Source organism: Hemiscyllium ocellatum, chromosome 8 (assembly GCF_020745735.1).
Source record: "Hemiscyllium ocellatum isolate sHemOce1 chromosome 8, sHemOce1.pat.X.cur, whole genome shotgun sequence".
Classification (NCBI taxonomy): domain Eukaryota; kingdom Metazoa; phylum Chordata; class Chondrichthyes; order Orectolobiformes; family Hemiscylliidae; genus Hemiscyllium; species Hemiscyllium ocellatum.
This window is the reverse complement of record NC_083408.1, coordinates 100,409,892-100,535,447: the sequence shown is the minus strand read 5'-3', so window position 1 is coordinate 100,535,447 and position 125,556 is coordinate 100,409,892. Positions and strand designations below refer to the sequence as shown.

Below are 125,556 nucleotides of genomic sequence, written 5' to 3'. Positions count from 1 at the left end.
GCTCCTTTGTGATGGCCACCACACTCACCTCTGCTCCTGACTCTTGAGGTTATGAACGCTACTGGTGTCTTCCACTGTGAAGACTGATGCAGACTACCTCTCCATTTCCTCTGCCATTTCTTTATTCCCTATTACTACTTCTCTAGCTTTATTTTCCAAAAGTCCAATGTCCACTCTTGCAATCTTCTATACTATTAGCTAGCTTGTCCACTCATTTCATCTTCCCTCTTAAGTTGCCCTTTGCTGCGTTTTAAAGGCTTCCCAATCATCTAGGTTCCTATTAATCTTGCCCACGTTGTATGCTTTTTCTTTTGCCTTTGTGCTATCCCTGACTTCCCTTGTTAGCCATTATTGCCTTATTCTCCCCTTAGTACGTTTCTTCTTCCCGAGGGTAAATTTCTGCTACTTCCTGAATTAACCCAGAAACTCTTGCCATTGCTACTCCACTGTCTTCTCTGGTAGGCTCCCCTTCCAATCAACTCTGGCCAGCTCCTCACTCATACCTTTATAGTTACCTTTACTCAATTGTAACACCGTTACATCTGATTCTAGCTTCTCCCTCTCAAACTGCAGGTTAGATTGTATCATATTTTGGTCACTGCCCCGTAAACCTTCTTTCACCTTCAACCCCCTATCAAGTCTGCTTCATTACACCATCAAATGCAGAAATGACTGCTCCCATGTGTTCCATCATATGCATCTCTTTAAAAAAAAATGCATCTTTTAAACATTCCTCTGATTCCTTTACTTGGGATCTGCCACGAACTTGACATTCCTAGTTCACCTACATATTGAAATCTCTGATTATTATAATAGTGCATTTATTACATGTCTTTTCTATCTAGGAGGTCTGTACACAATTCCCACCAGTACCCTTTTGTGATTCCTCAACTCTACTCACATATGCCTTCTGGCTCTATTCCACCTCTTGCTATCAATTTAATTTCATTTATTATTAACATGGCAATCCATTCCCTCTGCTCACCTGCCTGTCCTTTCCATAGGATATGCATCCTTGGATATTTAGCTCCCTGTCTTGATTCCCTTGTAACCAGACATTGTGACACCCACAACATTGTACGTTGCCAATTTCAATCTGCACTGCAACCTAATTTACCTTGTTTCATATACCGTGTGTATTTAAGTCCACTACCCTCAGTCCTGCACTGACTGCTCCCCTTAAAGTTGTCCTCTGATCCGCTATGACTGAAGTTAGATTCCTGACCCTTTCCATAGTCTCTGTTCTGTTTGTTGTCTGGAAACTTTAATAATCTCTGCTGAGCCCTCCCCCTCACCCTTTAACATTTTCCATTATTTTCCATGTACTTCTTCCTACCCCAGTCCTATTAGTTTAATGCCCTATCCACAGTGTTAGCTATGTGATGCACTAGGATTCTGGTCCCAGTATGATTCAGGTAAAGCCTCTCCTGTCAGAGCCAATCCCCTTCCCAGTACAGGCACCATTATCCCAAAAATGTGTACATGTTTCTCCCCACACTAACCACCTGCCATGCATTTACCTCTTTAAAATCTTATTGACCCTGTGCCAATTTGCTCATGGCTCAGGTGCTAATGCAGAGTTTGTAACCTTCCTGGTTATGTTTTATAATCCCTTACTGCTCATATTCCCTTAGCAGAACCTCTTTCCTCTTTCTACATTTACCATTGGTACCTATGTGGCACACGAGAACTGGATCTTTCCTATCTCACTCCAGGTTCCTCTATAGCCTGGATGAGATATCCTGGATCCTGACATTCCACTGGAAACATAGCCTTCGGGACTCTCAATATTGGCCCCAGAGAACAGTTATCAATTCCCTTGACTATACTACCCCTGATTACAACTTCCTTTTCTCCCCCTTCTTAAACAAATCCTGTACCATAGTGCTATGATCAATTAGTTATTTCTCCCTAAGGCCCCCACTCTCATCCATACAAGAACCAAGAATCTCAAACCTGTTAGGCAAGCTCAAAGGGTGCAGCTCCTTCAGTACTACCTCCCAGCTTTCTCCACCTATCTTGCTCATAGTCACACCTTTCTGTCCTTGACCATAGAATTGTAGAATTTTTCAGTATAGAAGGAGGCCATTTGACACATCAGATCTGTGCCAGCTCCTGAAAGAGCTACCTAGCTAGTCCTATTCTCCAGCACAGTCAAACTTTTATCACTTTCAAATATACATCCAAATCTATTTTGAAACCTCCTATGGAATCCACTTCTGCAATTCTCCCAGGCAGTGCATTCCAAATCCTAAATAAGAAAGTTTCTCTTCGTCTCATTCCTAGATTTCTTGTTGACAATCTTGAAATTGTGATTCCAGTTACTGACATAGCAACTAGTTAAAAACAGAATATCCTGTCAAATTGTTCAGCATTTTCAACACCTGAATAAGGTTGCTTCTTAGTCTTCCCTGCTCCAAGGAGAATAAGCCCAATCTCTCTCATTATTATTTGTATTTAAATTCCTTCATTCCTGCTACCATTCTAGTAAGTCTCCTTGGAACTCTTTCCTGGGCTTTAACATTCTTCCTCAAATAAATATTGATGTGTTGCAAACAGTTCACTTTAGAAGAATGAGTGGAGATCTCATAGAAATAAGTAAAATCCTGATGGGACTGGATAGGTTACTTGTTCCTGCTGTTGGGGACGTCAAGACCTGGGGGGGTCACAGTGTAAGGGCTAAGCCATTCAGGACTGAGATGAGGACGAATTTCCTCACTTGGAGAATTGTGAATCTATGGAATTCTCTACCACAGAAAATGGTGGGGACCAGTTCATAAGATATTTTCAAGGGGAAGCTCGACATGCTCCTAGTAGCTAAAAGAATCAAGGGCTATGGAGAGAAGGTGGGAGTGGGTACTGAAACTGCATGATCAGTTATCATATTGAATGATGTTCAGGCTTCTGCACCTATCTTCCATGTTTCTATTATAGAAGTTTTAGAAAGGTAGCTTAATAAAGATGGATAAATCTCTGGGACCTGATCAAGTGTATCCCAGTTATTTGTGGGAAGTTAGGGAAGAAATTGCGAGGTGCATAGTAGAAATATTTGTATCATCTATAACCACATGTGTGGTGCCAGAGGACTGGAGGGTAGTTAATGAAAGGCTGTAAGGAGAAGAATGGGATCTACAGACCTGCAAGTCTGACATTGATGGGTAAGTTGTTGGAGGTGATTTTGAAAGCTAGGATTTACATGCATTTGGAGAGGCAGGGACTGATCAGGGACAGTCAGCATATGTGAGGGAAACTCACAAACTTGATTGAGTCTTTTCAGGAAGTAAGCAAAAGAATTGATGAGGGCAGAATGGTAAACATTTCTTACATGGACTTTTGTAATGCCTCTGATGAGGTTCCACATAGCAGACAGACTGCTTGATAAAGTTAAATCACATAGGACTCAGAGAGCTTGCCAATTTCAGTACAAAACTGGCTTTTTGGTAGAAGATAAATGTGGGTGGTGAATGGTTGTTTTTTGGACTGGAGGCCTGTGAGCAGTGGTGTTCCAGAGGGATTGGTGTTGAGTCTACTTTTGTTTGCCATTTATATAAACAATTTGGATGAGAATGGGACAACACATCACAGAGACACATGTGAGAATTCCTAGAAGCATAGCATTCCAACCAGAACTCTATCAACAAACACATTGACTTGGATCCCATTTACCACCCCCTGAGAGAAAGATCAGGAAATGGCATCACCATGGGAAATAATGTCACAAGAAATGACATCACCAACCCAAGGAAACCTAAAAACATAAATGAAAAGTGGGCCATACCACCAGTGCTTCACTGGAGGCTCACTGATGATGTTACCTAGTATGGTGTCAAAACGTCTGCAAATGAACCTTCCAGTTTGGCAAACAAACATACATCCAGAACACTGTAATGAATGCAGGCCCCAGCTCCTCAACCTCTTCTTTTAAGGCCATATCTTCATGTCTCGTATCATCCAAGTGAACCTTCTCTGGCCATGCTGACCAGATATGTAAAATTAATTGAGACCCCCATTTGCCAGCATTTGGCCCATATCCTTCTAAACCCTTCCGATTCATATACCCATCCAGATGCCTTTTAAATTTTATTATTGTACCAGCCTCCACCATTCCTCCATATTCATAAGTCTGATAACAGCAGAGAAGAAGCTGTTCTTGAATCTGTTGGTACGCGTTTTCAAAGTTTTGTTATCTTCTGTCCAATGGAAGAGGGTGAAAGAGAAAATAGTCGGAGTGGGAGGTGTGGTTGATAATATTGGCTGCTTTCCCAAGGCAGTGGGAAATGTACATGGAGTCAGTGGATGGAAGGCTGGTTTTTGTGATGGACTGGGCTGCATTCATGACTCTGTGATTTCTTGCCATCTTGGGCAGAGCGGTTGCCATACAAAGCTGTGATATATCCAGATAGGACACTTTCTATGGTGCATCTTTAAAAATTGTAAGAGTCATTTGGACATGTCAAATTTCTCTTACCTTCTGAGGAAATAGAGGTGTTTGATGTGCTTTCCTGACTGTCGCATTGACATGGATGGACCAGGACAGATTGTTGGTGATATTTACTCCCAGCTCTCAACCACCTCCACCATTGATACAGACAGGAGTGCTGTCTTTGATCAACTCCTTTCGTTTGCTGAGTTGAGGGAGAAATTGTTGTCTTTACACCGTGCCACTAAGCTCTCTAAATCTTTCCTGTACTCTGTCTCATCATTGTTTGAGATCCAACCCACTACTGTGGTGTCATCAGCAAACTTCTAAATGGAGTTATATCTGAATTTGGCCACTCGGTTGTGTGCATAAGGAGTATAATAAGAGGCTAAGTACACAGACTTGCAGAATGACTGGTGTTGAGGATTATCCTGAGGAGAGGGGGGAGGTTGCCTATCCTTACTGATAGCAATCTGTGGATCAGGAAGTCACGGATCCAGCTGCAAAGGGGAGACAGAGTTTGAAAATGATTTTTGTTGGAATTACAGTTAATAAGTTTGTGGATGGCACCAAAATTGGTGGTATAGTGGACAGTGAAGAAGGTTGTCAAAGAATACAAAGGGATCTGAGCTGCCAGAGGAAGTGGTGAAGGCTGGGACAATTGCAACATTTAAAAGGCATCTGGAGAGTATTTGAATAGGAAGGGTTTAGAGGGATATGGGCCGAGTGCTGGCAAATGGGACTAGATTAGGTTGGAATATCTGGTCGGCATGGACAAGTTGGACCGAAGGATCTGTTTCCATGCTACACATCTCTATGACTCTATGACTCTAATTGGGTCAATGGGCTGAGGAATGGCAAATGGAATTTAATTTGGAGAAATGCAAAGTATCGCATTTTGGTAAAATAATCAAGGGCAAAAAGACTTATACAATTAATGGTACAGGCCTGGATTATGTTGTAGAACAGAGAGACCTAGGGGTTCAGGTACATAATTCTTTGAAATTTGCATCACACATAGACAGGATGATTAAGAAGGCGCTTAGCATGCTTGTCTTCATTGCTCAGACCTTGGAGTGTAGGAGTTGGGATGTCATGTTGAGGTTGTACAGGATGTTGGTGAAGCTACTTCTGGAGTATTGTGTGCAATTCTGGTCGCCCTGCTATTGGATGAACGTTATTAAATTGGAGAGGGATCAAAAAAGATTTACCAGGGTGCTGCCAGGAGTGGACAGCTTGATTTATAAGGATGATATTAACTGAGAGAAAAATAAGTGTATGTTTACCTTATTCCATGTTATGGCCTCCATCAGTTTTCCCACAATTGACTGAGTTTGAGTTTGTTAATCTAAAGGATGCGACTGCCTCCTCCAATGCAGGATCCAGTTACTCTCTCCCTTCTTGATCTGTCACAATGTTGAAGGTCAGATTTCAGCTGATTAATTCCATGATGGAGATCCTCAAGCAATAAACACTTGCCATGAGTGTGATCACTATGAGGTCTACCAGCCCCCACAGCGTGAAGGTACAACATATCGCCTGACCCTGTATCTGTATTTTATTTATTTACCTATTTATTTAGTAAAAGTTTCCTACTGACCTGTTTGTAACCTGTAAATATTTCCCCTATTAACCTTCAATCTGAAAGTATCCTTTCATAGACATTCAAAAGAGTAGCTATCACCTATTTGTATTGGACGCCGACTCTGGGCTTCAATTTATCCTGTAAAAAGACTGCAAACGATGAGTCAAAAAGCAAGCAGAAAGCTCCTCTTCTCTGCACCAAATTCCCACACTGCTTCCAAATTCCCCAAACAATATACTCACTCAGGTTATGTCTCATTCTGGATGTGATCTCATGTTTGATTCCACCCTCGGGTAACTGTGTGGTGGCTTTTCTACATTCTCCCCATGTCCGCTGGAGTTTCCACCAGGTGCTCCGTTTTCTTCGCACAGTCCAAAGAAAGATGTGCTGGTTAAGTGGGTTGGCCATGCCAAATTGCCCATAGTGACCAGGGATGTGCAGGCTAGGTGGATTAGCCATGGGAAATGCAGGGTTACGAGGATAGAGTGAAGGTTGGGTCTGGGTGGGATATTCTACAGAGATACTCAGCAGAATCAATGGGTCAAATGGCCTCTTTCTGTATTGGGTTTCTATGACCTTGTAAATTTCAATAAGATTACCTCTCATTCTTCTAGACTCCAACAGCAATTGGCCCAGTCTGTTCAACCTTTCTTCAAAAGATAAGCCTATCATCCCAGTCATAAGATGAGAGAACATTCTCTGAGTTGCTTCTAATGCGATTGCATCTTTTTCAAATAAAGACCAAAACTGTACACCATATTGTCTTACCAATCCACTGAACAGGTGCAAAAATTCTATAGTGGTTTCATAGAGCATTGGACAATACAGTGCAGAACAGGCCCTTCGACCCTCAATGTTGCGCCAACCTGTGAACTAATCTAAGCCCATACCCCTACACTATCCATCGTCATCCATTTGCTTATCCGAGGACTGTTTAAATGCCACTAATGTGGCTGAGTTAACTACATTGGCAGGCAGGGCATTCGACGCCCTTACCACTTTGTGAGTAAAGAACCTGCCTCTGACATCTGTCTTAAATCTATCACCCCTCAATTTGCAGCTATGCCTCCTCATACAAGCTGACGTCATCATCCTAGGAAAAAGACTTTCACTGTCTACCCTATCCTCTGAATATCTTGTATGTCTCTATCAAATCCCCTCTTAGCCTTCTTCTCCCCAATGAGAACAGACCTAAGTCTCTCAGCCTTTCCTCATAAGACCTTCCCTCCAGACCAGGCAACATCCTGGTAAACCTCCCCTGCACTTTTTCCAATGCTTCCACATCCTTTCTGTAATGGGGCGACCAGAACTGTACACAATATTCCAAGTACGGCCGAACTAGCATTTTGCATAGTTGCAGCATGATATTGCAGCTCCGGAACTCAATCCCTCTACCAATAAAACCTAACATACCGTTTGCCTTCCAAATAGCACTATCAACCTGGGTGGCAACTTTCAAGGGTCTACGTACATGGACTCCAAGCTGCACATCCACACTACCAATAATCTTTCCATTGACCCAGTATTCTGCCTTCCTGTTATTCTTCCCAAAGTGCATCACCTCACATTTATCCTCATTGAATTCCATTTGCCACCCCTCTGCCCAGTTCTGCAGTTTATCCAAGTCCCCCTGCAATCTGCAACATTCTTCCACATTGTCCGCTACTCCACCAGCTTTAGTGTCATCTGCAAACTTATAACCCATCCACCCATGCCTGCGTCCAAGTTATTTATAAAAATGACAAACAGCGTTGGTCCTAAAACAGATCCTTGTGGCTCATCGCTAGTAACTCGACTCCAGGCTGAAAATTTTCCATCAACCACCTTCTTACAGAAAGCCAGTTTCTAATCCAAACTGCTAAATCACCCTCAATCCCATGCCTCTGCATTTTCTCCAAAAGCCTACCACGTGGAACCTTATTAAAGGCTTCACTGAAGTCCATGTATACCACGTCAACTGCCCTACCTTCATCTACATGCTTGGTCACCTTCTCAAAAAACTCAGTGAGGTTTGTGAGACACGACCTGCCCTTGACGAATCCATGTTGACTATCTCCAATCAAATTGTCGCTTGCAAAATGATTATAAATCCTATCTCTGAGATTCCTTCCCAAACTTTTCCTACAACAGATGTAAGGCTCACTGGTCGATAATTACCTGGGTCATCTCTACTGCCTTTCTTGAACAAGGGCACAACATTTGCAATAACTTGCACAAATATTTTCATATTAAACTTGTAGACAATGATGACGCCAAAGATCAAGGCCAAAGGGTCTGCCATCTCCTCCCTAGCCTCCCAGGGAATTCTTGGAAAACTCCGATCCAGCCCAGAGGACTTATCTACTTTCACACCTCCTAGAATCGATAACATGTCCTCCTTACTAACTTCAATGCTTTCTAGTCTAAGCCCATATCTCAGTCTTCTCCTCTGCAATATTCTCCTTATCCTGAGTGAAAACAGATGAGGCATAATCATTTAGCACCTCTTCGATTACGACAGGATCCAAACACAACGTGCTATTTCTGTCTTTGATTGGCCCTATTCCTACCCAAGTCATCCTTTTATTCTTCATATATCTATAGAAAGCTTTAGGATTCTCCTTTATTCTATGCTAAAGACTGCTCATGTATCCCTCTTGTCCTTCTTAACGCTTTCTTTAAATCCTTCCAAGCTAATCTGTAACTCTCCATCATCTCATTCGAACCATCTCATCTTAATGTCACATAAGTCTCCCTCTTCCACTTAACAAGAGATACAATTTCTTTGGCAAACCATGGTTCCCTTACCTTATCACTTCCTCCCTGCCTGATGGACATACCTAGCAAGGACATGCAATATCTGTTCCTTAAACCAGCTCCACATTTTGATTGTCCCCATCCCCTGCGTTTTACTACTCCATTCTATGCCTGAGTCTTGCCTAATTGCATTGTAACTGCCCTTCTCCCATCTATAACTTCTACCCTGTGACATGTCCCTTTTCATCGCAAAACGTAACTGAATTATGGTCACTCTCTCCAAAGTGCTCACCTACCATTAAATCACACACCTGACCTGGTTCATAACCAAGTACCAGATCCAGTATGGCCTCCCCACTTGTCAATCCTTCAATACACTGTGTCAGGAAACCCTCCTGCACACATTGGACAAAAACTGATCCATCCGACATACTAGAGTTATAGCATTTCCACTGAAAATGTGTTGCTGATTAAAGCACAGCAGGTTAGTCAGCATCCAAGGAACAGGAAATTCAAGGATTCCTGATGAAGGGTTTATGCCCGAAACGTCGAATTTCCTGTTCCTTGGATGCTGCCTAACCTGCTGTGCTTTAACCAGCAACACATTTTCAGCTGTGATCTCCAGCATCTGCAGACCTCACTTTTTACCCTTATAGCATTTCCAATCAATGTTGGGGAAGTTAAAGTCCCCCATGATGACCCCCCTGTTCCTTTCACTCCTACCCAGAATAATTTTGCCAACCCTCTCCTCCACAACCGTGGAACTTTGCAGAGGCCTATAAAAAGACTCCCAGCAGTGTGACTTCTCCTCTCCTGTTTCTAACCACAGCCCATACTACCTCAGTAGACAAGTCCTCATCAAAGGTTCTTTCAGCCATCGGAATACTGTCCTCGACTAACAAAAATCACTCCTCCCCTTCTTTTACCACCTTTGCTGATCTTAATGAAAGGTCTAAACCCTGGAACCTGCAACATCCATTCCTGACCCTGCTCTATCTATGTCTTCGAAGCGGCCACAACATCGAAGTCCCACGTACCTATCCATGCTGCAAGCTCATCTAAAACTATTCCAGATACTCTTATGTCTGCCAGCACATTCCTGTGACCATGAAATCCTGTCCATATCTTCCCTACTCTCATTCTCCTGTGTTCTGGAACTACACCATAGCTTCCCATTCCTATAATCTACACCTAATTCAGTTGCAATTCAACTTTCCTTGACTTTGTCGTATGTTTTAGTTCTCTGAGGGGTTGCATATACAAAGGTTTGTTTTCTAAGGTGTCAGTGCTGGATGGTTTGCATCCACTGTCAGTATTCCTTGCAACATCAACTGCCGTTCCCTTAATGCTTGTAGCTGGGTTAGGAATGCAAAGTTGATATTTTTAATCAATCTATCCAGATGTTTCATGATACACCTTCGCTAGTGTGGTTTTCCAGGTTTAAACTAGGTTTTCCAGTTTAGAAGTATGGACACTACTACTGCAGTATAACAACCTGACCAACTGCAAAACTCTAATAATGTACCTCAACGAAATTGATAATCGTTTACCTTTAATGTAGTAAAATGCTCCCTTGTATATTTCTGCAACTGTATCTACTTATATGTTGTGAAATCATATTTTGTTGAAACTGGTCCAACTTTAATCATGTTGAATCTTTGCAGTTTCATGTTCAACAGAAGTCACAGATCATAAAGCACTCCCTACCCAATCCACAAATTCACATATTAACTTAAAATCTGACTTTGAATAGTCTCTGCTGTAAAGGAATTGTCTGGAGAAACAGAAAACATTGAGAATTGAAATCCCACAACTTTATTTAACACTTTAGCATCAGCACAACTTTTAATAAATTGTGCTTATATCTTCCAGGAAGTTGTTTGTGATGATGTGAAACAGAAGTTAAGAAATGATTTGTATTCCGTGACCTAGGATTTTAGCGACAATGAAGCACCTTTCGTTAACATAATATCTTACAATCAGCCATATAATAATTACATAGAATCTGTTATTTTGTGACCTTGAGGCCAGCTCGAGCTGCTGTTTCATATTTCATATGAAAGGTGGCATCACCTTTTTATTTATTCATGGGGTATGGCATTGCAGGCTAGATCAACATTTGTTGCCCCTTCCTAATTGCCCTGGAGCTTGGGATATAAGGTCACCAACAGTGTTGTTAGCAAGGGAGTTCCAAGGCTTTGCTCCAACAACAGATAAGGAACAGTAATATGGATTCCAGTCAAGATGGTACATTGCGTGGAGGGAAACCATGCAGCTGGTGATGTTTCCATGCGACTGCTGCCCATGTCCTTTGAGATGGTAGAGGTGATGTTGAAGAAGCTGTGGTGAGTTGCTGCACTGTATTGTGTAGATGTACGAACTACAGCAACTGGTGATCAGTGAAGATGGTAAATGTTAAAGATGGTGAATGAGGTGCTTTGTCCTGAAATTTCCCAATTGCTATTAGAGTTGCACCCATCTAGGCAAATTCCATCACACGCCTGACTTGGGTGTTGTAGATGATGATCAGGTAACCGGATTTAACTACCTTTGCTCCTTAATCTTTGATACCATTAATTAAGAAGTATTTATTGGTCTCAGTCTTGGAGATTTCAATTGATCCAACAACCACAAGAAGAGAAAATTGAAGTTTCCATGGCCCTTTGTTAAGTAAACAGTTTCTGCTGATTTGTATGACTTGTAATTTAAGACTACAACTTCAAAGGCTTTCTTTTACTGATCTGTGCCACACTGACATTGCATCCAGGTCCAGCTCAGGCATATTTTACAGCTGTTCACTTTTCAATTGACCTTACTTGCAGCTTCGGTGAGTAATTTGTCATAATTCAGTGCCAGCACTGCCCCTTCAAACAGCAGAAATTATTTCCTGCTGCAATACACACTCTGAGAGTGTTCCTGCCTCTTAACCAGGCACTCAGGGTTGAGTCCCCCATTTCAGGCCTTGTTCATTACATGACCAAATGGCCTTCAAATCCTTCCAACATGCCTATGGCAAGTAATAGGAGTTGGGCATACTCTGAGCAATCAGGCATTCCTCAAGCTATTACCTCTGGATCCTGGCTAGCTACCTGGTATATGAAAAATCAGCGATAGTAAGCTGACATAATCATATGTATTATCTGTCTGTGTATCGCTAATGGGGCATCTAAGAATTTTTTCATAGAATCCCTACAGTGTGGAAACAGGCCATTTGGCCCAATAAATTCACACTGACCCACCAAAGAGTATGCAACGCTGACCTATTCTCCAACCCTATTACTCTACATGTCTCCTGACTAACGCATCCATGAGCACTACTGGCAATTTAGCACGGGCAATTCACCTAACCAGCATATCGTTGGACTGTGTGAGGAAACCAGAGCACCCAGAGGAAACCCATGCAGACATGGGGAGAATGTTCCAACTCCACACAGGCAGTCACCCGAGGCTGGAATCAAAGCCTGGTGATGTGAAGCTGCAGTGCTAACCACTTGCCCACCTCTGCCACACCAGGTTTATGTTCTGAATTGTCCCATCATTGGTAGCCATGTTTTCAGATGCCCAAGGTCTGGAATTCTGTCCTTAAATATGTTGCTTTACTTATGTAAAACATTCTAAAAATCTTCTGATCAAGTATTTTGTCATCTGCTTCTAATAATGTCCACATTGGAACCAACGACATAGGAAGGGAAAAGGTTGAGATTCTGAAGGGAAATTACAGAGAATTAGGCAGGAATTCAAAAAGGAGGTCCTTGAGAGTAGTAATATCTGGATTACTCCCAGAGCTACAAGCTAGTGAGGGCAGGAATAGGAGGATTAAGCAGATGAATGCATGGCTGAGGAGCTGGTGTATGGGAGAAGGTTTCACATTTTTGGATCATTAGAATCTCTTTTGGGGTAGAAGTGACCTGTACAAGAAGGACAGATTGCATCCAAATTGGAAGGGGACTGATATACTGGCAGGGAGATTTGCTAGAGCTGCTTGGGAGGATTTAAACTAGCAAGGTAGGGGTGGGGGACTGATGGTGGCGATGTGGGACCCAGGAAGAAGTGAGGAAAGAAATCAATCTGAGACTGGTACGGTTGAGAACAGAAACAAGTCAAATAGTCAGGGCAGGCAGGGACAAGGTAGGACTAATAAATTAAACTGTATTTATTTCAAAGCAAGGGGCCTAATAGGGAAGGCAGATGAACTCAGGGCATGGTTAGGAACATGGGACTGGGATATCATAGCAATTACAGAAACATGGCTCAGGGATGGGCAGGACTGGCAGCTTAATATTCCAGGATACAAATGTTACAGGAAGGATAGAAAGGGAGGCAAGAGAGGAGGGGGAGTGGTGTTTTTGATAATGGATTGCATTACAGCTGTACTGAAGGAGGATATTCCCAGAAATACTTCCAGGGAAGATAATGTGAGGCGCAGCAGTTTGGAAAGTTGAATTTGGACAGGACATATACACTTAGTGGTAAGATCTTGGAGAGCATTGATGAACAAAGAGATCTTGGAGTACAAGTACATCGTTTCTTGAAAATGGAGTTGCAGGTAGATAGGATAGTGAAGAATGTGTTTGATATGCTTTCCTTTATTGGTCAATGCATTTAGTAGAGGGCTTGGGAGGTCATGTTGAGGCTGTACAGGATATTGGTTAGGCCACTTTTGGAATACCTGTGTGCAATTCTGGTCTTCCTGCTATAGGAAGGATGTTGTGAAACTTGAAAGAGTTTAGGAAAGATTACAAGGATGGTGTGAGGGCTGGAGGGTTTGATCTATAGGGACACACTGAATTGGCTGGGGTTATTTTTCCTGGAGCGTCGGAGGCTGAGGGGTGACCTTATAGAGGTTTCTAAAATCATGAGGGACATGCATAGGATAAATAGACAAGGTCTGTTCCCTGGGGGAGGAGAGTCCAAAACTAGCGGGCATAGGTTCAAGGTGAGAGGGAAAAGATTCAAAAGAGACCTAAGGTGCAACTTTTTCACGCAGAGAGTGGTGCATATGTAGACTGAACTGCCAGAGGAAGTGGTGGAGGCTGGTATAATTACAACATTTAAAAGGCATCTGGTTTGGTATATGAATAGGAAGGGTTTAGAGAGATATGGGCCAAATGCTGGCAAATAGAACGAGATTAATTACGGATATCTGGTTGGCAGGGAAGAATCTGTTTCCATGCTGTACATCCCTTTGACTCTATGTCATGACATTGAGTTGCCATCAGGAATCTTTTTAAAGTGGGACTCATCCATTTCTATCTTATCTTGTTTCCTATTGGAAAAGGGTGTTTATTGATTAGGATCATTTGAAATAGTCTCAAAAGGTGGGTTCCTATTTTAACTATTAAACAGGTTCAATAATTTGCTTTATGCAAAAGATGGAACATGAAAGATGGGAAAGCTAGTAACATCGATGTTCAGAACAGAATTTAGTGTGAATCAACATTTAATGATGAAAAGGAGGAATTAATACAGTCCTGCAGCCCTGTCAAGTCTAACCATAATGATCAATTGTTGGCTATTTGTGTGTCATTGAGTCTTTCTGAATGGATGGGAAGTGAGCAGCGGCCTCTGCTGGCCAAGGAACAACATGTACTTATTGTGATTGGGGCTTGAAAGTGGCTGAAAAACCACAATCCAAGAAGACGCAAAAAAAGCCTGCAGAGGATCTGAGGTAAATCAAACATTACGTGATGTCATAGGCTGCAAACCATTGGAGTTAAAAACATTGGGAATGTAGGAGTCAGAGGAAAACTGGGTTAGGGTGAGAAGTGGTTTTCACCATCTTGAGTACAATACAGAGATTAAAATAAGAAAGTGGAGCTTGTAAGGTATCGTACGTTTCAGCACAGGTGAATCAGGAGCATATGAGCACTGACCACGTCTGTATCCAAAAGCAACTAGGAAACTATTAGAGAGAAGCCATAATGAGAAACCCTGTATTTTCTCAAGAGTTAAGCTTACAGGGTAAGCTTAAGGTACATGGTGGCTCAGTGGTTAGCACTGCAGCCTCACAGCACCAAAGATTTGGGTTTGATTCCTGCCTTGGGTGACTGTGTGGAGTTTACACATTCTCCTCGTTCTGGGTGGATTTCCTTTCACAGTTCAAAGATGCGCAGGCCAGGTGAATTGTCCATGCTAAATCGCCCATAGCCTTAGCTGCATTGGGTAGGATAGGTGAATGGGTTTGGGTGAGTTGCTTTTCAGAGGGTAGGTGTGGACTTGTTGGGCTGAAGGGCCTGTTTCCACACTGTAGGGAATCTAATATAAAATTTGACATAACAAAAAGTTACAATTTATCCAGCAGAAAAAGGTGAAATCCAGACTAGGCATCAATGAGTAGGTTATTGCTGAGCAGAACTTAATAGTGCTGTTTATGACACCTTCCATCTCTTTGCTGATGGGGTGGTAACTGACTGGGATCGATTTGTCCTACGTTTTGTGTACAGGACATTTTTGGGCAATTTTCTGCGTTGCTGGGTAGATACCAGTGTTGTAACTGTACTGGAAGAGCTTGGTTAGGGGAGAAGCAAGTACTTATGCCATTGTCAGGACCCGTAGCCTATGCACTATCCAACCATTTTTTGACATCACATGGAGTGAATTGAATTGCTGGGGACCACTGGAGGAAGCAGCGATGGATCATCCATTCTGTTCTTCTGGCTAAAGATTGCTGGGAATCCTTAGATTTACCTTTTGCACTGATGTGTTTTGCACTACCTTTTGCTCTTCCATTGTTAGGATGAGGATATTTGTAGAGCATCCTTCTATAGTGAGTAGTTTAATTTTCCACTACCATTCATGACTGGATGAAGAAATCCCCAGTGACATAACAGCCAACATTCCACTGGTTTTCTCTATTATCAGCTAAAATTGAATGCTTGCTTTAAGATTTAAATCCGTGGTTTGTAGCTTTCTGCCATCTTTCACCATTTACAGAAATATTCAGCTCCTCTATTCTTCTTGCCAAAGTTGAAACTCACATTTCCCTATATTATAGTCCAACCGCCAAGCTTTTGTCCACTTGCTTAACCTGTCCATGGCCTTTGGCAAACTCTGTCATCCTCACCACTTGCCTTCCCACCTATTATTGCATTATCTGCAAACGTGGCTACAGTATATTTAGATTCCTCATCCAACTCTTTATTTTATATATATATATAATATATATATATATATATAGAGAGAGAGAGATATTATACTGTATTATGTTAATAATTGAGGCAATATTATTAATTACAGGTTGCCATCCTGAAAATGCAACTCCCACCTCTTATTCCAGCTCTTGATTGGTTTGACAATCCTCAACTCCAACACTCTAGTGTCTTCCCTTAAGTAGCATGTGTTGTTCCTTATCAAAACATCATCTTATAATCCAAATACATTTCATTGCTGCTTTCCTTTATCTTGCCTTTTACCTCCTCAAATGAATTTGACTAAACGTGTGAAACACAATTTTCCCTGCATGATGCCATGTTGACTCATCCTTCGAAGAGTAACTCACTTAGGCCTGTCCTTCTATTCTCTCCCTGCAATTCCCATAGCCAATCCGCTTTATGTACACATCCCTGGACACTACAGGGTAATTTAGAACAGCCAATCCACCTCCACACCTTTTGGACTGTGGGGGGAAACCTATACAGACACGGGGAGAACATGCAAACTCCACACAGATAGTCACCTGATAGGAATCGAACCTAGGTCTCTAATGCTGTGAGGTAGCAATGCTAACCACTGAGCCATTGTGCTACCCCAGATCATTGGGGCCATATTAGCTCCTGAAAGAGATATCTTGCTAGTCCCATTCTCCAGCCCTATCTCCGCAGCCCTCTAAAGTCATCACTTTCAAACATATATCTAGCTCTTTTGAAACCTCCTATGGAATTTGCCTCCAACAGTCTCCCAGATAGCACATTCCAAATTCTAATCACTCTGAGTAAAGAAATATCTAGCTCAGTCCTAGCTTTCTTGCTGACAATCATGAAAGTGTGACCCCTAGTTACTGACATAAAAACTAGTGGAAATAGAATATCATTCTTTCACCTGTCAAAATTGTTCATCATTTTCAACACCTCAATAGAGTCACCTCCTAATCATCTCTGCTCCAAAGAGAATAAGCCCAATCTCTCCAATCTTTACTTGTACCTAAAATCTCTCCTTCCTGGTATTATTCTAGTAAATTTCCAACAAACTTGCTCAAGAACTTTAACATTCTTTGTTAAATTAGGAACACAGAACTGAACACAATACTCCAAATGTGGTCGGATCAATGTTAAAGTGGAGCATCACTTATATTCTAAGCCTCTATTTATAAGCCCAAGGATCCTAGAAGGCTTCTTAACAACTGTTTCAACTTGCCTGGCCACCTTCAGAGAATCATCCACATGAACTCTGAGGTGACTCTGCTCCTGTACTCTCCACAAAGTTGTACTATTGATCCTGTATTGTCTATTCATGTTTCTTCTACCACACATTTCTCTGCATTGAAATTCATCTGCCAGGTTTCTGCCCATTTGGCCAACCTGTCAATTCCTTCTGAAGTCAGTGCCATCCTCAGTGCCATCCTCAATTCACTATTCTCCATAGCTTTGTGTTATCTGCAGATTCTGCCCTCAGCACCCATCTCCAAATCATAGTCATAGAATCATGGAGATGTACAGGAAACAGAACCTTCAGTCCAACTCATCCATGCTGACCAGATATCCTAAGTTAATCTAGTCCCATTTGCCAGCATTTGGTCCATATCCCTCCAAGTTATGTTCTATGTTCTTCCTGTGCACGTACGCATCCAGATGCCTTTTAAATGCTCTAATTGTACCAGTCTCCATTACTTCCTCAGGCAGCATTTTCCATACATGCACTGCCCTCTTAGGTCCCTTTTAAATCTTTTCCCTCTCATGTTAAATCTATACCCTCTAGTTTTGGACTTTCCTCTTTGGAAAAGACATTGGCTATTCACCCTATCTGTATCCTGATGACTTCGTAAACCCCTGTAAGATCACCCTTCAGCCTCTGACACTCCATGGAAAATAGCCCTATTTATTCAGCCAGGACCTCAAAAACCATGGTCTGAACATTGATATGTGGGGAAGACCAATTTCAACCAATCCGTGATCTGAGAAATGCCATCTATACCTACCTTCTGTGACCTATCTTTTAGCCAACATCTAATCCATGCTGCCAAGGACCTATTAATCCCATTTTTAATTTGCTCACCTGAAAGTTCAAATGTACAACATCCACAACAGTTATGTTGTGGATGGCCTTCAACAGTTATCCCATTGTGGATGTCAAGCTGACAGGTATGTAGCTTCCTGGGTTATCCTTTGTCCCTTGCTTAAACAACAGTGTGTGCATTTGCAATCCTCCAGTACCTCAGGACTAATCCTGTGTTCAGAGGGGCCTAGAAAATTTCTGTCAACAATTCCACAGTTTGCTCCCTTAACTCTCTCAGCAATCTAGGATTCATCCCATCTGGGCCTGGCAATATCTCTACCTGGAGTGCGCCTACATTCTTAGCCTCTTCTTTATACATCATTGTACTGCACAGTTGCTCAACACCTATATTTTAAACCAGGCCATTGTCAGCATCTTCTAAATTGATAAAGATAGAAACAAAATATCATTTAGTATGTCTGCTACATCCTTTGCTTCAGTGAGCAGCTTAACTTTCTGTTCCTAATAGGTCCCACTCTGTCATTCACTAATGCTTTACCACTGGTACATTTGAACAATATTTTATTATTTGTTTTAGTACAACCTGAGTCCTTTCCTCATGCTTCCTCTTAGCCTCTCTCCTATTGCTATACATCACATGCTTCTATTCTCTTCTTTATTTTCTCATTAATATCCTGAATCAAAAACGATACTCTAGCTTTGGATACCCTGTATTTATTTTTCATGGGTATATACCTAGCTTGCACACTATTAATCTCCCTTTTGAAATTTTCCCAATTTTCATCCATCAAAATGTATTTCCAATCAATTTGCCCAAGTTCAATTTTTAGACCCCTAAAATCTGCCCATTTCTCATCTGTGATATTAATCATTGACTGATTTTTTTAAAACCATTTTTTAGCCTCAATTGAACCTCATGTGATGATCACTTCTTGCCAAATGCTTCCCCATTTTGACATTCTCCACTTGCCTCACCTTATTCCCTAGGACCAGCTCCAGCATAGCCCCTGTCCTGGTAGGACTGTAAATGTATGGCTCATTGGAGGAGTTTCTCCCCATCTGCACCCCAGACTCTACTTTTTGCCCCAGGTTACCTTAGGGTAATTGAAATTACCAACTATCAGAACCCTACTAGTCCCACAGATTTCCACAATCTGCCTACAAATACTGTCTTCCAGTTCCTCTTTATTATGTGGAGGTCTGTAATAAATAGTCAACAAGGTAATTGCTCCTTTCCTCTTTCTCACCTTCAACAGTATGGATTCTAATTCAGGAGCTGTATATTTTTCAAGGGTGATGATACTATCTTTGACCAAGAGTGCTATATCTCTTCCCCTTTCACCCACTCTGTTTCTACTGAAAACCTCATAACTCAAGATGTTAAGTAACCAGTTCTGTTCTGGCTTGAGCCACATCTCTGTTAATGCTACTATGTCATATTTTTCCAGAGCAATTTCCGTTTCAAGTTCCTCAATTTTGTTCACTGTACACCTATGCTTACACATACAATTTAACTATGTCCTTCTCTCTTTCTTGCCTATTGGAGGGTGATCATTTCTTTGTTCAAGGTCAAAACTCAAACCTTCCCTTACTCACCATCTTCTCTCTTTTGCCCTCTCTGATATTTCCAAAACTGGGCCCATTTATGAACCTACACCCCCACCCTTCCTCAACACACACACACGTTTATATTCACCACAATTACACTATTTATACAAATCTTCTCGAAACTCTCTAACGCTATGTACTTTCTCAGTCAGAATAGTTAATTTTCTACTCAGGTGAAACCCATCTCTTTGAACAGCTTTCTCCTAATCCAAATGCCCAAAACGAAACCCCTCCTTTCTATATGAGCCCTTAGGCCCACACATTTACCTCCCTGGTCTGCCTTCGCCTAAATGGTGTGAAGCTTGTGGCACAGATAGAATTTCTGAGATCAATGTTCTGGGAAGCCCTGTATTTCAATCTACTCCATAACTCTTGAAACAGATCCTGCAAGACCTCCAAGCTGTCCCTCACTATGGTTTTGGTCCCCACATGAACCCACTACATTTGCTTGTTCAACCTCCCTTTCCAGTTAGTTCAATATGTCTTTGAACCCTTGCACCCAGGAGGCAACATACAGGCACATGATCTTAGCTGCAAACTAGACTGTCTGTCCCTCAAACTATTGAGTCACCCACTACTACTATCTTACTAACCTGCCTACCAGTCTCTGTCATCCACAGTCACCTCAGTTGCTGTGGTTTTCCCTGAAGTCATCCACCACCTACTTAGTCATGTGCTCACTGAACAGGCATTTAAACTTTCAGACCTGTTAAGACAGCTCCAAGGAGCTCTTGATTTCTTGGACCTGCTGTATCTTTTCCTTTGGACAAATGCTCACCCACTCACCTGCCATTTTTGTACTCCTCCTTGCCTGCCTATCATGTTGTGAAGTGACTGCACTCGCATACAATTGATCCATAAACCTCTCTCCTTCTTGTATGGTACATAGCGAGGACAGTTGCTGCTCCAAATCAGGAACATAATCAAGAACTCTTACCCTCTGGCACTTTATGCAGATGGAACTGTCTCGATGTCTTGTGCATTCTATGCCTCACACATCACAAACATTCCCAGAGTCCTTACCATCTTTACTGGTCAAGATGATGCATAGTTCTGCTGTTTCAAAGCTACAAACAATTTTCTAACAACCTCTGTCTCTCTTTTTAGTTCAAAGAGGGAGTGAGGGAAACACTGCTGTTCTTTGACACCTGGCTGTTTACGATCCCCTCCTTAGTTGTGGTGACCTCTTCCAGAATTCTTACCAACACCCCCATGTCTAAATGCTCAGCTATTGCATTCTTTAGACTCTTTCTCCCCTCAATAATAGATGATAAGCTACATAGCCTATAGTGGAGATGTTTGTCTGTGACCCTTTTAAAAAAGTTGTTAGATTTTTTCCAAACTTCAGGAACTTTTTCAGAAGTAAGGATTCTTGGAAGATTAGTACCAGTGCACCCACTAACTCTGTAGCTACTTCTTTTAAATACCCTATAACACATCCCATTTTGTCCTGGGAACTCAGACTTTAACGCCCTTAGTTCCTCAGCACTTTTTCTATTGTGAGTTATTGTAATCATTTCCTCTCTGCCTTTTGCTCCTTGATTATTTAATAATTCTGAAACATTAGCATATTCTATTGTGAAGACTACAATGAATTCATGAAACTCCTGATAGCCTAGTTGTTCATTATTATTTCCTCCAGCATTTTTTTTGCTTTCAAATACATAAAGAAGAACTGAGACGCAAAAGACTCTTATGAATCTGAATATCAAGACAGACTGTAAGTGTTTCTCTACAATCCAAGAAAATGATATGGGGAAAGTCAGTCTAGATTGGGGAAAAGAATTTATGTGGAACAATATCTGGCTGGTGGAAATTGCTGTTTAGGTATTTGTATTGAAATCTTTATCTTATATGATAGCTTTGTTTAATTTTTCTCTTTTGTGTATTTAACTTATGTTCTTTGTTAAAGAACATCTGCAACCTCCTAAAAATATTTTAATGACTAAACACCTCAACAGACAACTGCAAAATTAAAACATATAATCTATGAAGCCATGTTTAATGCTGGCTGGGATCTGAATTATCCAGCATTACCATCAAATATGATTGTAAGTGGCCCAAACAACCTCCTTCAGTGTTTGTAACAATTCTGTGATTGTGTGAATTCATAAAATGATAAAAAGGCAACAGAAGAGGGATAAATAGTTTTTCTTTTTTAAAAAAAGTAGATAAAAGAATTCATTCATGACAATTACAAATGTTCTTCAGCAACAATAATTAGCTTTTGACATTTTAACAGAAAGCAGTAATAAATTTAGCTGTACTGTGCATTGCACAGTTAACAATGAGGCATAGACTTTTGACTAATGAGCAAAACATGGGCATTTAGCTAAAATAAACAGAAGAAGAGATGCAGGAAGTTCAACTAATGACTGCTTGCAACTGGAGGTAGACAGACAGATGGTCACTTAACCATTTGCCCAGCCGCTCTATTCACTCCTCCTCACCCATGAGTTTTCCACAATGGATACCAAGCTCCAGAGACAGAACTGTGAATACTTTACAATGAAAATTACTTATACCATGATGCTAAACATGGAATCACTGCAGCAGACAGCATGTTGCAGCAAACACCAGGATAGAATACATGCACCATTAGCATACCAGGCATTAAGTGAATTATTCCCTATTTCAGTAGCCAGTAAGACTCCAGAACAATACATTTATATCAGATTAACCAGCCCTATGATATAGTTTTATTGGGAGACATTACAAAAATCAGGTAAAATCATTGTACCGAATCCTGTCCTGTCTGTACTTTAAAGCAAAAGATGGTTTCACTTGTTCTGAAAAAAGGACAGAGAACATGGAATTGGAAGGCTAGAAAAGGAAAGTCACTCAGATTGAAGTTGTCAATAACAACTATCTTCATCTGTTCAAACAGCTGACTAAGCAGAGCAATCCAAGTCCTGAAAGGAGTAAAAGCTTTAACCACAGGTTTGCACACTTACAGATGTAAGAGACTAACTTCTGTAATGGCTCAGAACCAGTAGGCGTGTAAAGACCATCTTATTTCTTTTTCTTTGTTTACAATTGTGGACTGGAAAGAGAAAAGAACTGGTGTAAAATGCAAAGAGATTGCTGCAGTTCTTTAAAAAAAAGCAATCTGACACCGATTGTAAGTAGTGTTTACACAACTACTTCTTGGACTCTTGTGATACAGTGGTCATGTCCCTACCTCTCAGCCAGCAGGCCTGGGTTCAATACAGCTCACAACATCTCTGAACAAGTTGAAAAAAACCTACTTCAAGCAGTAGTGAAAGTTTAATTTTCGGTTGAACTGGAATCAGAGTGTGTACAAAAGGAGCTTTCGCTGGTAATAAGTACCTGATTGGTCAATGGACTTGTGACTGGTTATTGATGACAAAGGCCTGCCAACAACTATATGATTGGGTCCCAGGTAACTGAAACGACTTGGGAAAAAGAAGTTAATATCAGACAGTCAACATGGGGCTTTGTCAAGGGCAGCTCATCTCTGCCAAATTTAATTGTGCTCTTTGAAGGGGTGATGGTAGCGCTGGGGATGTTGTATAGCTGAACTTTCAGAAAGCATTTGCTACAGTGCCACATGGCAGGTTGGTTAGCTTTTCTCAGATTGAAGACTAGTTGAAAACAGTGCTCCCCAGCGATCAGTGTTGGGACCTTGCTTTTTCTGATTTACACTTAATCGTAATGTCCTAGGGAGTACTGCTGAACAAAGAGCCCTTGGAATGCAGATTATTAGTCACTTGAAAGTGAAGTTACAAGTAGACAGAGTAGTGAAGGTGATGTTCGGTACACTTGCCTTTATTGGTCTGTGCATTGAGTATAGCAGTTGGTAGGTCATATTGAGGTTGGACAGGATATTGATTAGGCCACTTTTGGAATTGTGTGTGCAATTCCGGTCTCCCTGGAAAGATGTGGTGCAACTCGAAAGATTCAGAAAAGACTAACGAGAATGTTGCAAGGACTGGATGTGGAGGGTTTGAGCTATGGGGAGAGGCTGATTAGTCTTAGTGTAACTGGCTTAAATGTGCCTTGTAGATATCCAGTCTTAGCTACATTCTGCTGTTGCTCATGGCTGCGAAAATTGTTAAGAGTCAGCATAGGTACGCAAATTCCCCGATCGTCCGGTTTTCTGTATCAGACACTGAGGGGTGATCCAACAAAAGTTTACAAAACGATGAGGGGCATGGATAGTGTGAATAGCCAAGGCCTTTTCCTCAGGATAAGAGAGTTGAAAATTAGACGGCATAGGTTTAAGGTGAGAAGCAAAAGATGTAGTTTAAAACATCTCGAGCCTCAAGGTCACTAGTTTACTTTTCCCTTAGCAGTTTTTGTAAGCAGTGGCTCTTAACTAGTAAACCTGAGAGTTAAAGCATGTGAACCTACACACCTTGTGTCTTGTTGCTATCAGGTGCCAAAGGAGAATCAAGGATTACGACATCTTGGTAAGCCAAAGGAATCACAATAAACCCTGTCTTCCAAGTCTTCTCTCCCTGCCCATAACATACATGTTGTTTCTGCCCACATGCATGTGTAGAAGGGGAGTTTGTAAAGGGTTTAGAATTTCAACTAGTTGTGTCATATGCAAATAGCTCACAATTATTTACCCATTTATTCATTACAGATAGTAATCTTTGTTAAATGTAGAGTTCTATTCTGTCAACCTGGGGCTAGTAAAGTGGGGAATTCTGTGTATTAAGAATCTTTAGTAATACTTCGGGGGTAGAGGGGCTTGCTTTCCAGAGGAGTGACATGTAATAGCTATCAAAATGCAGATCCTCATTCACTGACACATTTGAATCAAACTGCTTCAATGTTTTTTGTTAAAATTCTGTAAGATATTTAGAAAACAGCAGTCCGGCAGCTCTGGATTATTGGAAGCTCAGTATGCGACCTCACGGGATAGTGGGACATAGGTACATGCCCAGGACCCTTTTCTCATCGAAGTTCCCAAATGTCTGATCTCACTCTGCCAGATACTTCTCCATGATAGCAGGGGGAAACAAGAGACGTTCTGACAAGATTTCACTACTGATCCAATTAATCAATAGGCCCCATTTTAGTTTTAGCATCATATACCTTGATACATTTTTGAAATTCAGGCAAAGGCAGTTGGGGATTGCCAACTCTGCCTGTATTTGTGAGCTCAGGAGAAGTAGCAAATCTGATCATTTGGTGTAGAAAGTGGTTATTTGCTACAGAGATGCAAAGAGAAAGATGAATACATTAAACCACAAAATTGAGAGTCAGGGGATTCCTATGGACGAATAGGAGCTGGCTACCAGATAAAAAGGGTTCCTTAACCAGGAAGAGCCTTTATGTCTATGTATATCTCATCACAAAAATGATTAATGTCACTTCATCGAGGTTTAAAATTCACTGAAGAATGTCTGATTGGTTCTTTGCCAACACAGGCGTTGTTGCAGTGAGCTGAAGGGACCCATGACCAGTTTTAGTGTTAGTGTAACTGGCTTAAATGTGCCTTGCAGACCTCCAATCTTGGCTACATTCAGCTGTTGCTCATGGCTGCAGAAACTTTAAGAGTCAGCATTGGTGCATCAATTCCCTGATTGTCCAAGTCCACTCTGTTCTCCTTCCGAGTTTCTGTTGTTAGGTAGAGGATTTTCTGCAAATCGCCTCATCTATAAGCATTCAGCTTGGTCCAGTTGACAGTGCTGAAAAAGGAGTGAGATTTTATCTCCTGTGCTCCATTCTCACCAGAACCAAGCCGGCAGCGATAATCCCACTGCAACAACTAGGAGAAGGGAGAGAGGAAAAAAAATCAAAGTGAAGGAAATCTAGCTTTGTTTGTGCTCGAAACAGGCACACAAAAGGCTATAAACACTGCTGGAAATAGACTGTTAACAGTGTGGAATTATCACCTCAACACTCCCAAGGACCAGCTTAGCCTGTTGGATGGCTGGTTTTTCAGTGTACAGCAAACCTGTGTTTAATTCTCTCACTGGCTGAAGTTACCACAAAGCATCTCCCCTGTCATTTGAGATGTGATGGCCTTCACACTAAACTACCACCAGTCATCCCTCTCTAATCAGAGTGTAGCTTTACAGTCCAGTAGACTGTGGTAACTTTAGCTTCTTTTTAAAAACATATTTCCCCATTTTCTACCAAAGTCACCAGAAAAAGAATCATATCATATATGCTTTTCTCACAATAAATGTTTAGTTAATCATATTGTGGATTCCAATGTTTGTTTTCAGACCCTCCTACTAACTGAAGCCATCACTTTAATGACCAAGGTCATTCACCTTTCATTAATCTTAAATCATGGTGCACTACGACTGCGGACTTTTGAAACCATCAAGAACATCCACGTAAAAATGGTGTGTAGCTCAAAATAGATCCTGTTAGATGGATAATTCCATGCTCTCATCCATTCCTCAGTGTAGTCTGCTGTTTGTTGGTTAGCATAGGCTGAAAGGTTGGTTTCTAGGCTGTATGACTCTATGACTATGATGTGGTGATACTGGAGGCCTGGCTTTTGGGAAGGGTGATTAATATGAATGCAGGCTTGCTCACGGACCTACTTCCAGAACCTCAACCTGAGCTACGAATCTTCTCAAAACTCGGGTGATTAATATTTCTAGTTTCAAAATATCAGAAAGATGGAAAAGGAGGATGAAAAGAAGGGAGTCTTTTTTTTGAAGGAGAGCATGCAATACTGGAGAGGAGTACATTTCAGAGAGTTCAAGGACACAATTGATTTGACTAGACCTAATGAATAATCAGCATGCAATTTGACTGCCCATTGTGATACATAGACCATCAACTAGTGGAAAGGATGCAGAAGAAACGATCTACAATAAAAATACAGAAAGGAGTAAAACATCAAAGTAGTTATAATGAGAACCTTAACGTAGTCATTTAATATTGGCTGTTATAGCAGTAGTGCAAGGGGCAGTGAGGAACCCTATACATTTTGGGAGAATTTTCTCCTGCAATACATGCCCAGTGTAACAAGAAAGGAGACACTGCTACACCTTTTCTCGGGAATGAGATGGGCCAACTAGACCAAGTGACAGTAGCAAACATTTAGGAGACAGTGGTCTTTGTATGGTAAGATCTAAGATGATGGGAGAAAATAGCATTCTTTGCTCCAGTGTAAGGGTAATCAATCAGCAGAGAGCAAGCTTCAGCATGGAAAAACCCAACAGACAGAAATCAAAGCTGGTGGGAAAAACAGTGGCTGATCAATAGGCTACCTTCAAAATGGAGACGCTTTGGACACAGTCAAGATGTACTCCCTCAAAAAAAAGGAATGATAAAACAAATCCAGAGCTCTCTGGATGCCAAAAACAGCATAAATTAAGTTGAAGAGCAAGAAGTGCACTTGTGACAGATGTCATTACGAGATATAGTTGAGAACTACACAGAATAGAGAAGGTCCAGAAGGGAGGTGAAAAAGCAAATGCAGTGAAACAAAGCAATTATGAAAGAAGACTGGCAGCTAACATGAAAAAGGAAAACCCTAAGTCTTCAATAGGATTATCAACAGTAAAATGGTGATTAAAAAGAATTGGGGTCAATTAGTGACCTAAAGTGGCATTAACATAAAGTCAAGCGGAATGGCTGAAGTGTTAAAGGATTAATTTGCAACAGTGTTTACCTATGAAGCAGATGCAACCTAGCCATTCTGACAAGAGGAAGAAACCCGGTCATAGAATCACAGAGTCATAGAGATGTAGAGCATGGAAACAGACCCTTTGGTCCAATCCATCAATGCCGACCAGATATCACAACCCAATCTAGTCCCACCTGCCAGCACCCAGCCCATATCCCACCAAACCCTTCCTATTCGTATACACATCCAAATGCCTCTTAAATGTTGCAATTGTACCATCCTCCACCACATCCTCTGGCAGCTCATTCCATACACGTACCACCCTCTACGTGAAAAAGTTGCCCTTTAGGTCTCTTTTATATCTTTCCCCTCTCACCCTAAATCTATGCCCTCTACTTCTGGACTCCCCCACCCCAGGGAAAAGACTTTGATATTTATCCTATCCATGTCCCTCATAATTTTGTAAACCTCTATCAGGTCATCCCTCAGCCTCCGACGCTCCAGGGAATACAGTCCCAGCCTGTTCAGCCTCTCCCTGTAGCTCAAGTCCTCCAACCCTGGCAACATCCTTGTAAATCTTTTCTGAACCCTTTCAAGTTTCACAACATTTTTCCGATAGGAAGGAGACCAGAATTGCACACAATATTCCAACAGCGGCCTAACCAAGGTCCTGTACAGCCGCAACATGACCTCCCAACTCCCGTACACAATACTCTCACCAATAAACGAAAGCATACCAAACGCCTTCTTCACTATCCTATCTACCTGTGACTCCACTTTCAAGGAGCTATGAACCAGCCCTCCAAGGTCTCTTTGTTCAGCAACACTCCCTAGGACCTTACCATTAAGTGTACAAGTCCTGCTAAGATTTGCTTTCCTAAAATGCAGCACCTTGGATTTATCTGAATTAAATCCACCTGCCACTTCTCAGCCCATTGGCCCATCTGGTCCAGATCCTGTTGTAATCTGAAGTAACCCTCTTCGCTGTCCACTACACCTCCAGTTTTGGTGTCATCTGCAAGCTTACTAACTGTACCGCTTATGCTCGCATCCAAATCATTTATGTAAATAACAAAGAAGGCCCAGCACCGATCCTTGTGGCACTCCACTGGCCACAGGCCTCCAGTCTGAAAAACAACCCTCCACCACCACCCTCAGTCTTCTACCTTTGAGCCAGTTCTATATCCAAATGTCTTGTTCTCCCTGTATTCTGTGGGATCTAACCTTGCTAATCAGTCTCCCATGGGGAACCTTGTTGAACGCCTTACTGAAGTCCATATAGATCACATCTACTGCTCTACCCTCATCAACCTTATCAGGTCCAGTGGCTTTATCCACCTTTACCAGTTTCAAGACATCCAGCACTTCCTCCTCTGTAATACGGACATTTTTCAAGATGTCACCATCTATATCTTCAATATCCTTTTCCACAGTAAATACTGTTGCAAAATACTCATTTAGTATCTCCCCCATTTTCTGCGGCTCCACACAAAGGCTGCCTTGCTGATCTTTGAGGGGCCCTATTCTCTCCCTAGTTACCCTTTTGTCCTTAAATGTACTTGTAAGAACTCTTTGGATTCTCCTTAATTTTATTTGCCAAAGCTATCACATGTCCCCTTTTTGCCCTCCTGATTCCCCTCTTAAGTATACTCCTACTGCCTTTATACTCTAAAGATTCACTTGATCTATCCTGTCTATACCTTACATATGCTTTCTTTTTCTTAACAAAACCCTCAATTTCTTTAGTCATCCAGCATTCCCTATGCCTACCAGTCTTTCCTTTCACCCAAGAAGGGTTTAAAATTCACAGATAAGCTATAAAGATAACATATTGGTTAAGTTGTTGGTACTTAAATTTAATTAAGCACCAGGACCAGAAGAGATGCTGAAGGAAGCAACTGTGGAAATTTCAGAGACACTGGCAATAATCTTCCAACCTCTTTTAGATTGAAGATGATGCCAGAGGACTGGAGAATTGCAAACATCAGGCAAGATAAAAGTCATGGAGTAAAAAAGGACACAGTAGCAATATGGATGCAAAACTGGCTGAGAAAGAGGAAATGAAGAAAAATGGCAGATGGGCATTTTACAAGCTGGAAATTGTGGGACTCTCCAGGTGTTAGTACTGGGACCCTTGCTTTTCCTGTTACATAAGTGATTTAAACTTTGGGGTGCAGGGGACGATTTCAAAGTTTGCAGATGAGAAGAATTGAGTAAATGAAAGCCATGAAGAGGGGGGTGAAGAACTTCAAACAGATAGTTACACTTTGACAGAGTAGGTAGATAGGTAGCAAATAATTTTCAATGCAAGTGTGATGCATTTTAGTATAAAAGGACACGGTTTTTTAAAAAGGGTGTGAAGAATCCAAGACACTTGGCTATAGATATACACAGCCATTAAAAAGGTAGCAGGACTGGTAGAGAGAGTTGTTAATGAAGCATACCATATTCTAGGCATCATAAATGGGGGTAGAAATTACAAGAATTGGGAGGTTACAACCACTGTATGTAAAGTACTGGTTAGACCTTAGCTGGAGAATTATGTATTGTTTTGAAAAACCACGCTTTGAGTGAAGGATGTGTGTGTATTGGACAGTGTGGGGAAGAGATTAATGATAATGGTCCCAGGGTTAAGGCAATTCTGTTATGAGGAAAGACTGGAGAAATTGGAACTGATATTCCTGCTGAGGGGTAGGCTAAAACGAGAGCTGATAGAAGTTTTGAAAATCACAAGATCAAGTGGATAGGAAGATTTTTTTTTTATTTCCACTCAAATGGATTGAGAACCAGAGGCCCCATTTTTAAAATGTTTTGCAACAAAAACAGGCAACCTCAACATTGAAAAAATGATATTTTCACTCAGCAAATAGTAAATGTATGGTATGCACTGCTTGGAAGTATGGAGGAGGCGGGTTCAATTGAGGGATTCAAGATTGCATTAGATAGTTACTTAAACAGAAACATGCGCAGGGTTATGGAGTAGAGGCAGGAGAGTTAAAATGCTCAGAGAGGCAGTGTAAACAAGCTGGACCAAATGACCAATAAAAAAAATGTGACTATGAATTTGTGTAGAGGCTGAAGGTCCTTTTAAAGATTCCAATCAAGCGATGTTGATATCAGTTAAGCAAAATGTCCATGCTAAGTGATATCACTTTATGAAATGAATTGTCACCAATTTAGACATACTCAGGTCTTTCTCACTGCTTTAGGTTGTTGCCAAAGAAAATTAGCAATCTTGAGAAACAAATAGAAAGCACACACAAGAACAGAAATTGCTGGAAAAGCTCAGTGGGTCTGGCAGCATCTATGCACAGAAATTAGAGTTAACGTTTTGGGTCGAGTGACCCTTCCTCAGAACTTAGTAGTCAGTGCACAGATGTTGCCAGACTTGAAGAGCTTTTCCAGCAGTTTCTGTTTTGATAGTTTCTCAAGATTTCAGTTTAATATCTATTGTGAAGGCAGCTAACTGTGACAATGTTACTCTCTTTGCTTTTGCACTGAAGTTGGAGACCGTGGCAGCATTGTTTAAAGCCAACAATTGATTGCCCTCAAAGCAAGAATGCAGTCAGTTGTTGACTTTAAACAATGCTGCCAAAGTCTCCAACTTCTGTGCAAAAGTAAAGAGAGCAACATTGTCACAGTTAGCCACCTTCACAATAGATATTAGACTGAAATATTGTTAGGGTGAACCCAAAAGATTTTTTGGAACTCTCAAGAGTTGCTTCTTGATGCGTGAGTCAATGTTCTTCCCTCAATTGATGCTACCAAAACCAAGTCATTTCATTTGTACTTCAGGGTCCATAATGTGTCCAAACTGTCTGCAGCACTAGTCTATAAAAGCTTAGCTAGACTGGTGCTCTTTGTCAGATCTGAAGCACAGAAATCTTGATAAAGTGTAATATAAATGGAAGAAGTTTATTTGTATATAGATATTCCAGACCATGTTAAGCTATATCTGAATCATCATTCTTGATCACTTTATTCCGAAAGTGTCTTCCAATTTCAATATTTCCTGATCAACCTGCTTAGATATGTTATCACACTCCTCTGGAGCAGGTGGGACTTGAACTCTGGATTCCTGGCTCAGAGGGTAGGTAAACTACCACTGTGCCACACGAGCACTTGACTTCAAATGCTGAGGAGAACAATCTTGATGTACACAGCACAATGAACTAATTGGCACCCTCACCTGTTGGAGAAGTGACACTGCTGCAGGACTGAGATGGTCCGGGAGTTTGAGCTGGGTGTAAGGATGGATTCTGGAAGGGTAGCACTGAGACAGGGTCTGGGACAGACAGAGATACAGAACATCAGTTTACAATACTGAGAAACACAATTCTGGGTAAATAGTCCTTTGATTGTATTTCTTCAGCAGGGGTATAACGTCTGACAACTATTACATTTAAAAAAATCACTTGGTTAATGAGAAACTCAAAATAAGCAATTCACACTTAAGAGTAGATTCAAATTGGCTGAACTATAGAAAACAAATGGATACTTGTTGAAGGAATCAAACCAGGTGCAAAATAATCAGTTGGATATTCTAAGGGTACATGGAGGCTACTTTTTTTTTCTAATTTGGATCAAATGACTTGCATTTGCAACTCAGTCAATTGCAAGTTTGTCAACTTTGCAGATGAGTGGCAGTAATACGCCGAAAGAACAATAGTAGGTTCATGGAATGCTTACATTAAAGCAATGACTTCAAGAAAAACATGGAAACAGTGCTTCAGTTTTGATTGGATTTGAATAGATTAAGGGGGAAGGAGCAAGAAACTTTGTTTTGGTTGACTTGAATTGCTACAATTCGAAATGATGCAAAACAGCCATCAAGAAATTCAACAGAATATAAAAATAAGTTTGACAGAGCTGTGATAAAACCAGACAACGTTCTGGTCAGAGTTCATCCCAGTTAACGCGGCCCCAAAACACAAGGTATTGTACCAGTCAAGGAACCGCAAAGCTCAGTAGGAACATTGGTAGCTTGAGCTTTTGTGTTGCAAGCAGGAACCGGACAGGTGAGCTAATTTTCTAAGCATGGAAAGTGGTTAAAAGGAATGGTAAAAGATACAATCTGATTAAGATATTCATTGAAATTGAAAAAAATAGCAGGAGGACGTGTACTCAGAGTACTGAAAGATACTGGGATTTGAATGTCCTTTAGTGAAAAGGTGAGATCAACAAATAGATCAGCACCAGAGTGCAGGAGGTCTAAACCCTGGAATCGTTTAAGGAACATTTTATTTGCAGCAGTGGTGTCAGGATGTGTCGAGACACTTACCTTTATGCAACTGGTATAAAATCTCAACAACAAAAAAAACAGGATGTCACAAAAGCGTCAACAGTTACCATCCCAGTTAGAAGTTCAAACAGCAATGCTCCAAGGCTCCACCAGTCACAGGCCTCTGTTACTCTTCCAACCCCACCAACCTCTGCCAACATTTAAAAAAAATTAGAAATTACAGAAGGTGACCTTAAATTATTACAAATATTATAATTTTAATGTTCCACATTTTCTTCTTAAACAGTATTTGGAGGTGCAGTGTAGGAACTATTCTTTTAGTTTTTCTTAATTTAAACAATGCTGAAAGGAGATACAAAGTTGTGCACTTATCAATGCTAAGACACAAAAAACAGACTTTGAATAATGGATGCTTAAATAGTATAATGAAGGCTGATTGGTTGAGTCATAGTTAGTATGGAGATACAACAGGAATAGTTAATTGTCAATCTTTATTCTCAGACCAAACAGATAAATTGCAACTGGTCATAGTCATACAGATATACAGCATGGAAGCAGATCCTTCGGTCCAACCCATCCATACCGACCAGATATCCCAACCCAATCTGGTTCCACCTGCCAGCACCCAGCCCATATCCCTCCAAACCGTTCCTATTCATATATCCATCCAGATGCCTTTGAAATGTTGCAATTGTACTCTCACACACACACACACACACACACACACACACACACACACACAGTGAAAAGGTTGCCCAAGGTCTCTTTTTTTAATCTTTCCCCTCTCATTCTGGACTCCCCCACCCCAGGGAAAAGGCTTTGTCTATTTATCCTATCCATCCCCCTCATGATTTTATAAACCTGTATAAAAGGTCACTCGTCAGCCCCCAACGCACCAGAGAAAACAGACCCAACCTATTCAACCTCTCCTTATAGTTCAAACCCTCCAACACTAGCAACATCCTTGTAAATCTTTTCTGAACCATTTCAGGTTTCTCAACATCCTTTGGATAGGAAGGAGACCAGAATTGCACCCAATATTCCAAAAGTGGCCGAACCAATGTCCTGAACAGCTGCAACATGATCTCCCAACTCCTGTACTCAATACTCTGACCAATAAAGGAAAGCATACCAAATACTTTCTTCACTATCCTATCTACCTGTGACTCCACTTTCAAGGAGCTATGAACCTGCACTCCAAGGTCTCTTTGTTCAGCAACACTCCGTAGGATCTTACCATTAAATATACAAGTCCTGTTAAGATTTGCTTTCCCAAAATGCAACACTTCGCTTTGATCTAAATTAAATTCCATCTGCCACTCCTCAGCCATTGACTCAATTGATCAAGATTCTGCTGTAATCTGAGGTAACCTTCTTCACTGTCCACCTTCAATTTTGGTGTCGTCTGCAAACTTACGAACTATACCTCTTATGCTCACATGCAAATCATTTATATAAAATGATGAAAAGTAGAGGACCCAACACCGATCCTTGTGGCACTCCACTGGTCACAGGCCTCCAGTCTGAAAAACAACCCTCCACCACCACCCTCTGTCTTCTATCTGTGAGCCAGTTCTGTATCCAAATGGCTAGTTCTCCCTGTATTCAGTGAGATCTAACCTTGCTAATCAATCTCCCATGGGGAACCTTGTCAAACGCCTTACTGAAGTCCATATAGATCACGTCCACTGCTCTGCCCTCATCAATCCTGGGTGCTATCATGGGTTTGCAGAAGAGATTAGCCATTTATGACCTCTTCTTGTTCACTCCAATAAAAAAATTTGCAATGCATAAAACAGGGTTGTGTGTTAAAATACAGTGCCTCTATTACATGAAAATACAGCACACTGAGCCTAATGACAAACCTAAACTCATTTCATGTGTAATTCTCAGCATGGGTTATTTTATAAACACTGTCTAACAGCAGAATTACATCCAAATGGTGGACATGGTGTTCAGAAACAAGCATGGACTGCTTGAGCTCAGGCAATAAGCTGCCCACTGTGAACAGTCAACCAGACCATTAACTCCCTTCCCCTCCCCCCCCACCCCCACCCCCACCACCACCACCCCCACCACCACCCCCCCCTCCCTCAAGTCTATTTCTTGTGAACCAGTCCTGATGAGAACATGAAAAAAAGCTTTGATTTCCTCTCATTTTAGCAAGCCTTAAATGCAGTACAGATGGACACTCCTTTATCCAAAATCTAAAACGCTCCAAATTCCAAAGATAGTTTCGTGAAGTTTTTCCTCTCATTAACAAGGTTGTTTGGCATGCAAACAGTTAACCCAACTCCACACACATTTGACCCTCATCAGTCAGATGTGATGTTGGGGCATGACCCAGCAATGGCAGCTGTCAATTCTGTCACAGGGTCCGTAGTACTCACAGGTGTGTCTGCTGTTCAGTAAGTTTTGGAAAAAATTTCACCGTTAAACTGTCACTTACTCCAAAATCCGAAAAATTCCAAATTCTGAAAACCAGCTGATCCCAAGGGTTTTAGATAAAGGATTGTGTACCTATACTAGTCAGCATTTATTTTCTATCAGCAATATTCAGTGTAAAATATATTTCACCCATCTTATTTCATCCATCCAGAATAGCTCTATATTCTCCTAATTGTTTTGTTAGATGATATCAGTGTTTTTGCCTCTACCACACATTCTGATGGATCACTCTGAAGAGGTTCCCAATACAACACCACTGACTAGACTGAGGCAGTATCCCCTTTCCCTAACATTATCTGTTTGCCACTCTGTTAGGATGAAAAATTCAAAATCTCTCAATTCTCTCTCATTGTTCTGGTAATCAGACTGTAGTGATATGTTTTATGGTCTACCTTTACACGGAGCATCTCTAATACTCTGTGGCCTAATCACAAACACATTGAAGTGCATTGTGAGCAGAGCACTGGACAGCTGAAACACCTTCAAATCTATTTTTTTGACTATTCTGCTAATGCAGACATTATATTAACTTTAGTAATCACCACTTTGTTTATTTCTGTAACTCCACATGCTATTTCTAGTTTATCCACCTGGAATTCCACTTTTCATTAAGATGAATTGGCAATTCATCTTAAAGAGCCCAACAATGAGAAAAAAGAAATGCTAGAAGGAAATCATTTTAGTCAACAAGAAAAAAGAAGAAACATAACAGTTGAGTGATTAAGTAAACGTCAAACAGATAACTAACAACTAGCAATTAGATTTCAGGCAGAATGAGATTAATCTAGAACTGAAAACATTTATAAAAATACCTTTAATGTGAAAAAAAATCTCAAAACATTTCATTGGAGTATATTATCAAAAAGAGAGATAGAAAGAAACAAAAGAAAAAAAAAAGAAAAGTTACAAGAGTTAGGGAGAGAATGTCAGAGCCGAGGGCACAGGCAGCCAAAAAAACAGCCACAAATGCTGTGGCAATTAAAAAGCAAGGATACCCAATTAATCATAATTAGATAAGCAGAGGTATCTAAAAGGTTGTGGGACTGAGGTCATTACAGAGATTGGGAACAAAGAGACCAAGGAGAAATTTGAAAACAACATTCAGTTGTCTGTAAGGAAGCCAATGTAGATTTTGTAAGCTCAGGGGAGATGGGTGAACCTTTTCCCAGAAAAGCTGACTACTAAACTACGGGTTATAGCCTAAACTGACCAGTTTTCTTACTCCCTGCCCAAATATTCTCTCTCCATTTGTAAACCAAGTGATTGGTACACTGTTCACCTGAGGCTCATCACAAGCAATCTGGTTTAGGTTTCATCTAACCACCAGTTACATGACATTCAAGCTGCAACTGTACAAAATGGTGGCTCTTTGCTCCTACATTTTAACATTCCAAAAGCAGAGCTCAGGTCAGATAATTCTGAGCATGTAGTGAATCTAGCACAATTGTGATCTGGGTGTCTCTGCGAATGTGGTGCAACTACCCATTAGGTAAATCTGCTATCATTTATCTCAAAAAGATGTTAAATGTCTTCAGATACTTCACTGGGAAATCTAGTACGTGAGTTTAGTTTTGTAATCCAAAACCAAAATCGTTACCTGGTGCACAATACATATCCTCTATCGCTTTAGCACTACATTGAACTTCAACTTCACTCCACTGGCCGAAGTAAGTGAGGCAAATGTGACCTATCAAAGTAGAAAATAGTAGTTCTCATCAATGATTTCACACAACCTCCAGTCCTACATGATGGAAGCACCAATATTTGAGAAAAACTAGTACAAATCTCAAGCCCCTGCCCTCCTGTCTTACCTGCATTGTCCACAAGTATATTTCTTGGATTTAGATCCAGACATACAATTCCTTGTTGATGTAAGCTTTCTAAGGCGAGAACCATCTCAGCTGCCCAGATTCTAATGTGATCCTCAGACAGACCAGAGGTGGCTTGATTTGGATCAGGCGGTTCAGCTTTTGAATTCAGAGTTGAAAGAGATGCAAACTCCCTATCTTCTGCTTTGTCAGGAGCAGAAAAGCCCAAAATCCTGTTACAGCACCTTCGATTCTCATCTTTGCGAAGGCACCCTTTACACAAAATAGTTCTGGCATTGCAATCCTCATGGTCACAGCAGGTTTCAGGAACTGACATTTGGTTTGGAAGTTTAAATAGATGGTCAATCCTCTCAGGACTTTCATCTTCGTGGTTCAACAATTCCACTTCATTAGTTGAGATACCTTTCAACGTTAATGCCTTTACTGGAGGCTCAATTAAAGATGATATCAAATGCGTATTAGGTTGTTGCATGGGGCTGAGTACACTCACTGAAGTCTTCTGCTCTGACAGCCCCTTTCCCAACACTGTGACAGCAGTATTTCTTACAGGCATTACAGATGATGCTCCTACAAGGACTAGCTCAGAATTATCCACAACACCAGTGACTTTGCTACTATCCTCAATGGTATCTAAAGGATTGACTGTAATTTGGTATGAACCTCTTTGCCGTCTGCTAGCCTTCAAGTTCAAGCTGGTGGCTCTAACAGGATTTCTAACTGGACTAGATCCATTCAGAGGCTTCTCATGAATCAAAATAACCTTTTCTTTCAGCAGATCTGAACCTGCTTGGCTTTGGTGAGTTTTTGATGACTTTGGGCTCAATGCATCATTGGAGCTTTTGATTTCTGAAAAACAATCATGGGACCGTAAAATCTTATCCTGGTAGAGAAGCTGACTCTTTTCACTCTGAAGGTCTTTTTGCATGAAATGGTCCACAGTTATTGTCATGGCCTGATTGGCAGTTTTACTGCTGGGAGTCAACTCCGCATTCTTTTCTGGAAGCAAGACATTGAGGTCAAAGGTTAAATCATCGCTGTATATCAGATGCGCCATTTGTAAACTTGTCCCCTCAGCACTCCCCCTCAAGCCATTCAATGCCATGCAACCCTTTGAAATTCCATCATTTCCTTGCCAGATTTTTGCCTTGTTTGCACTCGCACTGTGCGCGCTCAGTTGGTCTGTGAAATTTACTTGGCAGGATGCCTGGTCGTTCACAGATTCTTGACGCGTACTTGATTTTGCATCATTGATGCTATCAGTATTGTACTCATACTTCTTGTCACATTCATCATTTATTTCATTCTTGATCTCTCTTTGCCATTCTTTCTTGCTATTGGGTGGAAGTATGGAATTGTCACTGCACATGGATGAGAGAGAGGGAGCAGTATAGCTGTTTCTCAGTTTAATGGTTTTGTGATAAGGACTGGAGCATTCTGGAAATTCCATACCCTTTTCTGTGATAGATAGACGGAGGTGACGCAGCTGAGACCAAAGCTTCCCTGCTGAAGACAAAGAACAAAGACTTCAGCCTGACAAGTTGCATTAGACAGACAGTGGAAAATATTTTAACTGTAGTCTTACCAAAGCAAAGCAGTAAGCAATGATTAAAGATGTAACACATATAGTAGCTCTAGCTCAGTTGATAGCACAGTTACAGCAATCAGAAGATAGTAGATTCATGTCCCGTTTAACATGACTTGAGCATAAATTCCAAGCTGAACAGACCAGTGCAGAACAGAAGAAGTGGTCCATGGTTAACAGGCATAGGTTACACTCATAAAACGTCATAACACTATTATGAAGAATAACATTGGAAAACTTCTATGCCAACAAGGCCAATATGTATCTCACAACTGACTCTTAATGGAATTTGTGAGAACGTGTTATCTTGGCTTTCATATTTCCTAAGTTACATTTGGGTATCAAAAGGTTATTGGGATAGATGGGATGATCCTATTGAATGACACAGTAGGTTCAAGGGACTGAATGGTCTACTTCTGCGCCTAATTTGTATTGTTTGTAGCTTATTCAGAATGTCCCAAGGTTGCAAAAAGCATTATTAAAATGCAAGTTTTTCTTTCATGCAAATTTCTATGCAAATGAAGTTCCTCATCAAGATAAGAAACAATTGTTTTTGTGCCCAATTGTCCTATTAAGTTCACTACCTTGAATAGTCCCTATACAACCTGCATAGTCTACAACTGTCTCCTTTTCTGGATTACTGAAGTTAAAATATTGAACTAAGATATTCAGCCTGGAGTTTCATTTGTGGAATGAAATTAGTCAGAGTCATAGCAAAAAGAACTTGCAAATCAATAGCATCTTTCACCACATTGGAATGTCCCAGGTAGCAAGAACGTTCGAAGCACAGTCACCATTGTAATGGAGGAAAGATTGCAAAAAACGGGAGAGATCTGGACTAGATAACCTTTTTTTTGAGGAACATTGGTCAGGTCACCAAGGAGAGCTTCCTTATCCAAGCGAACAAACAAGACCTTGACGTAAATTTCAAAGAACATGAAATAGCAGATATTTTCTAATCAACCCTGTTCAGCGATGTGATTATACATCTCTGGAGCAAGTGGGACTTGAACTTGGACAACCTGGTTCAGGTGTATTCAATAGTATTAGCATTATGTTTACCCATGTAATCTTGCTATCCACTTAACTAGAAATATGGCCATTTTGACGAGTAGAAGTTCTCAGGGCAACAAATAAAATATGATACAAAGTACAAAGAGATGAAACCAAATCAAGCACAAGTGTGGTAATTATACCAGAGTCAGAGTCATACTGCACAGAAAAGACCCTTTGACCCAATCAAGTTTGCATTAATTCATCTACAGTAGTCCCACTTGTCAGCAGTTAGCCCATTGTCTTGAATAATTACATGGAAGAGCACTTCAAATGTCGTTTTTAAAAGGCTAAGAGGGACTGCATTGCATATTACCACCATCCCCTGGGTGAAAAATGACTTTTCCTCAAATCCTCTCTAACCTCATGCCCTTCATCTTAAAATAATGCCCGTTCTTTATTAACCCTTCAATTAAGGGGAATAGCTGCTTCCTAACCACCCTATCCATGCCTCCCTCAATCAGGTCTCTTCTCAGTCTTTCTCTAAAGAAAATAGCCCAAGCTTATCCAGCCTTTCTTTACAGCTATAACACTCCATCTCATGCAATATCACGGTGAGTAGCTTCTGCACTCCCCCTAGTGCAATCACTTCTTAAATGAAGTCAGTTAGGGACAGACTCAAGGTAGCAATTTTCGAACAACGTTTATGGCTAGTGTTTTTGACACCCCCCACCCCCCCAAACACCACAAAAAGGATTTAATTCTCAATACACAATTCTGTAAGTGTCATTCTTCATCATTCCTCCTCTTTAATCTTCTTGAAGCAGGCTATTACCTGGCACATGCTCCAGGTGAAGGAAGACTGCATCATCACTCACATAATACTGCAGGAGTTGCACCATAAATGGAACACCCTGTGGTATTATTGTCGGACATTCACGGTTCACCAGGCTACATTTGGGTAGACTCTAAAGGAAGAGAAAGTAGAATTTGTTGGACTTTGCCTTCTTGTACCACATATATCCCACAGCTACACCACAGGACAGCTAACTTTCTCCAATCACTAAAACCAGCCATTGGAGAGAAGCATGAAGAACAACTTTGCTTCACTTTCCTCATAGCCTCTGCTCAGTATTTTAAACTTAAGAAAACATCATTCATGCAAATTGATAATCCGAACACTCCATGGTATTATATTGTGTTTGCACTAAATAAATGGTTTCAGATCATTTTGCTGATTATACAGTGATATGCCACAAATATTAAAATGACAATGGCAAATATATTTCTGAGAACAAGAGAAATACTGATCTTAGGTAATTTTATCCAATTGTTTCAGGAGTTTAGCTGAAAAAAAGTGAACAGAATGTAAGCAATTAGGTGAATAAAAAAATGAGCAAAGTGCAGAATTGAGATGAATAATCTCCTTTGACAGTTTAAAGTCCCAGTTTAGAACTTAAACTCAATCTGGAATGACACTTTCTGATATGGAAACCCATTTCTCTTACCTCAATCAGGTAGGCAGCATTAAAATGTTAAAAGAGAGAGGCAGACTCAATTCGGATGCATGTCAATCAATTCAAATACATCAAATTTGAGGGTTCAGGTTTTAGAGCCAATCTTAAATATCCAAACTCCACAATATAATGATGATGTCTATGGATGTCAACGCTAAAGTCAAACTACACTGCTTGGGTGCAGAGGTATGTGGGGGCAAGAGGTTGTAAGGGAAGGGGAAAGATGCTTGAGGTTGCAAAAGGAGAACCAATTTTAATGTCAAAAAGAAATACACAGCTAACTAGAATGAATAAAACTTAAAAATTAGAGGTGCAATGAATTCCTTTTAAATTCCACATCTCGCTCAAGGCTGTATATATTCAGGAGCTACAACATGGCCAGCAAAATGTAGCAGATGTTATTATAATGAACACCACCAACTGTCAAATTTAAAATCAGAAATTGAGATCTAATATGCACTAAACTTGCAGCTTTGTGCATATGCAATGAAAATACACTAACAGTGACCCCCACAGCTTATGGCAGGTGCGCTTAGGGTAATGACTTTTTGTATGTAGAATTGTGTCGATTACTTAGAAGGAAAAAACCTTGTTGCTAACCTATGTCTTTTGTCTTGTACCAATCTAAACACCATGTTCAGGTGGGTGTTACAACTTGAAGTTTAATACACAGCTCATAATTGTCAAAGAAGTTCTAACTTTTTTTATAACTCTGCTTCCATAGGTGTTAAATGCTGACAAATGATGCTACATAAATGCATCACCTAGCAAGAATAAAAAGTAGTTCACAAAAAGCAAAAACTATCAGAATTATTACAGTGCAAAAAGGCTATAAAGTCCACTGTGTCTGCACCAGCTCTACGAATAAGCGGTTTGCATCAAGTGAAATTTGATGGGGAAAAATCAGCAGCATCTTTGAAGAGAACAGAACAGTGTTAACCTTTCAAGTCCAGTGACTCTTCTTCAGAACATAATTCACATTGTTCCACTCTTCTGCCTTCTTCTCATAACCCTGCACACATTCTTCCTTTTCAGAATATAATCAAAGTCCTTTTAACGTACGTTCACCACAGTGAGACGAAGTACATTCCAGACTTTAATCACCTGCTAAAAAAATGTTTTTTCCTCATATCACTTCTGTTTTTTTCCAAGAATTTCAATTTATGCCCGTTCATTCTCCATCTCTTCACTAATGGTAAGTTTCTTCCTTCTCTTTAGAGGGTCAGCGTGGGTTTGTTGGGCCGTCAGCCTGTTCACACACCATAGGCATTGTATTCTATTCAGTTCCCTCATGATTTTGAATATCTCCATTAAGCATCCTTTCAGCCATTTCTCTAAGGAAAATGGTCCTAACTTCTCCACTCCACCTTCATAACTGAAATTCCTAATTTGGGGTGATATTCTTTTTTATCCTTTCTCCAATTTCTTCATACTCCAAAGTACAGCATGCAGAACTATTCCAGCTGAGGCCAAGTGTTTTATGCAAATAAATATAGCCTCCTTGCTCTTATTTTCTATGCTTCCATTGATAAAACCAGGTTACTACATGCTTTATTAACTGCTCCCTCAGCCTGCCCTGTCACTTTCAACGGCTTATGCATTCAGACACTGAGGCCCATCTGCTCCTGCATTCCAGTTCAGGGTTGCGCCCTTTATTTTCTCTCCATGTTTCTGCTACCCAAATGAATTACCTTCCATTTCTTCATACTGAACTTCATCTGCCATCTGTCAATCCATTCCATCAAACCTGACTATATACTTTTGAAGTTCCACACGGTTGGCAATGTGTCCAAGTTATGTCGTCCACAAACCTAGAAACTGTGCCCTGTACACCAAGCTGTGTGTCATTTACTTGGATCAAGAAAAGCAAGGATCTCAAGTCTAATTTCTGGGAGCATCCTCCTCCAGCCAAAAATGTCTATCAACTTCTACTCTCTACTTCCTATCACTCATTTCAAGAAAAGCTCAACAGCATTCCTTAAAAAGAAAAACAAATACAGTGCACCTTGATTTATCCTGAGACATATACTAACTTTTGTTATAGCTTTAATTAACCTGATTAAGTAAAGAACTTGCTATTAGACGAATGCGATCCTAGTTTATTAGTTGCTTCTTTGATCTTAGACCTTCTATTTAGTCATGTACCCTGCATGCCCATTTCCAGGACTTCATGCTTTTGTCAAATTACACAATATCTGCCATGTTTAGACTTTCAGTAATGCATCAATTCAACAAAACATTCTACTTGTTAAAATTGCTATGTCTGAAAGTGATGCCCTGATAAAACTGCCTACTGTTTATGTGGCATTTTCAGTATGACCACATAGATAATACATTTTACCCTCAAGAAAAAGATAAACAGCTGACGTTTTGAAAAAAAAAAGGAAAAAAGCAATTAATTGTCATGCAGAGTTTTGAAGGTTCAGATTTGTACTCTCAAATAGGCCAAGATAGGGTCCAGCTAATTAGGTTCACAATCATTGGCAGTGACAGACATTTGTGAATCTAACAGATCAGAAACCACATCAAAACAAATTTTAACATTATTAGCAAATGAACCTTGGATTTCCTAGTATTAAAATTTCCTTCCCATCCCCAAGAAAAAAGACATCTGGTCAGTAAATGTATTTATTTTGTTTTCTCCTCTCACCGGTTAACTGCATTAAATTCATAGGGGTCTCCATCTCATTAGTCTTCTTTACAGACAAGATCAATAGAAGGAAAAGACTTTTGCCATGATATCAGTCCAACTTACCTTAGTGCAAAATGTGGATAAAATCAAAGTTGATTGTGCAAAATACAAGCCTCTGACAGATGAGCAATAGCTAGATACGGTTGTTCAACATATACCAGAAGTAACCATATTCCAATGTCTGAAATGTAATATTCAGTAAGGTAAGTTGGACTGATATCATGGAAAAAGTCTTTTCCTTCTACTGATCTTGTCTGTGAAGATGACTAATGAGGTGGAGAACTATGATTTTTATGCAGTTCAAAACCCATTACAGACCTATCTTTTCCTAGTTCAGATGAAATCATGAACCCTAAACCTTAACTCTATTCCCCTCTCCAAAGCTGCTGTTCCCAATTACTATTTTCAGTATTTTCTGTTTTCATTTGAGACTGACATGTTTTGCATGGTATTTCACCATACTCACTACCTTGTATTTTCATCGGTCACTGCAGTTACGTATTAATAGCATGCAATGACTATGCATTTTTAATATGATAAAGTGTTGTAAGGGTCACTGAAACTACTGTCAAACAAAATTTGACTTTGAGTCACATAAGATATTAGAATTCTGGTCAGAGGTAGATTTCATGTTGTGTCTTAAAGAGTTTGAAAGAGTCAAAAGCAATTCCAGAATTTAAGGCCAAAGCAATCGAAAGCACAACCAATGAAAGATTTTCAATATAACTTTGAAGGACAATGCAATTGCACACTATCTTTAACGTCAGTGCCAAGCAGCTGATCTTTTACTGGTAACATTCCTTGTCAGTTTGTAATTCATATACCTACTTTCACTATGAAGGGCTCCTTTGTGGTTGGGTTCTGGACCAACAGCACCTAAACAGAAGTGGGAAGGAAACATGTTTATTGATTTACTTAACTTTAATGAGTAAAAGGCAGATACTTTTAAAATGGAGTGAGACAAGGGAATCTTTCTCACAAATGAGTGATGGTCTCACACACACAAGGGCCAAAGCTCCACTCAAAGTGAAGGTTCTCAAAAACTACGTCTTTTTTACTCTCATCTCTGTTGCATAGAGGGCCAGAGCTGTGGGGTTTTGAAAGTCCAAAAACTGCACACACCTGTTAAATGCTCCAGGAAAGCAGAACTTGTGGGCAGACTAAAAAGTGATAATGAAAAAGGAGGAAACAGTAATAAAAGAGAAAAACTGCAAGGAAACATTTTTTACTAATTTCTAAAAGAAATATATCAAGAGCATGGAAACAAAAATTATAGAAATGACGGCATAAAGAAGAAAAATAATAATCTGCTCTTAATTTGCATTTTCAACAGAGATGTCCGAATATTAGAATAAACCAAAGTACATAAAGAATTAACAAAGTTCAATCTTTGCATGTTACATGGGATCAGCTACTTTGTCAAAAAAACTCTGGTCTCACCATGATAAAAACCTCACATTTTCCAAGGAGTATTTTTATGCTTTGATGCATTTAGTACATTAACCATTAACATAAATTTTTATTTGCAGTAGAATTGCAATAATTTTGCTGAGAAAACATTTAATTGCTAAACTGTGAAAAAAAAACAATAATTTAGTCATTAGGGATAAAATGATCCTTGAATTTCTTTGGCACATATACCAATTCTTAGGGTCCAATCGAGACCACCTTTGTCTCCCCCACTGGGATATGTTCCACTTGTTGAGAAACACTGATGTACAACTCAATTATCTCAGATCAACTTAACATTGAGATTTCCAAAGTTATTATCTGGGCGGCACAGTGGTTATCACTGCTGCCTCACAGCACCAAGACCCAGGTTCAGTTCCTGCCTCAGGCGACTGACTGTGTGGAGTTTGCACATTCGCCCCATGCCTGTGTGGGTCTCCTCCAGGTGTTCAGGTTTCCTCCCACAGTTAGGTGAATTGGCCATGCTAAATTGCCCATAGTGTTAGGTGCAGGGGTAAATATAGGGGAATGGTTCTGGGTGGGTGCACTTCGGTGGGTCAGTGTGGACTTGTTGGGCCGAAGGGCCTGTTTCCACGCTGTAAGTAAACTAAATCTAAACCCTTAATATCGATTACTGTTTATTAGTTGGAACAACCGTATAGATAACCAAGAGAGAATATTCTTTGGGTTATAAGAAACAAGTTGTTTTACACAGATGGTGGTCCTCATGTGGATGCGGGTAGAATTACAATGTTTAGAAGACTTTTGGATGGACACATGAATAGGAAAGGTTTAGAGGGATATGGGCCAAGAGCAGGCAGGTAGGACTAGTTTAGTTTGGAACTATGTTCAGCATGGATTGGTGGCTTTGAGAGTCTGTTTCCAAGTTTTATAACTATGACAAAAGAAAAAAGTACCAGTAGACTTCCATTTTAAAATACTATTGATATATGTTAAATCCACAATTAACTTACAAGAGCCTTTTTATAGGTAGCCCCCACTATCAAAAGTAGGACGTTCCCAGGAAACATTTTGCAAACTGAAAATAGTGTAAAGTGAAGGTCCATGATTTACATGAGAAAATGTATCGTCGTTTTTCATAAGAGTGAAAATCCTCTTCAGGTTTGTGAAAACAGGTACTAATGTAGCTCTTACGTAAAAGCAAAGTTGCATAAAGTGAATGTTCGAAAAGCAGGGGATTACCTGTATTACAAATCAAGGACACTTTGTTGTCAAAGTGTATGTAATAGCAAGTGGAGGAGAGGGTCTAAACATTACCTTGTCAATGATTGCTATGACTTTGGATGTTTTCAGGTTCTCTACAGGTGAACTGAGAATTCTATTTGGCCGAAACCTCAGGCTACTGAAACCCTACAAATGATGAAAAAAGAAAGGTAGTTCACACCGTTATTAACAAAAGCTAACTTTAAATGTAAAAGAATCAAGTAATCATTTGATACATTAAGCACAAGTAGACATACTTTTACAGTGCAAGATTGTCCTCAGAATACTTGAAAGAACAGTGTAAAAGATATTGCCTCAGACAGTCTGGGGAGCAGCACACACTGGGGTTGTCTACTGGATTGTACAGAATCCTCAAAGCACTCCGTGAGAAATGCCCAGGAAATTCAAATGATGGGCAAATCAGCTGGACCTAAAACAATCTGAAAACTTCCCTCAGAGTTAGACAATTCAGAGGGTTCAGACAAGCTTAGTAATGTTCCAAGAAAAGTTGAGAATTAAATACCTTTTCTCACTGTTGAGTAACTGTTATTCTGAGATCTGCTTTCTGCTAATTCCTGAATAGGCCCCTAACAGGAGATCTTCTCCAAGAATCTCCAGTGTAGTTTTTAAAGTTGGTAATTTTTAAATCTGATCAGCATTGGCAGATCAGGCTTCAGATCCTGACTGGAACAGCTGGACCCTTTGAGTCCACCCCTACATATGACTTGGACATGCTAGATATGGAGAATGGTTTGGTGGTTGGAATGACGACAGAGGCCATTATATTAATTCTCCACCATTGATTATCATTGCAAAGAATGTCAAAATGGGGTATAGAGAGGTGCACATTAGTACTGTTGCAACTTGTAAATTCAAACATATTGGGGTAGAAATGCTGATTCAAACTAAGAATGAAAACCACTGTAATGATAATAGACTTGTAGTTTTATGGTTCCACCAACTAATATAGATTTGAAAAGTGCAGGAGCGGACGAGCACATCAGGTCAGGAAGCATCCAAGGAGCAGAAGAGTCGACCTTTCGGGCATATGCGGAGGATAAATTTGGGGGGTGGGAAAGAGTTGCTGAGGAGAATATAGGCTGGAAGGTGACAAGTTGATGCAGATGGAGGTGATTGTGATAAGTCGGCGGGGAGGAAGATGGACAACTAGGACAGGTCAAGAGGGCAGTGTTGAGTTGGAGGGTTGGATCTGGAATTGGGGGTGTGTGCGTGGGAGTTTGGAAACTGGCAAAGTCAATGCTGATGCTGCATTGTTGTAGGTGGAAGATGAGGCATTCTTCCTCCAGTTGGTGGGTGGGTTTGATTTGGTGTTGGAGGTGGCCCAGGACTTGCATGTCCTTGGGGGGAGTTGATGTGGTTGGCCACAGGATGGTGGGGTTGGTTGATGCATGTGTCCCAGAGATGTTCCCTGAACAGCTCTGCAAGTTGGCATCCTGTCTCCCCGATGTAGCAGAGACCATATCAGGAGTAATGGACACAGTAAATGAGGTGTGTGGATGGAATAATGTCACATCTTCTGCCTCGGGACCCTCCAATAACGTAAAGGTCAACTTCACCAGTTCCCTTATCTCACCTACCTCTACCTCATCCTAGATCCAACCTCTCTTGACCTGTCCATCTTCCTTCCTATATATCTGCTCCACTCCTTCCACCGACCCATCACTATCATCCCCCAAACCACATCAACCTATTGTTTTCGCCCCCAGCATTTATCGCTCAGCCCCTTTTCCCCCTCCACATTCCTATGAAGAGCTTCCACTCAAACATTGATTCTTCTGCTCCTCGGATGCTGCCTGACCTGCTGTGCTTTTGCAGTGCCACACTTTTCGACTCCAACTCTCCAATCCTACTTTCTCCCATCAACTAATATAACCTAAAGTCCCATTACATATTTTAAAAGAAACAGGCATCACAGAAGAAATGTGCAACTTTCATCAACACGAAAATAGCACAGTGGTATGCTCATAAACACTTGTAAATAGTACGACGAGATGAAAAATTCTACCATTTGAATTAAAATTGCCTTCTGCCACTTCTTATGATTATTCAAAATTAATATATGTAACCATAAACACTATACATATTTATATGGGGGAAAATATGATAAAAATGATGGATTAAGACCACACATTATTTTAAATAAACATCATAGAGCAAGGCTGAACCTATCTGGATGCAAATAACCCAACCTTCTCAGATGTAAAATCAGTACTTTATCCAGTACAGTTCAATTGGATGCACAACTGTATGCTTTCCAGGATTAACCACTCTGAGCCAAACAATGGATTAACAGAGGAATATTATATGGATGACACCAGTCTTCAAATGTCCTAACATAACAAACATTCATGGGAGCGGTCACAGTAATTCAGAGATCCCAGTGAGAGAAACGATCCAAGGCTAGCCTAACAATAGAAGAGAGAAATCTTAGGAAAAAAGGACTGAATTTTTCACAAGAACTCAGCCTGCTCTCCATCCCAGTGAATTTAGTACTACAACACTTAACATCAGTTGCCAGATTCTGTGCAACTCTTCATACCCCAGAATCGTCGGTACCATTTCCTAAGCTTCCCTGTAAGTGAGAGTTGAATATTTCCTCAGCTCGCTTCAAATACTGGGTTGTTTTTCGTTTCACAGCTTCACGGCGCTCTTTGTTTGGATCAACTGTAACAAAAAAAAGCAGAACAATGAAAGTTGCTTGAGCCAGAACAATCAATGAATTAGGTGAGTGGCACACAATCTTCACATCTGATGGTTGAGAAATTGATTGTTCTGTGCCAACATTGGAAGAAATGCATAATGTAAGAATGACCCTCCAAAGGTTTGGAAATATTAGGGGCTCAAATTACGTGGCTAAGTTAAAACTTTAAGAGATAGGAGCAGACCCATTCAGTCTGCACTACAATTCAATAAGGTCAGGGCTGATCTATTGTGGCCTCAACTCCTCTTTCCTGCACATCTCCCATAACCCTCATTTCCATTGTAGATCAAAGTCTGCCCCCAACCCTGCCCTAAAAATATTTAGTCACCCAACCTCCATGTTCCCCAGGGTATAAGTGCTAAGTCTCACTATTTCTGTTAAGACAACTCAGGATTCATTTACATCACCATAACTGTCTCCAATCACAGTCAACCTGCACCCTCTTTGCCAACAGACGAGGAGATAGAATATGTCAATGCTGTCCTTGGTTTCTTTCTAAAGTTCAAGACTTTGGAACTATAAATGTAATGGCCCTGACAACCTAATAAAAACAATTTTACGACTCCAGGTACAAATCACATTTTGGAAACCCATGATAGCTCTCCAATTCACATCAAGAAGAATCACCTGCTTGGAAAGCAAAGATGCTACTTGGAAGAACGTGGCACGTTTACAGCACTGAAGGGAACTGTCGATGCAAGCAGTAAAAAAATGTTATCCAGAACCAGAATTTTGTTTCCATCATCCTTTCAGGCAGAGAGGTCCAGATCCCAAACACCCTTTAAATGGCCTTTTTAAAATTTAAGTTATAGTGTTCTAAGTGCACATGCCTGCAGATCCAAAATCTGAAAAGTGGTGATTAAGCTGGATAACATTTTTTACTGCTTGCATCGACAGTTCCCTTCAGTGCTGTAAACGTGCCATGTTCTTCTAAGTAGCATCTGATCTCCTCTCTAATCCTTCTGACAGTTCCTTAAAATTTCCATCATCTGTAGAAACTCTTGTTGTTTGTTGTATGGTCCTTGCTTACTGTCTCCTATTCTCCTGATTAGCATTTTAGTCATTCTCTAACTTTTATTTCTGTCCAATAATATGATTTGCCAGTGATCTTTGTGCAGTTGTACACTTTCACCTCTAGTTTGATGCCTTCCTTAACACAATCTCAGAGTTAATTGAAGGAGCAACTGTGGATAAAGGGGAGCATGTTGGCAGACAGAATTAGATTTCTAGAAGGCCTCTGACATGGTGCTACCTGAAGGTAAACAAGCCGATAGTGTTGAGAATAACATATTAGCATGGATAGAAGATTTCGTAGTTAACAAAATGTATGAATGAGGCTTTTTATGATTGTCAGGATGTGACAACTCGAGCTGGCATAGACTTGTACTAGGGTCTCAGTTTTTTAACATTTATATCAAGTCTTAGGTGAGGAGTGCACCTTTGAACAGGAGGCCTGGGTTCAAGTCCCATCTGCTCCAGAGGGGCGTGTCATAACATGTCCAAATAGGTTGATTTGAAATATGGAGGAGAGTAATGGTATTGTACATAAATATACAGAAGAGACAAACATGTGTTTGAAATTATGCTGTGAAGAGAACATGAGGATGCAGACTGATATAGGGAAGTTAAATAAACCAAATTCTGGCAGATGGAGTAAAATATGGGAAAATACGCAGCTGTTCACTTTGGCAAGAATAATTTAAAAAGTAAAAGCATTACTTAAATGGAGAACATTCACAGAATTCCAAGATGCAGGGAGATCTAGGTGTTCTAATGCATGAGTCACAAAAAGTTACGGCTGCAAGTACAGCAAGTAGTTAAGGAGGCTTTTGGAATGCGATTGTTTGTTGCAAGTAAAATTGAAGATGAAAATATGGATATTATGTTTCTGTTGAGGGCATTGGTGCAACCACATCTTGAAAAAAAATCCTTTTGTGCACGAGTCCAGAATTTAGTTGCGTTGTTTTAAAATTAAAGGTTGAGTTTTTAGGACTGATGAGAATAATTCTTCGCTACAGAGCATTATGCAAGTTTGGAACACATTGTCTCAGAAAGCAGTGGAGAATACTTTTAATTCAGAGGTAAGTAAATTCTTGATAGGCAAAAGGAAATGGGGGGTAGTGAAGAATGTGGAATTCTAAAAAACAGATCAGATCTTAGTGAATGGTGAAGACTCTTGATGGGCCAAATTGGACACTACTGCTCCCAAATGGTACGTGTGTATGTACATCCATGATCCTGATTTGGAATCACAAATGAAATAGCTAATTGCTGAGACAGCAAAATTGTACAATATTAGATTTAGCTGTTGTTAACCATGCAAAAAATATGTATCAACTTTCAATTTTTAACTCTAGGCATGTATTCTGAATTTTCAACTTCTTGCTACATCTCTTGCTCCTGCCACTAATGTAACTTTCTCATATTTAAAATAACATGTCATTTGATTACCATTTTTTTCCCAAATATATTTATTGACTCTATGGTATGTTGCAGACCCCTGGGTAGTGCAAAACGCCAAGCATCTCACCAAAGGAGCCCTCATCTACCTTTGAGCTTGTGGAGTGAAATCACCAGGCTGGTCAATATGGAAAACATCCCGAATAAGTGCCATTCTGTCTTGTACAAACTCAGAGTGAGCAGACTAATCTCTGTCACCATGATATACAGGCACTGAAATCAATTATAGCTTTCCACACAGGATCTACCCTCAGGATCAGTTGATTTGTTATGCTTTAGGCAAAGCTAGTTAGCCTAGTCAAGCACCACCTCTCTTTTTTTAAACTAATTAAATATATTAATAAAAGGTAAAAGCAGTACTGACAACTTCATGGAAAAGGAAGAAAGCACTCAATCTTTCCTACACTGATCATGCAGAAGTGGCATGTCATATTTCCAGTCTATTCAAACGAGTTATTGGTTTAAAAAGTTAAATTATCCACATCCAATTGTTCTTCTGCTGTCCTGAATGTAGTAATGTAAGTCAGGGACTGTAACCCTAAGCAATCTGATTAAGCTGACCACTTTCATCACTATCCTGGTGGGAATCATTACCTCAGGACAAATGCATGATCAAAACTGGAACCAATCAGACTGATATGACTCAGTACCATTACAGGTAATAGATTTACAGAATGAGTCATTACTGACGATCAACAAATGATAGACTTGCCAAGTCATGTGAATAATTAAATTCAGTGAGCAAAAGAGGACTCCAAAATGTTGTGCTACAAAGATTTCTATAGAACAGCCTCAACTTCAACAATAAATACATGCACATTTTGGTCTTCATCCTTAAGAAACTAACCTATTCCAAATTACTGTGGATTAAAACATTTGGAAGCACTAAATGAAAGGTATACCTTGCACTCCCTTCAGGAGCAGATCCACACCGTTCTTGTAATAGTTAAACGCAGCCTCGTAATCCTCATTAACCTCTCTGTCCAAGGCTAAGCGGATCTGCTTCGCCGCATCAACAAGGTAGTCTCTTTTGGTCGTTGTGCTTTTGGTTGCTTGCTGGGTCTCTGAGATACTGGGAGACACTCTGCTCCGGATCTGCTCCAAATAAACACGGGCCTGAGACAGGGGACGAGAGCAGGGTTCAGCATCTTGTCCAGGTGGCCTCCCTCCAGGGAGGCTGTACATGGTCAGTGTTTCAGTGCACACAGGCTCTTTCGTACTCAGTCCTGCTCAGCACCATTGCAGCCGAAATTGAAATCAATCAGCCGAGTCTAATGACAAGAGCAGAAAAACAGAAAAATTAATTACAGCCTTCATTTTTATTTCATGTTACGATAAAAATGGGAGGCATGGAATACTTCTAACTTGATCTGCAATAATCATTCCCTGAAGGGGAATGTACACAGAATCTCTATATTTTGTGGTAAGCCTGCCCAACTCCTTGCCATAGAAGGGCAGGTCCAACAGTATTATTTCTATATCAGACAATTATCATTTTGTCCTTCAAGATTGATAATTTCTCACAACTGTACTGAACAAGTGTTTTCATAGTTAGCACTTTGAGACCACCCACCTTTAATTAACCCACATAGATGTTAAACTAGATAGATTACAGAAGCACAAAATACAAAAGACAACATCAACTGCAATAAAGATATGAAAATTGGCAATTAAGTTTCCAAAAAAATTTCACAATGAGGTAGCAATAATAGTGTGCCTTCAACAGATTTCCTCTGCATATACCTTAAACGATGATCTAAATCATCAAATTGAAAAGTATTTCTGTTCATATCAAGCCCTTTTACATCACAGTTTTTCAGCTACCTGGACAATGAGTACACAGTCAGCTGCATACCTGGCTGAAATTGCTACTTCATCAAATGTGCAAGCTTAAAAAAAAACTTAACATTTGTGTCACACTTTCAGGAGCACAAAATATCTGAAAGTGTTTTGGAGTCCATTTTTTAAAAAAATACACCCATTACAATTGAACTCAAATGTAGCAGAAGCTTTTACAAACAGCACTAAGATAAATGGGCAGACAATCTAACTTTTTCATAAACAAACAAATGATGCTATTTAATAAGGATTATGGAAAATGTTGAACTAGGGACAATAATAAAAAAGGTAATACGTGTCCAAGTCTGAATTGTGTGTGATCTGAATAGGATCATGGTGGCAATGCCGTCATTTTTCCTTTGAGATGAAGCAAATCAGAAGTTTGAATGGTGCTGTTGAAGAAACAATGCAAGTTGTTTCATTTCAATCGCATACCTATCTGCACATGGGTAATGCAGGAAGTGGATGGGATGCCATTTAAGTAGATTGCTTTACCCTGAATGATACTGAGCTTTTGGCATGTTATTGAAGTTGCACCCAATTAGGCAAGTGAGCAATATTTCATTACACTGCCAGCAATCAGAAGATAACTCACTAGTTGTAGGATACCAAATCTTTGACTTAAAGTTACAAGTTTATACAATTCGTGCAGTTTCTTAACAATGGTGATTCCTCAGGTGATGGAGACAGTGAGGTATTAGTAATAACTAGACTAGAAATCCAGAGGTTAATACTGTGGATACACAGAAGCAAAACACATTAAGTCAGCTGATGGAATTTGAATTTTGCAAGACTCCAGACCAACAGCAATATGGGCGACTCCTAACTGCCCTCTGAAATGGTCTATTCAAAGGCAATTAAGGCTGAGAGAATGCATCATCATATCATTTGTTCACTGTAAAACAGAACTGAGCAGAAACCACTTCCCTTGAGTGTTAAACAAAGAAATGGTGCTTTGGCTGGGAGGCTTGCATGCAATGGAAAATTATTTGCCACTGTATTCATTGAGTCTTGGAGCATAAAACAGTACTCATTGCACACTTCCAAAAAAAATAATAAATTCTTCAATATTACTGCACATCTGACAGTAATATCTATGCATGTAAGCAGTACAGATTCAACATACATTGATTTCAAATTTCTAGCTTGTACAAACCTTATCCAATGTCCTGAAAAAGGTGTATCAACAGAAATTAAAATGATTTGCCTTTTAAAAAATACATTAAGATCATGCATAAAATGTTTCACTGCGGCTTTTAAATTTAGCTAAGTAGAAATAAAGTAGAGACTGGAGAATTGCAAACCTTGGCATGTTGTAAAACTGTTGCAAACAGAAGTAGTCCTCTAAAGAAAAACAACAAAGGCTGATCCATACCAGACTTGTCGCTTACATTTCAGCTGTAGTGAGGCTGAAAACCATCTTGCCACATCTGCAGCAATCAGCACAGCAAGAGTTAACAGTAAAATTGACGGCATCTGCAAGATGGAGACAGCCCACACACATACATAGCAAAAGCTACATGCTCCTTAAACACACAATGCTTAAATTGGATTGGTGGCTGATGTCGTCAGCCAGTTGTAACTTGCACAGGGAAGCACCCACCTGTGGGAGCTCTCCCACTCTTCCACAGGCCTCATACAAAGGAATGAGGCAAGCAGCATTCAATAACACAACACACTTGGCACAAGAACAGTTGTAATTGAGCCAATTTAAAATCACAATTATGCATATAAATGAAACTAATTCTTTTCAGTTTTGAAAAACAAAACACAACTGTTTGAGAAGAGATCTTACTGCACAATAAATCCCATACTTAACTCCATCTAATTATCATTAACCATTATCTAGCAGGACAGAAAATGGCTACATTTACAAAGCATAATCAATCACCTACATCATTATGAACTTCAATCATTTTCTGAAATGGACAATTCACCATTTTTGACAGATTGAGCAAATTCCGTAGAAGCCATTCAGGGCTTGAAACATTAATTACTCTTTCCAGAGATGCTGCTAGACCTGTTATGTTTCTCCAGCACTTTGTATTTAATTTCAGATCTCCAGTATTCACAATATTTTCAAATATTCTTTGACTGTTTGTCTCAAGTTTGTCATTTAATCTTTTTTTTACCTTTAGTCATGAGTCAGGTTGTTACCTGCTAACAACTACATAAGCAATGTTATTTTAGATAACTACTTTGACTCCCTTCATAATTTATTTTGCTGGCCAAAAAATTAATTTAAAACAACACTTCATCATAATTCTAAAGCTTGAGTGTACAAAACTGCATAAATGTTATGATAATCCAATTAATTCTACTAAGTTTATGAAAATAATTGTTCCATTGATGTAAATAGTGATCTCAATAACCTGTGTATAAGATCATCGAGACAGAAACAGACCCTTCGGTCCAATTCTTCCATGCTGGCCAGATATCCTAAATAAATATAGTCCCATTTGCCAGTATTTGGCCCATATTTCTCTCAATCCTTCCTAGTCATATACCCATCCCGATGCCTTTTAAATGTTGTAACTATACCAACCCCATCACTACCTCTAGTAGTTCATTCTACATACACACCATCCTCTGCATGAAAACTTTCCCGCCTCACCTTAAACCCTTCTCCTCTAGTTTTAGATTCCTCCGGCCTGGGGAAAAGACCTTGGCTAAACAACCCAGTTTCAAATAAACTTTCAATTTCTTCAGACCTTCCATTGCTTCGACAAAGCATCATAGACACGCATGTTGTAAAAGGGGATTAAAATTTTTTTTAAGATTAAAAGGCAGAATATAAACTGTGCCTTTCAACCATTAGCATATGCAATCCAACAGGTTACAGGAGAGATCCATGCTCATTGTCCAATCATTTTGAGAATGCAAGAAAATTATAAATCTCTGCTTTATATAAATGCTACCTGTAAGTAGGGAAATGGGTCTGCGTGTGCACATGGAAAGCAGATCATCTCAATAGTGATCCTGAAGTTCTTCATATTTTAAATAATAAAAACTGATGCATTTCAATTCAAGTTCATCCTGCCCATCACTAAACAAAACAGGGGCTAGTGCCAGCCTTTCCCCACCCCCAATAACAGGTGCTAGCTTCTGGTATCAGCCTCTCCTCACATTCACTCACAGTACTGGACTTTGTTTGCATTCCAAAGGAGGAGAAAAAGCTCTACATCATCAGCTCCAGCCTCTCCGACCTAGTCATCAGTGAACAAATGCATTGATTTTGATGTTAAACAATCCAAAAAGCAGGGCTTTCACTGGCACCTGTGGTCTGTCAGCTGGCATGACAGAACATGTGCAGGGGTCATTACTGTTATGCCTCACTGCTGGAAATCAAGCCCTGCTTTCCTCAGCATGACAAAATTAATTCTAAAACATAGGCAAATATTCCCCAATTTACCATTGGCCCACTGCTGTTTGTTATCTATATCAATGATTTGGATGAGAATGTACGAGGAAGGATTAGCAAGTTTGCAGATGACACTAAAATAAATACGCGGTATTGTAGACAGTGAGGAAGGTTGTCAGAAATTGCAGCAGGACCTTGATCTGCTGGGGAAGTGGGCCAAGAAATGGCAAATAGAGTTTAATATTGACAAGTGTGAGGTCTTGCATTTTGGAAAGTCAAATCAAGGTAGGAGTTTCATGGTGAATGACAGGGCCTCAGAGTGTAGTGGAACAGAGGGAACTTGGAGTTCAGGTGCATGGTTATCTGAAAGTGGTGTCACAAGTAGACAGGGCAGTGAAGAAGGCTTTTGGAACAATGGCTTTCATCAGTCAGAACACTGAGTATAGACGTTGGGAAGTTATGTTGCAGTGGTACAGGACATTGGTGAGGCCGCACTTGGGAGTATTGTGTTCAGTTTTGGTCACCTTGCTATAGTAAGGATATTATTAATATGGAAAGAGTGCAGAAGAAATTTACAAGGATGCTGATTGGACTCAACAGTCTGAGTTATAGGGAGAGGTTGGACAGCTAGGACTTTCTTCTTTTGAGCAGAGGAGACTGAAGGGGGATCTTGCAGAAGTGTATAAAATCATGAGAGACACGAATAGGGTGAATGCACTCAGTCTTTTTCTCAGGATTGTGGAAATTGCAGACTACAGGGCATCAGTTTAATATTGGATGGGAAAGAATAAAAGGGAACCCGAGGGGCAACTTTATTTTTAACAGAAGGTGGTACGCATATGGAATGAGGTGCCAGCGGAAGCGGTTGAGGCGGGCACATTAATAACATTTAAAAGGCATTTGGATAAATACGTGGTTAGAAAAGGTTTAGAAGGATATGGGCTAACTGCAGGAAAATGGGGTTAGCGTAGATGGACATTTTGCTCAGTATGGACCAGTTTGGGTCAAAGGGCCTGTCTCCATGCTGTAGAACTCTATGACAGAAAACACAGACCAGGTTTCTGTACTTAACAACAACAAATATTTATCACAAATAATTAGACTGTTTCTACAGGTAAAACAGTTACGAACTGACTGCATGTAATTCTAATAATTAAAACTCGATACCTTTACACTCAGGCACACAAGGGGAAAAATGGGTATCATGGACTGAAAGAAGACTGGAAAGGTCGTTAGTAGACAGTCATGAAGGTTACCTCAGATTGCAACGGGATCTTGACCAATGGGTTGAGAAGTGGCAGATGGAGTTTAATTTAGATAGATGCGAGGTGCTGCATTTTGGGAAAGCAAATCTTAGCAGCAGGACTTATACACTTAATGGTAAGGTCCTCGGGAGCGTTGCTGAACAAAGAAACCTTGGAGTGCAGGTTCATAGCTCCTTGAAAGTGGAGTCACAGGTAAACAGGATAGTGAAGGAGGCATTTGTGGTATGCTTTCGTTTATTGGTGAGAGTATTGAGTATAGGAGTTGGGAGGTCATGTTGCGGCTGTACAGGACATTGATTAGGTCACTTTTAGAATATTGCATGCAATTCTGGTCTCCCTACTATTGGAAGGATGTTGTGAAACTTGAAAGGGTTCAGAGAAGATTTACAAGGATGTTGTCAGGGTTGGAGGATTTGAAATTAAAGGGAGAGGTTGAATAGATTAGACTAGAATACTTACTTCGGCCCAACAAGTCCACACTGACCCTCCAAAGAGTAACCCATCCAGACCCAATCCCCTAAATTTAGTCCTTCACCTAACACTACAGGCAATTTAGCATGGCCAATTCCCCGAACCTGCACATCTTTGGATTGTGGGAGGAAACCGGAGCACCCAGAGGCTGGGGGTATTTTCCCTGGAGCGTCGGAGGCTGAGGGGTGACCTCATAAGAGGTTTATAAAATCATGAGGGCATGGATAGGATAAATAGATAAAGTCTCTTCACTGGGGTGGTGGAGTTCAGAACTAGAGGACATCGGTTTAGGGTGAGGGGGAAAGATAAAAAGATATCTAAGGGGCAACTTTTTCACGCAGAGGGTGGTACGTGTTTGGAATGAGCTACCAGAGGAAGTGATGGAGGCTAGTATGACTGCAACATTTAAAAGACATCTGGATGGGTATATGAATAGGAAAGGTTTGGAGGGATGTGTGCCGGGTGCTGGCAGGTGGGACTAGATTGGGTTGGGATATCGGGTTGGCATGGACGAGTTGGATCGAAAGATATGTTTCCGTGCTGTACGTCTCTGACTCCACGATTCAACATCCCAAATAGCTTGTCTGACACTTTCCTTGAAGCCAGCGTTTTTTTTTGAAAACGTATGCTAATACAAGTTAATTAGATACTATCATAAGTGTTAATTTGCTAAATCTTCCCGTGGCACTCTCAGCTGTTGCTCTCAACATGACACACATTTAAACAGCATCGACAGCAGATATTCAAATTTGGTTATCTGTCGAGAGATTCTAGGTTAGATTCATTTCTCGTTTCGTTTTATTCGCGATTAATTAACAAGCATCTGCGGAGTTTTAACATTTGGAACCGAGTTAAAGCTCTGCTCCAGGGACTCTGTAGTACAATGTTAGCGTCCCTGTCTTTGAGCCAAAAATGTGAGTTCAACTTCCACTTGAGGTACATCCTAACACATCTGAACGGGATAATCAACAAGATCTATAACTCTGCCCCAACAATGCTGCATTCCATAGTTCTGGTATGGGAAGAAGTGGACTTACCTTAACGATTGAGGATTCAAGAAATCGATTTCGTTTTTCAACAGAATTCGAGGGGGGCAGGGCAAGGTTTATGAGGTATGTGTTTCCGGCCGCTGAAATATGGGCTGTGTGTCCCCTTTTCCTGGAGGGTGGGTGTCGCGGAGACATCGCTGGCTCCGAGGCTCGACTGCCCCAATACAACCTGCAGACTCTCTCACTCAGCAAAGCGCCAGGTTACAATGTAACAACAAACAACAACTGTATCGTTTTTGCCTGCTACCCGACTTCATTGCTGACCAGCTCGCTCCTTCCCCCTCAAGTACACAAAATAGATGTTTTTTTTCCCCGTCTGGTATATTTACCCGCTTTCCAGCCCAGCAATCTCCAACTCCGGCATCCTTGAACACATTTTCCCCACCCACACCGACCACTTTACGGCAAGGCTGTAAAGTTACCCCAAAAAACACACACACACAGCCTCTGCTCCGTCTCCAAATATTGTCGCAAAAAGAGGCTCCGAGGGCAGGTACAGCACTTTGATTGATAACACTGACGGATGTCTGAAAGAGTCGGTCATTGAGTCGTTTGTCAGTTTAGAATATTCCTGGGAAAAAAAGGACACATTTGGGCTTCGACAAAATGTGTCTATTTTTCAGTAATACTGTAATCAAGTCAGTGGTTTCCTTTCGTGCTGTGGATTTATTGAATACTTTAGGCCGCGGATGAATTAGATTGCAGCGGTATTTGGTAAAGAATACAGTACAGGGTATTCCTCACTTAATCGGGAACCGCTTTTCTTTTGACAAAATGGCATCCCTTCACATGTTCTCCTGACGAAAGGGATGGTATTTGGGAAATGAAAGTGCTGGAGCTCCAATGTACAGGATGGGTCAGACCAGTATGTGCCACAAGTTGTAGTGGGTTTTCCTTTTTGCATACGTCAATTTTCCTTTGCTTTTCTCTCCGCCGATCTGTAACCATTTACTCAACATCCGAACCCATTTTTAAAAAAAAAATTTAAATTTCCTACAGTGTGGAAACAGACCCTTTGGCCCAACCAGTCCACACCAGCCCTCCGAAGAGTAACCCACCCAGACCCATTCCCTCTGAATGATGCACATAACACTATGGGCAATTTAGCATGGCCAAACCACCTGACCCACACATCTTTGGACTGTGGGAGGAAACCCACACAGGCATAGGAAGAAAGTGCAAACTCCACACAGATAGTCGCCCGAGGCTGGAATCAAACCTGGTGCTGTGAGGCAGCAGTGCTAACCACTGAGCCACCATGTGTAATCATCTCTCCATATCACCTGTTTCCCCTGACTACTATTTGTTCATGTAATTGTTACAGTACAGTAATGTTTATGGCAATTCCAGAAATTTTCTGTTGTCAACAATGATACCTCTGAAAGATAATCTGGATTAATTGTTGGGGTCTTTCTAATGATTCAGAGTAACAACTTGTATTTGTGTAGTGAATTTATAGCATGGTAAAATGCTCCAATCTTATCACAAGAGCTTTCAATTTGACAGTAAACCACATAAGGAAATTGAGTTTTGCTAAAAACCAACATCTTGTGGAAGCAGTTCATTTCTACCAGTCAGTATGCTGAACTCATTAAAATATTGTTCTCCTTTACATTAATATTCATGAGTGAAAGATGGAAAGCTTCAACAAAAAATGTATTTTTCAGAAATTCTCAATTCTATACTACTAAACAACCACAAGGAGATTTTAGTGTCATAAAAAAGTTACAATCCTGAGGGAAGTTAGTCCTACTTCCCTGGAGTAAAAAATGAGGTCTGCAGATGCTGGAGATCACAGCTGCAAATGTGTTGCTGGTCAAAGCACAGCAGGCCAGGCAGCATCTCAGGAGTAGAGAATTCGACGTTTCGAGCATAAGCCCTTCATCAGGAATAAGCTTATTCCTGATGAAGGGCTTATGCTCGAAACGTCGAATTCTCTATTCCTGAGATGCTGCCTGGCCTGCTGTGCTTTGACCAGCAACACATTTGCAGCTACTTCCCTGGAGGACTCCTTGGCAGGTGCATTGTTTCAACCTTTTCCTGCTCAACTGAAGTTCTACTGAAAGGTGCCTTTGCAAAATAAGTCTGGAGAAGGATGCAATGGTTTTTGTTAAGGTTTGACCTGACCAGCTCCATGATGCAGTACTCTGTGTTGTATAGTCTGTTTCCCAGAATGTACACTGAGACAAACCTCAGCTGCTCCATCGACTTGGTGAAAGATGCTCTTTGGTCTGCCTGAAATTTGTTGGTCTTCCAGAGCAAGGAGTTGACTTTGACAGAGTGTTGCAGACTTGCACATTCCAATGTCCAGGATTATGTGCGCGAAAGCTTGGGGACAGCTGCTGCTAAGGTGCAGTGGGGAAAGACAACTGAGTAAGGTCTTTCTGCCAAAGTTAAATGGAGGTCTGTTTAGTTCTGGGACCTTTTGGTGCCTCAAATATATGTAAACAAAATTTTCTACAAATAAAAAGTGCTTTTTGGTTTGTTTGCTGCATAGAGTCAAACTCCAATGTTTATTTCTTAATATTATCTACAAAACAACTGCTTTATGTATGTAAATAATGATATTTTTATAAGTTTTTTATTTTTGAAATAAAAACAAGTTCTTTCTATCTTGGCTCTATTTTCTCCCCACTTGTCTAATCTCATTCATGATTCTTCTGATGTCTTACATCAATAAAATATATTACAATACAATACAGCACAAGAACAGGTCCTTTGACCCAACAAGACACACCGATTCCTAATCCTTATTTAGGCCCACTTCTTATTGCCCATACATGGTTCCTTTCCCTGGTGTCGGGGAGACCAGAACTGGAGGGCATAGGTTTAGGGTGAGAGGGGAAAGATATAAAAGAGACGTAAGGGGCAACTTTTTCACACGGGGGGGGGGGGGGGGAGGGTACGGGGATAGAAGGAGCTGCCAGAAGAAGTGGTGGAGGCTGGTAAAATTGCAACATTTAAAAGGCATTTGGATGGGTATATGAATAGGAAGGGTTTGGAGGGATAGGGGCCGGCTGCTGGTAGGTGGGACTAGATTGGGTTGGGATATCTGGTCGGCATAGACATGTTGGACAGAAGAGTCTGTTTCCGTGCTGTGCATCTCTATGACTATTCACCTTCGTTCATGTGCCTATCAAGATATGCCTTAAATGTTGCTAATGTATCTGCTTCCACCTACACTGGCAGTGCATTCCAGGCACCCACCAGCTTTTGTGTGAACAATTTTCCCCACACTTTGTCCCTAAATTATCTCTCTCTCTCACCTTGAACCCTTCTTGAGTTGATCTTTCCATCATGCAAAAAAGCCAATTACTTAGATCCTTTCTATGCCTCTCATAATTTTTTTATACTTCTATCAGGTTGCCCTACAGCTTCTGTCTTTCCAGTGAAAACAAAGTTTATCCAAACTCTCCTTATAACTAAGACCCTCCAGACCCACTAGACAATATCTATACCCTCTTCAAAGCATCCCCATACTTCTGGTAGTGTGACAACTAGAACTGCTGGTAATGTTCCAAATGTGGCCTAACTAAAGTTTTGCGCAGCTGTAACATAACTTACCAACTTTTATATTTGATGTTTTGGCTGATGGAGGCATAACTACTTTGTCTTCTTGACCACCTTATTCACCTGCGTTGCCATTTTCAGGGATCTATAGTCCTGTACACCCAGATACCTCCGTCAATGCTCTTCAGGATTCTGCCATTTATTGTATGATTCACAGCTGAATTTGATCATCCAAAAAGCATCACCTCACATTTGTCTGCATTAAACTCATCTGCTTTTTCTCTGCCCAATCTATTTCCCACTATCCTTTGACAATCCTTCTAACTATCTGAAACATCAACTTTGGTATCATCCGCAAACTTACTAATCAGACCACCTATATTTACTTACAGATCATTTATATGTTACAGATAACAAAGGTTTCAGCACTGATCCCCACTAGTTACTGATCTCAACTTGTAAAGCACCCTTCCACCACTACTCTCTGTCTTCTGTCACTGAGCCAGTTCTGTATCCAATGCATCCCAAACGGATTTCCTCTGGCTCCACACAAATCTTTCCCTAGTTACCCATTTGCTCCCAATATATGTATAAAATTCCTTGGGATTCTCCTTAGCCTTGCTGGCCAAGAGATTTTCACAGACCCTTTTAGCCCTCTTAACTCCCCATCTAAGCTCCTTCCTACTTTCTCAATGTTATTCAAAGACTGTCTGGTTTTAGTTGCCCAGAAGTTTAGGTATGCTTTCTTTTTGACTAAGCTGATAATTTCCCCTGTCATCCAACATTCCCAAATCCTGCTATTTCTGTCCTTCATTTTCACAGGAACATGCCAGTACTGTACTCTAATCAACTGGTCTTTAAATGACCTGTACATGTCAAATGTGGATTTAATGTCAAACAGCCGCTCCCAATCCATTTTTTCAATTCTTGCCTAATTCAGTTACAGTTGGCCTTTCCCAAATTAACACCTTCATTCAAGGTCATCTCTTGTATCTGAAAACTTACAGAATTATGATCGCTAGTGCCAAAATGTGCCCCCACTGAAACTTTGATCACCTGGCCAGGTGATCCAACAGATCATTGATTCAATAATTTCCAATTTTCATTTCCTAGCTCCTTCCTCTTCACCATGGATGTGCAATCTCTCTATACATCCATTTACCATTGGGATGGTCTCTAAGCTCTCTGCTTCTACCTTGAAAAGAAGTCTGTACACTCTGCATGCACAACTACCCTCCTTAGTCTGGCTGAGCTTGTTCTCACATTGAAGAATGTCTCCTTTAACTCAAATAGAAAATTACGTGAAAATCTCAGCGTGTCCAGCAGCAGCTGTGGAAAGAAATCAGAGTTAACGCTTTGGGCCAAGCGAAAGAGCAGCACCCGAAATGTTAACCCTGATTTCTCTCCACAGCTCCTGCCACACCTGCCAAGATTTTCCAACAATTTCTGTCTTTGTTTCAGATTTCCAGTATCTGCAGTTCTTACATTTTTTTTCTCGTTCACCTCATCTTATTTTCCCTGAGTCAAAGGTCTGGCTGTTGGATACCCATATTGGTTCCATCTATGCCTTTCTCTTTGTGGGGAATGTGGAACATTCCTTGCTCCAGTCTTCCAAGGCCACCACTTACAACTTTTTCTCTAGTGCATGGATGATACCTTCAGTGTTGCTTCCTGCTCTCATTCAAACATTTTATCAGTTTTACTTCCAATCTCCACCCTTTTCTCACTACTTGATCCATCGTTGACCGTTCCCTGATTTGATTTAACAGTTTTGATTTCTAAGGATAGATTTTCCTCCAATATCCATTGTATGTCCACCAACTCCCAGATTTATTTCAACTACATCTCCTCACACCCTGCTTCCTACAGGATTCCATTCCATTCTCCTAGATTCTCCATCGCTATAACATCTATTCTGACAACTACTATATCTATAACAACTACTTTCCTCCGGACTGTCTCCGACATGACGTCCTTTTTCCTCAGGCACTTTCTGATGAAGGGCTTTTGCCCAAAACGTCGATTTTGCTGCACTTTGGATGCTGCCTGAACTGCTGTGCTCTTCTAGCACCACTAATCCAGAATCTGGTTTCCAGCATCTGCAGTCATTGTTTTTACCTCGTCCTTTTTCCACAACCAAGGATTCACCCCCATTGTGGTTGACAGGGCCTTTAGCTGTGTCTAACCCATCTCTTGCACTTCTGCCCTCACCTCTTCCTCCCCTTTCGAGAACAACAATAGTTTTCCTCTTGTCCTTACTTCAAATCCCACTTGTCTTTACAATAAAATAATCATTTATGCTGTTTCCATCAGCTCCAGCAGATGCCACTATCAAACTCATCTTCGTCTCCAATCCTTTGTCAGTATTCCACTGTGACACTCTTGTCCACTCCTCCATCACTCCTAACACTTCCTCACTACACTATGAAACTTGCCTATGCAATCACAGAGGTATAACTTTTGCTCACTCATCTCCTCCCTCTTCTCTGTCCAAGGCCCCAAATACACCTTCCAGATGAAGCAGCATTTCACTTGCACTTCTTTCAATCTAGTCTACTAAATTCACTCCTCATAATGTGGTGTCCTTTACATTGCCAAGACCAAATATAGACTAGGTGACTGCTATGTGGAACACTTCTACTCTGTCTGTAGGAATGACCATGACCTTCCATTTGCTTGCTTTTTGAATAAACCGTCTTGCTTTCATGCTAATATTTCTGTCCTGGACCTGCTGGAATTTTCCAGCAAAGCACATCACAAGCTCAAGGAACATAACCTTACTTTCGACATAGACACTTTACAACTGGAAGGTCTCAATATTGAATTCCATAATTTCAGAAACTGATCACATTGTCATTCTCCATTTTTTAAATGTTCTCTCCCCTGCATGCCCTCCACCGCCTTGCTTGTGTCTCGTTTACTTTGCCCTTAGGACCCACTCTCTCCCTTTCACATCTTACTCTAGTCCCATCTTACTTTGTTTTTCCCCTTTCTTCACTATAAACAACTCTTTTCTCTTTTGCCGTGGGCATCTGCCTCCCCAGAGGTAAAAAGCAGAAGCACTGGAAGAGAACTGTCAAGTGTAGTCTGTTACTTGGAACATTTTCTGACGTTTTTCAGTTCTGAAGATGAACCAGAATGGACCTGAAACACTAATTCTAATGCTCTCTCTGGAGATGCTGCTGTTCTCCACCATTCTCTGTGTTTGCCCCAATTCCTTCACCTTTTCCTGCGTTTAAGGCCAATGTTACCACTAGGTGGGGCATCAAGCACACATGCACAGAATCACAGCACTGCAGTGTTATGTCAGAAGGATATAAGGGGAAAAAGGAGCAATTGATTGAACAGACACTAAATTCGGGTAGGGGTAGGATCCAAGCCTCAGAGTGCTTAACAGTTATTCGATGTGGTTCTGACTAAATAAGAGACAGTGTGTAAATGGGATGGTTGAGGTTTGTCTGATGCTGTGTGTCTTCCCTGATAAGGAACTATTATACTGACACTTCTATGCATTGGCATTGCATGCTGTACTTACATTACAGGATGCACTGGCAACAACCAATGAAAGGCTGCAGTTGGACACGTTGTGCTCAAAGATACGCACCCTGTTCACAAGTTCTGAGGAAGGGTCATGCGACTCAAAACATTAACATTGATTTCTCTCCACAGATGTTGCCAGATCTGCTGAGCTTTTCCAGCAATTGATGTTTTTTGTTTCTGATTTACAGTATCCACAGTTCATGTGGTTTTTATCCAGTTCACAGACTGGACTAGGCTGCATCTAGGGGAAGCTTGTTTGCTCTCTGAGCACTTGCTCACATGGCTCCTACTCGCTTTCCCACAGCCTTGCCTTTCTATGCCAATCAGCACAGTCACAGAAACAGGCAGCTGCTTGCTGTTAAGAAGTCTTCAGACTAGGGGATGGTATATCTTGTAGAACATCAATGTGCTATGTTGACCTCAGCCTCTTACCCTGTGTTAGCAGCTTATGCGTCAGCAGCATGTGTAGCGTGCAGGCAGCCAAGTTACAGAGCCTTGGGTGCAGTTCTCACTGAGTCCATGGAGACACCAGCCTGTCAGGGGGCCCTGGCATAGTAAGTTAAGGACAGTCTCTCATACTAGTCAAGGGAGTTGATCATGGTCAGGCATCTGGTTAAGGTGTGCATACCTCTGCTGTCAACAGTGTGGATTACAGTCAGTGCATTGGTCTGTAATCGCAAGTCTGCAAACTTAGTTGGGATGATGTATCGGCAGCAGTCAGTAGGCTGGGTACATCTTGTCCAGGGCTGTCCATTCGTGTTGGTAAAGGGTTGAGCCATGGTCAATTTATTGAGTCCATGCCCTTCCCCAGCAAAAGGGGTTGGATAGACCCTCCATTCCCAAATATGACAATAAACTTATCTGCTACATTTGAGAGGTAGGAGGTTACTTTTGCTGTTGACAAGACTGCCTCATAACTGTAATGGATCTTGTTCAGTTCCCCTGCTCCCACCACTATGTTTTTACAGACATTACAGCTATGGTTAAAATCACAGCTTTGTCTGCCATACTCTCATTTCAGCTCCATTTGCTATATTGACCTGGTGAACCCTGATAAACTGTATGGTTTATTTAAATTCCAGGAATTCACCAGAAGGTGTTCCATCTTTTAGCATGAAAGAGCATCGTCTTCTAGGCATTACTTCCACTCTTGGATACCTTCCTTTTTGGCCTGGTGTGGTGGCAAGACCCCTTTTCATTCTTAGCTGTTCCATTTGACCTTTTTTTTTTGCACCATCCCCACTATCTATCTTTCTCAGGTTTGTGGTGGCGATGACAGAAAGGGTTTCTCTTGGAATAATGGCTTGTGGACAATGTTGTAATTGTCATCTGGCTGTTGGAACCTTTTGGTTCTCTAGGAAGGATTGATGTATGGAGTGAATTTTTAAATTCTTGAGGGAAAATTACCTCCCTGAAGTTTTAATATGTGGAGTCTACTTCAAATGTTCGCGTCCAATGATCACAGACAGCAAATTGTTTTACTCTCTCAAATTCTACGAGTCTGCCTAGGCCACTTTCAAAATTGCTGCCTATAAGCCCTCGTGACTAACTCATAAGCACAGAGGATTGTCTTTGTTGGCCCTCCCATAATCTGTCTCCTCAGAAATTATGAATTCCTCAGAACTTTGTGAGCTTCGTACAAGAGCAAGATCATGCAACCTACTCTCTGTAAGCAGTGTCCAGCTTTCTACATTCCAGTTTAGCAATGTTCTTGAAACAAAATTAAAAATACATTAAATTCCCTTTGTCAAATTTCTCAAATGTTTGTACAAATTCAAATAGCCTTACATTTGGTCCTGATTTGGTGACAGATCTCTCCCCATCTGTAGTACCACAGAATTCATGGAGATCCTCCTTTCTTAGTTCCAATATTTACAAATGTATAATCTTTTCTCATTCCTTTCTCCCTTGCCTCGCTGCTTTTTTCTTTTCAAAGTGTCCTTTCTCTTAAATTTTCCTATCTTTTTCTCTCTGAAATGCTTTCATTTTTACTTTTTCTCCCACGTCTTCTGAACATCATGTTATCCTCTTTTGTTCGAACTCAATCCTTACTAATGCCACCTGGTCCACTTCCAGTACAACAGATCCCTCTTACTCTTACTAATTTAATTAGGAGATGTTGACTGCTAACTGTATAATTTCTTGTGCCTTAGCTTTTGATCTAAATTTTGTCTTCAACCGTCCAGCTTCACTTTCCAGTTCATCAGTGAGCTGTGTCTTTAAAGTATTAAAATGTATCCCGTCCTGCTATAAAACACATTTGATTCAAAACTAGATACAGAGGAACCATGATTATCCGAAGGACACAGGTGGGGAGTATTTCATTTGGTTAATCAAATGCTGGATACTCGAATGCCAGTTAACATAGTTAGCCAAGCATTGGGACCTTGCGATCTTGTTCGGATAATCCGAAATTCGGTTAATCAAATGCCAGATAATTGAAGTTCATCTGTATTTTGCTTATACAACTTAGTTGTACAAGAAACCTCTACCGGCATTTTAAAAAGAAAATACCCCTCCCCCCAATTACACATTTTTGTTTGTGGGTTATTATGACATTTGTTATGACTGAGGTTAGAGAGGAACAGTTTTCTTTTTCTCGTCTCTGTCCTTCGCTTGTCAAAATAAATTAAGGGGATATCTAATAGAAACTTAAAAGACAATACATGGATTAGAAAGAGTGGATGCTGGGAGGTTGCTTCCATTAATCGGGGAGACTGGGATCCATGGACACAGCCTTAAAATTAGAGAGGGTCAAGTTAGAACGGAAATGAGGAAACATTGAAGGGCTTGTGCCAAAATGTACATTTTCTTGCTCCTTGGATGCTGCCTGACCTGCTGTGCTTTTCCAGCACCACTCTAATGTAGACTCTGATCTCCAGAATCTGCAGTTCTCACTTTTGCCTAGACGTTTCTTCAGCCAGAGTGGTGGGCCTGTGGAATTCATTGCCATGGAGCGAAGTGGAAGCTGGGACATTGGTTGTCTTCAAGGCAAAGATTGATAAATTCTTGATCTTGCACGGAATTAAGGGCTATGGGGACAGTGCGGGTAAGTGGAGTTGAAACACCCATCAGCCATGATTAAATGGCGGAGTGGACTCGATGAACTGAATGGTCTAGTTTCCACTCCTATGTCTTATGGTCTAACATTTAAGAAATATTTAGATGCATACTTGCGATGAGAAAGTGAGGTCTGCAGATGCTGGAGATCAGAGCTGGAAAAGCGCAACAGGTCAGGCAGCATCCAAGGAACAGGAAATTCGACGTTTCGGGCATAAGCCCTTCATCAGGAATGAGGAAAGTGTGTCCAGCAGGCTAAGATAAAAGGCAGGGAGGAGGGACTTGGGGGAGGGACGATGGAGATGTGATAGGTGGAAGGAGGTCAAGGTGAGGGTTATAGGCCAGAGTGGGGTGGGGGTGGAGAGGTCAGGAAGAAGATTGCAGGTTAGGAAGGCAGTGCTGAGTTCGAGGGATGCGACTGAGACAAGGTGGGGGGAGGGGAAATGAGGAAACTGGAGAAATCTGAGTTCATCTCTTGTGGTTGGAGGGTTCCCAGGCAGAAGATGAGGTGCTCTTCCTCCAACCTCGTGTTGTTATGGTCTGGCGATGGAGGAGTCCAAGGACCTGCATGTCCTTGGTGGAGTGGGAGGGGGAGTTAAAGTGTTGAGCCACGGGGTGGTTGGGTTGGTTGGTCCGGGTATCCCAGAGGTGTTCTCTGAAATGTTCGGCAAGTAGGTGGTCTGTCTCCCCAATATAGAGGAGGCCACATCGGGTGCAGCGGATGCAATAGATGATGTGTGTGGAGGTACAGGTGAATTTGTGGCAGATATGGAAGGATCCCTTGGGGCCTTGGAGAGACGTAAGGGAGGAGGTGTGGGCACAAGTTTTGCATTTCTTGCGGTTGTAGGGGAAGGTGCCGGGAGTGGAGGTTGGGTTGGTGGAGGGTGTGGACCTGATGAGGGAGTCATGGAGGGAGTGGTCTTTTCGGAACACTGATAGGGGAGAGGAGGGAAATATATCCTTGGTGGTGGGGTCCGTTTGGAGGTGGTGGAAATGACGGCGGATAATACGCTGTATATGGAGGTAGGTGAGAACCAGTGGGGTTCTGTCCTGGTGGCGGTTGGAGGGGTGGGGCTCAAGGGCGGAGGAGCGGGAAGCGGAGGAGATGCGGTGGAGGGCATTGTCGATCACGTCTGGGGGGGATCTGCGGTCCTTGAAGGAGGCCATCTGGGCTGTACGGTATTGGAAGCGGTCCTCCTGGGAGCAGATGCGGCGGAGACGAAGGAATTGGGAATATGGGATGGCGTTTTTACAAGGGGCAGGATGGGAGGAGGTGTAGTCCAGGTAGCTGTGGGAGTCAGTTGGTTTATAGTAGATGTCTGTGTTGATTTGGTCACCCGAGATAGAAATGGAAAGGTCTAGGAAAGGGAGGGAGGAGTCTGAGGTGGTCCAGGTGAATTTGAGGTGGGGGTGGAAGGTGTTGGTAAAGTGCATGAACTGTTCAACCTCCTCGTGGGAGCACGAGGCAGCGCCGATACAGTCATCGATGTAGCGGAGGAAAAGGTGGGGGGTGGTGCCAGTGCAGTTGCGGAAGATGGACTGTTCCACATATCCTACGAAGAGGCAGGCATAGCTGGGGCCCATGGGTGCCCATGGCAACTCCTTTGGTTTGGAGGAAGTGGGAGGATTGGAAAGAGAAGTTATTCAGGGTGAGGACCAGTTCAGTCAGTCAAAGGAGGGTGTGAGTGGAAGTGTACTGGTTGGTATGGTGGGAAAGGAAGAAGCGGAGGGCTTTGAGTCCTTCGTAATGGGAGATGGAGGTGTACAGGGACTGGATGTCCATCGTGAAGATAAGGCGTTGGGGACCAGGGAAGCAAAAATCATGGAGGAGGTGGAGGGCCTGGGTGGTGTCCCGAACGTAGGTGGGGAGTTCTTGGACTAAAGGGGACAGAACAGTGTCAAGGTATGCGGAGATGAGTTCGGTGGGGCAGGAGCAGGCTGAGACAATGGGTCGGCCGGGGCAGTCAGGTTTGTGGATTTTGGGCAGGAGGTAGAAACGGGCGGTGCGAGGTTGTGGGACTATGAGGTTGGAGGCGGTGGATGGGAGATCCCCTGAGGTGATGAGGTTATAGATGGTCTGGGAGATGATGGTTTGGTGGTGGGAGGTGGGGTCATGGTCAAGGGGATAGTAGGAGGAGGTGTCCCCTTCCTAGACCTGATGAAGGGCTTTTGCCCGAATCGTCGAATTTCCTGTATACTTGCGATGCAAAGGTATGGAAGGCCATGGGTCAAGTGCTAGTAAATGGGATGAGAAGTGTTAATGGTTGTTTTGACCAGTGTAGACTCAATGAGCCAAAGGCTTTTTTACTGTGCTGTAGACCTTTATGACTTTATAACAAAGTTCCACCTGCTCCAGGTATGTGTCATAATGTGTCTGAACAGGTTGGTGATTAAAAGTATTGATAGATCTCAGATTGTATTCGGTACAGTATGAAGAAAAAGTCTGTCAGATTTCTTTTTTTTATTTTTTTACACACCCGAGTGGCCAGTGACAAGCAGTGCCCTTCTCAGAGGGCAATGCTGCGTGATCAAAAAAATGAAGGGGAGGGCAGGGATTAATCCCCTGCTTACAGATTTCTTTATTTGACAGCAAATAGTTAATTTATTATCGAAAATGCACTTATTTAAACAAGGATACAAATATGATTGACAATTTAGATCATGCAAGTATATGCTTACAACAAATATACCCTTTTTAAAAATCTAACACATCAACAAGCACAAACGCAAGTCTGAGAAGAAAAAGAAAGCTGTAAACTGTTAATTAATTAATTAATAGTTAAACTTAAAAAAAAGTCATAGATTGTCCCGAATGGTGTTCTGAACCTGAAGTCTGAACACATACCAGTGCTGGCACTGGAATGTCATTCTGGAACAGTGGTATTGGTTGAATTTGCTTTGCTTTGGACAGGGAGGTGGATTCCAACAAAGCAGCTCCAGGAATCCTCCATGAAGTATGAAGATGTATACTGGTACATTTTTAGCTTATGCACTTTTCTGAGGGAAGTTACAAAGAAAGCAAGATGGAACTGTTATTTGTCACTTTTTTTGAAATGAAATAGTCTCATAAAATGTATCTTGTGTCCCGAAAGACTTTAAAACACAGGAATAGAAGTAGGCCATTCAGCCCATCAAGTCTGCTCCACCAGTCAATGAGATCATGGCTGATCTATTAATCCTCAAATTCAAATTTCCTGGCTTTTCCTATAATCACTGATTTCTTAACTAATTGCAAATTGCCTATCTCAGCCTTGAATACATTTAACAACCTAAGCTTTACAAACCTCTGCAATAAAGGATCTCACAGATTGACCACCATCTGTAAGAAGTAATTCCTCCTCAAATCTGCCTTAAATTGCTGTTCTCTTATTCTGAGATTATGCCTTCTAGTCTTAAACATTTTCATGGGGCAACAATCTCTTCAAATCTATCCTGTCAAGTGCCCTACAACTCTGTATGCTTCGATAAGGTCTCACTCATTCTCCTAAACTCCAATAAATATACACCCAACTTGCTTAATCTCTCACTTGTGTGAACCTGTATACTAGCTTTTTATGATTCACGCATGAAGATCCCTCTGTTTTACCACTTCCTGAAAATTTCTCAGTTTAAATAATATTTAGATCATTTATCCTGCCTACCAAAGTACACAATCTCACATTTTTCCACATTACTTTCCATCTGCTAGATTTTTGCCTACTTAGAGTGGCACGGTGGCACAGTGGTTAGCACTGCTGCCTCACAGCGCCAGAGACCTGGGTTCAATTCCCGCCTCAGGTGATTGTACAAACTCCACATAGTCATTCTCCCTGTCTGCCCTCCAGTGCTCTGGTTTCCTCCCACAGTCCAAAGATGTGCAGGTCAGGTGAATTGGCCATGCTAAAGTGCCTGTCGTGCTAGGTGAAGGGGTAAATGTAGGGGTATGGATGGGTTGCGCTTTGGTGGTTCGGTGTGGACTTGTTGGGATGAAGGGCCTGTTTCCACACTGTAATCTAATCTAATCTTAATCCATGGATATCCCTTTGCTCTTTGTCTGTTTGTATCATCCACAAACTTGGTGATAGCACATTCACTTTCATCATGTAAGTCATCAAAGTATATTATAAATAATTGTGGTTCCCGCACTGATCCCTGTGACACTCCTTGAATTATAAATTGCCATCCTGAAAATGTCTCCTTATCCTACCTCCCTGGGAAGGAGGATGCTTGGACTTTGGAGAGAGGTAGTGAGCACTTGGCGGAGAGGAGATATGCATTTGCAAGAGGGTGATGAGGATTCTACTGAATGGTGACTTGGAAGGTTGTTATGGACCAGGCCAGATTCCCTCAAAACATTTCAAGGAAGCAACGCAGACCCTAACTTTGCTAGTTGTTTTAAGCAGGTATAGTTTGGGTATTCCAGAAGAGATGCAGCTGGCCGAACCACTTAGCTTTAAACAAAACAGAATTTTACAATATTACCGAATAAAACATAAACAGAACAGAATAGAGAATATCTTAACCTATCTGAAAACCCAACAGATTATCCCAACTTAATGATGCTGTTCAAAATATTTGCAACAATCCCCATAAATGCCCTTTGGCACAAAAGGGAAAATCAAAACATAGGGTCTTACAGGAGAGAGAGAGATGGCAGCACGGAACACCCTCTTCCAGGTAGCTATTTCTTGGATCAGCAACTTCAAACTGACCTGATTGCTTTCAGTGAACAGCCAGATTGCCAAAACCAAACCAAAGCAAACCAGAGAAAGCTGAGCTGGGAGAACCGGCCATTCCCCTTTCACTTGTACAAGTGTTTTTTTTAAAGCATTCTCAAATAGATCAACCCCAGACATTTTGGAGTCTGGGTCTTTACTACCTCCTGAACGAAAAACCAAGGACAACGTAATCTTGTTAAAAGGAGCAGCCTCATCACAAGATGCTTATTCAATTAGCACTGAAACCAGCTGATTGGCTGAGGCCTTTGACATCATTGGGTAGAGAATCTATGTCTATGTCTACACAGCACATGTAAAATACACAACTGCTCCTGGCTATTTGACTCGGGGAATTACAATCAGAATCGCACAATGGTTACAGGAGAGATGAAGGCCTTTTGCTTATGGTCTCTGTGCTGGTTCTGTGAAGGAGCAATTCTCTCTCGAGTTCTTCTTGCAGCATTTTTTTTCAAATAATAATCCACTTCCCTCTTGACTACCTTGATGGAACCTATCTCCATGACCTTCTCAGACAATGAATTGCAGATCCTAACCACTCAATGCAGGAAAGAAGTTTTCCATGTCACTATTGCTTCTTTGCTAAATACTCTAAATCAAGGGTGATCAGCTCTTGGAGAATAGCTTAAGGGCCATCTTTGAATATGAGCTTGAATGAGTGGTTTTTAATCAGGAAATGGTGGAGCTGTAATACTGGAGCACAGTATTGGTGAAGCTATAAGCATGAGGTATTTGTGCTGGGTATCCTATTGACTGCTCCCGAAAGTCACAGCTCCTACAAGTCATTGCCTTTAACAGCAAACAATGGTTGGAGAGGGGAAATTTCAACTTGTCCAATGACCCAATTTGGATACCGGGATCCAGGTTTTCCCAGGAAGCCGGTCTCTCTTTTCCTGCAAACCTTTAACACTCAGCTCAGACTCCCACCTTCAAGGTAATGGTCCTGGTCTTGTGGTGAATCATCACGGACTCCTGGCCTTGAGGTGAATCTCGGCGTGGATTCCCGGCCTCGAAGTGAATAGCAGCATGGATTCCCTGCTTGAGGTGAACCTCGCCACGATCCCTGGCCTTGAAGTGAATCTCAGGGCGGATTTCTGGCCTCAAGGCGAAACTCAACACAGATTCACTGCCTGGTGGTGAAAACAATGACTGCATAAATCCAATACAAAATCCATCACAAGAAGATCTGACCATGTGAGATGAAAAGCCATATTATGGGATGGTCCAAGAAAATCCAGGACTGTTGATCACCCTGTTATATCCTATATCCTCAAACCTGGAAGTAGTTGCTTTAATGTCTTTGACACTCTCATATCAAATCAAGATGGTGGTGGAGTAGGGTTCCTGAACTGGAGCTCCTCCACTCCATCCATTTCTTTTTTTCTCATTTCATGTTTTTATTTCCTTTCTACTTACTTCCTGTCCTCAGATGACATCAGAAACAAGGAAACAAGTTGAGCCAGTGTGCACTTGAGGTGAAGCTCAGCGCAGACTCTGGCCTCAAAGTGAGGCCTAGCGCAGACCCCAGCCTCAAGGTGCAGCGCAGCGCAGACGCCCAGCTTCAAGGTGCAGCCCAGTGCAGACCCTCGGCTTCAAGGTGCAGCCCAACATGGATTAGAGGTTAACCCGAGCATGGATTCCTGGATTTGAGGTGAAGCTCAGCTCAGACTCCCACCCTCAAGGAAAAGGTCAGCACGGTCTCAAGGACACCTGGCCTGAAGCCCAGTGCATTACACTGATTCTCAACCTAGAGGTGAAACCCAGCGCGGATTCCCTGCCTCAAGGTGAAACTCGGCATGGATTCCTGACTTTGAGGTGAATCTCGGCGTAGATTCCCGGCCTCAAAGTGAATCGCAGCGTGGATTCCCTGCTTGAGGTGAATCTCGGCACAGAGTCCTGGCCTCAAGGTGAAACTCAACACAGATTCCCTGTCTGGGGGTGAAACCCAGCCTGGACTCGTGGCCTTGAGGTGACTCTCAGTGTGGATTCCCAACCTTGAGGTGAAACTCAAAGTGGATTCCCTGCTTCGAGGGGAATCTCAGCTTGGATTCTCAGTCTTGAGGTGAAGCCCGGCGCAGATTCTCTGCCGAGGTGAAACTCAGAGCGGATTCGCTACCTTGAGGTGAAGCCAAGTGTGGACTCAATTACACCCTGCCTTGAGGTAAAGCCCAAAATGGACTGGAGGACTCTTAGCCTCGACGTGAAGCCCAGGGCGGACTCCCAGCCTCGACATGAAAGCCCTGACGTGCAAATGAGCGCGGACTCCCAGCCTCGACGTGCAGCTGAGCGCGGAATCCCAGCCTCGACGTGCAGCTGAGCGCGGACTCCCAGCCTCGACGTGCAGCTGAGCGCGGAATCCCAGCTCGACGTGCAGCTGAGCACGGATGCCCAGCCTTGACGTGAAGCCCAGCATGGACTCCCAGCCTTGACGTGAAGCCCAGCGCGGACTCCCAGCCTCGACGTGCAGCTGAGCGCGGACTCCCAGCCTCGACGTGCAGCTGAGCGCGGACTCCCAGCCTCAGGATGAAGCCCAACACGGACTCCCAGCTTTGATGTGAAGCCCAGCACGGACTCCCAGCCTAAGGGTAAAGCCCAGCACGGACTCCCAGCGTAAGAGTGAAGCCCAGCACGGACTCCTTGCTTTGAAGTGAAGCACTGCATGGACTTCTGGCCTCGAGGTGAAGCGCAGCATGGGCTTCTGGCCTCGAAGTGAAGCCCGATGTGGACTCCCAGCCTCGAGGTGAAGCCCAACGTGGACTCCTGGCCTTGAGGTGAAGCCCAGTGTGGACTCAAGAACTCCGAGCCTCGTTGTAAAGCCATCTGCTCTGTCTGCTTTTTTCTCCCCACTCTTTCACTGCTTTAGAAGCACTGTAATGTTGACATTTTAACTTTATTTATTTAGTTTTCTAATTTCACTGAAGATTTTGTAACGAGGTACTTTTGTACTTAAGGTGGCGCTAGAAATGGTGACTGTACACTTTTCACTGTACTCATGTATCCCAATATTTGAATACATGTGACAGTAAAACCTAATTCTATTTCTAATCCTTCTGAAAGTGTGGCACCCAAAACTGGATGGGATACTCCAGTTAAAGATGAGCTGGTAATCCAAGATGGAGGTCGGGAAAACATTGTGGCTTTAAGAGCTGCTCCTTTATCGAGGATTTTCTTCAGTGTTGGCACGGATTTCCTCGAACTCTTGAAGCAGTAAGTACTATTTTATAAGCTGTTGCATTGTTTTGGAATCTTGGGAAAGATCAAAACAAAGGCTCTTTTAAAATGGGAGGAATTGAGTGAGCAGGTATCACGTGGAAGGTGATCTGCACAGCTGACTGACCAGGTAGAGAACTTTTACAACTGACTGCTTCTGCTGTTTAACTCCAAGTATCTCTGGACATCAGAATTCATCTAAGAAAAATAAGCAGTGAAATGCACAGCTGATCTCAGAGAAACTTCAGTATAGGGAATTGCTCACAGCAAGGAAACAGCTATGTGTTTCTTTTAAAGGCAAACCTTATGTTTTTCTTCGTAAATCTAAAATAGTTTTGTTTAAATGTTAATTGAGATCTGTCTCTTGATTAAGGTTTCTTAAAATCAAAAAAAACATTGGTACTAAGTTATCTACAGCAGTATTTTTAGAGCAGTAAGACTGTGCTATTTTCTAGGCCTGTAGATTGTTATTGTGCAAAGATGGTCTTTAGTAGGGTGATGTGCTCTTCCTGTCAGATGTGGGAGATTAGGGAGAATTTCAATCTTACTGATGATTATAATGCAAGAAATGTGTTTGGTGTGAATTCTATTGGATCCATGGATAATTTGGAACGACAGTTAGAGGCAATTAGGAAGTTACAGGGGCCAGAGAGTGTGATAGATGGCATTTTCAGGAAGGTAGAAAAACCATAGATTCAGTCAGGTAGATGGGTTAGGAAAGTTTGGAGAGGTAGGTGCATCTCAAACAAGTATGTTGTTTTGGAAAATATAAGGGTAATGGATTCTCAATGGAATGTAGCACTGACAGACAAGTTTCTGGTACTGAGACTGGCTCTAATGTAATGAAGGGATATGTCAATTTCGAAATGATCGATTGTGATGACAGTCTCTCTAGTCAAAGGCACAGACAGACATTTCTGTAGCTGACACCAAGTCATCAGAATGGTGAGTTGCCTCCCTGGTACCAGCGTCAACAGATGTCTCGAAGAAGGTGCAGAATTTTCTCAAAGGGGAGAGGGATCAGCAGTTGTTGTACACATTGGAACCAATGACATAAGAAGAGAAAGGGATAAGGTTCTGAGGAGAGAATATAGGAAATTAGACAGGAGGTTAAAAAGTAGGTTCTCAAGGGTAGTAATATCAAGTGCTAATGATATTGATAATGATATGAGAATAGGAATGGAGTAAATGGATGGGGAAGTTGGGGTGTGGGACCCAGAGACATAGCGAGAAATGAGATCAATGTGAAGCTGATGCAGTTGGGAAAAGGAATAAGTCAAGCAGCGAATGTAGGCAGAAGCAAAGTAAACAACAAGTTACTACTGATAAATTAAAGATTTATTTCAGTGCAAGAGACATGACAGGTAAGGTAGATGAACTCAACACTGAGCTGAAAAATGTGTTGCTGGAAAAGCGCAGCAGGTCAGGCAGCATCCAAGGAGCAGGAGAATCGATGTTTTGGGCATGAGCCCTTCTGATTTTCCAGCAACACATTTTCAGCTCTGATTTCCAGCATCTGCAGTCCTCACTTTCTCCTAGATGAACTCAACAGCATGGTTGGGAACATGGGATATTATAGCTATTACAGAGATGTGGCTCAGACATGGACAGGACTGGCAGCTAAATGTTTTAGGGTTTTGTTGCTATAGGGAGGATAGAAAGTGGAGGCAGAAGAGGGGGAGTGGTGTTTTGATTGGGATACCATTAAAGCTGTACTTAGGTATTCCTGACATACGTCCAGGGACATTATTTGGGTGGTACTAAAAATTAAGGAAGAGATGGTCACCTTATTGGGATTGCACTATAGACCTCCCAAATAGTCAGTGCAAAATTAAGAAGCAAATTTGTAAGATCTCAGTTATCTGAGTGTAATCGGAACACAAGCAGAAACTTTCCTTCTCTACTGGGTCCTAAGCAACTCTCTCTGGTAAAAAAAACACAGTAAATTACCTGCTACACTGGGTACTAAGCAGACTCCAAATATACACCAAACTGCAACCTACCTCCTCCACAGGCTCCTAGGAAGGATCACTTAACTGGAAGCAGTCACAATCCACTCCAACAAAGCACCGGATCACTCAAATGTAAGAAACGTGTGGGAAGCAGGGTAAGCGTGCCGGCCTGCTAGTGAGACTGAGACTACGCAGTTTCAAGACCCCTTTTCCTAGCTTACTACTAGCAAATGTTCACTCTCTGGAGAATAAGATGGACCAACTCAGATCACAACTCAGCTTCCAACGTGAACTGCGGGACTGCTGCCCACTCTGCTTCACAGAAACCTGGCTCAACTCATACATTCCCGGCTGCACACTTCAGACTGAAGGTTTGTCTATCCATCAGATGGACAGTACAGCGTCCTCGGGTAAGACAAAGAATGTATGGATTTGCTTTTTAATCCGACAACTTGTGCTGCAGGGACATTGCAACCCTGAGCAGCTACTGCTCCCCAAATTTTGAATTCCTCACTGTCAAATGCGGCCCCTTTTATCTACCAAGGGAATTTACCTCTACTACACTAACTGCTGTGTAATACCGTCACAAACAAAGACTGAAGAAGCTCTGGATGTGCTGTACTCCACCAGTAACACCCTGGAGATGGAACACCCAGACGCTCTGTTTATTGTAACTGGCAATTTCAACCAAGCCAATCTAAGGAAGTTGTTGCCCAAGTACCACCAGAACATTACCTGCCCCACCAGGAGTCCAAACATTTTAGGCCACTGCTACACCACTGTGAAAGATGCCTACCGCTCCATCCCCTGCCCCCATTTTGGGAACACTGACCACAATGCCGTGTTTCTTCTCCCGGATCACAGGCAAAAGCTCAAGCAGGAGATCCCTTCACGGATACAGGTCCAGTGCTGGTCAGAGGCGGCGGAGGATCGGTGCTGCCTGGAATCGGCTGATTGGGACATGTTCAAACAGTCCGTAGGTACTTTGGACGAGTATGCCACCACTGTCACAGACTTTATCAGCAAATGTGTGGAGGACTCCATACTGAGGAAGTCAATCCGGGTGTTCCCCAACAGGAAACCCTGGATGAATCAGGACATACAGAATCTGGTGTGAGGCCTTCAGATCAGGAGACCCAAGCAAATATAAGGAATCCAAGTATGACATTTGCAGAGCCATTAAGACAGCCAAGGACCAATACGGATCCAAACTAGAGACCCAGACAAACACCCAGCGACTATGGCAAGGACTGAATGACATCACAGGTTCTAAAAGTTGAAATTGAAAGAGAACTGCCAAAAGATCAACAGATGTGGGCTGCTAGTAAGAACTCTCTCAGAAGTATCTGTCTAGAGAAGGAGTTTGCACAGAAAGAAGCATCGATGCTGACCTGGAGAGCAAATCTACAGAGGAAGATGCAAAGAGAAGATTCAACAGCTGGCTGGTTTTGAAATTTGAATTTTTCGGTAAATCTTAATTGGGGGTCTTATTGGACCAGTATTGTAGAGGTGAAGGTAATAAATAGCTAAATGAGTTGTAAATAATTGTTAGTTAAAAAAAAGTCGTTAATTTTTACTTTAAATAGTGACTTTTGGGATAGTTCTTCCCTCTTGAATTTTCACAGGTTACCCGCACAGGGTAAATCTTTTCTGTGTTGCTGGTTTAAATTAGCAGGGGTATTCATCCCAGGTCCTAACAATGGGAAGTCTTCAAAAATGAGATAATGAGAATACAGAGTATGATTCTGTTAGGGTGAAGGGTAAGGCTGGTAGGTGTAGAGAGTGCTGGATGGTTTGAGAAATTGAGGTTTTGGTCAAGAAAAAGAAGGAAACATATTGTAGGCATAGATAGCAGGGATCAAGTGAATCTCGAGAAGATTATAAGGGGAGTAGGAGTATACTCAAGAGGGAAATCAGGAGGGCAAAAAGGGGACAGGAAGTAGCTTTGGCAAATGGAGTTAAGGAGAATCCAAAAGGATTCTACAAATATATAAAGAACAAAAGAGTAACTAGGGAAAGAATGGGGCCTCTGAATGATCAGTTTAGTCACCTATGTTTGGAACCACAGAAGATGGGTGAGATTTTTTTTAAAACTGCATATTTTGCATCAGTGTTTACTGTGGAGAAAGCTATGGAAATTAGAAAAATCAGGGGAGTAAATAGCGATATCTTGAAAAGTGTCCATATTACAGAAGAGGTGGTGCTGGACATCTTAAAATGCAAAAATGTGGATAAATCCCCAGGACCTCATCAGGTGTACCTTAGAACCTTATGGGAAGCTAGGGACGTGATTGCTGTGCTCCTTGCTGAGATATTTGTATCATCAATTGCCACAGTTGAGGTGCCAGAACACTGGAGGTTGGCTAACGTGATGCCATTATTTAAGAAAGGTGAAAAGAAAAGCGAAGGAACTATAGACCAGTGAGCCTGACGTCAGTGGTAGGCATGTTGTTAGAAGGGATGCTGAGGGACAAATACTTGGAAAGGCAAGGACTGATTAAGGATAGTCAACCTGTATATTTGCATTGGAAATAGTGTCTCACAAACTTGATTGAGTTTTTGAGGAAGTGACGGAGAGGATTGATGAAGGCAAAGCAGTGGAGATGGTCTATACATACTTCAATAAAAGCATTTAACAAAGTTTTCCGGGGCAGACTGGTTAACAAGGTTAGATCACATGGAATACAGAGAGGACTAGCCATTTGGATACATAACAGGCCCAAAAGCAGGAGACAGAGGATGGTGATGGAGGGTTGTTTTTCAGACTGGAGACCTGTGACCAGTGGTATGCCATAAGAATTGGTTGAGTCCACTTCTTTTTGTCATTTATATAAATGATTTGGATATGAACACAAGAAGTGTGGCGAGTAGTAAGATGCTTGGGCGGCATGGTGGCACAGTGGTTAGCACTGCTGTCTCACAGCGCCTGAGACCCGGATTCAATTCCTGACTCAGGCGACTGACTGTGTGGAGTTTGCACGTTCTCCCCGTGTCTGCGTGGATTTCCTCCGGGTGCTCCGGTTTCCTCCCACAGTCCAAAGATGTGCGGTCAGGTGAATTGGCCATGCTAAATTGCCCGTAGTGTTAGATAAGGGGTAAATGTAGGGGTATGGGTGGGTTGCGCTTCGGCGGGTCGGTGTGGACTTGTTGAGCCGAAGGGCCTGTTTCCACACTGTAAGTAATCTAATCTAAAGACATCAAAATTGGTGGTATAGTGGACAGCCAAGAAGATTATCTCAGAGTACAACAGGACCCTTGATCCGATGGGCCAAGGAGTGACAGATGGAATTTAATTTAGATAAGAGTGAGGTGCAAATTTTGGTAAGGCAAATCAGGCAGGAAACATACACTTAATGGTAAGGTCCTGGGAGTGTTGCTGAACAAAGAGACATTGGAGTACAGGTTCATAGTTTCACATTTTCATAGTTGAAAGTGGAGTCATAAGCAAACAGGATAGTGAAGAAGGTGTTTTGTATGCTTACCTTTATTGGTTAGTGCATAGAGTATAGGAGTTGGGATGTCATGTTGCAGTTGTACAGGAATTTGGTTCGGCCACTTTGGGAACACTGCTTTCAATTCTCGACTCTCAGCTTTAGGAAAGATGTAGTGAAACTTGAAAGGGTTCAGAAAAGATTTACAGAGATGTTGCCAGGGTTGGTTTAAGCTATAGGAAGAGGCTGAATAAGCTGTGGATATTTTCCCTGCAGCATCAGAAGCTGAGGGGTGATCTTATAGAAGTTTGTAAAATGATGAGGGGCATGGATAGGGTGAACAGCCAAGGTTTTTTTCCAGGGTAGGGTAGTCCAAAACTAGAGGGCACAAATTTAAGGTAAGAGAGGAAAGATTTAAAATTGACCTAAGTGGCAAATTTTTTACACAGATGGAATGAGATGCCAGAGGAAGTGATGGAGACTGGTACAATTACAATATTTAAAATGCATCTCGATGAATAGGAAGGGGTTAGAGGGACAGGAAAATCGATGTTTCGGGCTTTTGCCCGAAACGTCAATTTTCCTGCTCCTTGGATGCTCCTGAACTGCTGTGCTTTTCCAGCACCACTCTAATCTAGAATCTGGTTTCCTGCATCTGCAACCCTTGTTCTTACCTAGGGGTTAGAGGGATATGGGCCAAATGCTGGCAAATGGGCCTAGATTAATTTAGAATACCTGGTTGGTATGGATAAGTTGGATCAAAGGGTCTGTTTTGATGCCATATATCTCTATGACATTGGTTTGACAATGTTCTACACATTTGACCTAATGTCCTTGCATCAAAACCAGTCAATAAAACCAAGACTGTAGATGCTGGAGATCTTAAACAAAAACAGAAATTGTTAGAGAAATCCAGCTAATCTGGCAACATCTTTAAGAACGCAGAGTTAACATTTCAAGTCTGGTCACTCTTGAACATAAGAAAATGAGGCATTTATGCTGAAGCCAAAGTTGATGGAGGTGAGGGGATAAGTGTAAACTAAATCCAGAGAGAGAGAGATGAAAAGGGGTAGGGAAACAAGATCATGGAGAGCATGTCATAACAGAAGCTGGATACGTCATGATGAAGAGCTAGGAGAGGCAACATGAGTTAGCTGTACTCAATACCTACATCTTTATTATCTCTATCTCTGGCTCTCTGTCGGCTCCATCTTCATCCATCCATTCACCTCATCCCTCCCCCAACTTCAGCTTCCGCATAAATACCAGTAAATAACTGGGGGATGTCATCGGTCTGAGATGTCTTAAATCGTGAAAGTAGTTTCCAGGCCATTTCCAGGTGATGGAGGTTCCTATGCTGATGACGACAGTTGACCAGTAGAAGGGCGGCCATTTTTGTTTGAGGTCCTCGAGAGCGGAGAAAGGTGAAAACAGCGTCAGTTACGCCACGCTCGCGCTACATTTTAAACGGTTGCCAGGGCTTACCAACGGCCGGGCTCGTCCCCAAGAGACAGAGGTAGGAGAAAAAAAATGCTCGAATCTCTCCAGTGGGGGAAATCAAGGATATATATGAGAGAAGTGACCATTAAAACAGATTGTTAAATTCTCTTTAACCTCCGGCCAATAATAAGGCTAAAAGATAGTGTCACGCCCTTTGCAACTCGAACACCATCCCAGTCGCTGCAAACCGTTCTCCTACTGCTTTGAATGTTCGGTCTGCTTGTATTTTTTTTTATTGCTATCTTTTTGATTCGCCCATAAGTTTTCTTTTTAAACAGCTCCTCTGATATTTCACCCCAACAGTCTGTCCTGTTCCTTAGCACGAATATTGTGTCCCTCGCGCAGCACCCCATTGCCATGTGAAGCCGGCGAATTGAAAATTTAAAATCAGCTCTTGCATGTTGCCCAAAAATGGGACAGTGTCGTCACTATTTGCATGATGTTCATTTCTCAGTGAGCAGAAACAGTCATTTTTACTCACGTGTGATCTTGTGTAAATGAAGTACTGGCGCAAAAAAAATGCATTTGATAAACATGTACAGACATTTAAAATTTTCTGACACCACAACATTAAAGGCTGATTTTTCACACGTGTATTTGCACTGTTGGTGATGTGGAACCCAGAGAGTGAAATTACAGCCTTCAACTTTCGAAATCTACCTTTTAGATGGATATCCCTGACAGAACTTTACACCTGTTTCACATACTCATACTATAAGGGAAGCTGGAGGCAGGTCTTCTGTTGGAACGGGAATAGGCCACTTTCTGATAGGTGAAATGTGGAGGTGGTGGAAAAGTCCATTGGAATAGTGGCAGACAGTTTTGAAGAGTGAATGGTGGCACCATTTGTGTAAGCAGAAAACGCATTGGCTGCTGGGTCATAGCATGGTGTTGCTGGAGGAAAACCTGTGCATTTGTTGGTGGGTGCAGTGCAAACTGGGGGACTTGTACAGCTGTTCTCGCTGCTGTTTGATATCACAAGCTATAATGTTTAAAGTTCACTGTGAGGTGCTAAAATGAACAAAAATGAAATAAATCAAATAATGTACTCAATTTAAAAATAACTGCTAATTTATATAAATTCTGAATGTATGTTGCAAGATACTTGATAGTGTTGGGATCGACATAGTACTGTTGAATAATAAGGGAATTGGGGCAAAAACAGTAATTACTCAAGAAATTCAACAATCTGGCAGCATCTGTGGGGAGAAAGCAGAGAAAATGTCTTTGGTTTTGGCCAATTCATCAGAGTTGATAGTAACTGCTAATTAACGTGGGTCAAGACTTATCAATACGTTGGAACAAATGTGATCTTATTTAAACCAACCATAAGGTTTAAAGTCCACCTAATTAACTGGTACTTTTTGAGGTTTTCATTTACCAGCATGAGTTTGAAAGTAAATAGAATACAATGTATTGAAGAAACTTGGTAGAGTACATTGTGATATGATTGTCTTTTACTTGAAAGGAGTGTAATAAATACAGAATTACAAAAATATTCTAAAGATATTCAGTGTACTCTGGGGCTTAAATTTGATAACCATTTGGAAATTAGCATTTTGATGGTTGTGTGCAACCAACTTGCAGCTGTTCACTGTGATGTAGGCTGAATACCATTTCATGTTGCTTGTTTTAAGTACACCTCACTGGAATAGCACCCTAGAAATCAAGCTTTGCTATTCTCAGGGTAGTGACAAGTTAAAAATTTTATCAAACTACACAAAATTCAAATTTAATCTGTCAGTTGAACAGAAAACGTGGACAAGTTTTCTGTATTTAATGAGACCTATTATTCGTTACAAATAAATAGATGTTAACCTCAAGTAAACAATCATAAGTTGTCAACAAAGTTAAAAATCTAACCTTTTTAAAAAACCCTCTATGCATACAGACAAAAAAAATTGCTGAAATGGATGGCAGAAAAAAAACTACTGGGGAAGCAGTTCATTGGAGGCGTTCCTTTTGTTTCCTGAATCATGGGGAGCACACAGAAAAGTGGAGTTGAGGATGAGGTGAGATCACCCATCATCATGTTAAATGGTGGAGCATTAAGGGGCTGACCTGCCCACTCCTCCAAATCTTATGTTCTTATTGAAATAACTCCATGAAGACCAGTATCCAGTCACTAAGTCATCCTTTATTTACACATGTTTTGTACATTACGCTGACACAGCTAGCTGAGAGCATGCTCCTAGAATAAACAGAACCCCTGACAATCCTGTTTTGTGCTTTTGTGTCATCTCACACTCAAACCAATGTTACTCATAGCTCATGTTAGTGATTAGATTAGATTACCTACAGAGTGGAAACAGGCCCTTTGGCCCAAGAAGTCCACACTGACCCTCCAAAGAGTAACACACCCAGACCCATTCTCCTGCCCTGTAATTACCACTGACTAATGCAACTAACACTATGAGCAATTTAGCATGGCCAATTCACCTGACCAGCACATCTTTGGAATGTGGGAAGAAACTGGAGCACCTGGAGGAAACCCATGCAGAAACAGGGAGAATGTGCACACTCCACACAGACAGTCCCCCGAAGTGGGAAATAAACCCAGGTTCCTGGCGCTGTGAGGCAGCAATGCTAACCACTGAACCACCATGCTGCTCAAACAGTCCTGTTTCTTTTTTTACATTTTTTTCTCTGACACTTCTATTCTTTTTTCCTTTTTTTTTCTATTCCCCCCCCCCCCCACACTACCACATAACTGCTTATGTTTCCCCAGCACCCTTGTGTGGGTGCAGGTGTGACAGTCCTGTTTATTTTTTTTATTTTATTAAACAATTGTAAAACAGTTTACAAAGTAAAGTTAACATTTACAGCTGTATACAAAGAAACAGCAATTTTACAAGGAAAAAGAGTAGCAGAGCCAGGCTCCAAACCCTACCATTCAACCAGTTTACAGGGAAATGAGAACAAACCTCAAATCCCAGTTTCAAACAATACAAGACAGCAACAATGACATTTGTACATAAAAGACAATCCAGTTACATAAAAAGTGCATACAATACAGATCCAGCAAGCCCCCATCCCTCCCACCTTCCCCTCCCTACGCACCTTCCAGTTCTTGGTCCGCCCTGACACACCGTTGAACCACCTCTAGGACAGCCCGAGTTCTATTTATTTTTTTTAATTTTATTAAGCAATTACAAAACACAGTTTACAAAAAGCAGTTAACATTTACAGCTGTATGCAACAACAATTTTACAAGGGAGAGGAGCAGCAAAGCTTAGCCCCAAACCCTACCGTTCAACCAGTTTACGGGAAATGAGGATAAACCTCAAATCTCAGTTTCAAACATGAAAAGACATCAACAATGACATTTGTACATTAAAAAGCCAATCCAGTTACATAAAAACAGACCCAGCAAGCCCCCATCCCTCCCACCTTCCGACCACTCTAAGGCAGCCCGCCCCTACACATCTTCCTGCCCTCTGTCTACCCAATGTCCCTTTCAGTTCTCGGTCTGCCCTGACACACCTTTTGACCACTTCTAGGACAACTCGAGTCCTATTTATTTTATTTTTATTAAAAATTACAAAACAGCTTATAAAATAAAGTTAACATTTGCAGGTGTATACAACAGCAATTTTACAAGGGAGGGGAGCAGCAAAGCCAGGTCCCAAACCCTACTGTTCAACCAATTTACAGGGAAATGAGGACAAACTTCAAATCCCAGTTTCAAATATGAAAAGACAGCGACAATTACATTTGTATGTGAGACAATACTGTTACATACAAAAGTGCAGACAATACAGACCCAGCAAGCCCCTGTCCCTCCCACCTTCCAACCACTCTAAGGCAGCCCGCCCCATGCATCTTCCGGCTCTCGGTCCAACCCATGCCCTTCCAGTTCTCGGTCTGCCCTGACACACCTTTCGACCACCTCTAGGACAGCCCGAGTCCTGTTTTTTTTTTAATTTTATTAAACAAATTACAAAACAGTTTACAAAAAGCAGTTAACATTTACAGCTGTATACAACAGCAATTTTACAAGGGAGAGGAGCAGCAAAGCTAGGCCCCAAACCCTACCGTTCAACCAGTTTACAGGGAAATGAGGACAAACCCCAAACCCCAGTTCCACATATGACAAGACAGTGACAATGACATTTGTACATGAAAAGCTAATCCAGTTACATAAACAGTGCATACAGTACAGACCCAGCAAGCCCCCATCCCTCCCACCTTCCGGCCACACTAAGGCAGCCCGCCCTTATGCACCTTCCGGCTCTTGGTCCACCCCATGCCTCTTCCAGTTCTTGGTCCGCCCTGACACACCTTTCGACCACCTTTAGGACAGCCCGCTCCGGTATCCACCCGGGATGACAGTGGTCAGGGTGGCATACCCACCTTCCGGCTTCACTAACCACCCTCTGCACCTTTCGACCACCTCTAGGGCAGCCCGCTCCAGTACCTGCCCAGAGTGACAGCGGTCAGGATGGCATACCCCCTTCCGGCTTCACTAACCACCCTCAGCACTTTTCGACCACCTCTAGGGCAGCCCGAGTCCTGTTTAATTTTTTTTCCTGTTTATAATATTTTATTAAACAAATTACAAAACACAGTTTTAAAAAAAAGTTAACATATACAGCTGTACACAACAGCAATTTCACAAGGGAGAGGAGCAGCAAAGCTAGCCCCCAAATCCCAGTTCCACATATAAAAGACAGCAACAATGACATTTGTACATTACACAATACTGTCACATACAAAAGTGCAGACAATACAGACCCAGCAAGCCCCCGTCCCTCCCAGGTGTGAGACACAATGAAAGACACAAGGTGCACGAATCTTTATTCAAATTTCTACCACCAGGAAGAAGGAAACACCCGAATGGCCAGTAACAAGCAGTGAAGTCTTGTCTTTTTTTTCTGTTTATAATATTTTATTAAACACATTACTAAACAATTTATAAAAAACAGTTAACATTTACAGCTGTATACAACAGCAATTTTACAAGGGAGAGTAGCAGCAAAGCTAGGCCCCAAACCCTACTGCTCAACCAGTTTACAGGTAAATGAGGACAAACCACAAATCTCAGATTCACATAAAAGACAGTGACAATGACATTTGTACATGAGACAATCCAATTACATAAATGGTGCATACAATACAGACCCAGCAAGCCCCCATTCCTCCCACCTTCTGGCCACTCTAAGGCAGCCCATCCCTACGCGCCTTCCAGCTCTCGGTCCACCCCATGCCCCTTCCAGTTCTCAGTCCGCTCTGACACATCTTTCGACTATCTGTGGGACAGCCCGAGTCCTGTTTTTTTTTTTAACCCCCACACTACCGCCTAACCGCGCTAGTGCTTGTATTTTTCCACCAGCACCCATGTTGTGTGTGTGCAGGTGTGAGACACTGAAAGACACAAGGTGCACAAATCTTTATTCAAATTTCCACCATCAGGAAGAAGGAAACGCCTGAGTGGCCAGTGACGAGCAGTGAAGTCCTGTTTACTTTTTGCTTTTTCTCTTATCTTTTTTTGCTAATCTCCTGCTTTTTTTTATTAACCCCCACACTGCCGCCTAACTGCCGTAGTGCTTTTTTTTTCCCCAGCACCCATGTTGTGTGTATGCAGGTGTGGGACACAGTGAAAGACACAAGGTGTACGAATCTTTATCCAATTTCCACCACCAGGAAGAAGGAAACACCTGACTGGCCAGTGACAAGCCGTGAAGTCCTGTTTATTTTTATTCCTTAACTAAATCCATCAACTCTTGAACAGCTTTCATATCTGGTTCCTCACTGAAAGTTAAGCTCCTAATAACAGAAAAAGCTGTGGATCCACAAGCTGTCAGGAGAATTAATCAATGCTTTTCATCTGCCCCATTGTCATTTGCCTGGAAAAAATAATGCATTCTTTCCACATACTGGGCCCAGACTTCAAAAGCAGGGATAAAAGAGGCACACTTCCGAAATAATGGCAGATGCCAGAAATTCTTACCCTATTCAAAGATAACTGTCACAAGTGAATTTCTTCAGGAGCATGCTTTTCCCTAGTTGCTATTAAAATAACTCCATAGTATCCCATCCCCAGATTACCCTTTATTTACACATGGCGAGGCCTTAATACTAATCCTGCTCTCAGAGCCAGCTCTCAGAGTGAACAGGATGTTTGAGACTCCTATTAGAAGTCCTGTTTTTTTTAATTTTATTAAACAAATTGCAAAAACAATTTACAACAGTTACATTTTCAGCTGCATACAAGAGACAGCAATTTTACAAGGGAGAGGAGCAGCAAAGCCAGGCCCCAAACCCTGCCATTCAAACAGTTTACAGGGACAGGAGGACAAACCTCAAATCCCAGTTTCACATAAAAATATTTAAAAAGACATCAATGACATTTGTACATTAAACAATACTGTTACATAAAGAAGTGCAGACAAAACAGACCCAGCAAGCCCCCACCCCTTCCACCTTCCGACCACTCTAAGGCAGCCCGCCCATACCCACCTTCCGGTTCTCGGTCCACCCCGTGCTCCTTCCAGTTCTCGGTCCGCCCTGACACACCTTTCGACCACCTCTAGGACAGCCTGCCCCAGTACCCACCCGGGGTGACAGCGATCAGGACGGCCTACCCACCTTCCAGCTTTACTAACCACCCTCAGCATCTTTCGACCACCTCTGGAACAGCCCGCCCCAGTACCTGCCCGGGGTGACAGCAGTGAGGACGGCTACCCGCCTTCTGGCTCTTGGTCTGCCCCTAAGTACCATTGGGCTCTAACCTACCCCGTTGCGCCTCCGACCAGTGGGCTATCCTAGCACACCTTTCGACCACCTCTAGGGCAGCCCGTCCCCTTCCCTGGGACGACAGCGTGTAGGGTAGCCCACAAGCCTTCCGGATCTCAGCCCGCCCCTACGCATCTTCTGGCTCTCGGCTGCTCTGACACCTTTCGACCACCTCTAGGACAGCCTGTCCCGATTACCCCTAATCGGGACAAAGTCCTGTTTATTTTTTTTGAGGGCAGGGACTAAATCAAAATAGAGTTGGAGGGGGAAATGATGCACTCCACTCCCTGCGGCGCCCACTTCCCCCTGAACAACTCCAGGGTGTTGGTGGACGCTGCGTGCTCCTTCTCCAAGGACACCCGGGCTCTAACGTAACCGCAGAAGAGGGGCAGGCAGTTGGCCCTAACGACCCCCTCCATGGCCCGCTGCCTGGATCTGAATCCCCTGTTAGTTTTTTATCTCTTTCCCCAGCACCCATGTTGTGCGTGTGCAGGTGTGAGACTCAGTGAGAGACAAAAAGTGCACAAATCTTTATTTAACTTCCACCATCAGGAAGAAAGGAAACACCTGAGTGGCCTGTGACAAGCAGTGCCCTTAAAGTCCTGTTTATTTTTTTCTTTTTTTTCCCTTTTTTAAACCCCCACACTACCGCCTAACTGCGGTAGTGCTTATTTTCTTCCCCAGCACCCATGTTGTGTGTGTGCAGGTGTGAGACACAGTGAGAGACACAAAGTGCACAAATCTTTATTCAATTTCCACCACCAGGAAGAAGGGAAACACCCAAGTGGCCTATGACAAGCAGTGCCCTTAACTACATTTTTTTTTTCTTTTTTTTTCCTAGTTTTTTTTCTATTAACCCCCACACTACCGCCTAACTGCGGTAGTGCTTATTTTTTTCCCCAGCACCCATCGTGTGTGTGTGTACAGGTGTGAGACATAGTGAAAGACACAAAGTGTACAAATCTTTATTCAATTTCCACCACCAGGAAAATAGGAAAACACCCGAGTGGCCTGTGACAAGCAGTGCCCTTAAAGTCCTGTTTTTTTTTTTTTTTTTTTTTTTCCCCTTTTCTTTCTTTTTTAAACCCCCACACTACCGCCTAATTGCGGTAGTGCTTATTTTTCCCCTAGCACCCATGTTGTGTGTGTGCAGGTGTGAGACACAGTGAGAGACACAAAGTGCACAAATCTTTATTTAATTTCATCACCAGGAAGAAAGGAAACACCCGAGTGGCCTGTGACAAGCAGTGCCCTTAACTACTTTTTTTTCCCCTAGTTTATTTTTTTCTATTAACCCCCACACTACCGCTTAACTGCGGTAGTGCTTATTTTTTTCCCCAGCACCCATCGTGTGTGTGTGTGAGACATAGTGAAAGACACAAAGTGTACAAATCTTTATTCAGTTTCCACCACCAGGAAAATAGGAAAACACCCGAGTGGCCTGTGACAAGCAGTGCCCTTAAAGTCCTGTTCATGTATGTCAGCTCGGACTCGCTGATTGGATTGTTAACCAGATCCAATCAGGGAGCTCTTATCCTATGATGCCTTCATGGCAATCCTCATTCCAATCACTAGAACCCCCCCCCACCAATGTACTCCTGGGATGTAATTCAATTCTTTTTCCTATAGCTTCGTCTGGAGCCCTTTACACCAGATCAGATTCATCTGACTCTTCAAACATCACAGAAGTGCTTCACAGGAGGCTCCCAAGCACTGAGGATGTCACCTAGACAGGGGACAAAAAGTCTGCAACACAAATTCCCAGCTCTACGAACAGAACCACAACATCACCTGACTCTGCTTGGGATACTGGGAAAATGTACCAGACTGTAGCCCACGTCTTGTGCCCAGAGGGTCTCAGGCAATAATGCTGTCCAGGCTGTGATATCTGCCATATCCGTCACATCCTCAGAGGTTTCTTCAATGCTTGGTGGAGGGGGAGAACCCATGAATGTGCTAACAGGCCAGGATGTTTTGCTCCTGCTCCGTTTGCAAGATTTCAGCTTTCGTGGGGTCCACGTGTTTGTTCAGAATTGCCTCTCCTACCCGAACCTTGCACATCACAGGACCTGACCTTGAGTCATCTATGCCTCTTCCCTATGCAAGGCCATTCCTCTGGTTTCAACACCAAACTTTGTCCCCTGAAGTAAACTGCCTCTTTCGTTTAGAGGAGGTTTGTGTCCAGCATTAGCATTCTTGATGCCGTTTCACCCTTGATCCCAGGTTCAGGAAAATCACGTTTAATTTGGTGTGGTGTCTTCTTCTGATTAGCAATGCTGCTGAGGTGTTGCTGTTCCATAAGGGGTAGCCCTACAATCAAACAAGAACTTGGACAGTTTGAGTAAAGCTGTAGGCTCTTTACTTAAATCTACCTTTAAAGTTTGGACTGTTCTTTCCACCCGACCATTGGATGATGGATGATGCTGAATGTCATTCAACTTTAGGAAATACTCAAATTCCTTTCTGATAAATGATGGCCCCCATTGATTGTGATCAACACTTCCAGAAGTCTGTGTGTTGCAAAATTTGCTTGCAGCTCTCAACCGTCATCTCCATATTTATTGAATGAACTGTATGCATGTCCGGCCACTTTGAATAGGTGTCCACAATGACTGAAAATATTGTGCCCATGTATGGACTGGCATAGCCAAGTAAGCAAGTCCAGGGTTTATTTGGCCATTATCACAAATATGGGGGAGCTGCTGGTGATAATTTTTGACCTTATTAGCTCTCTGGGCACTGTCCCACCAACGTGGCTATGTCGACATCCGATCCTAGCCACCAGGCATAAGTTCTTGCCAACATCTTCATTTTGGAAACCCCTGATAACCCTGGTGGAGTTTAGCCAGTGTCTGGCAGTGACCTTTGCCTGGGAGAGTCACTCTTACTTCCCATAACAATCTGCCAACCTCTATGGTGATCTCGTCTCACTGGTTCTAGAGAGTTTTCAATTCTGGTTGTGATAGCCCTTTTGTTTTCCCCCTCATCACCAGCTGATTTGCCAGGACGGGATGTTTTTGTATCTACAGTCTGATATTGTCAGCAGTGATTGGAACAGTGTCCAGAAGGTCAAAAACCAGAAAAAAACTCTTCTCGTTGTGTGGTATATCCACCAGTGGGAGGTAGCTGAAGACATCCACAATTGCCACTTTGCCTCCTGATGAGGCTCCAACTTGTAATTATTCACACTCAAGATAGCAGCCCATTGCTGAATTCAGCCTGAAGCTACGGGTGGCATGACTCTGTCCTCTTTAAGTAGATGAACAGAGATTTTGTGGTTCATTATCTTTATGGATGAAAATTTGAATAATATTGGTGGAACTGCCTCACACCAAAGCCAAACCTTGCTTCTCTATCTGGGCGCATTTTAGTTTGGCATCGGCTGGGCTACTGATAATCCTGCACTACCCCAGTACTGTATCAGAAGGCATTACATATCAGCACCACATCTCCCTTGGGATCATAGTGTGCCAACACCTTAGAAGGCGATAGCTGCTTCTTTACTTCCCTAAAGCTTACATCTTGCCTCCAAGACCATTTCCAAGGCTGACCCTTTTTCAATATATACAAGTGTGCCAGAATGGAGGCCAGGTTACATATGAACTTTTCATAATCATTCACCAACACAAGGAAAGACCTAAGCTCCGGTACAGATGTAGGAGCCAGGGTACCTTTAATCACCCTCACTTTATCTTCCAACAGCTGTAACCCGGTCTTGTTAACTCTGTAGCCCAGGTAGGTCACTTGGAATGACTGGAACACACATTTTTTCCACCTAAGGTGTACCCTAGCCTTGGAGAAATGTTTAAGTGCTATGCCAAGTTCTCTTAAATGCTCATTACTGGTCTTCCCAGTTATTGTTACGACACGGAGGTGAACCCCTCTCAGAACAGCCCACCTCCCCTCATAATCTGTTAAAATATGAGTGACAGAGAATTCGCAAATTTCACTATTTAAAGAAAATAATATCAATTCATTTTTTTAACTGTGAAAGTAAACATTAAACAACAACTATTCACCAATCTAAGCCCCCTTTCTCTTAAATGCTTACTATCTACCTACAGTGCTATAACAACACGCTGTTCCCATAAGATACTTATTAAAATTACATCAACTTAATTTCAAAACCACACAGTCACTGTCGTCTTCTTTGTTTTCACTATTCTCAATGAAGATCTCCTTTTTACTGCAAGTATGTTTCACATGAAAAGATACCTTTGATAGAAAGTGGTTTGTAATTTTTTTGGAGAGCAAGCTTTTTAATGGTAGTTTGCTCTCTCTCTATGGAGTTGCTCTCTGACCAATTATCAAAATGTCTGTACTTTTACACTCCCAACATCAGATAGTCTCATTGATTTGATGCTGGCAAAGCAATAAATTCAAACTCAATTGGATCTTAGTATCCTGGTGCATAATTTAAACTGATTGGTTAAATTCTATTTGTTGTTAAAACAGCAACCAAAACTCGGGTATCCCTTTCAGTCAAGTATTACATATTTTCAATTTTCCAGTACTCTCTCAGACTGCCATCTATTCATATTCACAGGTGCTTGTAATTTTTCAGTTCAGAACAGCATTCTCTCTCAAAGGTACAGTACATGCCTTCAACTTCATAACATCTCCCCCCTTAAACAAAATGAACCATCATAATGAAAAGATAGCTTCATTTCTTTCTAATTCCTAATCCCATTTCTATGAACTATATTAAGTCATTAATCTAAGTTAAACTTTTCATATTAATTTCTGCACAAATATGTAACCTTGGAATCAGTCAATTTGTTTCCTTTTTCCTTTAAATCCGCAATAATGCACCTGCTATCACATTTTTACGACCTGCAACATGTACAATTTGTAAATTAATAATTTATGACCTAAGACTCCAATGAAATAGTCTCATATTTTTGTCTTTAAATCTTTCCAAGAATGTTAGAGGATTGTGGTCTGTGTACACAACTGTCTTGGACACATTGTTCATCATATTAAGATGTTGTAAGGCCAGTACCAAACTCAATAATTCTTCTTTGATGGTAGAGTATTTTCTCTGGTGTGTGTTGAGTTTCTTTGAAAAGTAACCAATTCATTGTTCAATTCCGTTATCATCTTTCTATAGCTGCATAACTCCAACTCCTATATTGCTAGCATTTTTTTGTGTTCTTCTTTAGTAAATCCGTCAGTGGTGCTACCACATTGATGAAGTTTGGAACAAACTTCCGGTAGAATCCGCTTAGTCTCAAAAATTGAAGTACCTCTTTCTTCGAGGGTGGCCATGAAAATACCTTGATGGCCTTCGTCTTCATGTTCTTTGGGGTCAACCTTCCACGTCCAATGTTATGACCAAAGAACATCACCTCTGCCTTCGCAAATTCTGTTTTCTTTAAATGTATTAATAGCTTTGTTTCTTGTAATTGATCAAAGAGCTCTATCAACTGTACTATATGATCTTTCCATGACTTGCTAAAGATTACTACATCATCCAGATAAACTACACATAAGTGTTTAAAGTCTGGTTGAAGATTTGTAGCTCGGGTGTCCGAAAAAAAAACCACACCGAATCATCAACGCCACACGCGCAGGAATATGATTCACGAGAGAAGAGGAAAAGGATAGCCAACTCCCATTCCTAGACGTGTTAGTAGAGAGAACACCCAACGGAGAATTCACCACAAGGGTACACAGGAAACCAACACACACAGACCAAGTCCTAAACTATGAAAGTAACCACCCCAACACACACAAACAAAGCTGCATCAGGACACTATCCAAAAGAGCCACAACACACTGCAGTACACCAGAACTGCGAAAAGAGGAAGAGGAACACCTATACAAGGTATTCGCCAAAAACGGATACCCACGCAACTTTATCACCAGATGCCTAAGAGATAGACCACGGAACGAGGACATGCCACAACCAAAAGGACTAGCCACACTACCATACGTCAGGAGCGTCTCAGAACTGACAGCCAGACTACTGCGACCCTTAGGACTCATAACAGCACACAAGCCAACTTCCACACTCAGACAACAACTCACTAGAACAAAGGACCCAATAGCCAGCACGAGCCAAACTAACGTAGTTTACAAAATACCATGCAAGGACTGCACAAAACACTATATAGGACAAACAGGAAGACAGCTAACAATCCGCATCCATGAACATCAGCTAGCCACAAAACGACACGACCAGCTATCCCTAGTAGCCATACACTCAGACAACCAGCAACATGAATTTGACTGGGAAAACACTACCATCATAGGACAAGCCAGACAGAGAACAGCCAGGGAATTCCTAGAGGCATGGCATTCATCCACAAACTCCATTAACAGACACATGGACCTGGACCCCATATACAAACCACTACAGCTGAAACTGACACCCGGAAGCGGCAAGAATAAACCACTATAAATACCGGAAGAAACATCAAAGCAGCGCTTCACAGGAGGCTCCAATAGCACTGATGATGTTCCCTAGCCAGGGAACGAAACGTTTGCAGCAAAAACTTCCAGCTCGGCGAACAGAACCACAACATAAACTACACAATTTGTTACTCTGTCCATAGCTCTGTTCATTAGTCTTTGAAATGTGGCTGGTGTGTTCTTCATTCCAAAGGGCATCACTTTGAATTGGTATAGCCCATTTGGGGTTACAAATGCAGAAACTTCTTTCGCTTTCTCTGATAAAGTTACCTACCAATAACCACGCAGTAAGTTCAAATTAGTAATGTAAGTCACTTGACCTTCTTTATATTGTTCTCCAATCTTGGAATTGGATAGGAGTCCGATTTTATTACGGTGTTGATCTTCTGATAGTTCACACAAAATTTCTGAGTCCTGTCAGGTTTGGGAACTAACATGATCAGAGAACTTCATTCTCTCTGACTCAGTTTGATGATATCTTCTTTGAGCATTGCATCCACTTCCTTCTGTATTTGTGTGGCTTTGAGAGGATTAAGCCTGTAGGGATGTTGTTTTATCGGAACAGCATTCCCTATTTCCACCTTTTACACAATAGTATTAATCCTCCCCATTTTATTCCTGCATATAAGACCATAAGGCATAGGAGTGGAAGTAAGGCCGTTCGGCTCATCGAGTTCACTCCTCCATTTAATCATGGCTGGGCATTCTGACTCCACTTACCCGCACTCTCCCCATAGCCCTTAATTCCTTGCGAGATCAATAACTTGTCAATCTCTGCCTTGAAGACATTTAACATCTTGGCCTCCACTGGGCTCCATGGCAATGAATTCCACAGCCCACCACTCTCTAGCTGAAGAAATGTCTCCTCTTTTCTGTTCTAAATTGATCTCCTCTAATTCTAAGTCCATGCCCACAGGTCCTAGTCCCCACCTAATGGAAACAACTTCCCAGTGTCCACCTTTTCTAAGCCATGCATTATCTTGTTTTTACTAGCTCTCCCTTCAATCTTCTAAACTCGAATGAATACAATCCCAGGATCCTCAGCTGTTCATCATATGTTAGGCCTACCATTCCAGGGATCATCTGTGTGAACCTTCGCTGGACACACTTCAGTGCCAGTATGTCCTTCCTGAGGTATGGGGCCTGTAATTGGATGCAGTAGTCTAAATCGGGCCTAACTAGAGCTTTATAAAATCTCAGAAACATCGCTGCTTTTATATTCCAATTTTCTTGAGATAAATGGCGATATTACATTCGCTTTCTTAATTACGGACTCAACCTGCAAGTTAATCCTAGACAATCCTAGATTAGCACTCCCAGGTCCCCTTATACTTTGGTGTTATGAATTTTCTCACCTTTTAGAAAATAGTCCATGACCGTGTTCTTTTTCCAAAGTGCAAGATCTCACATTTGCTCACGTTGAATTTCATCAGCCATTTCCTGGACCACTCTTCTAAACTGTCTAAATATTTCTGCAGCTTCCCCATCTTTTCAGTACTACCTGCCTGTCTACCTAACTTTGTATCATTGGCAAACTTCACCAGAATGCCCCCAGTCCTGTCATCCAGATCATTAATATATAATGTGAACACCGAACCCTGTGGGACACCACTTGTCACCGGCTGTCATTCTGAAAAATCCTCAATCCATGCCGCTAACTCACCTTGAACACTATGGGTCTTCAAGTATGTCCTCCTACTGCTCCAACAAACCTTTCAACTCAGTTCTTTGCTCCTGAGACAGATAGTTCATAACCTATGCCACTCCTCAAGGACATCCTCATTATTTAACGTATTTTGAGCACATCAAACTCACTTACCTGATTTAATCTCTCCCTCACCTCAGATAGATAGTCCAAGTGTGAGATCTCTGACTTCATTCCTATCAATTTTTCTTTCATTAATTTCAAAGACCCTCCCACTTCAGGTCCGAATATTTACTCAAAGAGAGTAAAGTGAGTAGATTAGTTGGGTCTCCTCTAATGGCAAACAGTACAAATGGAATACCTTTCTCTCAATTATTTGGGTAATCCTGACAGTATGCTCTTAACATGGTCTTCAGCATCTGATGCCACCTTTCTAACACAAAGAATTTGAGAGGAGTGATGTTAATGTTCATCCAAGCAACCAACAAGAAACTGAGTCAAATCTGAGGAAGGCAAAGGATGTGCTGTAATGGCCAAACATGAACTAAAACATTAATGACTATATCAGCCAGTGCAGTGCTTGCAATGTGTACCAAGATAAGCAGCTAGAGTTGATGACACGGAAACAGATCTTGATTGAAGCTGGAAAATTAGCTCAATGGATTGTGAATGACCAATGGTGAGATTGTGGTATACCTGAAAGCATACTTTGGCTGTTCCAGTATTCCTGAATGTGACAAGCAGCAATGGCCCTCAGTTTATGAATGAAGAATTCAGCTGTTTATAAAAGGCTGGAAATTCAGCACCACACATCATCTCCCATTATCCCGAATCAACAGCATTACTGAGGCAACGGTGAAAATTGCCAAGGAATCGTAAGGAAATTAAGCATATCCAGCGCAGACCTACGTAAAGCAGTCTTTGACTAGCAAAACATACTTACTGAAGGCATAGAAAGTAGTCTGGTATGAATACTAATATCATGCTGGACTACTCTTCTAAGAACAAAAAAAAACTGTTGAAGCTAGAAGTAGGAACCATTAAACGTTAGCAATCAAGTAGAAAACTAAATTGTATTTTGATAGGATTGCAAAACAATACCATAATTGAGCATTGCAGAATCAGGGTAGAAACAGTCAGCAAGCATGGGAGTTCAGAACCTGTTTGGAGCATTTGTCACTTCAGTTGTATGCAGTTGAAGGAAATGACTAGGTACTATAACAATTGTAGGCACATGTGCACAATTGATGGCACGTAGTGATGGAAAAGGATAGACCAGATCTAAAAGTTGAAGTTCTAAATTGAAGAAAGGCCAAATGTTCGCAGTTAAAATGATGGCTAGAAAATGGGAAGCCTTCAGAAATGAGATAACGAGAATCCAGAGAAAGTATATTCCTGTTAGGGTGAAAGGAAAGGCTGGATGATGAAAGAAATTGAGGATTTGGTTCAGGAAAAGAAGGAAACATATGTAAGGTATGGACAGAATAGATCGAGTGATTCCTTAGAAGAGTATAAAGACAGTAGGAGTATACTTAAGAGGGAAAGCAGGAGGGCAAAAAGGGGACATGAGATAGCTTTGGCAAATAGAATTAAGGAGAAGCCAACGGGCTTTTACAAATATATTAAGGACAAAAGGGTAACTAAGGAGAGAATAGTGCCCCTCAAAGATCAACAAGGCAGCCTTTGTATGAAGCCGCAGAAAAGGGGGAGATACGAGATGAGTATTTTGCATCAGTATTTACTGTGGAAAAGCATATGGAAGATATAGATTGTAGGAAAATAGATGGCGACACCTTGCAAAATGTCCATATTATAGAAGAGGAAGTACTGAATGTCTTGAAATGCGTAAAGGTAGATAAATCCCCAGGACCTGATCAGGTGTACCCTAGAACTCTATGGGAAGCTAGGGAAGTGATTGCTGGGTCTCTTGCTGAGATATTTGTATCATCGATAGTCACAGGTGAGTTGCTGGAAGACTGGAGGTTGGCTAATGTGGTGCCACTGTTTAAGAAGGATGGTAAGGACAAATCGGGGAACTATAGACCAGTGAGCCTGAAGTCAGTGGTGGGCAAGTTGATGGAGGGAATCCTGAGGGACAGGATGTTCATGTCCTTGCCTTCCCAAATACTTATTAGGAATAGTCAACATGGCTTTGTGTGTGGAAAATCATGTTTCACAGACTTGATTGAGTTTTTTTGAAGAAGTAACAAAGAGGATTGATGAGGGCAGAGCAGTAGATGTGATTTATATGGACTTCAGTAAGGCGTTCAACAAGTTTCCCATGGGAGACTGGTTAGCAAGGATAGATCTCATGGAATACAGGGAGAACTAGCCATTTGTATACAGACTGGCTCAAGGGTAGAAGACAGAGGGTGGTGGTGGAGGGTTGTTTTTCAGACCGGAGGCCTGTGACCAGTGGAGTGCCATAAGGATCGGTGCTGGGTCCTCTACTTTTTGTCATTTGAATGCAAGCATAAGAGGTACAGTTAGTAAGTTTGCAGATGACACCAAAATTGGAGGTGTAGTGGACAGAGAAGAGGGCTAGCTCAGATTACAACAGGATCTTGACCACATGGGCTAATGGGCTGAGAAGTGGCAGATGGAGTTTAATTCAGATAAATGCGAGGTGCTGCATTTTAGGAAAGCTAATCTTAGCAGGACTTATACACTTAATGATCAAGTCCTAGGGAGTGTTGATGAACAAAGAGACCTTGGAGTGCAGGTTCATAGCTCCGTGAAAGTAGAGTCGCAGGTAGATAGGATAGTGAAGAAGGCGTTTGGTATGCTTTCTTTTATTGGTCAGAGTATTGAGTGCAAGAGTTGGGAGGTCATGTTGTGGCTGTACAGAACATTGGTTAGGCCACTGCTGGAATATTGTGTGCAATTCTGGCCTTCTTCCTATCGGAAAGATGTTGTGAAACTTGAAAGGATTCAGGAAAGATTTACAAGGATGTTGCCAGGGTTGAAGGATTTGAGCTAGGGAGAGGCTGAACAGGCTGGGTCTTTTTTAACTGGAGCGTCAGAGGCTGAGGGGTGACTTCAGAGAGGTTTACCAAATTATGAGGGGCATGGATAGGATAAAAAAAATCTCGAACTTATGTGGGGAGTTCCTAAAAAAAACGTTCGAGATACCACCCACGCCCTCCACCTCCTCCAAGACTTCCATTTCCCCGGCCCCCAACCTCTCATCTTCACCATGGATATCCAATCCCTCTACACCTCCATCCGCCATGACCAGGGTCTCCAAGCCCTCCGTTCTTTCCTCTCCAAACGTCCCCAACAGTATTCTTCCACCGACAGTCTCATTCGTTTGGCCGAACTGGTCCTCACCCTTAACAATTTCTCCTTTGAATCCTCCCACTTCCTCCAGAACAAAGGGGTAGCCATGGGCACACGTACGGGGCCCAGCTATGCCGTCTCTTTGTTGGCTACGTAGAACAGGTGATCTTCAGTAATTACACCGGCACCACTCCCCACCTCTTCCTCCGCTACATTGATGACTGCATTGGCGTCGCCTCGTGTTCCCGCGAGGAGGTTGAACAATTCATCAACTTCACCAACACATTCCACCCTGACCTTGAATTTACCTGGACCATCTCTGACACCTCCCTTCCCTTCCTGGACCTCTCCATCTCCATTAATGACGACCGACTTGACACTGACATTTTTTACAAACCCACCGACTCCCACAGCTACCTGGATTACACCTCTTCCCACCCTACCTCTTGAAAAAATGCCATCCCGTATTCCCAATTCCTCCGCCTCCGCCGTATCTGCTCCCAGGAGGACCAGTTCCACCATAGAACACACTAGATGGCCTCCTTCTTTAGAGACTGCAATTTCCCTTCCCATGTGGTTAAAGATGCCCTCCAACGCATCTCGTCCACATCCTGCACCTCCGCCCTCAGACCCCATCCATTCAACCGTAACAAGGACAGAATGCCCTGGTGCTCACATTCCACTCTACAAACCTTCGCATAAACCAAATCATCCGCTGACATTTCCGCCAACTCCAAAAAGACCCCACCACTAGGGATATATTTCCCTCCCCACCCCTTTCCGCCTTCCGCAAAGACCGTTCCCTCCGTGACTACCTGATCAGTTTCCCCCCCCCCCCACAACCCACCCTCCCATCCTGGTACTTGCCCCTGCCACCGCAGGAACTGTGCCACACCTCCTCCCTCACCTCTATCCAAGGCCCTCAAGGAGCCTTCCACATCCATCAAAGTTTTACCTGCACATCGACTAATATCATTTATTTTATCCGTTGCTCCCGATGTGGTCTCCTCTACATTGGGGAGACTGGACGCCTCCTAGCAGAGCGCTTTAGGGAACATCTCTGGGATACCTGCACCAATCAACCACACCGCCCCGTGGCCCAACATTTCAACTCCTCCTCCCACTCTGCCGAGAACATGGCGGTCCTGGGCATCCTTCACCGCCGCTCACTCACTACCAGACATCTCGAGGAAGAACGCCTCATCTTCCGCCTCGGAACTCTTCAAACCTAGGGCATCAATGTGGACTTCAACAGTTTCCTCATTTCCCCTTCCCCCATCTCACCCTAGTTCCAAACTTCCAGCTCAGCACTGTCCCCATGACTTGTCTGGACTTGTCCAACTGCCTATCTCCTTTTCCACCTATTCACTCCACCCTCTCCTCCCTGACCTTTCAACTTCATCGCCTCCCCCACTCACCCATTGTACTCTATGCAACTTTCTCCCAACCCCCACCCTCCTCTAGCTTATCTCTCCACACTTCAGGCTCACTGCCTTTATTCCTGATGAAGGGCTTTTGCCCAAAACGTCGATTTCGCTGCACTTTGGATGCTGCCTGAACTGCTGTGCTCTTCCAGCACCACTAATCCAGACAAAGTCTTTTCCCTGGGGTCGGGGAGTTCAGAACAAGAGGGCATAGATTTAGAGTGACAGGGAAAGATATAAAAGAGACCTAAGGGGCAACTTTTTCACACAAGGGGTGGTACGTGTATGGAATGAGCTGCCAGTGGAGGCTGGTACAATTGCAACATTTTAAAGGCATTTGGATAGGTATATGAATGGGAAGGGTTTGGAGGGAAGTGGGCCGGGTGCTTGCAGGTGGGACTAGATTGGGTTGGGATAGCTGATCGGCATGGAGTGGTTGGACTGAAGGTCTGTTTCCATGCTATGCGTCTCTATGGCTCTATGAGTCTAATTGGGTCAGCTGTTCCTCAACTATTGAGGTCCACAGCATACAGTTAGGAGAAGTGGAATAACAATGGATACTGCAGCAACAAAAAACGATACAGCTACGACTCTGTGGAGAAGGAACGTCATCCAGATGATCAGCAATGGCAATGTTGTGGAGGAGCTGGACAAAGGTAAAAATCACACAACACCAGGTTATAGTCCAACAGGTTTATTTGGAAGCACTAGCTTTTGAGGTGCTGCTTCTTCATCAGGTAGCTGTGGAACAGAGTTATAAGACTGAAATGATACATTGAACAAACCTAGATTGCTGTTAGGTCTTTCATCTTTTAGAATGGTTTGCACGTTTTTGTTTATTAACATGTAAATCCCAGAACTTTGTTTCAGTCCAAAAGTTCTGGAATTTACATATTAACGAACCAAAACCTGCAACCCATTCTACAAGATGAAAAACTTAACTGCAATCTAGGTTTATTCAATATATCATTTCAGTTGTATGGCACTGTAATCTTCTGCTGCAAATTCAGTCTTATGATCCTGTTCCATATTTACCTAATGAAGGAGCAGCACTCCGAAAGCTAGTGCTTCCAAATAAACCTGTTGGACTGTAACTTGGTGTTGAACAATGGTGATACTTGTGTGAATCAATGAGATTGGTGTAGTTTAAGTATGGTGTGTAATGCTTGTGCAAAGACTGATGAGAACTGTACATGGCTTTTAATGCAATTTTTTTGTATCAAAACGATGCTGTTTGACATAAAATGCAATATTGTACCAATGCACCTCCTTGCTTTGGTTGATTGACCTCTTGCATGTAATATTGACTAGGGGCATCCATATTGCAGCTAGCTTCAGTAGAATCACATACAAGCTAGACCGTTGTCTAGTGAGCTCACAACACACTTTCACTTTCTCCCTCTCATTCTCTCTTCTCTCATTCCCTCTTCTCTCATTTTCAGTCTCTCACACATCTAAACACATCAACACTCTGTATATTCCCTATAGTCATTTCCTCTCTCCATCCTCTTCTCCCTCACACTTTCACCCCCAAGTTCTCCCTGTCTCTTCCTTCTTTCCACTCCCTTTCTCTTCCACTATCTTTTCCACCATCCTTTCTTCACAAATCCTGTTCCATCTGTCCTACAGCGCGCTCTCTCTCTCTCTTTCTGTCTCCCCCACACTTTCTCTGTCCCTCTCATACTCATGTTGTCTTCCATTCTACACACTCTCTCGCTCTACCCTTCTGCAGTTGAGAATATATATTTATATCTGTGGAAAAGACCATAAGCTATATGACTGTGTGAGGAATAAACCTCTGCAGGAAACTATGGCAGTTCAGTGTCAATGATTTCCTAGCAACCCTGGCTGGACTTGGTTTTCTGTGTCATGAATCTGGAAAGGTCAAAAGTAAGTAACAACATTGTTGGTAGTTGGAAAAGTAACAGTGGCAGTAAGCAAGTGAACAAGCTGTACCTGTCCCAGTCTTTTAATTGAACTTCAGCCTGTTATTTAAAAGATCTATACCTGAAGATTTGGACTACCTTTGTAGATTTCTATCCAAACTAAAGCTTGGTATGAAAGATTTTCCATTTGTCTGTGGATTTCAGAGATTTAGCTTGTTTTCTTAAATCCACTTATGGGTGTGGGTATTGACTGGACCAGTATTTTTTGCCTATCCTTAGTTGCATTTAAGAAGATGATGCTGAGCTGCTTGCTTGAACAACAGCGTATTTTCGATTGGTAGATCCACAATACCCAGGAATTTAATCCATGACACTGAAGAAACATTGATATGTTTCTAAGTCTGAATGGTGAATGGCTTGGAGGGAATTTGCAGATAGTGATGTTCCCATATATTTATTATCCTTATTCTTCTTGATGACATGACCTTAGGCTTGAAACATAGAATACAAAAGCAGGAGTAGGCTGTGATCCCAGTTATGGATTCCTCGATCATCGAGATCCAGAAACAATGTTCTAGACCATCTAATCATTTTTGAAATTTTACAGATTTCAATAACATTACCCTCATTCTTCTGAAATTTAGTGAATAACTGACCCAATTTCTTCCTGTGTATCAGTCCCTTCATTTGGAGAGTCAGAAAGCAAGTTATTTGCAACAAAATTCATAGCCTCTGACCTGTGCAGTATGATTTCTGGTCAAAGCTAACCTCCCAGGATATCAATAGTGCTGGGATTCAATGATTGTTATGGAACTGAGTGACAGCTCTCTCTTATTGGTGATTGTTATTGTCTGGCAGTTATGTGGCATAAATATTAGTTACCACTTGTCAGCCCAAAACAGACTATCATCTAGACATTGCTGCATTTGGACACAGATTGCTTCAGTATCTGAGGATTTGTGAATAGTGTTTGCTACAACTGTGCAGGCTCCTTTACTCCTGGTAATATGTTGCCCCTGACATAGTGAACTTTTATTTTCTACAATAACACTTGATGTGGCACCTTATCAAATGTCTTCTGGTAAGCCAAATTTAGGTCTACAAGGTTCCCTTTATTCACAGCACTTTTACTTATAGTCATACAGCACGGAAACAGATCCTTTGATCCGAAGTGCATGCCAAACATAATCCCAAACTGAAATAGTCCCACCTGCCTACTCCTGGCCCAGATCCCTCCAAATCTTTGCCTTTCATGTATCCATCCAAATGCCTGTTAAATGATGTAATTGTAACTGCATCCACTACTTCAGGAAGTTCATTCCACATGCAAATCACCCTCTGTGTAAAAAAAAAAGCCTATTTTGTATTTTGGAAATCTCTCTCCTCTCACCTTAAAAATGTGCCAGGTGAAAGTGAAGAGTGCAGATGCTGGAGATGAGCGTCCAAGATTAGAGTGGTGCTGGAAATGCACAGCAGGTCAGGCAGCATCCAAGGAGCAGGAAAATCGATGTTTCAGGCAGGAGCCCTTTATTGGGAATGAGGCTGGAAGCCTCGGGGGTGGAGAGATAAATGGGAGGGGGTGGGGCTGGGGAGAAGGTAGCTGGGAGTGCAGTAGGTGGATGGAGGAAGGGGTAAAGGTGATAGGTCGGAGAAGAGGGTGGAGCAGATAGGTGGGAAGGAAGATTGACAGGTGGGACAGGTCATGAGGATGGTGCTGAGCTGGAAGTTTGGAACTGGGGTAAGGTGGGCGGAGGGGTAATGAGGAAACTGGGGAAGTTCACATTGATGCCCAGGGGTTGAAGGGTTCCGAGGTGGAAGATGAAGCTTTCTTCCTCCAGGCATCGGGTGGTGAGGGAGTGGGGGTGGAGGAGGCCCAGGACCTGTATGACCTTGGCACAGTGAGAGGGGGAGCTGAAATGTTTGGCCACGGGGTGTTGGGGTTGATTGGTGCGGGTGTCCAGGAGATGTTCTCTGAAGCACACTGAGAGAAGGCATCCAGTCTCCCCAATGTAAAGGAGACCACATCGGGAGCAACGGATGCAATATGTGACATTTGTGGAAGAGCAGGTGAACTTTGATGGATGTGAAAGGCTCCTTTGCAGCATTGGATGGAGGTGGGGGAGGGGGGGGTGGAGAAGCTATGGGCACCGGTTTTGCAATTTCTGCAGTGGCAGGGGAAGGTGCTAGGAGGGAACAGTGGCTTGTTGGGGGGGGTGTGGACCTGACCAGGTAGCCACGGAGGAAGCTTACCCCAGTCTTTGTGAAAAGTGGATAGGGATGGGGAGGGAAATCTATGCCTGGTGATAGGGTCCATTTGTAGGTGGTGGAAATGTAGGCGGATGATACGGTTTATGCGGAGGTTGGTGAGGTGGAAGGTGAGGACCGGGGGGTTCTGTCCTTGTTGCAGTTGGAGAGGTGGAGTTTGAGGGAAGAGGTGCTGCTCCTTCTGGGAGTAGATTACAGCGGAGGTGGAGGAATTGGGAATAGGGGATAGCATTTTTGCAGAAAGTAGGGTGGGAGGAGGTATAATCCAGGTAGCTATGGGAGTTGGTGGGTTTGTAAAAAATGTCGGAGGACTTGTTCTACCACAGAACACACCAAATGGCCTCCTTTTTTTTAAATAGATATTTTAATTAAAAAAGAAGATTTTAAAGTTTTTTTTACAAAATTACAAAAATAATACAAACTAGTATTTTCCACTTTACAATATAATAACAACACCAATATGAGATTTAAAAAAAAAACTACCTACTAATCTATTCTATAAACAACCAAAACATAAAATAGGATATCATACATTACTAACAATAAACAAATACATAACTAAATACATACACAAAATTGATTAATATCCAGTCATAACAAAACCCGTATTTATATGGGATTCTTCCTCCCAGGGACCCCCGACCAGCCGGAACCATTACCACGGCTAAACAAAGGCCCTGGACAACATGACCAAAATATCTGTGTCAGTATAGTTCAAAAAGGGCTGCCATGTTCTATAAAATAATTCAGTTTTTTGGTGCACCATATTCATAAGGAGGTCAAGGGGGATATATTCCATGACTATCCTGTGCCAGTTTGAAAGTCCTAGGGGATCTTCAGATACCCAGTTCACTAAAATATTTTTCCTTGCACAAAGGGAAAAGATAGTGAATAATTTCTTCCTGTATACATCCAAAGAGGGGAAATTTGGGGAGCCCAAGAGAAGGGACAATGGGTCCAATCCAATCTCCATACCCAAAATCTTTGTCATGGCATTCGCTATTCTGTCCAATACCTGCAGATCTTAAGGCATGTCCACAGACAATGCATGAGAGTACCAACTTCGATTTTGCATTTAGGACACATTGGAGATGCTCCTGCCTTGAACTTTGCAAGTCATTCAGGTCCAATGTGAGCCCTGTGAAGTATCTTCAATTGAGTAGACTGAGTTCTGTTACAGATAGAGATCTTCCTGGCATTTTCCCCAACATCCTCCCACATTCCTAAGGAGATTTTCAACCCTAATTCTTGACTCCAGGTTTTATATAACCGTTCCATGTCCTTCGATACCTTATTTCATAGTAAGTGGTAGAGAGTACTGACCGAGGGCAGACCCATTGGCCGAAGCACTCCCCTTTCCCTATCCAATTTATAAGGATTGATTTTCGGTGTAGTCTTCTTTTGTATAAAGTCTCGTATTTGAAAATATTGAAAGAGGTCCCTGCTGGGCAGCCCAGACTTCTGGCGCAGTTGCTCAAAGGATATCATGACCTCCCCATCGAACAGAGATACCTCTGGACTCCCAGATTTTGACTATAGCATCAGCCAGCCCTGGCTGGAATCCTAATCTTCCCACTATAGGGGTATAAGGGGAGGTTTTTGCAGGTTACTGTCATCTTGTTGCATTATCCTCTAGGCTTTGATTGTATTTATTACAATAGTCCGTAATAACTTTCATCTTGTCCATAAATAGCAAATTGATGAGGGGACATTTGCTTGGGAGGCTTGAATACCTAACCAGATTGATTGTGGGTCACAAGAGACCCAGTCAGCCACATAAAATAATTGGGAGCTCAATTGGTACCTCCTGAAATCCGGGAGGTCCAGTCCTTCCCTCACTTGTGCAAGCTGCAATTTTTCTAGTTTGATAAGAGGCCGTCTGTGACTCCAAATAAAGGAGCTGAGCCAAACATAAAGCTTAACGCAGTGCCTATCTTCGCAGCATCAAGGGGAGCATTCTCCTAGGGTATAAAAGACGAGGTAAAATATTAATCTTAACTAAGTCTAACCTACCTAATCAAGATATCGGGAGATCTTCCCAGCATTGAAGGTCTTGTCTTATTTTCTCTAATAAATGTGTACAATTGGCTTTATGTAGCTGACCAAGGCCGCTTCCTTTAAAGATTGTAATTTCCCCTCCCACGTGGTTGAAGATGCTCTCCAACGCAACTCATCCACGTTCTGCACCTCCGCCCTCAAACCCCACCCCTCCAATTGCAAGAAGGTCAGAACCCCCCTGGTCCTCACCTTCCACCCCACCAACCGCCACATAAACCGCATCATCCGCTGACATGTCTGCCACCTACAAACGGACACCACTACCAGGGATATATTTCCCTCCCCACCCCTATCCGCTTTCCACGAAGACCTTCCCTCCATGACTACCTGGTCAGGCCAACCCCCAACAACCCACCCTCCCCTCCTGGCACCTTTCCCTGCCACTGCAGGAATTGTAAAACCTGCGCCGACACCTTCCCCCTCACCTCCATCCAAGGACCCAAAGAAGCACTTCCACAAATGTCATTTAATGTATCCATTGCTCCTGATATGATCTCCTTTACAATGCAAAGACTGGACGCCTTCTTGCAGAGCTCTTCTTTCCCCTCTCACCCTAAACCTATGCCCTCTAGTTGTGGACTCCCCCACTCCAGGGAAGAGACTTTGTCTATTTCCCCTACCCATGCCCCTCATGATTTTGTAAACCTCTATAAGGTCACCCCTCAACCTCCGACACTCCAGGGAAAACAGCCCCATCCAATTCAACCTCTCCCTATAGCTCAAATGCTCCAATCCTGGCAACATCCTTGTAAATCTTTTTTGAACTCCTTCAAGTTTCACAACATCGTTCCGATAGGAAGGAGAGCCTAGAATTGTAAGCAATGTTCCAAAAGTGATCTAAACAATGTCCTGTATAGCGGCAACATGACCTCGCAACTCCGACGCTCACTACTCTGACCAATAAAGGAAAGCATACGTAACGCCACCTTCACTATGCTATCTACCTGTGACTCTACTTCCAAGGAGCAATGAACCTGTACTCCAAGGTCTCTTTGTTCAGCAACACTCACTAGGACCTAACCACAAACCTTCTGCCCTTATTTGGTCCGTATCTCTCTGAACCCTCCTTATTCATGTAACCATCCAGATGCCTCTTAAATGTTGCCAACATGCCTGCTTCCATCACTTCTTCAGGCTCCTACCACTCTCTACATGAAACACCTCCCTCGCACATCACCCTTAAACTTTCTCCCTCTCACCTTGAACCTATGCCCCCTTGTAATTGAAACTTCCACTCTTGAAAAAGCCTCTGACTCTATCTATGCTTTTCATATTTTTGTAGACCTCTGTCAGGTCTCCTCTCAGCAGTTCTCTTTCTGGTGAAAACAATCCTACTCTTTTTAACCTTTTCGCATAGCCAATACCCTTGGGACCAGGCAACATCCTGATGAACTTCTTTGCACTCTCTCCAAAGCTTCCTCATCCTTTAGTGACCAAAACTCCACACAATACTCCAAATGCAGCCTAACAAAGCCTTTATATAGAGGAGAGATTGACTAGGTTAGAATTGTTTATTCTGGAGTTCAGATGAATGAGGGGGGTATTGCGTAGAGACTTCTAAAATTCTAATAGGACTAGATAGGGTAGATGCAGGGAAGATGTTCCTGATGGTGGGTGTGACCAGACTGTCTGAGGTTTTGGGGTAGACCATTTAGGATGGAAGTGAGGAGACATTCTTTCACCCAAAGAGTAGTGAGCCTGTGGAATTCATTACCACAGGAAGTATAATGCCAAAACATTGAACGTATTCAAGAAATGGCTCGTTATAACACTTTGGGCGAATGGGATCAAAGGTTATGGGGAGAAACCAGGATTAGGCTATTGAGTTGGACAACCAGCCATGATCATAAAGAATAGCACTGGAGGCTTGAAGAACCAAATGGCCGCCTCCTGTCCCATCTTCTATGTTTCTTTTTTTTTAACCAGCCTTATCCTTTACTCTAACAGGAACAAAATACCTCTGAGCTCTCATCATCACAATCTTGAACGCCTCCCACTTGTCAGAAGTCTTTTTACCTGCGAACAGTCTACTCCAATCAACTTTTGAAAGTGCTTGTTTCATACCATTAAAATTTGCCTTACTCCAGTTAAAAGCTTTAACTTCTATGGAAGACTTATCCTTTTCCATAACCATTTTGAAACTAATAGAATTGTGATCGCTCAACTTAAAATGTTCCCCCTGGTTTTACTTCAGTCACCTGCTCTACCTTATTGCCCAAAATAAGGTCTAGTTTTACTCCTCTAGTAGGAGCATCTACATATTGATAACAAAAGTTTTCTTGAACATATTTAACAAATTCTTCACCGATAAACCTTCAACATTATGGTAGTCCCAGTCTATGTTTGAAAAGTTAAAATTCCCAATTATTACAACTTATTGTGCTCACATATATCTGAAATTTCCAATATTTGTTTCTCCATTTCTGTCTTACTAATTGGGGGGGGGGGCTATAGTACAATCCCATCAAAGTGATTTTTCCTTTCATGTTTGTAATTTCTACCCATAGGGCGGCATGGTGGCTCAGTGGTTAGCACTGCTGCTGCACAGTACCAGGGACCCGAGTTAGATTCCTGCCTCAGGCAACTGTCTGTGTGGAGTTTGCACATTCTCCCTGTTTCTGTGTGGGTTTCCTCAAGGTGCTCTGGTTTTCTCACACAATCCAAAGATGTGCAAGTCAGGTGAATTGGCCATACTGAGTTGCCCATAGTGTGAGATGCATTAGTCAGAGGTAAATGTAGGGAAATGGGTCTGTGTGGGTTACTCTTCGGAGAGTCAATGTGGACTTGTTGGGCCAAATGTCCTGTTTCCACACTGTAGGGAATCTAATCTATTTTCACTGGATGATTTTTCAGAAATATCTTCCCTAGTTACAGCAGTAATATATTCCTTTATTCAAAAATGCCACCACACCTCTTTTTTTACCTTCATTTTCTGTCCTTCCTGTGGTATCTAAAGCCAATAAATTGGTTAAACATGATTTGTCTTTGTTGAAACCATTTTGGCGGTTCCCAATTGTCTTGAGTTTTTTTTAGGTGCACAATTTTCATCATTAATTTCAACATCTGCCCCAAAACTGATCTTTAGCTAACTGGCTTGCAGCTTCTTGTTTTCTGCTTCTTTCTTGAATAGAGTTGTTTTCTTTGCTGCTTCCACTCTGATAGAATCTTTTCTGAATCTAATTTTGGAATCATTTTACAAAGTTAAGGACCTGGAGCTCCATCATTTTGCTTAGTACCACATCTCTTGTTTTGCTAAGTTCCTTTCTTCTACTTCCTGATTTACAGCTTTTACTCGGTTTTTTTTGTATCATCTGTATTGAAGACAGAAGCTAATAATTTGTTCATTATAACTTAGTAAACTACTCAGCAAATATCTCATCAGGTGACTTGGCCAGTGATTTAGAGTCATAGAAATGTACAGCATGGAAGCAGACCCTTCGGTCCAACCTGTCCATGGCGACCAGATATCCCAACCCAATCTAGTCCCACCTGCCAGCACCCGGCCCATATCCCTCCAAACCCTTCCTATTCGTATACCCATCCAAATGCCTCTTCAATGTTGCAATTGGACCAGCCTCCACCACTTCCTCTGGCAGCTCATTCCATACACATACCACCCTCTGCGTGAGAAAATTTCCCCATAGGTCTCTTTTATATCTTTGCCCTCTCACCCTAAACCTATGCCCTCTCGTTCTGGACTCCCCCACCTCAGGGAAAAAACTTTGCCTATTTATTCTATCCATGCTCCTCATAATTTTGTAAACCTCTACAAGGTCACTCCTCAGCCTCCGACACTCCAAAGAAAACAACCCCAGCCTGTTCAGCCTCTCCCAATAGCTCAGATCCTCCAACCCTGGCAGCATCCTTGTAAATCTTTTCTGAACCCTTTCAAGTTTTACAACATCTTTCCGATATGAAGGAGACTAGAATTGCATGCAATATTCCAACAGTGGCCTAACCAATGTCCTGTACAGTTGCAACATGACCTCCTAACTCCTGTACTCAATACTCTGACCAATAAAGGAAAGCATTTTAGACACCTTCTTCACTATCCTATCTAACTGCGACTCCACTTTTAGCATAACTCACGTGATTTATTGGAAATGCTGTTTTGACCAACATTAATAAAAAGAGGTTTTTGATCCTTACTAATAAAAGTCACCTTCACAGAACTGAAAACCAAAACCCTAATTACCTTGACTGTGGAGCCATAATAATAATAATTTACAAACATTCCGCATACAAAGAAAAAGGTACAATATATCGTGTAATTTTGAAACTGAATTACTTGGTGACATTTCATTTGGATAGATTGAGTAAAACAGTATGATCCTAGTAATAGTATAATTCAAGATTTTAATACTAGATGAAATCAAACAATAGATTTGTTTAAATAGTTGATAATGAATTGAGTTTCTACAGCACAGAAAAAGGCCCTTTGGGACCATCGAGGCTACACTTGTCAAAAACACTACTTAATGATTGTAATCTCACTTTCTAGCACTTGGCCCATAATCTTGCATCACAAGTGTATATCTGGATATTTCTTCAATGTTGTTGGAGGGTGTCTGCCTCTACTACCCTTACAATTAGCAGTTCCAGTTTCCCATCACCTTTTGGGTACAAAAGGTTTTCCTCACATCTCCTCTATACATTCTGCCCCTTATTTTAAATTTTTGCCTCTAGTCACCACCAAGGGGAGATGTTCCTTCCCATCTATCTTGACTATGTTCCTCATAATTTTATATGTGGTAAAAACAAGGACTGCAGATGCTGGAAACCCGAGTCTGGATTAGAGTAGTGCTGGAAAAGTACAGCAGGTCAGGCAGCATCCAAGCAGCAGGAAAATTGACATTTCTGTCAAAAGCCCTTCATCAGGAACAGAGGCAGGAAGCCTCCATGGCGGAGAGATAAATGAGAGGGGGGTGGGGGTGGGGAGAAAGTAGCATCAAGTACAATGGGTGAATGGGTGGGGATGAAGATGATAGGTCAGAGAGGAGGGTGGAGTGGATAGGTGGAAAGGAAGATAGGCAGATCGGGTAGGTCATGGGGACGGTGCTGAGCTGGAAAGTTGGAACTGGCATAAGGTGGGGGGGAGGGGAAATGAGGAAATGAAGTCCACCTTGATGCCATGAGGTTGAAGTGTTCCGAGGCAGAAGATGAGGCGTTCTTCCTCCAGGCGTCGGGTGGTGAGGGAACGACAGTGGAGGAGGCCCAGGACCTGCATGTCCTCGGCAGAGTGGGAGGAGGAGTTGAAATGTTGGGCCACAGGGTGGTTGGGTTGATTGGTGCGGATGTCCCGGAGATGTTGCCTAAAGCGCTCTGCGAGGAAGCGTACAATCTCCCCAATGTAGAGACTGTATCGAGATATATTCTCCTACTCCTCAGATGCTGCCTGACCTGCTGTGCTTTTCCAGCACCACTCTAATCCAGACTCGGGTTTCCAGCATCTGCAGTTCTCATTTTTACCATATATAAAATTATGAGGGACTGCATCTAGGATATATAATTTTATATATCTTAATTTCCTCCCCCCTCTCCCCCCCCCATTGACTCCTCTGCTCCAGCCTTTCTTTATACTTAAAACTCTGCAGCCCAGGCAACATCCTGGTAAATTGCTCTGTACCCTCGTCAGTGTAATCACTATTTTTGCTCCTTGAAATTGAAGAACTTTGAAAAAACATCCTCAGTAGGTTAAAAGTAACCTACCTCATAACTAAGGGGAGTTAATGACCCAGACGTATTATTGCTAGACTATTAATCCAGAAACTCAGCTCATGTTCTTGATTTAAATGTTGCCATAGCAAAAGGTGGAATCTTTCTTTACATCTTACATATACACTATGCCTCATAGTAAAGTTGAGAGAATGACCTACCTCCATGCCTACAATACTGCTGAACATATTGAGGTGACATGACTATCGAATTAAATTTACCACTAGTTGCCTCTCTCTATAGAAAGAGCAGCCTTATGGTCCACTGGTACTATGATGACTTTGCCTTTATCTTTACTACTTGAGAAATGCTAAATGTCTTAAATGTTGATCTAGCCTTAATATGTTTTAACATTTGGAGGGATATGGGCCAGAAATAGGCAGGTGGGACTTGTTTAGTTTGGAATTATGTTCGGCATGGATTGGTTGGACCGAAGGGTCTGTTTCCATGCTGTATGACTCTATGATATAATGCTTTATCATCAATTTATATAAACTTATTTTTTGAAGGCATGTCATAATGTTTTGCTGGTAACTGCTCAATCATACAATAATGTTCTCTTCAATAACTTTTATTCCTTTTTTTAAATTTCAGAAACTATTTCCAGCAGCATGGAATGGATGCATATTGTAATCATCACGTTGGTGAAACTATTGCTTTCTAACTCAGAACACATATTGAATTCTAAATGTACAGTATAATTATTAGTCTATTTTTAGTTCCATCTTGTAGTGTAATTTATCTGTGCATCTGTGTAGTACTTAAAATTTAAAAAGCAAAAGAAACTATTGGTCAATTTTTTTGTTTGACAAAATTTGAAGTATAGAGTCAATAATACATCCGCAAATGTGTTGCTGGTCAAAGCACAGCAGGCCAGGCAGCATCTCAGGAATAGAGAATTCGACGTTTCGAGCATAAGCCCTTCATCAGGAATAAGGCTTATGCTCGAAACGTCGAATTCTCTATTCCTGAGATGCTGCCTGGCCTGCTGTGCTTTGACCAGCAACACATTTGCAGCTGTGATCTCCAGCATCTGCAGACCTCATTTTTTACTCAATAATACATCCGACAACTCTCCTTTAGCTTACAGAAAGTTCCAGTTGAATGTTATCCCAATTAATGTGTTTGCTTTAATATTGATTAGTTACATCAGGCAGGATTCTGACTAAATCATATTTCCACAGATGGTAGCTTCATATCATTGGCTCCTCAGCAAAGCACATGCCTGTTGTTCCTCTCCTATTGAGCAGGATTACAAATGCAACAAAACATCCTCAGTAAGTTAAAAGTAACCTACCTCATAACTAAGAGGAGTTAATGATCCAGACGTATTATTGCTAGACTATTAATCCAGAAACTCAGCTCATGTTCTGGGGGCCTTGGTTTAAATGCTGCCATAGCAGAAGATGGAATTTGTATTCAATAAAAAATATCTAAAATTAAGAATCCACTGATGACCATGAAACCATTGTCAATTGTTGGTGGAAAACCCATCGGGCTCACTAATGTCCTTCAGGGAAGGAAATCTGCCGGTCTCATCTGGTCTGGCCTTATATGTGACTCCAGATCCATAGCAATGTGGTTGATTTGCAAGTGCCCTCTGGCCAATTAGGGATGGAAAATGAATGCTGGCCTAGCCAGAGATGCCCACATCCTGCGATTGATTACAAAAAAATGTTCATGGAACCTGAAAACTTGTTGAATGTTGAGAGATCCATTTTTAATGGCATTTATTATATCTGAACAATCTGTGCCATTTTGACACAACCTTTCACACTCAATCTCTGAAGCTGAACCCCACACCTAATCTTCTGTCTTGCAGCTGTTATCCATGGTGTATTGAAACCCAGGGTTGCACAGCAAGCCTTCATCAACCTGGGTTCAGACTACTGCAGCATTCGCTACCCCACCTACTAACTGCCACTGTCCCAGACCACCCCCGACCCACAGTGCATGACAGATTTACTCCTTCTCACTGACCATGGGGTCATAGCAAGTCCTTTAGAATAGAATTCCCTGACATTCTGTCCCTGCCAGACAGAATCCAGCAGCCTGTTTGCTCTGCCATATCAGCTAAGAGTCATGATTTAGTACAAGAGCTGATTTGAACCCAGCCATGACAAACACTTAGAAGGAGGGGGCAGAAGGCCAAGAAGAGCAATCCCATCAAGAGTGTTGCGCACAAGGGGTGTCAGCAGCCCATAAACAACAGGATCAGCAATGGCATGGGACCTGATCTGCAAATCTGGGCAGTGATCATATTATAGGCTGCACTCCAGTTATAAACAATTATTACATTTGCTGATGTAGGAATTTAGCCTTTTAAAGTACTGTATTTCAGCTTACAAGGTACAGGCTTTGATGGTTTTTTTGGGATTTGTTTTTCTGCAAATGAACGTCTTATGGAACCTAATGGCATTTTTAACTTTGGTTCCATGAGAGTCAGTACTTAAAGTTATTTTACTTGAAATTGCAATTTTCAGAAATACAATCACAATTTTTTATTGGTTCCCCTTATGTATGTCACTGTTTAATGTGTTAAGTGGCCTATATCATGGCAGAATATTATGATGAGTTTACAAGTGGAGTGACTATAAATTTTTGCATGTGGCCTTTCTGCCACTTCACCACTCACTCCTGATCTGTCCACAATCTTAGAGTGACATTTAGGGTCAGCCCATCTACAGTTGCCCTATTTGAGGCCCATTAGTGGTCAGTTATTAAGGGTCATGTTCTAACTAGTTGCAAACTTTTCACTAGCAGTGGAGGAAATGGGGTGCACTCTCAGCTTACTGTCCCCTTTTCAAATTGGATATTCCTCCAGATTTTACATACTTGAAACATGCTTAACCTTGTCTTCACAATCCCATTCCACTCAGTCTGTAGACCTCCCCTCCAGTCTTCAGCACAGATCTCCAGATCTATGTGGTCTTGTACACTAATGCACTTTAGACTAGTAGGGCTGCTTGTAATTCCAAGCTATTGCAGCCAGTTGTGCTGTTGAAGTTCTACTGAGCCACCCAATGCTGTGTGCCTTATGGAGGTTTAACACTCCGTGATACATTTTTTGTTGGAGCAGATCTTTTGCTCCTCACTTGAGAGGATGATGTGATCAGATCCTGGATGTAGGTTTGCTCGTTGAGCTGGAAGGTTCATTTCCAGATGTTTCATCGCTGTACTAGGTAACATCTTCAGTGGGCCTCAGGCAAAGCACTGTACATGACTCCTGCTTTCTATTTATATGTTTGGGTTTCTTTGGGTTGGTGATGTCATTTCCTGTGGTGACGTCATTTCCTGTTTCTTTCTCAGCGTGGTAGATGGGGTCTAACTTGATGGGTTTGTTGATAGAGTTCTAGTTGAAATGTCATGCTTCTAGGAATTCTCGTGCGTGTCTCTGGTTGGCTTGTCCTAAGATGGATGTGGTGTCCCTGTCAAAATGGTGTCCTTCCTTATCTGTATGGTAGGATCCTAGTGAGATGGAGATACTAGTGATCAGATCCTGCTGGCCATTCGTAGCAATCTATGACGAGGTTGCAGAGATGCAAAGTAATATAACTAGGTTAGTGACTAGATCAAAATAAAATTGACATTGAAATATAATGTAGTAAAATGTGAGATTTACATTTTCTGCAAGTTAACTGATAGGTTTTTGTCTTATTTAAATTTCAACATTGATTTCACTGATTACAGCATTCAGACTTAGAGAGTCTTTCTTTACTTGCAATGCAGGGGTGCCTAATGGACCCTACAAACTAAGACTTCCACAGTTTATTGGTCCATACCCCTACATCAACACACTAAAATACTCAGGTTGCAATTGGCTTTTAACATTTTTTGTATATTCCTGAAAGAGTAAAACACCTATGTGTTTGTATTTTAGGACATAATTCACAGGAGATTGCTTTCTGCTGAGATGGGTAATCAGTCGTTTATTATCTTTGAAATAAAGGATCACAATCCAGTTTGTTTCAAATTGCATCTCTCTTATTGTAGAGCTTTAGTTTTAAGTTCAGGTGTGACATTCTATGGTTCCTCTCAGGGTTCTGCCAGATCTTCGCTAAATTTACATCTGCAGTCATCTTCTGTTAAAGAGCGAAGACAACATCCTTCAAGGGTTATGGGTGTCGCTAAGAAAGGCCATCATTTGTTGCCCATCCCAAACTACCATTGAGCTACATAGCCATTAGATCATTTCAGAGAGAATTAAGTGTCAACCACATTGTTGTGGGTCTGGAGTACATGTAGGCCAAACATGTATGCCCAAGTAAGTACCCAAGTAAATTTTGTTCCCTCAAGATTATTGGTGAATTAGATAGGCTTTTATTATAATAAATACATGGTCACAATTATGCATAATTGAACTTCAGTTATTTTTTATTGAATTCAAAATTTACAACTATCTAGGTGGTCTTCAAATCCGTGTCCTCAGAACATTAGTCTGGGACTCAGATTAGTAGTTCAGTGACATTACCTCTATACCCCTACCTCCTTTAATCAGCCATGATCTTTTTGAATGACACTGTAGACCTACCCTTGTATGTACTTTTTATGTTATGATCTTATGTGTTACCATGTGTAAAATTATAACCACATTGTTTATTTATCTTTCAGTTAAAGACACGACAAGATTTAGATGTATAACAGAAAAAGGACATAATTTTACAGAAAGGATCAGAATGTACCTTTACTTAGAAAAATTGGTAATTGATAAGTTTGCTCTTGCTATTGTATTAATAGTTATATTGAAATCTGTTTCAAAAATGTGCCGTCATTTCTATCTATGTTTACTCGACACTAACTTTTCTCTCCTGTTTTAAAACATATTAATTAAGCTTTGATTTTATGAATTTGTGGTATTTTCATGTGACTAATTGTTAAATGTCTGATTACACTTCTTTGAACTGGCTTGGGTACTACTTTGTGAAACATGCTATATGAATGTTAATTTTCGTGCCCATTTCCATCTTACAATACAATAAACTGCTGAGAGAAAAAATGTATCGTTCTGCATTAATGTATTATGCAACTACATTTGTTATCCGATGGCCAGGGTCACTATCTATGTTGGTCACTACCTGTGTGGCCGATGTGGGACACCTCAGTAATATTAGTAGGAGATGACTTTTAAGTACCACTGCATGAACCAATTTTCTCCCCTCAAACTGTTTCCTATCTTAAATTCTGTTTTCATGACTTTAATTAGGAAAAGTGAAACTGTTAAAATCTCAGGATTGGACAATCTATTTGCTTTCTGTAATAGGAGTTTAGACTGACTTCTCACACATTCGTATAGCAACCACTCCTATCTACCAGATGATCATGGCTAATTGAAGCTATTTGAATTCAGTATGGTATTGAATATTCTTTCTGTTTGGTGAAGTGTAGGGTGGTAATTAATTTAGTAGACCGTTGCAAACAATCTCGTAAGTCACTCAGTTTGACTACTTCCATAATTTTGGCATTTTCTTGTCATGGTTCTGTTTGTCAGCACTTCTGAACTATGTACTAACATACATCAATATTGGGAGAGTCTTCTCCAAGACCCGAGTACCACAGTATAAAGGGGTCATTCTGGCTTGAAACATCTGAAGTGGTGTGTAGGTGGGCTTTAAATATGGCACCAATGTCACTTCTTCCTGTCTGTCACACGAATCCTTGAGATTCAACATCTTGCTTACATAATTAATGATGTCCCACTTCAAAGAGTTGAAGTTGTCATGAAGACTGAATTGACCAAAGATAGAGTCACAGAGATGTACAGCATGAAACAGACCCTTCGGTCCAACTCGTCCATGCTAACCAGATTAAGTTAATCTAGTCCTAATTGCCTGCTCTTGGCCCATATTCCTGTACTCTGTTCATGTATCCATCCAGATCCCTTTTAAATGTTATAATTATACCAGCTGCCACCACTGCCTCTGGCAGCTCATTCCATACACACACCGCCCTTTGCATGAAAAAGTTATCCCTTAGGTTTCTCTTTATATCTTTCCCCTCTCACCCTAAACCTGAACTCCCCCATCCCAGGGAAAGACCTTATCTATTTACCCTATCCATGCCTTTCATGGTTTTATAAACCTCTATAAAGTCACCTCTCATCCTCTTACAATATAATATTTGCTCAAGAAGATTAAAGTCATTGACAGAAAAAAAGGTATTATGCCACTATGTATATTGATTACCTAAGGGCCTGAGAGTGATGTGAGGTAATTATCTGTGTGGGTCACTACCTGTGTGGCTTTTGTGGGATTCCATTGTGATAATGAAAGGTTGTATGATTATTAAGCAGCACTGATCCTGTAAAGATAATTCTCAGGTTTATGTAAAAGACACAATGAAATAACAAACACCAACTTTTAAAAAATACTGTAGATAATTTTTAGTAAATATTTAACAGTCAGAAATTTTAAATGCCTTGACAGCGCTCGTGTCAGTTTCCAATGTGGCTGACAATTCCAAAGAAATTTACAACTTAATCAGTTCATGCATTTTGCAAACACATTATTGTCTACATTTTACAATCTCAAATGTACCTGACTTCCTCAAAGGTGTCTTGAAATATGAATATAAGAATGCCTTTCAAGCTTCAAGGTAGCTCTTCAAGAGATTACTGTCCCTTGCTAAAGAATAACAGTGGCAATTGACTTTCTCCTAGTTCCAATGTGTACAAGTTGTGTTTTTGAACAGCTCTATAGTGAAAATGAGATCACTGAGAGGCAGCTGCACATTAACATGCAGTTACCTCTGTGAGCCTTGGATTTACAATTTAGAAATGCTCTCACTGCCATATTGAAATTGGTTGGTGTCACTTTGGGGGCATCTCAGGACTTGAGATTCCTCCGCTCTGGTAGAGAGAATAAAAACTTAAGATAGTGTTTTTCTGTGTCAATAAGTGGACTGCTTTGTCTTTGTTAGAGTTGAAGGTAGTGAATATCTTTTGAATTTCAGTCATCCATACTGATGGAAAGTATTCCATTATATTATTTTAACTTTATAATAGAGGGCAGGCTTTGGAAGGTCGGGAGTGAGTTAATTGCTAGAGAATGTTCATCATTAGTTGATCTTGTAAAGGTAGTGGTGAACAACCCTTCTTGAACCCCTGCAGTCTATTAGTTATCTAAGTGTATCCAATGTGGTTTTAGGGAGAGAGTTCTAGGATTTTGATCCAGTGACAGCAAAGGAATCGATTGTCTAAATAAATCTAAAATGTGCCTAAGTAAGGATAAGGAATGGCTTGGAGAAGAACCTTTGGTTTTAAGTGTTCACAGATATCTGTTTCTCTTTTCCTTCTCGATTTTGGTGGTTGAGTTTGGAAGTTCTGTCTAAGGAGCTTTGGTGAATTTTTTTCACTACATCTTTTAGAAGATACAGATTGCTGCTACTCACTGCATTGGTGGAAGAGGGAAAGAATGTTTGTGGATGTGGTGCCAATCAAGCAGGCTACTTTGAGTTTGATGGTGTCGAGCTTCTTGACTGTTGTAGAAATCGCATTCATTTAAGCAAGTGGGAATATTCCATCACCGCCCATACTTGTATCTTGTAGATGGTGGACAGGCTTCAGGGAGTCAGGAGGTGAGTTACTTGCTTCAGGACATCTAGCCTGTGTTGGGCTTGTAGACACAGTATTTATATGGCACATCCAGTTTTTTTTTCTGGTTAATAGTAACCCCAAGAATATTAATATTGAATGTTAAGGTCATGAACCCATAGAGTCTCACTTGTTGAAAATGGTCATTGCCTGGTGCTTGCATGGCATAAGTGTTATTTATCAATTGTGACTCTGAAGATGGATATTGTATTGCTACATTTGAAAGTGGACTGTTTCATCATTTGAGCAGTTGCAGATCATGAAGACTAAAGTCATTGATGAAGCAACTGAAGATGGTTGGACCTAGAACACTATTTGGAGGAACGCCTGCAAATATTTTCTTGAACAAAAATCACATAACCCAAGTTATAGTCCCAACAGGAGTTTTTGAAAACACAAACCTTTGGAGTGCTGTTCCTTCATTAGGTGCTAGTAAAAGAGGAAGACCTTGGCCATATATTCTGTGTCTAAGGTCGTTCTCTCTCAGTAGCACCTGATGAACGAGCAGCACTCTGAAAGCTAGTGTTTTCAAATACACCCGTTGGACTATAACCTGGTGCTATATGATTTTTGATCTTGTCCAATACTGGCACCTCTACATCAAGATTTTCTAGAGCTGAGATGACCGACTTCCTACAACCACAAATATCTTTCCAGATGCTAGATATCACACCGATCAGCAGAGTTGGTTCTTATCGATTCTTATTTTGCTAAGGTTCTTTGCTGCCACGTTTAGTCAAGCAATTTAAAGCACAGACACTCAATCCTAACTACTGGAATTCATTTGCCAAGTCTGAACCAAGGCTGTAATGCAATCAGAAGCTGAGTTTTGTTTTATTCACTCCTGGGATATAGGCATCACTGTCTAAGCCAGCATTTATTGTCTATCTTGCATTGCCCAGTATCAACCTTAGTTACATGTCGGCCAGACCAGGTACAGATAACAGATTTGTTTCCCAAAGGACATTAATTGACCAGATGGAATTTTGTGACAATTGATGATGGTTTCATGGTTATCATTAGACCCTTAATTTCCAGCTTCTTTTCAATGAACTCAAATTCTACCATCTGTTAAGGTGGGATTTGAACCCAAGTCCCCAGAACATTAGCTGACCTTCTGGATTAGTAGTCTGATGATAGTAGTGATCATGGTAGAACTTAACTTGAGCAGGTGAAGAGGTTATTGCTAAGCAAATGTTCCCTGATAGCACCGTTAATGATCCCTTAAGTCAATTTTATGATAATCGAGAGTAGGTTAAAGGGGTGGTATTTGGCTGGGGTGGATTTGTTCTGCTTTTTGTTTACAGGGTTGCCAGTGTGTAAGCATGAGAACGGCTTGCCAAGTTGCACTGCAAGTTCTGGAGCACAGATCTTCAGTACTAATGTTGGAATATCGGCATGGTCTTTTGCCTTTGCACTAAAGGCTGAAAGCCTTCAAAGATTTCTTGGAAATACGTGAAGTTAGTTACTTTGGCTGAAGTCAACTTCTGTAATGGTGGGCATTTCCAAAGGAGGGTGAGATGGATCATCCCTTCAGCATTCTTGGTGAACATTGTTCAAATACTTCAGCCGTTTTTTTTGCATCAGTGTGCTAGATGCCTCATCATTGAGGTTAAGGGTGTTTATGAAGCCTCCTTCTCTAGTGAGTTATTTAATTGTTCACCACCAATATGACTGGGTGTTGTATGACTGCTGAACTTGGATTGATCCTTAAATGAAAGCAAAGTACTGCAGATACCTAGATCTGAAATTAAAACGTAAAGTGCTGGAGATACTCAACAGTATCTGGGAGGAGAAAAACAAAGTTAATGTTTTGAATCTAATGTGACTCTTCAGAACTGAAAGTGCTGGCAAGTGATGGTTTTAATGCTGTTAACAAAGGGTCAAGATGAGTTGAGTAGGTGAGAGTTTCCAGGACAAAACAAAGGAAATGCCATTGGGAGTGGAGGAGAGATAAATGGGCAAAAGAAAAGTATCAATGATAGGTGTGAAGAGTAGAAAATGGATCAAATTTGCTGCAAACAAATCCCTGTAAACCTCTTCTTCCTCCAATATCCCCCTACCACCTTTGTCAACAGCAAGAGAGTCCATCATTTTCAGAGAGCAGTTAAAACTCTCCATGATGTTGTTTAGGTGGGGAGTCATGCGGACGTCACCTTCCTTCCATGAAAAACATTAGTGAAGCAGATGGCTAACATTTAATTCTGGATGTTAATTAATCCGAATTTTATCATTCAACTTAGTAGGTTTCAAGCCCACAACATGGAATACTAGTCCAGAGATAGCATCACTACACCACTGCCTCTCAATCAGAGTCACGAGTCATGTTGAATGGCTTTGAAACCATTTTTGCCTGATAATCACTCTTTGGTTTGCCATGATTATTGAAATACATGTTT

The 125,556-nt window shown here is 41.7% G+C and overlaps 1 protein-coding gene and 1 long non-coding RNA gene across 3 annotated transcripts; one reads left to right on the top strand and one right to left on the bottom strand.

The window, feature by feature from the left end:
* Positions 1-21,715: 21,715 nt before the first annotated feature.
* rps6kl1 (ribosomal protein S6 kinase-like 1) lies at positions 21,716-59,611 on the bottom strand. Of its 2 annotated transcripts, none has more exons than XM_060829387.1 (11): positions 59,219-59,611; positions 52,148-52,516; positions 48,624-48,748; positions 46,118-46,210; positions 44,219-44,266; positions 40,017-40,149; positions 36,589-38,109; positions 36,375-36,464; positions 32,437-32,519; positions 31,277-31,372; positions 21,716-25,263 (listed from the first exon to the last, which is right to left on the bottom strand). In XM_060829387.1, the coding sequence occupies exons 2-11, from the start codon at positions 52,428-52,430 to the stop codon at positions 25,147-25,149; spliced, it is 2,589 nt and encodes an 862-aa protein (XP_060685370.1). In that variant the 5' UTR covers positions 52,431-52,516; positions 59,219-59,611; the 3' UTR covers positions 21,716-25,146. The 2 variants fall into 2 exon arrangements, with proteins under 2 accessions (XP_060685370.1, XP_060685371.1); XM_060829388.1 differs by having other exon boundaries at positions 36,589-38,106.
* A 24,486-nt stretch (positions 59,612-84,097) lies between these two features.
* LOC132817988 (uncharacterized) lies at positions 84,098-120,253 on the top strand. Its single transcript, XR_009644943.1, has 3 exons — positions 84,098-84,164; positions 116,164-116,259; positions 120,181-120,253. It is a non-coding gene; the product is annotated as an uncharacterized LOC132817988 (long non-coding RNA).
* The last annotated feature ends 5,303 nt before the right edge of the window (positions 120,254-125,556 follow it).

Coding starts and splice junctions, on each gene's coding strand:
- rps6kl1 (XM_060829387.1), bottom strand. CDS start 52,430: ATGTACAGCCTCCCTGGAGGGAGGCCACCTGGACAAGATGCTGAACCC. Junction 32,520..36,374: donor GGATATGTATTGTGCACCAG/GTAACGATTTTG, acceptor AAATGTTGGCAG/AGGTTGGTGGGGTTGGAAGA. Junction 31,373..32,436: donor TTGAACTTCTAACTGGGATG/GTAACTGTTGAC, acceptor TGTCTGTCCCAG/ACCCTGTCTCAGTGCTACCC.